The 137,696-nt window shown below is 51.6% G+C and overlaps 8 protein-coding genes and 1 pseudogene across 20 annotated transcripts; 6 read left to right on the top strand and 3 right to left on the bottom strand.

Annotated features, from left to right (window-relative positions):
* Positions 1-470: 470 nt before the first annotated feature.
* LOC128783244 (serine/threonine-protein kinase pim-1-like) lies at positions 471-4,712 on the top strand. 3 transcript variants are annotated; one of them, XR_008429049.1, is made up of 7 exons: positions 471-1,122; positions 1,269-1,319; positions 1,524-1,890; positions 2,534-2,713; positions 2,969-3,118; positions 4,090-4,226; positions 4,510-4,712. XR_008429049.1 is itself a non-coding variant. In XM_053933883.1 (6 exons), the coding sequence occupies exons 1-5, from the start codon at positions 571-573 to the stop codon at positions 3,073-3,075; spliced, it is 1,257 nt and encodes a 418-aa protein (XP_053789858.1). In that variant the 5' UTR covers positions 471-570; the 3' UTR covers positions 3,076-3,118; positions 3,309-4,355. The 3 variants fall into 3 exon arrangements, 1 of the variants encoding a protein (XP_053789858.1); XR_008429048.1 differs by having other exon boundaries at positions 3,347-4,226; XM_053933883.1 differs by lacking the exon at positions 4,510-4,712 and having other exon boundaries at positions 3,309-4,355.
* A 1,494-nt stretch (positions 4,713-6,206) lies between these two features.
* On the bottom strand, positions 6,207-11,775 carry LOC128783243 (uncharacterized). Its single transcript, XM_053933882.1, has 14 exons — positions 11,170-11,775; positions 10,838-10,902; positions 10,246-10,394; positions 9,776-9,923; positions 9,343-9,530; positions 9,118-9,255; positions 8,728-8,842; positions 8,414-8,554; positions 8,043-8,219; positions 7,754-7,909; positions 7,493-7,594; positions 7,144-7,246; positions 6,815-6,871; positions 6,207-6,525 (listed from the first exon to the last, which is right to left on the bottom strand). Exons 1-14 carry the CDS (start codon positions 11,288-11,290, stop codon positions 6,326-6,328), a joined length of 1,860 nt encoding a protein of 619 aa, XP_053789857.1. The 5' UTR covers positions 11,291-11,775; the 3' UTR covers positions 6,207-6,325.
* Positions 11,776-21,776: 10,001 nt separating this feature from the next.
* Positions 21,777-25,310, bottom strand: LOC128783245 (olfactory receptor 14J1-like). 6 transcript variants are annotated; one of them, XM_053933885.1, is made up of 3 exons: positions 23,192-25,310; positions 23,039-23,104; positions 21,777-22,772 (listed from the first exon to the last, which is right to left on the bottom strand). In XM_053933885.1, the coding sequence occupies exon 3, from the start codon at positions 22,747-22,749 to the stop codon at positions 21,829-21,831; it is 921 nt and encodes a 306-aa protein (XP_053789860.1). In that variant the 5' UTR covers positions 22,750-22,772; positions 23,039-23,104; positions 23,192-25,310; the 3' UTR covers positions 21,777-21,828. The 6 variants fall into 6 exon arrangements, with proteins under 6 accessions (XP_053789860.1, XP_053789861.1, XP_053789863.1 ...); XM_053933886.1 differs by having other exon boundaries at positions 23,039-23,981; positions 24,269-25,310; XM_053933888.1 differs by having other exon boundaries at positions 23,039-23,981; positions 24,976-25,310.
* A 6,825-nt stretch (positions 25,311-32,135) lies between these two features.
* Positions 32,136-35,779, top strand: LOC128783256 (olfactory receptor 6M1-like; annotated as a pseudogene).
* Positions 35,780-64,121: 28,342 nt separating this feature from the next.
* On the bottom strand, positions 64,122-70,257 carry LOC128783294 (uncharacterized). 2 transcript variants are annotated; one of them, XM_053933949.1, is made up of 5 exons: positions 69,238-70,257; positions 68,974-69,036; positions 67,756-68,260; positions 65,590-65,790; positions 64,122-64,990 (listed from the first exon to the last, which is right to left on the bottom strand). In XM_053933949.1, exons 1-5 carry the CDS (start codon positions 69,265-69,267, stop codon positions 64,464-64,466), a joined length of 1,326 nt encoding a protein of 441 aa, XP_053789924.1. In that variant the 5' UTR covers positions 69,268-70,257; the 3' UTR covers positions 64,122-64,463. The 2 variants fall into 2 exon arrangements, with proteins under 2 accessions (XP_053789924.1, XP_053789925.1); XM_053933950.1 differs by having other exon boundaries at positions 64,122-64,903.
* Positions 70,258-76,920: 6,663 nt separating this feature from the next.
* Positions 76,921-80,397, top strand: LOC128783254 (olfactory receptor 14A16-like). Of its 4 annotated transcripts, none has more exons than XM_053933902.1 (2): positions 76,921-77,186; positions 79,393-80,397. In XM_053933902.1, the coding sequence occupies exon 2, from the start codon at positions 79,416-79,418 to the stop codon at positions 80,343-80,345; it is 930 nt and encodes a 309-aa protein (XP_053789877.1). In that variant the 5' UTR covers positions 76,921-77,186; positions 79,393-79,415; the 3' UTR covers positions 80,346-80,397. The 4 variants fall into 4 exon arrangements, with proteins under 4 accessions (XP_053789877.1, XP_053789875.1, XP_053789876.1 ...); XM_053933900.1 differs by lacking the exon at positions 76,921-77,186 and adding an exon at positions 77,747-77,893; XM_053933901.1 differs by lacking the exon at positions 76,921-77,186 and adding an exon at positions 77,747-77,893 and having other exon boundaries at positions 79,061-80,397.
* A 14,908-nt stretch (positions 80,398-95,305) lies between these two features.
* LOC128783251 (uncharacterized) lies at positions 95,306-102,023 on the top strand. 2 transcript variants are annotated; one of them, XM_053933897.1, is made up of 14 exons: positions 95,306-96,954; positions 97,327-97,391; positions 97,835-97,983; positions 98,306-98,453; positions 98,699-98,886; positions 98,974-99,111; positions 99,387-99,501; positions 99,675-99,815; positions 100,010-100,186; positions 100,320-100,475; positions 100,635-100,736; positions 100,983-101,085; positions 101,358-101,414; positions 101,705-102,023. In XM_053933897.1, the coding sequence occupies exons 1-14, from the start codon at positions 96,834-96,836 to the stop codon at positions 101,902-101,904; spliced, it is 1,860 nt and encodes a 619-aa protein (XP_053789872.1). In that variant the 5' UTR covers positions 95,306-96,833; the 3' UTR covers positions 101,905-102,023. The 2 variants fall into 2 exon arrangements, with proteins under 2 accessions (XP_053789872.1, XP_053789871.1); XM_053933896.1 differs by lacking the exon at positions 95,306-96,954 and having other exon boundaries at positions 97,066-97,391.
* Positions 102,024-123,233: 21,210 nt separating this feature from the next.
* On the top strand, positions 123,234-126,455 carry LOC128783253 (maestro heat-like repeat-containing protein family member 9). Its single transcript, XM_053933899.1, has 8 exons — positions 123,234-123,265; positions 123,778-123,842; positions 124,287-124,435; positions 124,758-124,905; positions 125,151-125,338; positions 125,426-125,563; positions 125,839-125,953; positions 126,127-126,455. Exons 3-8 carry the CDS (start codon positions 124,296-124,298, stop codon positions 126,412-126,414), a joined length of 1,017 nt encoding a protein of 338 aa, XP_053789874.1. The 5' UTR covers positions 123,234-123,265; positions 123,778-123,842; positions 124,287-124,295; the 3' UTR covers positions 126,415-126,455.
* Positions 126,456-126,485: 30 nt separating this feature from the next.
* Positions 126,486-128,407, top strand: LOC128783255 (uncharacterized). The gene is made up of 6 exons (XM_053933905.1): positions 126,486-126,639; positions 126,773-126,928; positions 127,088-127,189; positions 127,436-127,538; positions 127,811-127,867; positions 128,158-128,407. The coding sequence occupies exons 1-6, from the start codon at positions 126,535-126,537 to the stop codon at positions 128,355-128,357; spliced, it is 723 nt and encodes a 240-aa protein (XP_053789880.1). The 5' UTR covers positions 126,486-126,534; the 3' UTR covers positions 128,358-128,407.
* The last annotated feature ends 9,289 nt before the right edge of the window (positions 128,408-137,696 follow it).

The following is a 137,696-nucleotide window of genomic DNA, read 5'->3' as shown; positions in this document are numbered from 1 at the left end:
ATCTTGCATTACTTCTCCATGCCATGAATTCCAAGTGCATCTCACCTCTAAGATGGGTGACTTAGGGAGCTCTAGACACTCGAAAATACCATGAGCTGCACACAGTTTGCCTTCCCATTTTTGCTGGAAGCAGTGCTGGACCCTTAAGAGCAGGGCCAGGGAATCCTCCAGCCAGGGAATGTGCCCCGACAGGGTTTGATCCTCAGCAGGGACAATGCACAGCAGCGAGCGAGGGGATTTCTCTGCCCCTGTGCAGGAGTCCAGACTCTGGGTTTGGGCTGAACAGGGCAAAGTTCCCGTGTTTGGACAGGCTCAGGGGCTGTCCCCGGGGAGCGCGGGGCTGGGCGCGGGGGCGAGCGGGCAACGGACAAACGGACACGGGGACAAACGGCCCTGGAGCTTCAGTTGCAGCGGCAGCAGCAGCAGCAGACAGAGCAGCGAAAGCAGCAACTTTGTGGAGTCCCTCTTGCTCCTCCTCTCCCTCTCCCGCTGTCCCGCAGCCTCTCCCGCTCTCCCGTTCCCGCTGTCCCCTCCTCTCCCGGTCTCTCTCTCCCCATACCCGGCCAGGCCATGCCCCTGGCCCGCCCCCGGCCCCGGCCCCGGCCGTCCCGCCGCGGTCTCGCCCCCGCCCGGCTCTGGCCGTGCTGGCGCTGGCGCTGCTGGGCGGGCATCAGTGCCTGGGGCTGGGGCGGCATCGCCTCCCTTTGGCTCCGCCTGGCCCGAGCCCGGCCCCGGCCCCGGCCCCGGCCCCGGCCCCGGCCCCGGCCCCGGCCCCGGCCCCGGCTCCTCCCGGGCCCCGCGGAGGACACAGGCGGCGCAGCCGCTGCCGCTGCCTCCGCTGCGGCTTCCCCGGCCCGAGCTCCGCCGCTCGGCAGCGCGGCCGCCGGCCCCGAGCCGCCGCTGTCCCGTTGCCAGGAGCGAACGCCTGGGGATGGCCGGCCCGGGGCGCTTGAGGGGCGCTCGGGGGCCGCTCCTGGCCCCGGGCCGAGCGCTGACAGCCGCGTCCCGCCGGCAGGGAAGGCGCAGCAGGGCCTGCAGGAGCAGTACCGGCTGGGTTCGCTGCTGGGCCGCGGCGGCTTCGGCAGCGTCTTCGCAGCCACGCGGCTCTCGGACGGCGCCTCGGTGAGCGGCGGGGCCGGCGGCGGGAGCAGGAGGAGGGGGCGGAGGAGGAACAGGAGGAGGAGGAGGAACAGGAGGAGCAGGAGGAGGAGGATGGGGCTGGGCAGGGCGGGCGGCGAGCTGAGCCCGCTGCTTCTCTTGGCTTGCAGGTGGCCATCAAAAGGGTGCCACAGAACCGCGTCCTGCACTGGGGCGAGCTGGTGAGTGAGCGGGGCCAGCGGGAGAAGCCGGGGCGTGCCGGGCGGGGATGAGCCGGGGCCCGGCAGGGTGGAAGCCGCCGGGACGCCTGGAGGGAGAGCGGGCGTGGGGCCAGTGCAGGGCGCAGAGCATCCCGGGCTGGGCGAGGGGTTCCCGAGCCCCGGCACGGCCTCAGCCCCACTGACGGCATCGTGCTCCTCCCGCAGCCCGACGGCACCAGCGCACCCCTGGAGGTGGTGCTGCTGGCCAAGGTGTCCACTGGCTTCCCCGGTGTCGTCCAGCTGCTGGAGTGGCTTGAGCTCCCCAACGACATCGTGATGGTGCTGGAGCGCCCAAAGCGGTCTCAGGACCTGCACCATTTCATTCGGGCACGGGGGTTCCTGTCCGAGGAGGTGGCGCGGGAGCTGTTCCGCCAGGTGCTGGAGGCCGTGCGGCACTGCACCAGCTGCGGGGTCCTGCACAGGGACATCAAACCACGGAACATCCTGGTTGACCTGGCCACCGGGGAGGCTAAATTGATCGACTTTGGCTGTGGCACCTACCTGCAAGACACAGCCTACACTCACTTTGCAGGTGAGTCCACACAGGGGTGTGCTCCCGGTCCCAGCATCTCACGGCCCAACATCTCCCAGCCCAAGCTGGCTGTGGCATCGGGGATTGTCCCTTTTGCTGCCCTTGATGGCACTGAGATTTCAGCCGAGTTGCGTTTCAGCAGGGCTGGGTGGGGAGCCAGCTTCCAGCCCTGCTGGCAGCCTTTGCCCACCACTCTGCCCAGGGCTGGGGCTGGGGCTGGGGCAGCCAGCCCAACAAAAACACCCGTGGGTGGGGGTAGCAGAGAGGGGGGGCCAGAACCTGTGCCCCAGCCGGTTTGGTGTGCAGGTGAGAAAGGGCTTGGACTGCTCCACTCACCTGGTTTGCTTTGAATTCATCATGTTCTTTGGGGCAATGCAGGCAGGGAGGATGAAGGCATGGTTTTCCCCACCAGTGAGTGGGTTTTTCCTTGTCATGCCTGGGCCTTGCCAGGGCTCCTGCTGCCCTCTTCCAGCACCTGTGGCTTCTTTTCCAACCCCAAGTCTGTACACAAGTCCCAGGTGCTGGCCAGAGGGCAGAGGTCACCCCGTGTGCCACTGGGGCAGCCCCTGCATGCCCAGGGATGCTGGGGCCAGGCTCTGGGAGCAGCAGCATCCCCCTGCTGAAGCCCATCTCTATTCCATAGGAACACGGTCATATAGCCCCCTGGAATGGATGCATTTTGGCTGGTACTACGGCAAGGCAGCTACTGTCTGGTCCCTGGGCATCGTGCTGCACCAGATGGTCTGCGGGGAGCACCCTTTCAGGGGGTGCCAGAACATCAGCTGGGACCATCAGCTCTCGCTGCCACAACGGCTCTCTCCAGGTGGATCCTCATCTCTGGCCACAGGGGCAATACCAGTGCTGGGAGACAGCAGCAGCTCGTGAGCATCCCGCTCTGGCAGCTGCTGAGGAGGGAGCACATGTCCTGCTCTCCTGCTCTCCTCCACAACTGGGAATTGATGGGAAAGTTTAGGCCCAGCTCTGAGCACATCCAGCATGGCCTGGGCACAGGAATAGTGGGGCAAAGCCAACAGGAGCCTTCTCCAACTGACCAGCGGGTTCTGGTGTCTCTGCCCAGAGTGCCAAGATCTGATCAGGAGGTGTTTATCCATGCTGGATATGGAAAGGCCTTCGTTAGAAGAGCTGTTGTGTGATCCCTGGATGCAGGACATTCATCTGCCCTAGAAGAAGGGAAAGAGCCACAGGCACACTCTGATGCAGGGCCCTGGTAAGTTACAGCTCCACACACGCGTTGGCAATCAGAAGCACAGGAACCCAGACTTTTTTGTGCTGCCTGTGTCACTGCCCAGAGGTCATCAGATGGGAACACGCAGCCCTTATGCTGGAGCTGAGCTGCTCTGCCCAGCACTGGTGGCCGCCATCAGAGCTGGTTCTGCTTGTCCTTGGTTCCCTGACAGCTGGGGCCCTGGGCAGAACCCTGTCAACCTGGTCTCAGCCCCAGGGAAGGAGAAGGAGCCCCTGGAGAAGCTGTAGCAGGTGGGGCTGCTGCTGCTGGAGACAGCGAGGACGACATCAAGGATGACAACCTCTTGCTCCACCTGGTCACCGGCAGGCTGAAGATGACGTCACTTTGATTCTGGCACCTTCTCCAAAGCCAGGCTCCACAGGGAATTTGCAAATGAGTCCACACGCAGGGCATGCTCCCAGATTTGGGCATTGCACAGACTGGCCGGGAACCAAAGGTTCCCCCTTTGCTGGGGCAGATGCAGCTGATCCTTCAGTCGGCTGCCCAGCTGCTTTTGGCAGGGCTCGGGGCATGGGCTGGGGTGGGTACGAAATGGGAGTGGGCTCCTGGCCCTGCCAACAGCCCCCACCACCCACCGTGCCCCAGGCTGGGGCTGGGGCTGGGGCAGCCAGCCCGACACAAACCAACCCCCCCATGGTGGAAGCAGAGGTGGGACTCCAGAACCTGTGCAGGGGCTGCTTTGATTTGCAGGCAAGGAAGGGCTTGGGCTGCTCCCCTGCCCTTGTTTGCTTTGGGATCACTCTTATTTTGGGGGGCAGTGCAGGGGGAAGGGAGAAAGCCTGGGCTTCCCTCACCGTGGGTGGGTTTTTCCCTGGCATGCAGGGCTTGGGCCTTCCTCAAGCCCCAGACAGAGATATGATTTTTGACCTTTTTTCTTGTTTCCCCTTTTTGTCTGTAATCTACTTTCAATCATTTGTTGTGTGTTTTTCTAGAGGAAGCGTTCTAGGTGGAGTCCAGTCTGGATGGGGAAGTGCTTGGGAGCAGCTGCGGCGTGGATGGGCCGTGCCCTTGGAGAAGGCTGAGGACATTGTTTGGGACCAGCTTTTCTTCCAACAGTGGATGGCGTCAGGTGGGTCCCGTCTGCTTGGCATGGTGGGATCAGAGCTTTGGGGAGATGGCAGCGAGCACAGGAGCATCCTGCTCTGGGCAGCTGCTGAGGGCTGGATGTGCCGTGGCTGGCTGCAGGCTGGGCACATGTCCTGCCTTCCTGCTCTGCTGCCAAAGGCAGCAGTGATGGGCAGCTCTGGGCACCGCTCTGGGCACGGCCAGCATGGCCTGGGCACTGCGGGCAGCTGGGACAAGGGGACAGGAGCCTTCAGCTGAGGGGCACTTTCTGGTTTCTCTCCTTGCAGCCGGACTCTGCAGGTGCTGAGGCTGCTCTGGGCTCTGCCAGGGCTCTGCTGGGCTCAGCACCGGGACAGAATCAGCCAAAGAAGAAATGGTGTGACCTGCAGCACAGACTTGCTTGAGCATTTCAGCAACACAGCTCAAGTTTGCAGAGTGCACACCTCCAAGGGAAAACATGCCACCACCCAAAAATTAAACTTATTCAATAGCTTCTGAAATGAAATCAGTCTGGGATGACCCCAAATGCCATTTTTCAGCTTGCTCAAGCTGTAGCTCAGGCCTTCTCTGAACAATTCTCTCCCCACCTGCCTTTTTACTTCCCAACTGCTCCCTCTTTTCCCCCAGTGAGTTCCCAGCCCGTGGCAGTCTCCATCACACTGTTGCCTTCCTTGATGCGCCTCACCACGAGGAAGGCCGAGCCCCTGGCTTAGGGACTCATCCTGTCACTGGCTGAGGAGCTGCAATGTCTCAGAGGTCTGGTTGGATTTTAGTGGCATTCAGAGCTGCTCTCCAGCCCTCAGCTCTCCTCACTGCTGAGCTCCCACTCCCTTTTCCTTGTCCTTTCAGCAGGGTGAGCTCTGTGAATCCCCTTGAGCCTCCCCACTCTTCCCAGCCCATGCACCCACCTCAGTTAGGCTGAAGCTGCAGTTTCTCTGTCTCCTCTGGCACACCAGTCCAGTCCCCTGTGCGGGGAGCCCCAGCCCCAGAGCGCAGCACCCAACAGTGCCGTCCGGGCTGGAGCAGCTGCCCTGCAGCCCTGGCTTGGCTCTTGGTGGCAAGGGAATGCTCCCTGTTTGCAGCTGTCCCTGCAGGATGGCCCCAGGGCAGAGCCCAGCTCCCACTGCAGCCCTGAAGCTTGGGGCAGACAGTGGTCCCAGAGCTGAGGTTCATGGGGAGCACCCGCAGCTGTGCCTGGCACTCTGTTGCCGTGTGTCACAGTGCAGGCTGCCTTGTACTGGCTGAATGGACCAGCCCCTGCTTTGACTGACAGGGGCCTCGCCCATCACATCTCTCCCAAGGCTGCAGGCATTTCACAGGCCAGAATCTGAAGGGGTGCAGAGATCAGACCAGTGAAATTATCCAGACTGGCTTTTTCAAAGGCCCCTTAGAAGGAAGGGCTTGAGCACAAACGCTCTCTGATTGCCCCATGAACATTGGGCTGAGTGGTCTCTTTGGCTCCAACCCACTTTCCTCCTCGAGCCAACGTTACCCACTGCCTCCCACATCCCCCCCGTGCCTTCCCACTGCCTTGTCCTGTCAGGGCTTTCGCAGCCCCTCATCCCTTGGTGGCCCCATCCCCTCAGGGTCTCCCTCAGCCCGGCCAACCTGCCCGGCAGCAGCGCCACAGCTCCACAGGAGCTCCCGAGGAGCCCCATCCAGAGGCACCTCGGAGCCCTCAGCAATGCAGCCAGCAACACACGGGCAGGAGGACACAGATGGCGGTTCCTGCCTGGGACAGGGCTTGTGGCCATCTCCAGGCACCGGTCTCACAGGGACCCCTGGAACTCCAGCCCCTGCCCACCGGCTCTGTTGGCAGCACAAAGGCTTCAGCAGAACCACCAAAGGCCAAGGGGCTTCTGGCCATTTTCCCTGCAAGCCTGCACGTGCCTGGGCAGCTTGCTGAGCCCAGGCACCCTTTGCTCCCTCTTCCCCTATGCCCTGCAGAGCCTGGGCAGCAAAAGAAAGATCCTGGGAGTCTGTCTATTACAACACATCCTATATTTATATCCTAAAGAAAAGCGAAAAGAACGAAAGAACAATCTTGAAGAAATTAAACACTCCTGCTGGCTCAGGTGGCCCCAGCAGACAGAGCCTCTGGGATCAGCACTCTGCACAGCTCCAGCAGCGCAGCCAGCCGAGCCCCAAGAGACGAGGCCGTGTTCTCCATGCCCTGCGGAGCTGATCATGCAGGCTATCCAAGATGGAATATCCAGCTCTATCTACTGCCTGGAGGATGTACAACGTTTGAATTGCCAGGCTTCCAACGGCAACGCTGATGTCATTTGCCGTGCCTTCAAGGGCTGAAAGAGAGAGCAACAGAGCCATGGTCAGATCCCGGATCTGAGGGGACCCGAGGAGACCTCCCTGCCAGGGCCATCCCAGCCGGCCCCGGCCATGGCCAGCAGGGATAAGGGACAAATGGGATCAGCCCGAAGCTGCTGGCCACGAATCCCCCAGGGGGCCCTGAAATCTCCGTGTGCTCTGCCCACGCCGCCCCTCGTCCGCACAGGGAGCAGAGCCCTGCGCAGCCGGGGCACGGCTTGCAGCTCCCCCGCCAGCCCCCGCTGACAGCCCGCTGCCCTCACTCACCCTCACAGATGAGCTGGAGCTCTTCCTTCTTCCCCCTCAGCTGCCGCCCGGCCATCCCTGCCAACACAGAGCCTGTCACGGCCCAGCGGCACAGCTCCCTGCCAGCGGCGCTGCCAGCCCTGTGGCCACACGGCCTCCTGGCCCGGCAGGGCTCAGCCGGGCCCTTGCCGCACGCTGCCGCCCAAGGGCACGGCTGCGAGAGGGCGGCAGCAGCGCCCAGGCCAGCCGGGGCTCCACCCCACCGGGCCCGGATGGCGCTGCCGGGGCAGCAGGCGGGGCTGGGGCCGAGCTGCGGCGGGGCGGGGAGGGAGCCCGGGCTCGCGGCTCACCCAGGAACCTGATGGCCGCCTCTCGCAGGGGCTCCTGTGGGCTCTCCAGGTAGGGCATGGCCTGGCGCAGGTGCTCGGCCGCTCTGCTGCTGTCGTCTGCCAGCTGGAGAGAGCGGCAGGAGGGAAGGCTTGGCGCGGGCTCAGCCCCTGGGCCGGGCACTCCCTGCGCCCAGCCCCAGCCTCCCCTGCCCGCACCGCCGTGAGCTCGGGCCCACAGGAGCCTGGAGAAGAGCCCGCGCCGCCTCTGGCTGCAGCAGCGGGCAGGGGCACAGCTGCCAGCCCCGCACACTGAGCACCGCGGTCAGGGGGATTCTCCAGCCTGAGGCTGGCACTTCCAGACCATCCTTACCAGGCACTCGGTGAACTTCCACAGCTTCTTCTTCTTCACCACTTTTTCCAGATCCCTCCTCTTGAGGAACTGGGCCACACAAAGCAGCGTTTCCTGAGAAGCCTGAAGAGCAGCAGAGATGCGGAGATGGCCCCACAGCCCAGGGCGCAGGACCTGTGTCCCTGTGCCAAGGCCTGGAGGAGGCTGCAGCCCAGCAGGCGCCAGGGCAGGAGGCAGCTGAGCCGCCTCCCAGGGGGACAGCAGCAGCCCACAAGTCCTCACCCGTGCCACACGCCCATCCTCATCCTGGCAGTGGAAGAAGAGTGGCAGCAGACTCTGGCGCACGTGTGTCTTCAGGGCCTTTTTGTCCTTTTGCAGTGGAAGAGACAGCAATGTTTGGAAGAGCAGGATGGAGAGCAGCTGCACCTGGCTATTGTCCTGTATGAAAGGAAGAAAAAAAGACCTGAGCATCGGCTGCACGGGGCTCAGCTTGTCTCAGGCCTGGAAATCCACAGGGCACAAAGTGTCCGGGCAGCAGCCAGTGGCTGTGGCTGGAGGCAGCGAGCCTTACGTGGTCAAAGAGTGGCAGGAGCGCCTCAACCAGCCGCAGTGCAATGGAGCTGCCTATCAGCATGTCCTTGTCCCAGGAGATAAAGCTGAGGAGCATGACAGCCATGCTAACTATCTCTCCATCTGCGTCGCACAGGAGCTCCACAAGACTTTCAGTCAGGCTCCCCATTTTTTCACTCTGTGCGGAACACAAGTTTGTGAAACGCCATCCTGCTGCCGCAGGGCCTAGAGGCCAAAGGGCTGTTGCGGAGCACTTGGGCAGCTGAAGCAGGAGGCAGGAGAGCTGGGAGCAGCTGCCCCAGTGCCTAAAGCCCAGCAAAGCCCAAGCGACTGCATTCCCGAGAGCAGCCTCAGCCTCTGTCCCCTTCTCACCGTCGAGGGATTGTCAATGAGCTTGAGAAGGGCCCTGAGCGCCAGGCGACGCCTGTCCCTGCACTTGCTGTGCAGGTGCCTTGACAAGATTTGCAGGACTCTGTTAGCACTGCCTCCACTCAAGTTCAGGCACTCGAGGACCTGAAAGGCACAGGGCAGTGACAGGGGACCCGGCCGGCAGGAGCCCGGAACCGCACAGGGCTGGCCCCAGGCAGCAGCACAGGGCGCGGGCACCCGTCCCAGGCAGCTGCGGCTACGAGAGGGCAGAGAGCTGGAAGGCAGCTGAGCGAGGCAGCGCTGGCCATCAGGCTCACCTCCACAAGGAACGCCAGGGCGGGCAGCTCCCAGCGTGGCTTCAGTGTGTTGAGCAGCTGGAGCAGGTAGCGAGCGATCCGGGAGCACAAGGGGATGGAGACACGGGATATCTCCCTGGCAGGAGAAAAAGTAACCAAGACTTTGGGCCGGGGGACAAACCTCTCCCAGGACAGACTGACAGAGGTCTGGTCTTTCCCCAGCATCCTGCAAGGGGCCCTGGGCTATTTGGGAGGCAGCTCCTTGTGGGTACCCTCCTCTGCCAGCCTTTTCCAGTCTGCTTGGCTGTGCCTCGGTGACAAGGCCCTCTGGCCCACAACCACTGGGACTGTGTGGGGCACCCTGGGCACAGAGCACAAATGTCAGAGGCAGCGGGGAGAAGGGGGTCTCACCTGGCCAGCAGACCCACGGCATAGTGGTGGGTGTCAGCACACAGCAGCGTGTCCCAGCCACGCTTGCGTTCCATTGCCAGCACCACATCCTCGTGCTCCATTTGGCAGAGCAGGGACTTGAGGGTCCGCACTGCAAACCTGCGTGCAGAGCAAAGCCCAGGTCACGCTGGGAGCACTGGCTCCTGCCCAGGGATGTGGCAGGGACAGAGGAGTGGGATGGAGTACCTGTTGGGGCTGGTGGCAAGGCCGTATTGCTGCTGGCATCCCTTCCAGAAGGTATCGACCTCCTCTGGCATATCCAGAGTGCTGAAGAACACTTGGAAGAGCAGATGCACAAGTAGGTGGGGGAAATACACCGTCACCATCTGTGGGACACAGGGCACCTGGAGGATCTTCCACATCACCACAGTTGCCTGCAAAGGACAAAGCCCCCCGAGACAGCGCTCAGTGCCGAGGTGTCCGTGTGGCAGGGCCCGAGCACGGGAGGGAGAGGCCCGGAGAGACGCAGGGGGAGCAGCGGGCCTGGTGCCCCTGAAGCTGCCCCGAGGCCAGGTTTCAGCCCAGCGCCTGAGGCAGGGAGATGCAGTGGGGCAAGGAGGATGGAGAGCTGCTGGGCAGGTGGCCTTGGGACCAGCAAAGGCCAGTTGCAGAAACTCACAGCCAGGACAAAGACACCCGTTTTGTCCCCATCAGAGGTGAATGTGCTGTGCTCTGGCCAACTCCCCAGCACATCGAGGAGCATCAGCTGCACTGGCTCGGCAGTCCTGGGCGAGCACATGATGCTCTTCCACATGGTGAAAGCAGCTCTGCGGGGTTAGAACTCTGTCTCAGGGGGGTCTGGGACACAGCACCGTGGCCTGGGCAGCAGCGGGGACCTGAGCTGGCTGCCGGCTCTGCCTCTGCCCACTGCCCCTCGCCAGCAGCACCCAGGCAGCCCAGGCCTGTGGGGACAGGCCCCTGAGGGGCAGCGAGGGAGCATGGCAGCAGGCTCGGGGGCTGAGGTGCCAGGGCTGGCAAAGGGAGCAGCCAGAGGGCCCTGGGGACTCTCTGTTGGTCAGACACCTGGCACAGGCTGTACAGGCTGATGGGCTGGGGAGCCCTGAGCCCTCTGGGCAGGTGGCCCCATACCTGTCACAGGATGGGGCCACACACAGGAGTGTCATTACTACGTCAGCAGGCTGTTCTTCAGTGAGATCCAGGAGGGCCCTGTTCAGCCTCTGCTCAGCAAACTGATTGTCCATGAGCCACTGGTGGATGTACCTCACCATGGCGGGCACCTGGAGAAGGCACGGGGAGACTTGGAAAGCTGCCAGAGGGAGGAATGTCCCCAGCTTCCCCAGAGAAGTGCTTCTCTTCCCACCACACTGCCATGGCCTCAAAGGCTTCCAGCGACCTGGTGGTGTGGCTTGGGAGGCCAAGCAATTCCTGGGAGGATCAAACCCTCAAACCATAGGCTGCTTATTTGCTTTGGATTGCAAAACCCCCCTCTACGAGCATATCCAGCAGGGCAGCACAGGTCTTGGTTTTGAAGGTGTGTGAATATGCTCTGAGCCCTTTGCCCATGGTGCTGGGCTCTTCCTCCTGAATCCTCTTGATGAATTTGCAAAACAGATGTTGGAGAAGGGCAGGAAGCCAGGGATGTTCCACGGAATGCTCCAAGCGCGGTGCTCGGCTGAGCGGTGACAGCAGGCCCAGCCCAGGTGGGGATGGCTGCAGGTACCTCCACTGTTCTGCGGAAGAGGCCACGGGCAGGGTCCTGCTCTTGTGTGCGGTCCACGGCTGCATCTGGCAAAGAGCGAGCGCAGCCAGAGCTGAGGGGCTGCGGGAGAGGCCGGAGAACACAGCCCAGCCCTGAGCTCCCCAGGCAGGGACAGCCCCGGGATGCCCCAGGGGATGGAGCACGGCCGCTGCGGGGTGTCTGCCCGGCCCCTCTTCCGTGCTGTCCGTGGGCATGTCCCCAGGGGATGGGATGGGATGGAATGGGATGGGATGGGATGCCATGGTGCCAAGCTGGCTGCAGGCACCAACCCTAAGCCCAGCTCTGCCACTCACCCTCCTGTAGAGTCTTCAACCGCAACACCTCTTTGATCTCCTCTACTGGGGCAGCTCCAGGGCCTTCTTCCTCCTCCTGCACCCAGGCCAGCTTGGGCCCTCTTAGGGATCTCTGCTCCATGGCAGTGACTGGATTTGAGGCTACTTGCAGGAGAGATGCCTTGGAAAAGCTCCGAGTCAGCGAGTCCTGCAGTCGTGCCTGGAAGGCACCTTCAGGAGAGAAACCTCAGGAAGGCTACAGGACAGCAAGTCCTGCACTCTGGTCTCGAGTGCTCCTGCCACAAGGACAGGAGACTCCTGTCAAGGATTGTGGTCTGGCCTCGAGGGCACCGGTGGCAGGGATGGGAGATGCCTCCGGGGCACCAAGTCCCTCGGTCTGCCCTCAAGGGCACCTGCAGAAGAGAAGCCTCGGGAAGGCCACAGGCCAGCAAGTCCTGTGGTCTGGCCTCGAGGTCAGCTGCAGGAATAATGCCTGGGAAAAGCTCCGGGTCAGACACGAACGAGTGCGCTGTGCGGGGGCTCCTCACGGCACCGCTCTGTCCCGTCCTGTCCCGTCGCGTGCTCCAAGCACTCTGGCGTGCTCTTGTCACCGCCAGCTCCTATGTCACCCTGTGTCACAAAGGGCCCTTGGACACGCTGTCCTGTTCCATGACACGGTGACCACGCAGCACCGTGTCACAAAGGGCCCCTGCACACACTGCCCCCTGCCCTGGGGCCGCCCCGACCCACCCAAAGTGGCCCAGGTTGGAAGGAATTCCTCACCCCAAGTGTCTAAGACAGCCCAACAGGGTCTTTAAGAATGGCTGAAACCATCAGCAAACGCTGCCCTGCTCTGCGGGCTGAGGGCAGCAGAAGGAGCCCCCAGGGCTGCCGACGCAGCTGTGCTGGGAAGGGCACGGGGCCTTCCACAGAAGCTGGCACGGCCTCCTTGGGACACGTCCCGGCTGGTGGCCATCCAAAACCCATGGGTGTGACACAGACAAGGAACGTGTGGGCCACAGCACCAATGCTGCTCTGAGCCCTGGGGCCCGGGGAGCGCTGACATCAGCAGGTGTGGCAGAGTCCCTGCCCAAGCAGACCTGCCACCCCCCGGGCCCTGGCAGCTCTGGTGCCCTTCTCCTGCCCCAGAGACCTGTGCCCGTGGGGGGCTTCTGTGCCAGAGGGAGACAAAGTCCACGTGCATTGGGGGCTGCGCTCCTGCCTTCAGGGGCTCTTGGCAGGAGCACCTGGAGCAACTGCTGGCAACACTTGGTCTCTGTCAGAAGCTCTTACTCCATGCTGAAATTATTTTCTCATTGAAGTTCTTGCCTTCTGCACAAAAACACCTTAGTGGCCAAGGCACGGAATAATCTGGCAAGTAAGAATCCTCAGTTCAGGAAAGCTTTCCTTCCCATTGTTCAACTCAAGTAGTTCCAAAAATTTGCAAACTTCCCAAATTAATTGGGATGGCCTGAGGAGGTGAAGATTTGGAATTTTGCTTCCCATCTAAAAGCAGCAACTCATTTGCCTTAACCTCATCCACCGAGGGTCACTTCACAGCACCTAACACTACACAGAATAAGGGCAAAACCAAGGGCCATTCTTTGGTTTTCTATGAAGGGATGATAATATCCTAATTGTCTTAAGGAATAAAAGCTCTCAAGAAATCAAAGTCCACTCAGTGGTACAAAAGTAGCCCAAAGAAATGAGTAGATGGCAAAAGGGCGAATCCTCCCCCTGGTACAGATATCTAAGTGGCCAGTAAAGTGCAGCTCTCCCCTCTTGTTCCCTGCAGCAGAATCAGGAGCATGAAGAGGAAAAGTCACAGATATTCTTTCTGCCCTCCCTAACCAAAGCTGTGCCAAAGCACAGATGCTGCCTTCAAAGTGACTCCAATTCCAGCCTAGACCTCTCCCCTTCCACACAACTCCTTCTCCAACACCCCACCAGCAGCAACCCCCCCAAACTCCCGCACAGAAGCCCTCAACACCCTGCCAGGAGCCCCAGCTGTCCCCGTCCCTCCACAGAGCTTTCCCAGCCTCCAGCAGACGCCCTGGTTCCCTGCAGGTGCCGTGGGATGGCACTCAGGAGGATCTGCTCCAAGGCCTTCCTCTGGAGCAAGCTCAGGCTGCCAGGCCTATGGTTCCTGGATCATCCTTCCCACCAAGCCTTCCTGTGCACGGCCGTTCCATTTGCACCTTTGTGCTCAGCTCGGAGTTCTCCACTGAACCACGAGTGCTGGGGAATGATGGAGAGCAGCCTGGTGTGGTGGTTTGACATGGAAGTGAATTTTTTCCAGGAAGTTGGGTCAAACCAATCAGTGGTCAGGTTTGGATATTGGTACCTGGAGTGACCACTGAAAGTATGGACACGCCTCTGAGAACACAGGGGGTTAAAAGCAAGAACTCCCAGGGGAACTCTCTCTTTGGTTCCGGTCATCAGAGAGTGCAGACTCTCCCCTGCCCAGCTACGGGCTGGGCGGGGGCGGGGAAGCCACGCGGCCTTGTCCAGGTAGGCCGAGGGGCTGAGGGTCTGGAACCGAGCCAGCTCCTGTGGACGGAAGGGTGGAGAGGAGCGGAGATGCCTTTGTTCCCCCCCCCAAGAGGGAAAGAGACAGAGAGCCTGGCGGCACCTGGAAATTTGCCAGCAGAGGAGAAGGAGAAGGCGGGGGGGATGTCCAGCATGGGAGGCGGCGGAACACCGGACTGAGATATCAGCCGTCCAAGGAGTCTGAACGTTTAACCCTTTCCAGGAAATGAGGGCTTTTTAAAAGTATTACTCCTCCTTGATTTGTAGTGGAAGAGAGATAGTCCGGGACTTGAGATGTTAGAAGAAGAAATATTTAAGTGGGAGGAGATGATGAAGTAGCTTTTGGCTGGACTTTTCTTGTTAGCCATAGACTGAACCAAAATCTCCTGCAATAGAGACTGCATTTTAGGGGGATGCAGTGGTGACCCAGGGAGACCTGTTTCAGCTTCGAACAGCACAAGAATGGCGAGAAACGAAGAAAGCTGAAGAGGGAATGGTGATACCCTCTGTCTTCGGGAAGAAGATGAGTCCTGTTTTTGGACCCCTCGGCCCCAGGGGAAAATGGGGGGGACTGTAGTCCCAGGATGAGAAACTGAACTGTTGTATTTTTGGGTCTGTGGCAAAGCATCCTTAAAGGAGCCCTTTGAGCAGTCTGTCCATGCATGGTGGTGAGAGCACTGTGACATGGAATGGAGAGTGTCACACTGGCAGATTTTTTTTTCCGGGCGGTTGCCATGTGTGACAGGGAAACACAGGGGGGCAGCTGTGTTTCCTGGGGGGTCTGTGGTGCAAGAGAGACTTCACTCTCCCTTGATAGTTTGAGTATAGATTACCTGAAGGGTGGTAATTTGATCAAGAATCCCGGGTGATGTTTCATGGCTGGGTGTTTTTGGAATTGGGAGGAGGAGGGGTGGTTTAAAAGGTCTTCATCCTGGATTTAGTTTATGTGTTTTCTGTATTAGTAGTAGTTTAATAAAGTTTTTTCTTTGTTATTAAGCTTGGGCCTGCTCTGCTCTGTTCCTGATAACATCTCACAGCATTTATTTAGGGAAGGTGCATTTTCATGGGGAGGATGGCATTGCGCCAGTGTCCAACCATGACATTGAGTTTTTCATAATACTCTCAATGTGTACGAAAGTTGTCATAAGGAAGTATTTGTGCAATCCTGCTGCCTTTAGGAATTGTTACAGGTGGTTGTAAAGCACAGGCCATGATTTCTACTTGCCCTATGAAATCTGCATCTATTACTTCGGGTAATGCAATTACTCCTTGTTTGCTTGTTGACGACCTGCCAAGTAAAAGTCCTCCGGCTGGAGACTCAGCCCTGAGCACAGGGCCTTTTACTTCAGCTGGAATCAATGTTACCTCTTTGTTGCTCAGGGTTACCTCTACTGTGGTTGCCACGTCCACTCCGAGACTCCCTCGGGTGGCTGGGACGCGCTGGTATAGGAAACCGTATTTTTCATCTGTGTCGAAGGGCTGTGTTGGGTTGAAGGGGTGTGTACTTGTGTCTTTGTGCGGAGACAGGTCACGCTGCTCTGCATGTTTCTTGACGGTTTGTGAGCACAGGCAGCGGTGGCACGAGTGTCAGAGTTACACACATGACACCAAACAGTTTTGGAACAGCTTCGCCGCATATGCCCAAATTCACCGCATGGGAAGCAGGTAGCAGTTTTAATCTTTCTGTTATTTTGACCTTTTATTTTAGCTTGCCTGCCTCTGTTTCCAGACAGAGCAGCTGCAATTACATGACCTTGTTCCTTTAATGTTTCTTTCATCGCTGCCGTGAAGGCGGCTGTCTGATTATTCTGTTCTGCCCGAGTGGCTCTCATAAGCATTTTGTCAACTGGGCTCCCTTGGGGTAATGTTGCCAGGATTGCTCTCATTCTGGCATTTGTTCCTTCAAAAGCGAGAGTGCGGAACATATGTTCCTGGAGTTCAGGAGGCAAATCTGCATTATCTTTTATTGCTGCTGACAGACGGTCTAGGAATAGTCCACAGGGCTCTTTTCTTCCTTGGCGGACTGTGGTATAAGGTGCAGGATTTTCTTACCAGGTACAGACAAAAGAGCTCAGTGGGCTAAAGTCTGGGCAATTTGATGCATTTGAATAGGATATGGTAGCTGAACCTGTGTGTTAGAATAGGGTCCTTGCCCACTTAGCATGTCTGTCTGTATACCATACAGAGGGTCTCCTACTATTAAATGTTTATTTGCTTCTTCAACTGCTAATCTTTTCCATTCTCTTTCAAACAACAAATACTGAGACAGAGTGAGGAGAAGGGAAGCAACTCTTGCACAGTCAGCAGGGGCAAGGACATCTGCTGTAGAAATAAACGGAATAATTTGTTGGGTAGCTTCTGATCGAATACCATGGGTAGTAACTGCTTGTTTTGCTGGTTGCAATATTTTCCAATCATGAGGTTCCCAATTTGCTTAATTATTACTGACAATTGCAGGGCAAGCAAGAGAACTGGCAGCCTGCCATTCACCTTCTATGATAGCATCTCAGATCACACCCGACCATCGCTGTTGAATTGGATCTTTTTCCGGCCTTGGTGCCTGCGGGGGTATTGCAAGGCATCCGGGCATGGGTGGAGCAGTCGGCTCCTCAGGGGTGTCACAGGGACTGGGATGGAAAGGGGTGTCGGAATAGTCTTTAGCACTGACACAGGGTCTGTTCGTTTTTCCAGTTGTTCCTGCTGTATGGATAATTCTGCTAATTTCTTTAACACTTCTTGAATTGAGTCATTAGAATCTGATTTTTTAGCTTTGTACTTAGATTCAGAGCGCTTTGACCTTCTAACTCTATCTTTTTCCTCTCCCTCGGACTCAGCTGACAGCATAGATTCGTCTGATGCTATGTCAGGCAAAGGAGGGCACAGGGAAGGGCAGCATTCTTTTCTTTTCCTTTCTGCCCGCAAGCTGAAGCTGAATTTTTTGGCCTTGCATCACCCACCGCCTCAGGAATTTCTTCTATTTCTGCTGCTTCAGGCACTGCTTCCATATCTCTGGCTTCTCTTGAAGGGAGATCAGTTACTTTTTTCTAATTTTTGACCAGCTGCAGCAGACTCTGATGGGGCAACCTCCTCTTTTTTGTGATGGATTATTTAGCAACTCTTGCAAATTAGAGCAAACAGGGGCAGAGATTCCTTTCATGGGGACCTTTCCAACTCCAAAAAAGTTAGCGAGACATGATGGCTTGGAAGGAACTTGTTGCTTTGTTCCACTCACATCGCCTCCCAAATCCTCAATGGCTGCGGCAGCTACCTTTTTCTCAGCTTTCATAGTCTCTGATGTATTGGTGATAGATTTCCAAGTAACTCCTAACTCCCTTGCTTCTTTTCCATTTTTTCCACCTTCTATCCTGATGTCCCAGAGGTAGTTTCCTACCTCTTGCCACTCAGGTTCACTAAAGAGCAGGGCAGGTTCAGAAAGCTTTCCTTTTTTTACATGCCCATTTTATTAGGGCTATTACTTCTTCTTCTTTGGTGTCCTCACCTCTCTTTGAGAGGATAGTTGTCAGTAATTTAACTGCCGCGTCTAATTCCATCCTGGTCTTACCTTGGCAGGGGCTTGATTGGCCGCTCAAGCTCCGGACTCTGCTCTTGCGTTTGCCTACCAGGCCTCTCCTGCCTCCAGCTCTCCGGCTCCCAAATCAGGTGCTTACCTGATGCTTGGGAGCCTTCCGCATTTAAGTGATCTGCATTTAAGCAAAGGAGTCCCTGTTCATGGTGCCAGTATGAAGGGGGTCCCACGGAGAGCCGGCCGGAGTAATGACACTCAAACCACTATGGCTACATGTCCTCCTCCTTTTTGGTCTAATTTATCCAAATTTTATACCTTACTGCCTTACATCATACAATAGCTAATTAACATTCATTGGTTAAGGTCATATGATTACATCTACAAGTCACTTATTGATTGGCTGTTATACTACAAGCGTCTGATCAGGTTATAGTACGTGACAGTTTTCAGCATCCAGCATAGACTATTGTATTCATACAAAGCTTATTGTCTTTCCAAGGATGTCCTAAATACTTCTCAAGTAACTAAAGTATCTCCGTAATCTGCAGGCCAGGGTTGTCCAGTTCCTGCAAAGAAATGCCATCAAGGATATCATGCCCTTGTTCCATGAGAAATTCCTCTACCTTTCTCTAATGTCACACAGCTGGTCTCTAATGTCACAGCCTGCTCTGTGATGTCATAGCCTGCTCTGTGATGTCAGACCTCTGCCCTGTGATGTCACAGCTGACTCTGTGATGTCACAGAGACAGCTAATGATACCATAGTTGCGCAATGACCTCACATAACCCACTCTGTGATGTCATATCCCACTCTGTGACCTCATGTTCCCAGATGATAAATTGTCTCCACCTGCTGAGCACACACAATGCTCCTTCTGCAAAACCCCGGGCCTATGGAAACCACAAAATGCCCATTGTGTGAGAAGGGGAACTGAAATTCACCAGCCTCAGTGTCCTGCCAGCTCAGCCAGGCTGACGGGAACATTGGGGTCCACGACCACCAGGGACCACCAGAGAGACCCCCCAGGACAGAAGAACGCATGCAAAATGGGAGGGGAAATGTGTTCATGATTTTGGGGAAATGATTATCATCTGTGTGTTTAGTCCCAGACAATCAATGAATATGTGTGCAAAATACAGAATATGAACAGAAACTTTCCTGCACTCAGCATGCTTGGCTTTGGGAGGAGCTCTCCCCCGTGCATCCGGCTGAATAAAGAATGCTGCTTCCTAATGCTACATTGGGGTTAAGGAGTTTTCTGTTTTACCGAATTTTTGGTAACTCCCACGTCCAAGGAAAGCTCTGTCTCCTGCTGTTCACAAACAGAGAAGGGCTGGTGGCAAATGTGGTGCTCAGAGGCTGCCTGGGACACAGTGACCATGAAATAATCAAGTTTTCAATGTTCTGTGAAAGAAGGAGGGGCAGCAGCCAAACTTCTACACAGGAATTACGGAGGGCAGACCTGGGCTTATTCAGGATGCAGATTTGGAGAGTAGCGAATCAAGTACTGATTCTTTCAGGGAAACAGCCCTTAAAAACAAAGAGGTCCAGGAAGGATGGACACATCTCAAGAAAGAAATCCTAAGGGGGAAGGAGCAGCCTGTCCCTCTGTGCCCAAGTTGAGCCAGAGAGGAAAAAGGACTGTTCTGTGTCTGCATGGAGCTTTTGTGGGAAGTCAGGAAAAAAGAGGGTGCATCAACCTTGGAGAGAAGATCAGGCATGTCAGGAAATCTTTCAGGATGTTGTTAGGTCGTGCAGAAAGTAGAGTGGTGAAAGGTCAATTAGAGCTTAAGCTGGCCACTTCTGTGAAAAAGAATAACAAGTGTTTTAAAAATAAACTAATAGCAAAAGGAGGGATAAGTAGAACTTCTACTCTTTATTGGATGCAGTGGGGAATAAAGTAACTAAAGATAAGGAAAAGCTGAGCTGCTTAACGCCTTCTTTGCCCCAGTTTTCAACATTAGGACAGGTCATGCTCAGGACAAGTGTTCTCCTGAGCTGGTGGATGGGGACAGGGAGCAGAACAGCTCCCTGGAATCCAGGAGGGAGCAGCTGGGGACCTGCTGAGCCACTCAGATGCTCCCAGGTGTCTCTGGCACCAGATGGGATCCATCCTAGGGGGATGAGGGAGCTGGTGGATGAGCTCCCCAAGCTGCTCTCCATCATTTACCATCAGTTCTGGCTCACCAGGGAGGCCCCAGAGGACTGGAGGTGCCAGTGTGAGCCCATCCCCAAGAAGGGCTGGAAGGAGGATCTGGGGAACTGCAGGCCTGTCAGCCTGACCTCGGTGCCCGGCAAGGTTCTGGAACAGATCACCCTGAGTGCCATCACAGGGCACCCACAGGATGGCCGAGGGATCAGAGCCAGCCAGCGTGGATTTCAATGTCTGCATTGATGATCTGCATGAGGGGACTGAATCCACCATCAGGAAATTTGCAGATGACACCAAGCTGGCTGTGAGTGTGGATGTGCTGGAGGGTAGGAGGGCTCTGCAGAGGGACCTGGACAGGCTGGATCCAGGTCCAACAAGGTGAGGTTTAACAAGACCAAGTGCCGGGTCCTGCACTTTGGCCACAAAAACCCCTGCAGAGCTACAGGCTGGGGACAGAGGGGCTGGACAGCAGCCAGGCAGAAAGGGACCTGGGGGTACTGATGGACAGCAGGCTGGACATGAGCCAGCAGTGTGCCCAGGTGGCCAAGAAGGCCAATGGCTCCTGGCCTGGAGCAGGAATGGTGTGGCCAGCAGGAGCAGGGCAGTGATTCTTCCCCTGTACTGGGCACTGGTTGGGCAGCACCTCAAGTGCTGTGTCCAGTTCTGGGCCCCCAATTTAGGAAGGACATGGAGGGGCTGGAGCGTGTCCAGAGAAGGGCAACAAGGCTGGTGCGGGCTCTGCCACACGAGTCCTGTGAGGAGCAGCTGAGGGAGCTGGGGTTGTTTATCCTGGAGAATAGAAGGCTCAGGGGAGACAAGGTGGTGTCAGGGCACAGGTTGGACTTGATGATCTCCAAGGTCTTTTGTAGCCTGGCTGGTTCTGTGATTCTCTGCAAGCACCCTTGGAGCAGTTGCAGGAGGAGCCCTGGGCCTCCTCTTCAGAAGCTGCAGCAGCCCAGGTCCCTCAGCTTCTCCTCACAGCCCCAAAGCCCATCCTGTCAGTCCTGCAGAGCCTCTGCAGCTCCTCCTCCTTGCCCAGAACAGGGAGCCCCACAGGCAGACACAGCAGCCCAGATGTGCCCCCCTGGCCTGGGGTGCCTCTGGCAAGGGAGCAGCACGAGGCAGTGCAGGAGCCTGCAGACAATTCCTGCAGCATTTGTGGGATGATCCTGCTCCCCAAGGGATGTTCCCATGGTGCCAAGTCAGGAACTGAAATGGGGAGTGGGGCCAGAGAGGAGAGGGCAAACAGGGATGGGCTGTTTGCAGGGCAGGGAACAGGGCTGGGCAGGAGAAAGAAATTTGTAGAAGGAAGAGTAAAGAAAGTAAAGGTAAAGCCAAGGAAATGCTCAGGGCAGTTTGGGGGTGGCTGCCAGGCAGCCCTGGCTCTGAGCAACAGCGTCTGCAGTGGGACAGGGAACTCCCAGATGATGGGAACAAACTTTCTGGCTGAGTGCAGAGGCCAGGACAAAGCTGAGTGGTTTCCCTGGCGTCCCCCAGCCCTTCCTGGCCCCAGGGCTGATGGCATTTGTGCTCCCTCAGGTTCATGTCCTCACAGCAGCAGCCCGGGGGTGCTCCCGCCTGCTGTGTGCAATGCAAACAGGGGCTCCTGAGCCAGTGCTGCCGTGTCTGTGCCTGCAAGGATGGGGCACCTGTGTGAGCTGGGGGAGAGGCCAGGGCTGCAGAGGGGGGATGTTGTTGGCCACTCCATGAGGACGCTCTGGGACGCTGCCCTGGGCTGTGCAGCACACTGGGGATGGATCAGCCCCTGCTCTGCTGCTCCTTCCCGTCTCCCCCAGGGCCCTGGCAGAGCACCAGCCGTGCTGTTTGCCCCCAGCCTATCCACGGCCAGCCTGGGGCTGCTGACGGGGGTTTTCTGTGCTGAGCATTGGCCTGGCCGTGTTCTTGAGAGAGCCAGGGCAAGGAGCCTGGAGCCCCCAGGCCCTGGCCTGAGGCGTCAGCGCTGCCCCAGCAGTGCCCATGGCCTGTCCCTGCTGCAGCCCCGGCACTGCCACCCCCAGGACTGTGCCCGGCCCCGAGAGCACTCAGGCCCTGCAGCAACACCAGGGCCACCAGGGCAGCGGGGCAGGGCCACGGGAGCAGCACTGGCAACACCAAGTGCTGCTGCTGCTGCTGGGCACAGCTGCTGTGCCAGCACTGATCTGCCCCCAGCTCTGCACACAGACATTGCTGCTGCAGCTCCAGAGAAGACAACAAAAGGGCATCTCTGCAGAAAACTTTGCTGGGAGATCCTTGAGTTCCTTTAAAGACACCAAGAGCGCAGCCCCTCATTGACACAGTCTGTGGCCCCAGAGAAGGTGGAGAGAAACAAAATGAGAAATGGCAGAAACAAAGACATTGCTTTGGGGATGATATTGAAAAAGAAAAACAAAGAAAACGAACCTCCAAAACGAAACCAACAAGAAGAATCAAAGATTACTTTTATTTGATGTGATTTGGGGAATAGGCCATAAGTCTACTGTTTCTGAAATGGTCCAGTCATCAGTCTCCACGGTGCAGCCTTGAGCTCCTGGTTCCTCAGGCTGTAGATGAGGGGGTTCAGGGCTGGAGGCACCACTGAGTACAGAACTGACAGGGCCAGATCCAGGGATGGAGAGGAGATGGAGGGGGGCTTCAGATAAGCAAATGTGCCAGGGCTGAGGAACAGGGAGAGCACAGCCAGGTGAGGGAGGCAGGTGGAAAAGGCTTTGTGCCGTCCCTGCTCAGAGGGGATCCTCAGCACAGCCCTGAAGATCTGCACATAGGAGAAAACCATGAACAGCAAACATCCGAATCCTAAACAGACACTAACAGCAAGAAGCCCCAGTTCCCTGAGGTAGGATTTGGAGCAGAGAATCTGGGGGATTTCACAGAAGAACTGGCCCAGGGCATTGCCATGGCACAGGGGCAGGGAAAATGTATTGGCTGTGTGCAGCAGAGCATTGAGAAAGGCACTGGCCCAGGCAGCTGCTGCCATGTGGGCACAAGCTCTGCTGCCCAGGAGGGTCCCGTAGTGCAGGGGTTTGCAGATGGACACGTAGCGGTCATAGCACATGATGGTGAGAACGGAAAACTCTGCTGAGATGAAGAGAAACAGAAACAGCTGAGCAGCACATGCTGAGTAGGAGATGGTGCTGGTGTCCCAGAGGGAATTGTGCATGGCTTTGGGGACAGTGGTGCAGATGGAGCCCAGGTGGCTGAGGGCCAGGTTGAGCAGGAAGAAGAACATGGGCGTGTGCAGGTGGTGGCCGCAGGCTCCGGCGCTGATGATGAGGCCGTTGCCCAGGAGGGCAGCCAGGGAGATGCCCAGCAAGAGGCAGAAGTGCAGGAGCTGCAGCTGCCGCGTCTCTGCCAGTGCCAGCAGGAGGAAGTGGCTGATGGAGCTGCTGTTGGACATTTGCTGTGGCTGCACAGGGGGACCTGTTCATGGAGAAAGGACAGGGAAGAGTTAGAGGAGATACCTGTAACCAAAATCAAAGCCATTTCCCATACACACTGCCCAGGAATACAGAGACACACTTCTGTGTTCAAGAGTTCTGGGGTTTTCTTCATAAGCTCCCCTATATTTGTCCTGGTGTTCTTGGATGTCAGAAACCCTCAGCATTTCTGCTGCCATCAGGGAGAACAGAGCAAGTTCTGTGAAAGTGGAGAGTGGGGAGTGAGGGGAGATGGTCTGTCCTTCTCACCTGTTCTGAGTTTCTCTGGGCTTTAACCTTTCTCTGGGGGAGGTTGATCAGCTTCCCACATTTTCCCTAAAAAAAACCCCAGGTACAGTGGAGAGCAGATGGAGCCCAGCCCACAACCACAGCCCAGCTCCACATTTGTAGCCAAGGACTCACATTGCTCATTTTACCAACCCAGCAGCATTTTCAGTGTCAGAACACCTCTGTCTTTCCCCATCAATCTTACAACTCAGAGATGCTCTAGGACAGGTTTGCATCCTGGATTGGAGCTCCCAGCTTGGACTGAAATCTCAGGGAGACTTCCAAGAATCCTTCTGATGGCATTGGATGAAGGGAGATGCAGCTCCTTCCCTGGCTGCACTGCCAGCATTGCCCAGAGCTGGGCCCTGGGGACAGCTGTGTCACCCTGAGCGAGCTGTGCCCCCTGCCAGAGCCCCCAGTGCCGGGCAGCTGCTCCCAGCCCTGTGCTCTGCAGAGGGAATTGGGCCCGGGGCTGCAGAGCTGCCCCACGGCTCTGCTGCAGCTCTGCCTGCACAGGAGGGGCTGCACGCCTTGGAGCCCCGGCCCTGAGGGCAGAGGCTTGGCTGGGGGCACAGGAGGGAGGGGGCTTGTGCAGAGGGAGGGGCTGCACTGGAGGGGATCCTCTGCACAGCTCTAAACTCTCCCTGCCACAGCACTAATGGGTTTTGTTTTCTCTCCTTGCCTGATCTTCTCTCTGCTTCCTGGAGATTTTCCTCCTGCAGGTGTTTCCCTGTGCCTGATCTCTCTGTGCCAGCACTCACAGACCCCAGATCTCTGTGCACTCTCCTTGGCCTGACAGAACCCTGCCTGTTTGCAGGGCACTGGCTGGGGGCAGCTTCTGTTTGCAGCTTGGAGAAAGGACTGCTCAGACTGAGCCTGATGGCTCCAGCAGAGGTGATGCTGCTGCTGTCCATGGGCAGAGTGGCTGCAAGCACATTAGGGATCTACTGTGAACCTGTACATCACTAATAGTAACAGATGTCTCAGGCACTTGGCAAAATTAATAATCAATAATTCATAATCAACATTTATTATTCATCCATCCCTTCCTGGAATATTAGGAAACTGAATACAAAGTCTTTGGAAATCTCCTAATTTTTATCAAATCCTTGTCCTGGAAATATTCTGTGACTGATCAGAACCCCTCAGCATGTCAGAGCTTCATGAGCATTTCACCTGGCCTGCACCAGAAATACTCAGAGTTGTACTCACAGGGTCTGTGGGCATTGGGATGTTCCAGCTTGAGGAGATCACTCCAGGAGCTGCAGCTGCCTTGTCCTGCAGCCAGAGGTTCCTGTGCCAAGGGCTGGCAGTGATTCTGCCCCAGGCACTTCTCAGCACCTTCCCAGCCCTGACTGATTGAAGCTCTCTGTGCCTCTGGGCTGTGCCCGGGCAGGCTGCAGGCAGTGCCCCAGCCCTGCTGGGCTGGGAGAAGAGCTGCTCATCCAGAGAAATGTGCTTTTGAAGCTCTTCTTGGTTGCCAGGATCACCCTCTGTGCCAGGAGCCTGGCCCAGCTCAGCAGCACAGACACAGCACAAGGACTTGAATGACCCTCTGGGGCTTTGTGCTCAGGCCCTGAACATCAGGCCGTGAGAGGGAGCTGCAGAAACCTCTCTGTAGGAGGAGGGGTTGGGGAAGGCAGTCTAGGGTTGCCATGGGAAACAGCAGTTGTATGAGTTCTCCACCCCCTTTTGTAAGAGAATTGTACCCTCCCCCTGTCCTGTCAGTTATTGTTCAAGTCTGCCCCTTATCCTAGAATCTTTTCTGTTCCACGTTTTCCCTTTGGTTCTTCCACCAAGAACACTCCTTTCCCTTTTCCCCACGGGTTAATGTTATATTTCCCCTCCCTTTAGCCTTCTCCCGATTGTACCCTCGAATGCTAAACCCTCCTACCCCTACGCAGTAAAAGAATCCTCACCCCGCCCTTCGGAGCTCTCAGAATCGGCCTCCCTTCTGCTTCGTTGTCTCCCTGTCTGCCCCTTCTGCGACCCTTCAATAAACGAGCAGGATTTCAGCAGCCCGAGTGTCCCTCCCGTTCTTCTGGTGGACCCTCAGATGTACCAGCTATCCGAGCTTCGTGCCGAGTGGCTACAAGCCCCCATGGCTCGGCAATCATGGAACTTTGTGGAACCAAGGCTCCATTGTTACCCCCCAAAACTAAAAATACAATTTTGATATCCTCGTGAAACCAAGGCTCCATTGTTACCCTCCAGAACCGAGGAGACCATTGTGACATCGTGGAAACTCGTGGAACCAAGGCTCCATTGCTACCGTCCAGAACCAAGGACCCCATTGTGAAATCATGGAACCTCATGGAACCAAGGCTCCATTGTTGCCATCTAGAAGCCTAAGAACATTGTGATGTCATGGAATCTCATGGAACCAGGGCTCCATTGTTACCATCCAGAACCGAGGAGACCATTCTGACATCACGGAACCTCATGGAACCAAGGCACCATTGTTACCTTCCAAAACCATGGAGACCCTTGTGACGTCATGGAACTTCGTGGAACCAAGGCTCCATTTTTACCGTCCAGAACCAAAGAGACCATTGTGACATCATGGAACCACGTGGAACCAAGGCTCCGTTGCTACCGTCCAAAATCTAGGAGACCATAGTGACATCATTGAGCCTCTTGGAAACAATGCTCCAATCTTCCCATCTGGAACCATGGAGAAACTTGTGACATAATGGAACCTCATGGAACCAAGCCCCCATTGTTACCGTCCAGAACCGAGGACGCCATTGCGACATCATGGAACCTCGTGGAACCAAGGCTCCATTTTTACCATCCAGAACCCTAAGAGCATTGTGACACCATGGAACATCGTGGAAGCACGGCTCCACTGTTACCATCCAGAACCGATAAAAGCTTTGTGACATCATGGAACCTTTTGAAACCAAGGCTCCATTGATCCAATCCATAACCGCGGATACCATTGTGACATCATGGAACCTTGTGGAACCAAGGGTCCATTGCTACCATCCAAAACCTAGGACACCATTGTGACATCATGGAACCTTGTGGAACCAAGTCTCCATTCTTTCCGTCCGGAACCATGGAGACCATTGTGACATCATGGAAACTCATGGAACCACGGCTCCATTGTTATGCTCCAGAAGCAAGGAGACCATTGTGACATCATGGAATCTCGTGGAACAAAAGCTCTATTGTTACCGTTCATAAACGACGAAACCACTGTGACATCATGGAACGTCGTGGAACCAAGGCTCCATTGTTACCCTCCAGAACCGAGGAGACCATTGTGACATCATGGAACCTCGTGGAACCAAAGCTCCATTGTTACCCTCCAGAACAGATAGGGCCATTGTGACATCCTGGAACCTCGTGAAACTGAGGCTCCATTTTTACCATCCAGAACCCTAAGAGCATTGTGACATCATGGAACATCGTGGAAGCACGGCTCCATTGTTACCATCCAGAACCGTGGAGACCATTGTGACGTCATGGAACCTTGTGGAACCAAGGCTCCATTGTTACCCTCCAGAACCAATGAGACCATTGTGACATCATGGAACCTAGTGGAACCAAGGCTCTATTGTTACCCTCCAAAACTAAGAAGATCCTTGTGACATCATGGAAACTCGTGGAATCAAAGCTACATTTTTACCCACCGGAACCGAGGAGACCATTGTGACATCATGGAACCTCGTGGAACCAAGGCTCCATTGTTACCGTCCACAACCGAGGAGTCCATTGTGACATCATGGAAACTCGTGCAACCAAGGCTCGAGTGTTACGCTCCAGAACCGAGGAGGCCACTGTGAAATCATGGAAACTTGTGGTACCAAGGCTCGAGTGTTACCCTCCAGAACCGAGGAGACCACTGTGACATCATGGAACCTCGTGGAAATAAGTCTCCATTGTTACTGTCCAGAACCAAGGAGACCATTGTGGCACCATGGAACCTCGTGGAACCAATGCTCCATTGTTACCCTCCAAAACCAAGGAGACCATTGTGACATCATGGAACCTCGAGGAACCAAGGCTCCATCGTTACCCTCCAGAACCGCGGAGTCCCTTGTGACATCATGGAATCTCATGGAACCAAGGCTCCATTGTTAACAGTCGAGAACCAAGGAGACCATTGTGACATCATGGAACATCGTGGAACCAAGGCTCCATTGTTACCATTCAGAATCAATAAGACCATTCTGATACCCTGGGACCTCGTGAAACCAAGGCTCGATTTTTAACTTCCCAAACCAAGGAGACCATTGTGACATCATGGAACCTCATGGAACCAAGGCTCCATTTTCATGTCCGTAGCCAAGGAGAGCACTGTGACATCCTGGAACCTCATGGAACCAAGGCTCCATTGTTATCCCCCAGAACCAAGGAGACCATTGTGACATCTTGGAACCTCGTGGAACAAAGGCTCCATTTTCAAGTACAGAACCAAGGATACCATTGTGACATCATGGAACATCGTGGAACCAAGGATTCATGGTTACCCTCCAAAACCAGAGACATTTGTGCCATCATGGAACCTTGTGGAACCAAGGCTCCATTGTTACCCTCCAGAAACAAGGAGATCCTTTGACATCATGGAACCACGTGGAACCAAGGCTCCATTTCTACCCTGCACAACCAAGGAGACCATTGAGACATCATGGAACCTTGAGGAACCACTGCTCCATTTTTACCCGCCAGAGCCAAGGAGACCATTGTGATATTATGGAACCTCGTGGAACCAAGGCTCCATTGTTAATCTCCAGAACCAAGGAGATCATTGTGACATCATGGAATCTCGTGGAACCAAGGCTCCATTGTCGCCCTCCAGAACGAAGGAGATCCTCGTGACATCTTGGAACCTCGTGGAACCAAAGATTCATTATTACTGTCCTGAACCGAGGTGACCATTGTGACATCAAGGAACCTCCTGGAACCAAGGATCCCTTGTTAAGAGTCGAGAGCCAAGGAGACCATTCTAACATCATGGAACCTCTTGGAACCATGGCTCCCTTGTTACCGACCAGAACCAAAGAGACGCTTGTGACATCATGGAAGGTCATGGAATCAAGGCTCCATTGTTAACAGTCGAGAACCAAAGAGGACCATTGTCACATCATGGTACATCGTGGAACCAAGGCTCCATTGCTAGCATCCAGAACCGAGGAGACCATTTTGACATCATGGAACCTCATGGAACCAAGGATCCATAGTCAAGTACAGAACCAAGGAGACCATTGTGACGTCATGGAACCTCATGGAACCAAGGCTCAATTTTTACATTCCCAAACCAAGGAGACCTTTGTGATATCATGGAACCTCGTGGAACCAAGGCTCCATTTTCATGTCCGAAGCCAAGGAGAGCATTGTGACATCATGGAACCTTGTGGAACCAAGGCTCCATTGTTAACAGCCGAGAAACAAGGAGACCATTGTGAAATCATGGAACCTTGTGGAACCAAGGCTCCATTGTTACCGTCCAGAACCAAGGAGACCATTGTGACATCTTGGAACCTCGTGGAACAAAGGATCCATTTTCAAGTACAGAACCAAGGATACCATTGTGACATCATGGAACCTTGTGGAACCAAGGCTCCATTGTTACCGTTCAGGCATGGGGAAACCATTGTGACATCATGGAACCTTGTAAAAGCAGGGCTCCATTGTTACCCTCCAAAACCAAGGAGACCATTGTAACATCATGGAACCTCGTGGAACCAAGGCTCCATTGTTATCCTCCAGAACCAAGGAGACCATTGTGACATCATGGAACCTAGTGGAACCAAGGCTCCATTGTTACCCTCCAGAACCAAGGAGACCATTGTGACGTCATGGAACCTTGTGGAACCAGAGCTCCATTGTTACCGTCCAGAACCAAGGAGACCATTGTGACATTATGGAACCTCGTGGAACCAAGGCTCCATTGTTACAATTCAGAACCAAGGAGACCATTGTGACATCTTGGAAGCTCGTGGAACCAAGGCTCCATTGTTGCCCTCCACAACCATGGAGACCATTGTGACATCATGGAACCTCGTGGAACCAAGGCTCCATTGTTATCCTCCAGAACCAAGGAGACCATTGTGACATCATGGAACCTAGTGGAACCAAGGCTCCATTGTTACCCTCCAGAACCAAGGAGACCATTGTGACGTCATGGAACCTTGTGGAACCAGAGCTCCATTGTTACCGTCCAGAACCAAGGAGACCATTGTGACATTATGGAACCTCGTGGAACCAAGGCTCCATTGTTACCGTTCAGAACCAAGGAGACCATTGTGACATCTTGGAAGCTCGTGAAACCAAGGCTCCATTGTTGCCCTCCACAACCGAGGAGACCAATGTGACATCATGGAACCTCGTGGAACCAAGGCTTCATTGTTACCCTCCAGAACTAAGGAGACCATTGTGACATCATGGAACCTCATGGAACCAAGGCTCCATTGTTACCGTTGAGGCCTGGGGAAACCATTGTGACATCCTGGAACCTTGTGGAACCAGGGCTCCATTGTTACCGTCCAGAACTAAGGAGACCATTGTGACATCATGGAACCTCATGGAACCAAGGCTCCAGTGTTACCGTCCAGAACCAAGAAGACCCTTGTGACATCATGGAACCTCGTGGAAACAAGGTTCCATTGTTACCGTCCAGAACCAAGGAGACCATTGTGACATTATGGAAAGTCGTGGAAGTAAGGCTCCATTGTTACCGTCCAGAACCAAGGAGAGCATTGTGACATCTTGGAACCTCGTGGAACCAAGGCTCCATTGTTACCGTTCAGAACCAAGGAGACCATTGTGACATCGTGGAACCTCGTGGAACCGAGATTCCATTTCTATGCAGTGAAGCTTCATGGAACCAAGGAACCAATGTGACAAAGCAGGGCTGCATGGAACCAACAGTCCACAGAGATAGTGCGGATCCAAGGAGACTATGGTGATGCTGTGGAACCTCATGGAACCAAGGGGCCATTATGACACAGCAGAATCTCTTGGAATCAAGGCAACCGGCTTACGCTATGGAACCTCATGGAGCCAAGGGGCCACTGTGACATTGTGGAGCCTCATTGGAACAAAGGACATGGTTGATAGGACAGAAGCTCCTGGAAACTATGGGACATTGTGACACTGCAGAGCCTCATGGAAACAAGGAGACCCCTGTGACACTGAGAACCTTATGGAACCAAGCAGCCATTTTCACCCTACAGAACCAAGGAGACCATTGCTGACAGAACAAAACCTCATGGAACTGAGGGGCCGTTGTTATACAGCGAGGCCTCATGGAACCAAGGGGCCGTTGTGACACTGTGGGGCCCCATGGAACCAAATATTCATGGTGACACAGCAGGGCTGCTTGTAACCAATTGTCCATTGTGATCCTGCAGATCCAAGAGAGCGGGTGACACGATGGCAGTTCATGGAACCAAGGGGCTGCTGTGACACACCAAGGCCTTGTGGAACCAAGGAGAGCATTGTGGCAGTGCAGAACCAAGGAGGCCATTTTAAGGGTACAGAACCAAGGGTCCATTGTTATACAGCAGGGCCTGATGGAACCAAGGGGCCATTGTGAAACTGTGGGGCATAATGGAGTCAAGGACAGCACTGATACTGAAATGTGCAGGATAGAAACCTTCTCACACAGTTCTGAGGATTTGAAAGTAGATATTATTCATTACATACAGCATGGCAGTCATTTGGCTGATCCTACATCCATTTGAGTGCAGTGAACATCGAGTGAAGAATTTTTTGCAGACACACTGATTACATATTCATGAGCTATCCCCACTTCCTTTGACATTATTTGACATAGTTGCACCCCTTATCAGAAGTCTTTATGTGGTTCTTTGGGGTCTGTCTCCAACATCCAGTGTCCTTTTTAGATGGCTGTTCCTCAACTCCTGCTTTTGAGTAAGGGCAATATCATTCTTTTGCATAACTTCTGCTTTGTCAGCCTTGCAGAGCTGAGCTGGCATCCTGCTTGTGCTTTGCATGAGTTACATCCTTTATCTGTTTCTCCAAGGTTGTGCTGTTCTGTTCTACTGCCCTCATCAAGTCCCCCCTTTTCTTGAGACTCAGTTCCTTATGGGCACCGGTCTCTCAATATCTCTATTTTGTTTTCTAGTGTAGGGCACTATAACACTGAATCGTGATGCAAGCTAAATCCATACAGCAATTATTGTGGTGACCATTATAAACAGATGTTTTAACCAAACCCAGCTGGGTAACCATGAAGGAAATTTGTCCCAGATTTCTTTAAATCCCCAGGAGGTTTCATCTTGAGCTGTGCGTTGAAAGAATTTTTAAACTATAACACTCTGTCCCAAAGTCAGTTCTTTAGCTTTCTGGATGAAGAGAAGAATAGCTGCTACTGCCCTCAGACAGCCCAGCAGCTCTGGCTGACATTGTCTGGTTGCTGTGAAAAGTAGGCACAGCCCTGCTCCACTCCCCAGGAACTGTGACAACACTCCCCATGCTGGGTTTTGTCTCTCACGTGGAAAAAACAGATCCAATGGGTCCATGGGGTTTGAGAGTCCCAAAACAGGGCCCACATGAGGGCTCGCTGGAGCTGTGAAAAGGCAGCCCATGCCACACCAGTCCAGACTATAAAGCCCTGCTGAGCTGCCTGAGCTCACACAGAGGCTTTAGCAGCAGCCCATAATTGCTGATGCACAGCTGACATCATCCCACACCCCGAGAAATGCCTCTGACTCTCTCATTGTTCATGGCTGTGGGACTTGCCAAATTGCTTCTTTTCCTTCCTGTCCCAACCTCCTTTGTCCCTGGAGGATTTTGAATCCCAGGTAGGCTTCTGTGCTCTGGACTGTTTGTACTCTGTATCCACTTAGTCCCAGAAAATTCCACAATGCCACAGTCTGATCCCTGAACTGCTGCTGAGTTTCAGTTTCAGAGATGAATGCCATCTCCAGACTGGAACAAGACTCCAAAGAGGGTTCTGATGTTTCCATTCCTCCAGTTCTTTTGCCACTTGGTTTCCATATATCATGGGGGTATTTTTAAAACTCCTGGGGTAGAACTGGCCAAGTCAGCCGGGCTCTTCTCACTGTGTTTGGACTGTCCCATTCAGAAGTAAATAGTTCTTGACTTTCACTACTCCGAGAGATACAGAAAAAGCCACTTTCAAATTCTACACTCTCAACCATTTTAATTTTTCACTCTAGCTTGTTAGCAAGGTACAAGGATATGCTACGGACGGGTGTATATCTTCTACTGTCTCATGTATGGCTCTAGGATCCTGTACCAGCCACTAATCCTCTCCATTTGCCTTCTTAACTGCAAAATAAGGCTCTTAAATTTGGATTCATATTCCTTCAACAGGCCTCATTTTATAAATTTTTCTTTTATAAATCTAATCTTTCTTTTCTTTTCTAAATCTATCCAAGGGATAATAACCCCTTACAACTTTCTTTTCTCAAAGGGTATTGCTTCTGCCTTACTGGTCCTGCTCAGGGTTTCAATTTGTTTCTCACAGGCTCTGCTTTTCTGGGTCACTGGGGCACCTCTCCAGTCCAGACTAGCAGATTTACTGCATCCTCAAGTGATACAGATGGCAGATGGATCACATCTGAAGATTGGAGTGCAAAAACAGAGGCTTCCACATAATTAGATTTTGGAGTAATAACCTGCATTCTGCCATTTTAATCTTGATTTTAGCATTCAGGTTTTCCAAGAAATTGTCCAAGGAGAGGCTTAAGTAAATGGAGTAGATACAAAAACTGGGGAGTCACCCATTGTTTTCCTAATTTAAAATCAATGGGCTGGAAAAATGGCTGAGTTTCATGATTCCCTGTTGCACCAATGATTGTTATAGAATCATTACTCAAGTTTCCTTTTACTGTATTTAGCACAGAGCAACCAGCTCCTGTAGCCACTCAAAATCCTAACTCCTCATTGTCCCAGCTTAGCTGTGACCGGATGTTCTGCTGGGAAAGAATCCTCTGGTCCCCTGCAGTGACCATCGGTGATGGCCACGAGAGGGGAGTTTCGTGTTGTACCTGCGGACAGTCCCTTTTCAAACGCCTCTCTTTCTTACAGTGTGCACATTGATTAACAGCAAGTCTCTTTTCTTCCTTCCTCTGCTCTTCTTTGATGAGCCTTCAGGGGAAAGATTGACTGAATTGTGGAATAACTCACTTTGGAAGAGTGTCCTTTGCAACAGAGCCTTCAACTGCATCAAATGTGGCTTCACTTACAGCTGTTCTGATTGCTTCTGATAATCTGCCTGCCCTGTGGTATCTGGAGTGTGGAAGCATCCTATGGAATTGGAATTTGCTCCGTCTTACTCAGCTGTGCAGCAGAAGCTGCTACAGGGGGGTCTCTGAAGCAGTCAGAGCCTCCACCCAGGGTGGGGATCACTGCATTTATGCACAAGAATCAACCTGGGCACAGCAGGATCTGCTCATCTCTAGGGCTGCCCCGAGTCCCCACCTGGAGAGCTCCCAAACATTTCAGTCCCACAGTTCATTTTGAAGGTGACTCATTTTTGCTCATTTTAGAGTTGGTTCATTTTGAGGGCTCTTGACTGAACTCGGTCACTTGGTTTCAAGTTGATGGCCTGTCTCAGACCAGGCTCTCCTCTGCTCTGTGTGGACAATGAGATGGGAGAGCCCTTGGGCCACCCCGGGGACCGATGACTTCAGTGCTCTGGTTGCACATGAACAGAGCTTTGTTTCACTGCTTCAGACCCTCCCTCTCCTCTTCTCCCCTGGCATTTTAAAGAATCCTATTTTCACAGTCATCTGCTCTGCTCTTCTCCATGTTGAAAAGCAAATCAAAAAACCTGAAAAGGAGAACACCAGTCTTTATTGCATATATTTTTTCTCATACATCTTTTCTTAGCTGTGTATTTTGGTTTCAAAACAGAGTAACTTAATTACTTAATTAATCAGGGATTTGAGACTTGAAAAGTGAGTTTCATCTACTCCCCTGCAGGCACCCAGGAGAATTTGTTTTCTCGAGGCTCGCTCTGTAGCCAGTGGAGACAAGAGAACATTTGGAGGCTGGGTACTACCAACTGGCACATAAAAAAAAAATTACAAATCTCTTCCTGGCAAATCTTTTCCCTTGCTCTGCACAGGTTCATTTTGGTGCAGACAGGTGACAGCTCAGATTGTGACACTCTGTGTGGATCCATAATAAATTCCAGTCCTCATTTAGAGTACTAAAAATCCAAGTTCTACTTGGTCCCTATTCTGCCCTCCCCATTCCTTTCCTGAAGAGACAGAGAGGAAAAAGCTGTGGAAGAAAGCAGAGGGTTGCAAAAGAGATACTTGCGATTGCTTCTTTTGGAAGCAACAGTTCCTCAGGGACTCCTGGTCCAAAGGCAAGTACTGAAAAGCAGAAACAAGGAAGTTCAATGCACAGATTTGGTGTAATTTCAGCGTTTAGTGTTTGTGCTGTAGATGAGAGGTGTTTGGCGCATGGGTGTGACAGATGTTTGCAGTAGGTCTGAGTGAGCTGGGAATTTCCCAGGAATGGGGGGAAATAGCCAATAGCTCCTTAGAATCCTCTGTTCTGGTGAAAGAATTCTTTGGGAGTGTTTGGAAAAGGTAGAAAGAACACAATAAAATCTCTGAGGTCTCTACCTGAAATGGGAAAGAGAACAATCAGGGTGTGAGAATTGTTTGAAGCACAATCTCTGTGCTCTATAGCAAGACTGCAGGAAAAGAAAGCAGCAGAGAAGGAAGGATAGAAATGTTTGTCCAGACTGTGAAATGATCCCACTTGGTTTTGCCATGTTCCTGTCTCAGCAGGATGAGCTGGAATTCAGCATGGGACCAGAAAATGAAACAGCAGTTACTGAGTTCATCCTAGAGGGTTTCCCAGAGTTTGATCCGAGACTGCAGCTATTTTTCTCTCGGGTCCTTCTGCTCATGTACCTGACAACAGTGATGGGGAATGCAACCATCATTTTCCTCATGTGTGTGGATCACCAGCTGCAAAGCCCCATGTACTTTTTCATCAGCAACCTGGCCTTCCTGGAGATCTGCTTAACATCCTCCACAAACATCAAATTGTTTGTCATGCTGAGCTCTGGTCAGAACACTCTCTCACGAAGCAGCTGCTTTGCCCAAAACTATTTCTATTTTGCCCTGGGCTGCACAGAGTTCATCCTGCTCATTGTCATGTCCTTTGAGCGCTATGTTGCCATCTGCCAACCTTTGCTCCATGAAGCCTCAGCTCTGTGTCCACCTGGTTGTTGCTGCTTGGGTCCTCGGTTTTGCCCTGCTGAGCTACCGGCTGTTCTTCCTCTCGGAGCTGTCTTTCTGTGGCTCCAAGATCCCCCATTTCCTTTGTGACAACTCCCCCTTGTTCAGACTGTCCTGCTCTGACACCAGCCTGCTTTGGAAAATAGACTCTGTCTTCTTACTGTGTGTCGTGCTGGGTTCCTTATGTTTGACTCTGGCATTTTACACCTGCATCCTTTTCTGTGTTCTGCATCTTCCAGCAGCCTCTGGGAGGAAGAAAGCTTTGACTACGTGTTCTTCCCATCTCATCACCTTCTCCATTGCCTATGGGAGCTGCATTGCTCTCTACACGTGTCCTGCAGAAGATGTTTCCTTGAGGACTAACAGAATTGTAGCTCTGCTCAACACAGTCCTGTACCCATTCTTAAATCCATTCATCTGCAGCCTTCGGAACAAATCTGTGATCCTGGCCCTGAACAAATCCATTGCCAGGGCAAGAACAAAGCTTTTCCCCTAACCATGGTGCATTTCTGGAAAGCCATCCCAAGAATCTGATGTCATCTGTTGCACACTACCAGTGCCTGTGAGTGCAGCCTCCAAACAGGGCTGCCTCAGGAGACTGATGCTCCTGCTGGCTTGTGTCAGGTTAAGAGATAAGAGACTCATCTGCACACCCAGACAGGGCACCAACAATGGCAGGAGGACAAACTCAGTTCATTCTCTGCCCTGGCTGCTCCCAGGCCCATCACTGGAGAGCGCCCAGCTCATTAAGAGCCCATCTCCAAAACAGAGAAGAGCTCAGCGGAACAGTGGCAAGTGACAATCCAAATTACAGCTCCTGAGCAATGGACACCTTGTCCCAGCTCCTTTCCTGGGACAGCCATCAGCCCTCGTGTCCACCTTTGAAACCCCAAAGTCACTGAGAGCAGGTCACCATTTGGACTAAGGGGATTGCTGCCCTGGCGTGTAGGACACGTTTTGGGATGAAGGAGGAGGAGGAGCAGTTTTGGATAGCACAGGACTTGTGGGAAGGTGAGGGGAGGATCCCAACCAGAGCAGTCTGTCCTGTCTTCTCATTAAACTTGAATTCTCCCCCTGTGTGAGCAAATCTCTGTTCTGCCTGAGCATGGGAGCCTGGGGGTGTGAGGGCAGCAGTTGGGGGAGGGCACCAAAGAGCCCACCTGCCAACGGTGCTGGCCACGGAGTGACCGGAGGGACTGGACTTAGGGGTCTGGGGGTGTGGGGTGTGTCTGGTCTGCACCAGCACCTGGAATGTGGCTGTGGGCTCAGGGCTCAGATGCCCAAATGCCTCAGCTGTGAGACTGGAATCCAGGGGAAGCTGCTGAGCGGACGAGTGTCCGAGCACAGTTGTGCAGGGATCCGTGCACAGGTATGACTATGGAATGGGACAGACTGGACCAGGATAGTCCCGCTGGGAATGATCTGCAGTTCAGAGCAGAATGAGGGTCTGGTCCAACTGCCCGACCCCTCCAGGGTCACCAAAAATTAAAGCAGGCATTAGGGCACTGTCCAAATGCCTCTTAAACACGGACAGGCTTGGGGCATCAGCCACCTCTCCAGGGAGCCTGTTCCAGTGCTTGACCACCCTCTCAGTAAAGAAACCCTTTCTCCTGTCCAGTCTAAACCATCCCGGTACAGCTTTGAACCCTTCTCAGATGTTCCAACACTAGATATCAGGGAGAAGAGAAAGGGAAATGCAGGGCAGAGCCGGGGGCAGCGAGATGGGAGTGTGCAGCCTGCAGGGACACAGCAGCAGCTGTGGGACATGCAGGACAAGCTGTGCTGGACATGGCCAAGGGCCCTGGCAGGGCTGGCAGTGCCCAGGAGAAGCCCAGTCTGGGTGCCCCGGGGCACAGCAGGGTCTGTGCCACCAAGGGCTGTGAGGAGACACCTTGTCCTGAGGCACTGGGGCCTCCTGGCACAGCCCCAGCCAGGCTGGCCACTGTCAGCCCCTTGTCCTGCCCTCAGCATCCCCCCCTAGCCCACATCCCAGTGGCCTCAAGGATCTGCTGGAAGGAGTCCCTGGGGAGCCTTGCTCAGGAATGGCCCTGGGGGCTCCACAATGCTCCCAGGGACTGCAGGTTTTTCAAAGGACTTTGGCTTTGGCTTTTGCCTTGCAGTCTCTGAGAGCTTTGTGCAATCATGGCCTCCAATTATCTGCTGTAATTAGTCCCTGGAGAGGCTTTGTCAGGAACAGCACTCAGTGGGGCTCATGAATGCTTCAAAGTACTTCAGTTCTTTTAAGGTACTTGGTGTTTCCCTTTGGATGCAGACTCTGTGAGAGGTTTGTGCAATCGTGGCCCCAATTATCTGCTTTAAGGAGTCCCTTGAGAGCTTTGCACTGACACTCAGTAGGGCTCAGTAATGCTTTGAGATACTCAAGATTTTTAAGGTACTTTGGATTTTCCTTTCCACACTGAGAGGTTTTTTGTGCCATTTTGAGTGTCTGAGAGGTTTTTGTGCCATCCTGGCCTCCAGTTCTCTCCTCCAAGGAGTCCATCAGGAGCCTGTGTTGGGGATGGACCTCAGTGGTTCCATTTATGCTTGGAGACCCTTTGGGGTCCTGGAACTGGAAAGTCCCTTGGACTCCTGGAAAGGTTTGTGCAATCTCCTCTGAGGCCCTGAGGTTCCAGGGCTCATCTCCAAATGAGGGCTCCATGGGGCTCATAAGGATCAAGCAAGTCCGGATAAGCCATGGCTCTGCCTTGATTTCCCTCAGGCCTGGTGCAGTTCATCAGTAAGTTTTCCTACTACAGTTATGGAGAATTATTTCAAAGAGCTTCTAAGAAATATTTATTCCTATTTTAAAGGGTATATTTCATTACTGTTCTCTTTCTAGCAGAGGTGATTGCAGTATTCAGTGATTCATAGTGATCCAGAGATTCTCTTAAGAAGGTCTGGCCTGCTCAGAGAAGCTGTGCCTTGAGATGTGACCCAGTGGGGACAACCTTGCTCCACATTCCCCAACCCATCTTGCCTCTCCTTCCTCATCTGGGGCCTGCTTTGCTTGGAGAACTCATTGCACACAGCCAAAGAAGGGTTTTCTTCTTCTTTTTTTAAGCAATCTAAATCTGCCAAGTTGCCCACTAAAAACAGACACCCTCCTCAAGGGTGTGCCAAGACCAAGCTGCCTCCAAGGAGGTACAATTGCAGTGACACCCGTTGGTGCCGCCAGGTGCCACGGCCACGGCCACAGGGACCCGTTCCTTAGTTTGGTGCCACGGCAACCAAGGCCTGGAGGCATTGTGATGGCTGGTTGCCATGGAAACCTGCCCTGGGCCCCTTGCTCAGGGCTGCTCTCACTGCCCAGAGCCAGAGGGGATCCCGTGCTGGGGCCTTGTGCCACGGCCACCTGCCCTGTGCCGCGCTGGCCGCTCAGGCGCCGCGGAACCAGCAGCAAACGCCAGGGCCAAAGGCCAGGTCAGCCAGACAGAAAGGGGCCGTGCTGGGCACTGTTTCCATGGCAACCCTCACTGGCTGTGACACCTGGGTCACCTGTCCTGGCAGTTGCCATGGCAACCCGGCTCATTGGAAATACAGGGGTGGACAAAGGTTTTAGTAGGGCCTGTCACAACAGGACAAAGGGGAGTGGTTTTAAACTAAAGGAAGGGAGGTTCAGATAAGAAGAGATAAGGAAAACATTTTTGATGATGAGGTTGGTGATAAAGCAGTACAGGTTCCCAGGGAGGTGGTCAATGCCCCATCCCTGGAAACATTCAAGTCCAGCTGGGACAGGGCTCTGAACAACCTGATCTGCTGAAAGATGTCCCTGCTCATCGCGGGGTTTGGATGAGATGAGCACTGCAGAGCTCTTCCCATCCAAACCATTCCAGGATTGCATGGGGAGAAGGGGATTCTCAGTGGACTTTGCTGGCTGGTCCTGGTACCTGATCTCCACAGTCTCTCCTATCCTACTCAATCTTCTTCATCCATGTTTGTTTCCTGCCTATTCTAAATTTCTGTTTGTGTGTCTGTGTGTGACTGCTGAGCAGGGACAAGGAGGCAATGAGGCCCCAGGCCTGCAAGGGTCACTTGTCCCCTCCTGGAGCCAGGGCCAGCAGCCACGGCCAAAGTGCTGCACAGATTGGCTCTGTCAGGGCCTTGCAGCTGCTGCACATGCCTGTGCCCTCTGCAGCCCAGGCTGTCCTACGGTGTCCCTGCCCTGCGCCTCTGTCCCTGCCGGCTGTCCTCATCCCCCGGCTGCCCCACCTGGCTGGCCCCTTCCTTTGCTGACAGCTCTGCCTCCTGCCTGCCCCTGCCTGGCCACACAAAGCCTTGGGCTGCTCCCGGCTCCTTCTGGGGACGTGCTGCACCACAGCCCTGCCCTGGGAGGGAAATTCCTTTCTCCTGGTGTCCAGTCTGGGCCGCCCCAGCTGTACTTGGAGTCTTTATTTCCTTCTCATGCTTATGTCCTCTATGAAAAAAAGCTCCAGCCTCTCTGAAACCACCCTTCAATCCCTCCCAGGCTTCTCTTGTTCTATCCTCAGTCTCCACACCACTGAGCCCAGAGCCCGCAGCCTCTACCTGCTGATTATGTGATGAGGCCTCCAAACCCCATCTTGGGAGATTTTTGGGTCCTCTCCAAGGGCTATGAAAACAGAAACTGTGATCAAAGTTATTTTCTCCCAGAACTTGCAGTGACAGAAGAAGAGTCAATATCTCTAAACTGAATGAAGGTTGATTTTCATTTGTTAGAAGGAGGAAATATTTTTCAATGATGAGAGTGGCAGAAAACTGCAACTGTTTTTCCAGAGAAGTGGATGCCTCATCCCAGGAATGCTCCAAGAGCAGGAGCTTTGTGCAACCTGACCCAGGGAAACCCCGTCCCCTCCCCAAGGATGGAATTCCTGTTGTGTGGGTTCTCTGATGTGCTGGGTGCCCTCACAGCGCTTCTGGCCAGAATGTCTGCTGAGGGCAGCCAGGCTGCTGCAGGGGCTGTGACCTCACAGCCATCACCATTGCAGCCCTGTCCCCTGGGCCTGGCTCTCCCCTTTCCTCTGCCCCTGCCTTGTCTCTGCTGCCATGAAGAGTTTTGTCATTAAGATCTTGTCCCCAAGGTGCTGGGGCCAATGGCTTCCCTGTCAGGCTCCTGGAGCAGAAGTGGCTTTCCAGAGCCCAGCCAGAAATGAGCCCTGAGGCAGCAGCTCTGCAGTGCTGGCCACCAGGCCGGCTTGCCAAGGGAGGCTTCTGGCCATGCCCTGGGAGCAGCTGCTGCTGCCAAGGTGCCTTTGGTGCCTCAGGCTCTCCCTGGCACAGCTCCCAGCACGGCACTCTGCCCTTGTGCCCGAGGCCTTCCCTGGCCTGGGGCTGGCCTGGGGCTTTTCCTGCAGCGGGACCTGCCCTGCTCCTGGCACAGGAAAGGCAGTTCCTGCTGGAGCAGGAGGCTCTGCCTGCACTGGGCTCAAAGAACTTCAGCAAGGCCCTGTTGACTTCAAAATTGGTTCCCAGAGCACTATATTAGAATAATTGTTATAGCTTCTGGACTGTGGAGTAAATAACTCTGGTTAAGATCCTTCTGTCTAATCATGATCAGAATCAATCAGAGCTGTATTTATATAAATATTTCTATTATTCCATCATTAATCCTGTGGGACAAATTGCATTAAGGTCCTATTCTACCTGTCCAATCTTTTACACCTTTGACAAATTGTGGGGCCGGGATTGGATCCAGTCACTCCCAGTCTCCTCTCTCGGGTCCTGCAGTGGTTTGAGGCTGCATGGTGGCTGCTGGGTGTCATTTCAGCACCTCATGACTCAGCAGGAGTTTCTCCAATAAAGAAATAAAGCTTTTGCCTGAAGCTCCCACTCTGCCCATGACGGGAACCCCTGTGATTGCCTGTGCCATCCTGGCTCTTTGGCAGCCTGGGGACTCCTGGGATATCACCGTGGAGCCCCCATGAGTGCCTGTGACAGATCGGTGCCTGAGCAGCCCAAGGTGCCCTGGGATGTCACCATGGAATGACTGTGACTGCCTCTGACCACACGGCTCTTGACCATCACCAGAAACCCCTGGGAGGTCTCCATGGAGCCCCTGTCTCTGCCTGTGACATTCCAGCTCATCCTGCTGAGACAGGAACATGGCAAAACCAAGTGGGATCATTTCACAGTCTGGACAAACATTTCTATCCTTCCTTCTCTGCTGTTTTCTTTTCCTGCACTCTTGCTATAGAGCACAGAGATTGTGCTTCAAACAATTCTCACACCCTGATTGTTCTCTTTCCCATTTCAGGTAGAGACCTCAGAGATTTTATTGTGTTCTTTCTACCTTTTCCAAACACTCCCAAAGAATTCTTTCACCAGAACAGAGGATTCTAAGGAGCTATTGGCTATTTCCCCCCATTCCTGGGAAATTCCCAGCTCACTCAGACCTACTGCAAACATCTGTCACACCCATGTGCCAAACACCTCTCATCTACAGCACAAACACTAAACGCTGAAATTACACCAAATCTGTGCATTGAACTTCCTTGTTTCTACTTTTCAGTACTTGCATTTGGACCAGGAGTCCCTGAGGAACTGTTGCTTCCAAAAGAAGCAATCGCAAGTATCTCTTTTGCAACCCTCTGCTTTCTTCCACAGCTTTTTCCTCTCTGTCTCTTCAGGAAAGGAATGGGGAGGGCAGAATAGGGACCAAGTAGAACTTGGATTTTTAGTACTCTAAATGAGGACTGGAATTTATTATGGATCCACACAGAGTGTCACAATCTCAGCTGTCCCCTGTCTGCACCAAAATGAACCTGTGCAGAGCAAGGGAAAAGTGCCAGGAAGAGATTTGTAATTTTTGTTTTATGTGGCAGTTGGGAGCACCCAGCCTCCAAATGTTCTATTGTCTCCACTGGCTACAGAGGGAGCCTCGAGAAAACAAATTCTCCTGGGTGCCTGCAGGGGAGTAGATGAAACTCACTTTTCAAGTCTCAAATCCCTGATTAATTAAGTAATTAAGTTACTCTGTTTTGAAACCAAAATACACAGCTAAGAAAAGATGTATGAGAAAAAATATATGCAATAAAGACTGGTGTTCTCCTTTTCAGGTTTTTTGATTTGCTTTTCAACATGGAGAAGAGCAGAGCAGATGACTGTGAAAATAGGATTCTTTAAAATGCCAGGGGAGAAGAGGAGAGGGAGGGTCTGAAGCAGTGAAACAAAGCTCTGTTCATGTGCAACCAGAGCACTGAAGTCATCGGTCCCCTGGGTGGCCCAAGGGCTCTCCCATCTCTTTGTCCACACAGAGCAGAGGAGAGCCTGGTCTGAGACAGGCCATCAACTTGAAACCAAGTGACTGAGTTCAGTCAAGAGCCCTCAAAATGAACCAACTCTAAAATGAGCAAAAATGAGTCACCTTCAAAATGAACTGTGGGACTGAAATGTTTGGGAGCTCTCCAGGTGGGGACTCGGGGCAGCCCTAGAGATGAACACATCCTGCTGTGCCCAGGTTGATTCTTGTGCATAAATGCAGTGATCCCCACCCTGGGTGGAGGCTCTGACTGCTTCAGAGACCCCCCTGTAGCAGCTTCTGCTGCACAGCTGAGTAAGACGGAGCAAATTCCAATTCCATAGGATGCTTCCACACTCCAGATACCACAGGGCAGGCAGATTATCAGAAGCAATCGGAACAGCTGTAAGTGAAGCCACATTTGATGCAGTTGAAGGCTCTGTTGCAAAGGACACTCTTCCAAAGTGAGTTATTCCACAATTCAGTCAATCTTTCCCCTGAAGGCTCATCAAAGAAGAGCAGAGGAAGGAAGAAAAGAGACTTGCTGTTAATCAATGTGCACACTGTAAGAAAGAGAGGCGTTTGAAAAGGGACTGTCCGCAGGTACAACACGAAACTCCCCTCTCGTGGCCATCACCGATGGTCACTGCAGGGGACCAGAGGATTCTTTCCCAGCAGAACATCCGGTCACAGCTAAGCTGGGACAATGAGGAGTTAGGATTTTGAGTGGCTACAGGAGCTGGTTGCTCTGTGCTAAATACAGTAAAAGGAAACTTGAGTAATGATTCTATAACAATCATTGGTGCAACAGGGAATCATGAAACTCAGCCATTTTTCCAGCCCATTGATTTTAAATTAGGAAAACAATGGGTGACTCCCCAGTTTTTGTATCTACTCCATTTACTTAAGCCTCTCCTTGGACAATTTCTTGGAAAACCTGAATGCTAAAATCAAGATTAAAATGGCAGAATGCAGGTTATTACTCCAAAATCTAATTATGTGGAAGCCTCTGTTTTTGCACTCCAATCTTCAGATGTGATCCATCTGCCATCTGTATCACTTGAGGATGCAGTAAATCTGCTAGTCTGGACTGGAGAGGTGCCCCAGTGACCCAGAAAAGCAGAGCCTGTGAGAAACAAATTGAAACCCTGAGCAGGACCAGTAAGGCAGAAGCAATACCCTTTGAGAAAAGAAAGTTGTAAGGGGTTATTATCCCTTGGATAGATTTAGAAAAGAAAAGAAAGATTAGATTTATAAAAGAAAAATTTATAAAATGAGGCCTGTTGAAGGAATATGAATCCAAATTTAAGAGCCTTATTTTGCAGTTAAGAAGGCAAATGGAGAGGATTAGTGGCTGGTACAGGATCCTAGAGCCATACATGAGACAGTAGAAGATATACACCCGTCCGTAGCATATCCTTGTACCTTGCTAACAAGCTAGAGTGAAAAATTAAAATGGTTGAGAGTGTAGAATTTGAAAGTGGCTTTTTCTGTATCTCTCGGAGTAGTGAAAGTCAAGAACTATTTACTTCTGAATGGGACAGTCCAAACACAGTGAGAAGAGCCCGGCTGACTTGGCCAGTTCTACCCCAGGAGTTTTAAAAATACCCCCATGATATATGGAAACCAAGTGGCAAAAGAACTGGAGGAATGGAAACATCAGAACCCTCTTTGGAGTCTTGTTCCAGTCTGGAGATGGCATTCATCTCTGAAACTGAAACTCAGCAGCAGTTCAGGGATCAGACTGTGGTGTTGTGGAATTTTCTGGGACTAAGTGGATACAGAGTACAAACAGTCCAGAGCACAGAACCCTACCTGGGACTCAAAATCCTCCAGGGGCAAAGGAGGTTGGGACAGGAAGGAAAAGAAGCAATTTGGCAAGTCCCACAGCCATGAACAATGAGAGAGTCACAGGCATTTCTCAGGGTGTGGGATGACGTCAGCTGTGCATCAGCAATTATGGGCTGCTGCTAAAGCCTCTGTGTGAGCTCAGGCAGCTCAGCAGGGCTTTATAGTCTGGACTGGTGTGGCATGGGCTGCCTTTTCACAGCTCCAGCGAGCCCTCATGCGGGCCCTGTTTTGGGACTCTCAAACCCCATGGACCCATTGGATCTGTTTTTTCCATGTGAGAGACAAAACCCAGCACGGGGAGTGCTGTCACAGTTCCTGGGGAGTGGAGCTGTGCCTACTTTTCACAGCAACCAGACAATGTCAGCCAGAGCTGCTGGGCTGTCTGAGGGCAGTAGCAGCTATTCTTCTCTTCATCCAGAAAGCTAAAGAACTGACTTTGGGACAGAGTGTTATAGTTTAAAAATTCTTTCAATGCACAGCTCAAGATGAAACCTCCTGGGGATTTAAAGAAATCTGGGACAAATTTCCTTCATGGTTACCCAGCTGGGTTTGGTTAAAACATCTGTTTATAATGGTCACCACAATAATTGCTGTATGGATTTAGCTTGCATTACGATTCAGTGTTATAGTGCCCTACACTAGAAAACAAAATAGAGATATTGAGAGACCGGTGTCCATAAGGAACTGAGTCTCAAGAAAAGGGGGGACTTGATGAGGGCAGTAGAACAGAACAGCACAACCTTGGAGAAACAGATAAAGGATGTAACTCATGCAAAGCACAAGCAGGATGCCAGCTCTGCTCTGCAAGGCTGACAAAGCAGAAGTTATGCAAAGCAATGATATTGCCCTTACTCAAAAGCAGGAGTTGAGGAACAGCCATCTAAAAAGGACACTGGATGTTGGAGACTGACCCCAAAGAACCACATAAAGACTTCTGATAAGGGGTGCAACTATGTCAAATAATGTCAAAGGAAGTGGGGATAGCTCATGAATATGTAATCAGTGTGTCTGCAAAAAATTCTTCACTCGATGTTCACTGCACTCAAATGGATGTAGGATCAGCCAAATGACTGCCATGCCGTATGTAATGAATAATATCTACTTTCAAATCCTCAGAACTGTGTGAGAAGGTTTCTATCCAGCACATTTCAGTACCAGTGCTGTCCTTGACTCCATTATGTCCCACAGTTTCACAATGGCCCCTTGGTTCCATCAGGCCCTGCTGTATAACAATGGACCCTTGGTTCTGTACTCTTAAAATGGCCTCCTTGGTTCTGCACTGCCACAATGCTCTCCTTGGTTCCACGAGGCCTTGGTGTGTCACAGCAGCCCATTGGTTCCATGAACTGCCATCGTGTCACCCGCTCTCTTGGATCTGCAGTATCACAATGGACAATTGGTTACAAGCAGCCCTGCTGTGTCACCATGAATATTTGGTTGCATGGGGCCCCACAGTGTCACAACGGCCCCTTGGTTCCACGAGGCCTCGCTGTATAACAAGAGCCCCTCAGTTCCATGAGGTTTTGTACTGTCAGCAATGGTCTCCTTGGTTCTGTAGGGTGAAAATGGCTGCTTGGTTCCATAAGGTTCTCAGTGTCACAGGGGTCTCCTTGTTTCCATGAGGCTCTGCAGTGTCACAATGTCCCATAGTTTCCAGGAGCTTCTGTCCTATCAACCATGTCCTTTGTTCCAATGAGGCTCCACAATGTCACAGTGGCCCCTTGGCTCCATGAGGTTCCATAGCGTAAGCCGGTTGCCTTGATTCCAAGAGATTCTGCTGTGTCATAATGGCCCCTTGGTTCCATGAGGTTCCACAGCATCACCATGGTCTCCTTGAATCCGCACTATCTCTGTGGACCATTGGTTCCATGCAACCATGCTGTGCCACATTGGTTCCTTGGTTCCATGAAGCTTCACTGGATAGAAATGGAATCTTGGTTCCACGAGGTTCCATGACGTCACAATGGTCTCCATGGTTCTGGACGGTAACAATGGAGCCTTGGTTCCACGAGGTTCCATGATGTCACAATGGTCTCCTCGGTTCTGGGTGGTAACAATGGAGCCCTGGTTCAAGGAGGTTCCATGATGTCACAATGGTCTCCTTTGTTCTCGACTGTTAAGAATGGAGCCTTGGTTCCATGTGGTTCCATAATGTCACAATGCTCTCCTTGGTTTTGGAGGGTAACAATGAAGCCTTGGTTCCATGAGGTTCCATGATGTAACAATGGTCTCCTTGGTTCTCGACTGTCAACAATGGAGCCTTGGTTCCATTAGGTTCCATGATGTCACAATGGTCTCCTTGGTTCTGGACGGTAACAATGGAGCCTTGGTTCCACGAGGTTCCATGATGTCACAATGGTCTCCTCGGTTCTGGATGGTAACAATGGAGCCCTGGTTCAAGGAGGTCCCATGATGTCACAATGGTCTCCGCGGTTCAGGATGATAACAATGAATCCTTGGCTCCACAAGGTTGAAAGATGTCATGAGGAACTCCTTGGTTCTGGAGGGTAACAATGGAGCCTTGGTTCCACGAGGTTCCATGATGTCACAATGGTCTCCTCGGTTCTAGAGAGTTACAATGGAGCCTTGGTTCCACGATGTTCCATGATGTCAGAATGGTCTCCTTGGCACTCGACTGTTAACAATGGAGCCTTGGTTTCATGAGGTCCTGAGATGTCAAAAGGATCTCCTTGGTTCTGGACGGTAAAAATGGAGCTTTTGTTCCACTTGGCTCCATGATGTCACAATGGTCTCCTTGGTTCTGGACTGTGACAATGAATCCTTGGTTCCACGAGGTTCAAATATTTCATGAGGATCTCCTTGGTTCTGGAGTGTAACAATGGAGCCTTAGTTCCTTGAGGTTCCATGATGTCACAAGGATCTCCACGGTTCTGAACATTATAAAAAGAGCCCTGGTTCCACGAGGTTCCATGATGTCACAATGGTCTCCTTGGTTCTGGAGGGTAGCAATGGAGCCTTGGTTCCACTGAGTTCTATGATATCACAATTGTCTCCTTGGTTCTGGACGGTAACAATGAATCCTTGGTTCCACGAGGTTCCATGATGTCACAATGGTCTCCTTTGTTTTCGACTCCTAACAATGGAGTCTTGGTTCCACGAGGTTCCATGATGTCACAGTGGTCTCCTCGGTTCAGGAAGGTAACAATGAATCCTTGGTTCCATGAGGTTCAAAGATGTCGCAAGGATCTCCTGGGTTCTGGAGTGTAACAATGGAGCCGTGCTTCCACGAGGTTCCATGATGTCACAATGGTCTCATCGGTTCTGGAGGGTAACAATGGAGCCTTAGTTCAACGAGGTTCCATGATGTCACAATGGTCTTTTTGGTTCTGGGCAATAACAATGGAGCCTTGGCTCCACGAGATTCCATGATGTCACAATGGTCTCCTCGGTTCTGGATGGTAACAATGGAGCCCTGGTTCAAGGAGGTTCCATGATGTCACAATGGTCTCATTGGTTCTCGACTGTTAAGAATGGAGCCTTGGTTCCACGAGGTTCCATGATGTCACAATGCTCTCCTTGGTTCTGGACGGGAACAATGGAGCCTTGGTTCCACGAGGTTCCATGATGTCACAATGGTCTCCTTGGTTCTCGACAGTTAAAAATGGAGCCTTGGTTCCATGAGATTCCATGATGTCACAATGGTCTCATTGTTTCTGGACGGTCACAATGGAGCCTTGCTACCACGAGGTTCCATGATGTCACAAGTATCTCCTTGCTTCTGGACAGTAACAATGAAGCCTTGGTTCCACGAGGTTCCATGATGTCACAATGTTCTCCTTGCTTCTGGACCGTAACAATGGAGCCTTGGTTCCACGAGGTTCCATGATGTCACAAGCTTCTCCTTGGTTATGGACTCTAACAGTGGAGCCTTGGTTCCATGAGGTTCCATGTGTCACAATAGTCTCCTTGGTTTTGGAGGGTAACAATGGAGCCTTGGTTCCACGAGGTTCCATGATGTCAGAAGTATCTCCTTGCTTCTGGAGAGTAACAAAGGAGCCTTGGTTCCACAAGGTTCCATGATGTCACAATGGTCTCCTCGGTTCTGGAGAGTTACAATTGAGCCTTGGTTCCACGAGGTTCCATGATGTCACAATGGTCTCCTTGGTTCTCGACTGTTAACAATGGAGCCTTGGTTCCATTAGGTTCCATGATGTCACAATGGTCTCTTTGCTACTGGACAGTAACAATGGAGCCTTGGTTCCACGAGGTTCCATGATGTCACAATGCTCTCCTTGGTTCTCGAGAGTTAACAATGGAGCCTTGGTTCCATGAGATTCCATGATGTCACAATGGTCTCATTGGTTCTGGACGGTCACAATGGAGACTTGGTTCAACGAGGTTCCATGATGTCCCAATGGTCTCCTTGGTTCTGGACGGTCACAATGGAGACTTGGTTCAACGAGGTTCCATGATGTCACAATGGTCTCCTCGGTTCTGCGTGGTAACAATGGAGCCCTGGTTCAAGGAGGTTCCATGATGTCACAATGGTCTCCTTTGTTCTCGACAGTTAACAATGGAGCCTTGGTTCCATGTGGTTCCATGATGTCACAATGTTCTCATTGGTTCTGGACGGGAACAATGGAGCCTTGGTTCCACGAGGTTCCATGATGTCACAATGGTCTCCTTGGTTCTCGACTGTTAACAATGGAGCCTTGGTTCCATGAGGTTCCATGATGTCACAATGGTCTCATTGGTTCTGGACGGGAACAATGGAGCCCTGGTTCCACGAGGTTCCATGACGTCACAATGCTCTCCTTCGTTTTGGAGGGAAACAATGAAGCTTTGGTTCCATGAGGTTCCATGATGTCACAATGGTCTCCTTGGTTCTCGACTGTTAACAATGGAGCCTTGGATCCATTAGGTTCCATGATGTCACAATGGTCTCTTTGCTACTGGACAGTAACAATGGAGCCTTGGTTCCATGAGATTCCATGATGTCACAATGGTCTCATTGGTTCTGGACGGGAACAATGGAGCCTTGGTTCCACGAGGTTCCATTACATCACAGTGGTCTCCTTGGTTCTCAACAGTTAACAATGGAGCCTTGGTTCCATGAGATTCCATGATGTCACAATGGTCTCATTGGTTCTGGACGGTCACAATGGAGACTTGGTTCAACGAGGTTCCATGATGTCCCAATGGTCTCCTTGGTTCTGGACGGTCACAATGGAGACTTGGTTCAACGAGGTTCCATGATGTCACAATGGTCTCCTCGGTTCTGGATGGGAACAATGGAGCCTTGGTTCCACGATGTTCCATGATGTCACAATGGCCTCCTTGGTTCTGGACGGTAACAATGGACCCTTGCTTCCAAGAGGTTCCGTGATGCCACATGTATCTCCTTGGTTCTCGACTGTTAACAGTGGAGCCTTGGTTCCACGAGGTTCCATGATGTCCCAATGGTCTCCTTGGTTCTGGACGGGAACAATTTAGCCTTTTTTCCACAAGGTTCCATGATGTCACAATGGTCTCCTTGGTTCTGGGTGGTAACAATGGAGCCCTGGTTCAAGGAGGTTCCATGATGTCACAATGGTCTCCTTGGTTCTCGACTGTTAAGAATGGAGCCTTGGTTCCATGTGGTTCCATGATGTCACAATGGTCTCTTCGGTTATGGACCGTTAGAATGGAGCCTTGCTTCCACGAGGCTCCCTGATGTCACAATGGTCTCATTGGTTCTGGATGGGAACAATGGAGCCTTGGTTCCATGAGGTTCCATGATGTCACAATGCTCTCCTTGGTTTTGGAGGGTAAGAATGAAGCCTTGGTTCCACGAGGTTTCATGATGTCAGAATGGTCTCCTTGGTTCTGGAGGGTAACAATTGAGCGTTGGTTCCACGAGGTTCCATGATGTCCCAATGGTCTCCTTGGTTCTGGACGGTAAAAATGGAGCCTTTTTTCCACGAGGTTCCATGATATCGTAATGGTCTCCTTGGTTCTGGAGGATAACAATTGAGCCTTGGTTCCACGAGGTTCCATGATGTCCCAATGGTCTCCTTGGTTCTGGACGGCAACAATGGAGCCTTGGTTCCACGAGGTTCCATGATGTCACAATGGTCTCCTTGGTTCTGGACGGTAACAATGGGACCTTGGTTCCAAGAGGTTCCGTGATGTCACATGTATCTCTTTCGTTCTCGACTGTTAACAGTGGAGCCTTGGTTCCACGAGGTTCCATGATGTCACAAGCGTCTCCTTGGTTCTGGATTGTAACAATAGAGCCTTGGTGCCATGAGGTTTCATGATGTCAAAAGGATCTCCTTGGTTCTGGACGGTAAGAATGGAGCCTGGTGTCCATGAGGTTCCATGATGTCACAAGGGTCTCCTTAGTTCTGGTGGGTAATAATGGAGCCTTGTTTCCATGAGGTTCCATGATGTCACAATGGTCTCCTTGGTTCTCGACTGTTAAGAATGGAGCCTTGGTTCCACGGCGTTCCATAATGTCACAATGGTCTCCTTGGTTCTCGACTGTTAACAATGGAGCCCTGCTTCCATGAGGTTCCATGATTTCTCAATGGTCTCATTGGTTCTGGACAGGAACAATGGAGCCTTGGTTCCACGAGGTTCCATGATGTCACATGTATCTCCTTGGTTCTCGACTGTTAACCGTGGAGCCTTGGTTCCACGAGGTTCCATGATGTCACAAGGGTCTCCTTGGTTCTGGACGGTAACAATGGAGCCCTGGTTCCACGAGGTTCCACGATGTCACAATGGTCTCCTCGGTTCTGGATGGTAACAATGGAGCCCTGATTCAAGGAGGTTCCATGATGACACAATAGTCTTCTCGGTTCTGTACGATAACAATGGAGCCTTGGTTCAAGGAGGTTCCATGATGTCACAATGGTCTCCTCGGTTCTGGATGGTAAAAATGGAACCTTGTTTCCATGAGGTTCCATGACGTCACCATGGTCTCCTTGGTTCTGGTCGGTAACAATGGAGCCTTGGTTCCACGACGTTCCAAGATGTCACAATGGTCTCTTCGGTTATGGACGGTAACAATGGAGCCTTGGTTCCACGAGGTTCCATGATGTACCAATATTCTCCTAACTTCTGGATGGAAAGAATGGAGCCATGGTTTCATGTGGTTCCATGATGTCACAATGGTCTCCTCGGTTATGGACGGTAACAATGGAGCCTTGGTTCCACGAGGTTCCATGATGTCACAAAGGTCACCTTGGTAATGGACGGTAATAATGGAGCCTTGGTTCCACAAGGTTCCATGATGTGACAATGGTCTCGTTGGTTCTGAATTGTAACAACGGAGCCTTGCTTCCATGAGGTTCCATGATGTCACAATGGCCTCCTTGGTTGTGGTAGTTAACAATGGAGCCTTGGTTCCACGAGGTTCCATGATGTCACAATGGTCTCCTTGGTACTCGACTGTTAAGAATGGAGCCTTGCTACCGCGACGTTCCATGATGTCGCAATGGTCTCCTTGGTTCTCGAATCTTAACAATGGAGCCTTGGTTCCATGAGGTTCCATGATGTCACAATGGTCTCCTTGGTTCTGGACGATAACAATGGAGCCTTGGTTACACGAGGTTCCATGATGTGACAATGTTCTCCTTGGTTCTGGTGGTTAACAATGGAGCCTTAGTTCCACGAGGTTCCAAGATGTCACAATGGTCTCTTCGGTTATGGACCGTAACAATGGAGCCTTGGTTCCACGAGTTTCCATGATGTCACAATGGTCTCCTTGGTAATGGACGGTAATAATGGAGCTTTGGTTCCACAAGGTTCCATGATGTCACAATGGTCTCGTTGGTTCTGAATTGTAATAATGGAGCCTTGCTTCCATGAGGTTCCATGATGTCCCAATGGTCTCCTTGGTTCTGGTAGGTAACAATGGAGCCTTGGTCCACGAGGTTCCATGATGTCACAATGGTCTCTTCGGTTTTTGACGGTAACAATGCAGCCTTGGTTCCACGAGGTTCTGTGATGTCACATGTATCTCCTTGGTTCTCGACTGTTAACAATGGAGCCTTGTTTCCATGAGGTAACATGATGTCATAAGGGTCGCCTTGGATTTGGAGGGTAACAATGAAGCCTTGGTTCCATCAGGTACCATGATGTCACAAGAGTCTCCTCAGTTCTGGATGGAAAGAATGGATCCCTGGTTCCACAATGTTCCATGATGTCACAATGGTCTCCATGGTTCTGGACGGTAACAATGGAGCCTTGGTTCCACGAGGTTCCATGATGTCACAATGGTCTCCTCAGTTCTGGACGGAAAGAATGGATGCCTGGTTCCATGAGGTTCCATGGTGTCACAATGGTCTGCTAGATTTTAGACGGTCGCAATGAAGCCCTCGTTCCACGAGGTTCCAGGTTGTCACAATGGTCTCCTTGGTTCTCGACTGTTAATAATGGAGCCTTGGTTCCACGACATTCCATGATGTCACAATGGTCTCCTTGGTTCTAGACGGGAACAATGGAGCCTTGGTTCCACGAAGTTCCATGATGTCACAATGGTCTCCTTGGTTCTGGTGGGTAACAATGGAGCATTGGTTCCACGAGGTTCCATGATGTCACAATGGTCTCCTTGATTCTGGACAGTAACAAAGGAGCCTTGGTTCCAAGAGGTTCCATGATGTCACATGTATCTCTTTGGTTCTCGACTGTTAACAGTGGAGGCTTGGTTCCACAAGGTTCCTTGATGTCACAACGGTCTCCTTGGTTCTGGACGGTAACAATGGAGCCTTGGTTCCAAGAGGTTCCGTGATGTCACATGTATCTCTTTGGTTCTCGACTGTTAACAGTGGAGCCTTGGTTCCACGAGGTTCCATGATGTCAGAAGGGTCTCCTCGGTTCTGGATTGTAACAATAGAGCCTTGGTGCCATGAGGTTTCATGATGTCACAAGGATGTCCTTGGTTCTGGACGGTAAGAATGGAGCCTGGTTTCCATGAGGTTCCATGATGTCACAATGGTCTCCTTAGTTCTGGACGGTAACAATGGAGCCCTGGTTCCATGAGGTTCCATGATGTCACAAGGGTCTCCTCGGTTCTGGACAGTAACAATGGAGCCCTGGTTCAAGGAGGTTCCATGATGTCACAATGGTCTCATTGGTTCTCGACTGTTAAGAATGGAGCCTTGGTTCCACGAGGTTCCATGATGTCACAATGCTCTCCTTGGTTCTGGACGGGAACAATGGAGCCTTGGTTCCACGAGGTTCCATGATGTCACAATGGTCTCCTCGGTTCTGGACGGTAACGATGGAGCCCTGGTTCCACAAGGTTCCATGATGTCACAATGGTCTCCCTGGTTCTCAATTGTAACAATGGAGCCTTGTTTCCATGAGGTTCCATGATGTCACAATGGTCTCTTCGGTTATGGACGGTAACAATGCAGCCTTGGTTCCACAAGGTTCCATGATGTACCAATAGTCTCCTAAGTTCTGGACGGAAAGAATGGAGCCTTGGTTCCACGAGGTTCCATGATGTGACAAGGATCTCCTCGATTATGGACGGTAACAATGGAGCCTTGGTTCCACGAGGTTCCATGATGTCACAAGGGTCTCCTTGGTTCTGGATTGTAACAATACAGCCTTGGTGCCATGAGGTTTCATGATGTCACAAGGATCTCCTTGATTCTGGACGGTAAGAATGGAGCCTGGTTTCCATGAGGTTCCATGAGGTCACAAGGGCCTCCTTAGTTCTGGACGGTAACAATGGAGCCTTGCTTCCACGAGGTTCCGTGATGTCACAATGGTCTCTTCGGTTATGGACGGTAACAATGCAGCCTTGGTTCCACATGGTTCCATGATGTACCAATAGTCTCCTATGTTCTGGACGGAAAGAAAGGAGCCTTGGCTCCACGAGGTTCCATGATGTCACAATGGTCTCCTCGGTTATGGACGGTAACAATGCAGCCTTGGTTCCAAGAGGTTCCGTGATGTCACATGTATCTCCTTGGTTCTCGACTGTTAACAGTGGAGCCTTGGTTCCACGAGGTTCCATGACATCACAATGCTCTCCTTGGTTTTGGAGGGTAACAATTGAGCCTTGGTTCCACGAGGTTCCATGATGTCCCAATGGTCTCCTTGGTTCTGGACGGTAAAAATGGTGCCCTGGTTCCACGAGGTACCATGATGTCACAATGGTCTCCTCGCTTCTGGATGGTAACAATGGAGCCTTGGTTCCATGAGGTTCCATGATGTCACAATGGTCTCCTTGGTTCTGGTGGGTAATAATGGAGCCTTGTTTCCAGGAGGTTCCAAGATGTCACAATGGTCTCTTCGGTTATGGACCGTAACAATGGAGCCTTGGTTCCACGAGGTTCCATGATGTACCAATAGTCTCCTAAGTTCTGGGTGGAAAGAATGGAGCCTTGGTTCCACGAGGTTCCATGATGTCACAATGGTCTCCTCGGTTATAGACGGTAACAATGGAGCCTTGGTTCCACGAGGTTCCATGATGCCCCAATGGTCTCCTCAGTTCTGGACGGAAAGAATGGATCCATGGTTCCATGAGGTTCCATGGTGTCACAATGGTCTGCTGGATTTTAGACGGTCGCAATGAAGCCCTCGTTCCACGAGGTTCCATGATGTCACAATGGTCTCCTTCGTTCTCGACTGTTAAGAATGGAGCCTTGGTTCCACGAGGTTCCATGATGTCACAATGCTCTCCTTGGTTCTGGACGGGAACAATGGAGCCTTGGTTCCACGAGGTTCCATGATGTCACAATGGTCTCCTTGGTTCTGAACGGTAACAATGGAGCCTTGGTTCCACGAGGTTCCATGATGTCACAATGGTCTCCTTGATTCTGGACGGTAACAATGGAGCCTTGGTTCCAAGAGGTTCCATGATGTCACATGTATCTCTTTGGTTCTCGACTGTTAACAGTGGAGCCTTGGTTCCACGAGGTTCCATGATGTCAAAAGGGTCTCCTTGGTTCTGGATTGTAACAATAGAGCCTTGGTGCCATGAGGTTTCATGATGTCACAAGGATCTCCTTGGTTCTGGACGGTAAGAATGGAGCCTGGTGTCCATGAGGTTCCATGATGTCACACGGGTCTCCTTAGTTCTGGATGGTAACAATGGAGCCCTGGTTCCATGAGGTTCCATGATGTCACAAGGGTCTCCTCGGTTCTGGACAGTAACAATGGAGCCCTGGTTCAAGGAGGTACCATGATGTCACAATGGTCTCCTTGGTTCTCGACTGTTAAGAATGGAGCCTTGGTTCCACGACGTTCCATGATGTCACAATGGTCTCCTTGGTTCTCGACTGTTAACAATGGAGCCTTGGTTCCACTAGGTTCCATGATGTCACAATGCTTTCCTTGGTTCTGGGCGGGAACAATGGAGCCTTGGTTCCACGAGGTTCCATGATGCCAGAATGCTCTCCTTGTTTCTGGAGGGTAACAATTGAGCCTTGGTTCCACGAGGTTCCATGATGTCCCAATGGTCTCCTTGGTTCTGGACGGTAACAATGGAGCCCTGATTCCACGAGGTTCCATGATGTCACAATGGTCTCCTCGGTTCTGGATGGTAACAATGGAGCCTTGGTTCCACGAGGTTCCATGATGTCACAATGGTCTTCTCGGTTCTGGATTGTAACAATAGAGCCTTGGTACCATGAGGTTTCATGATGTCACAAGGATCTCCTTTATTCTGGACGGTAAGAATGGAGCCTGGTTTCCATGAGGTTCCATGAGGTCACAAGGGCCTCCTTAGTTCTGGACGGTAACAATGGAGCCCTGATTCCACGAGGTTCCATGATGTCACAATGGTCTCTTCGGTTATGGACCGTAACAATGGAGCCTTGGTTCCACGAGGTTCCATGATGTACCAATAGTCTCCTAAGTTCTGGACGGAAAGAATGGAGCCTTGGTTCCACGAGGTTCCATGATGTCACAATGGTCTCCTCGGTTATGGACGGTAACAATGGAGCCTTGGTTCCACGAGATTCTATGATGTCACAATGGTCTCCTTGGTAATGGACGGTCATAATGGAGCCTTGTTTCCACAAGGTTCCATGATGTCACAACGGTCTCGTTGGTTCTGAATTGTAACAATGGGGCCTTGCTTCCATGAGGTTCCATGATGTCACAATGGTCTCCTTGGTTATGGACAGTAAAAATGGAGCCCTGGTTCCACGAGGTTCCATGATGTCACAATCGTCTCCTCGGTTCTGGATGGTAATAATGGAGCCCTGGTTCAAGGAGGTTCCATGATGTCACAATTGTCTTCTCGGTTCTGGACGATAACAATGGAGCCTTGGTTCCATGAGGTTCCATGATGTCACAATGGTCTCCTCGGTTCTGGACGGTAACGATGGAGCCCGGGTTCCACAAGGTTCCATGATGTCACAATGGTCTCCTTGGTTCTTAATTGTAACAATGGAGCCTTGTTTCCATGCGGTTCCATGATGTCATAATGGTCTCCTTGCTTCTGGTAGGTAACAATGGAGCCTTGCTTCCACGAGGTTCCGTGATGTCACAATGGTCTCTTCGGTTATGGACGGTAACAATGCAGCCTTGGTTCCACAAGGTTCCATGATGTCCCAATAGTCTCCTAAGTTCTGGACGGAAAGAAAGGAGCCTTGGCTCCACGAGGTTCCATGATGTGACAAGGATCTTGTCGGTTATGGACGGTAACAATGGAGCCTTGGTTCCACGAGGTTCCATGATGTCACAAGGGTCTCCTTGGTTCTGGATTGCAACAATAGAGCCTTGGTGCCATGAGGTTCCATGAGGTCACAAGGGCCTCCTTAGTTCTGGACGGTAACAATGGAGCCCTGGTTCCATGAGGTTCCATGATGTCACAAGGGTCTTCTCGGTTTTGGACGGTAACAATGGAGCCCTGGATCCACGAGGTTCCATGATGTCACAATGGTCTCCTTGGTTCTGGACGGTAATAATGGATCCTTAGTTCCACAAGTTTCCATGATGTCACAATGGTCTTCTCGGTTGTGGACGGTAACAATGGAGCCCTGGTTCCACGAGGTTCCATGATGTCACAATGGTCTCTTCGGTTATGGACGGTAACAATGCAGCCTTGGTTCCACGAGGTTCCGTGATGTCACATGTATCTCCTTGGTTCTCGACTGTTAACAGTGGAGCCTTGGTTCCACGAGGTTCCATGACGTCACAAGGGTCTCCTTGGTTTTGGAGGGTAAAAATGAAGCCTTGGTTCCATCAGGTTCCATGATGTCACAAGAGTCTCCTCAGTTCTGGATGGAAAGAATGGATCCCTGGTTCCACAAGGTTCCATGATGTCACAATGGTCTACTAGATTTTAGACTGTCGCAATGAAGCCCTGGTTCCACGAGGTTCCATGATGTCACAATGGTCTCATTGGTTCTGGACGGGAACAGTGGAGCCTTGGTTCCACGAGGTCCCATGATGTCACAATGGTCTCCTTGGTTATGGTGGGTAACAATGGAGCCTTGGTCCCACGAGGTTCCATGATGTCACAATGTTCTCATTGGTTCTGGACGGGAACAATGGAGCCTTGGTTCCACAAGGTTCCATGATGTCACAATGGTCTCCTTTGTTTGGACGGTAACATAGGAGCCTTCCTTCCAAGGGGTTCCGTGATGTCACATGTATCTCCTTGGTTCTCGACTGTTAACAGTGGAGCCTTGGTTCCACGAGGTTCCATGATGTCACAATGGTCTCCTTGGTTTCGGAGGGTAACAATGAAGCCTTGGTTCCATGAGGTTCCATGATGTCCCAATGCTCTCCTTGGTTCTGGAGGGTAACAATTGAGCCTTGGTTCCATGAGGTTCCATGATGTCCCAATGGTCTCCTTGGTTCTGGGCGGTAACAATGGAGCCCTGGTTCAAGGAGGTTCCATGATGTCACAATGGTCTCCTCGGTTCTGGATGGTAACAATGGAGCCCTGGTTCAAGGAGGTTCCATGATGTCACAATGGTCTTCTCGGTTCTGGACGATAACAATGGAGCCTTGGTTCCACGAGGTTCCATGATGTCACAATGGTCTCCTCGGTTCTGGACCGTAACAATGGAGCCTTGGTTCCACGAGATTCCATGATGTACCAATAGTCTTCTAAGTTCTGATCGGAAAGAATGGAGCCTTGGTTCCACGAGGTTCCATGATGTCACAATCGTCTCATTGGTTCTGGACGGTAACAATGGAGCCTTGGTTCCACGAGGTTCCATGATGTCCCAATGGTCTCCTTGGTTCTGGTGGTAACAATGGAGCCTTGGATCCACGAGGTTCCATGGTGTCACATGTATCTCTTTGGTTCTCGACTGTTAACAGTGGAGCCTTGTTTCCACGAGGTTCCTTGATGTCATAATGGTCTCCTTGGTTCTGGACGGTAACAATAGAGCCTTGGTGGCATGAGGTTTCATGATGTCACACGGGTCTCCTTAGTTCTGGACGGTAACAATGGAGCCCTGGTTCCATGAGGTTCAATGATGTCACAATGCTCTCATTGGTTCTGGACGGGAACAATGGAGCCTTGGTTCCACGAGGTTCCATGATGTCCCAATGGTCTCCTTGGTTCTGGACGGTAACAATGGAGCCCTGATTCACGGAGGTTCCATGGTGTCAGAATGGTCTTCTCGGTTCTGGACGATAACAATGGAGCCTTGGTTCTACGAGGTTCCATGATGTCCCAATGGTCTCCTTGGTTCTGGTGGGTAACAATGGAGCCTTGCTACCACGAGGTTCCAAGATGTCACAATGGTCTCTTCGGTTATGGACCGAAACAATGGAGCCTTGGTTCCACGAGGTTCCATGATGTACCAATAGTCTCCTAAGTTCTGGACGGAAAGAATGGAGCCTTGGTTCCACGAGGTTCCATGATGTCACAATGGTCTCCTTGGTAATGGACGGTAATAATGGAGCCTTGGTTCCACAAGGTTCCATGATGTCACAATGGTCTCGTTGGTTCTGAATTGTAACAATGGGGCCTTGCTTCCATGAGGTTCCATGATGTCACAATGGTCTCCTTGGTTCTGGACGGTAAAAATGGAGCCCTGGTTCCACGAGGTTCCATGATGTCACAATCGTCTCCTCGGTTCTGGATGGTAACAATGGAGCCCTGGTTCAAGGAGGTTCCATGATGTCACAATTGTCTTCTCGGTTCTGGACGATAACAATGGAGCCTTGGTTCTACGAGGTTCCATGATGTCACAATGGTCTCCTCCGTTCTGGACGGTAACGATGGAACCCTGGTTCCACAAGGTTCCATTATGTCACAACGGTCTCCTTGGTTCTCAATTGTAACAATGGAGCCTTGTTTCCATGAGGTTCCATGATGTCACAATGGTCTCCTTGGTTCTGGTAGGTAACAATGGAGCCTTGCTTCCACGAGGTTCCATGATGTCACAATGGTCTCTTCGGTTATGGACGGTAACAATGCAGCCTTGGTTCCACAAGGTTCCATGATGTACCAATAGTCTCCTAAGTTCTGGACGGAAAGAATGGAGCCTTGGTTCCACGAGGTTCCATGATGTGACAAGGATCTCCTCGGTTATGGACGGTAACAATGGAGCCTTGGTTCCACGAGGTTCCATGATGTCACAAGGGTCTCCTTGGTTCTGGATTGTAACAATAGGGCCTTGGTTCCATGACGTTTCATGATGTCACAAGTGTCTCCTTCATTCTGGACGGTAAGAATGGAGCCTGGTTTCCATGAGGTTCCATGATGTCACAAGGGTCTCCTTAGTTCTGGACGGTAACAATGGAGCCCTGGTTCCATGAGGTTCCATGATGTCACAAGGGTCTTCTCGGTTTTGGACGGTAACAATGGAGCCCTGGATCCACGAGGTTCCATGATGTCACAATGGTCTCCTTGGTTCTGGACGGTAATAATGGATCCTTAGTTCCACAAGTTTCCATGATGTCACAATGGTCTTCTCGGTTGTGGACGGTAACAATGGAGCCCTGGTTCCACGAGGTTCCATGATGTCACAATGGTCTCTTCGGTTATGGACGGTAACAATGGAGCCTTGGTTCCACGAGGTTCCATGATGTCACATGTATCTCCTTGGTTCTCGACTGTTAACAGTGGAGCCTTGGTTCCACGAGGTTCCATGACGTCACAAGGGTCTCCTTGGTTTTGGAGGGGAACAATGAGGCCTTGGTTCCATCAGGTTCCATGATGTCACAAGAGTCTCCTCAGTTCTGGATGGAAAGAATGGATCCCTGGTTCCACAAGGTTCCATGATGTCACAATGGTCTACTAGATTTTAGACTGTCGCAATGAAGCCCTGGTACCACAAGGTTCCATGATGTCACAATGGTCTCCTTGGTTCTGGTGGGTAACAATGGAGCTTTGGTTCTACGAGGTTCCATGATGTGACAATGGTCTCCTCGGTTCTGGACGGTAACAATGGAACCTTGGTTCCACGAGGTTCCATGATGTCACAATGGTCTCTTCGGTTATGGACCGTAACAATGGAGCCTTGGTTCCACGAGGTTCCATGATGTACCAATAGTCTCCTAAGTTCTGGACGGAAAGAATGGAGCCTTGGTTCCACGAGGTTCCATGATGTCACAATGGTCTCCTTGGTAATGGACGGTAATAATGGAGCCTTGGTTCCACAAGGTTCCATGATGTCACAATGGTCTCGTTGGTTCTGAATTGTAATAATGGAGCCTTGCTTCCATGAGGTTCCATGATGTCACAATGGTCTCCTTGGTTCTGGACGGTAAAAATGGAGCCCTGGTTCCACGAGGTTCCATGATGTCACAATCGTCTCCTCGGTTCTGGATGGTAACAATGGAGCCCTGGTTCAAGGAGGTTCCATGATGTCACAATTGTCTTCTCGGTTCTGGACGATAACAATGGAGCCTTGGTTCTACGAGGTTCCATGATGTCACAATGGTCTCCTCCGTTCTGGACGGTAACGATGGAACCCTGGTTCCACAAGGTTCCATTATGTCACAACGGTCTCCTTGGTTCTCAATTGTAACAATGGAGCCTTGTTTCCATGAGGTTCCATGATGTCACAATGGTCTCCTTGGTTCTGGTAGGTAACAATGGAGCCTTGCTTCCACGAGGTTCCATGATGTCACAATGGTCTCTTCGGTTATGGACGGTAACAATGCAGCCTTGGTTCCACAAGGTTCCATGATGTACCAATAGTCTCCTAAGTTCTGGACGGAAAGAATGGAGCCTTGGTTCCACGAGGTTCCATGATGTGACAAGGATCTCCTCGGTTATGGACGGTAACAATGGAGCCTTGGTTCCACGAGGTTCCATGATGTCACAAGGGTCTCCTTGGTTCTGGATTGTAACAATAGGGCCTTGGTGCCATGACGTTTCATGATGTCACAAGTGTCTCCTTCATTCTGGACGGTAAGAATGGAGCCTGGTTTCCATGAGGTGCCATGAGGTCACAAGGGTCTCCTTAGTTCTGGACGGTAACAATGGAGCCCTGGTTCCATGAGGTTCCATGATGTCACAAGGGTCTTCTCGGTTTTGGACGGTAACAATGGAGCCCTGGATCCACGAGGTTCCATGATGTCACAATGGTCTCCTTGGTTCTGGACGGTAATAATGGATCCTTAGTTCCACAAGTTTCCATGATGTCACAATGGTCTTCTCGGTTGTGGACGGTAACAATGGAGCCCTGGTTCCACGAGGTTCCATGATGTCACAATGGTCTCTTCGGTTATGGACGGTAACAATGGAGCCTTGGTTCCACGAGGTTCCGTGATGTCACATGTATCTCCTTGGTTCTCGACTGTTAACAGTGGAGCCTTGGTTCCACGAGGTTCCATGACGTCACAAGGGTCTCCTTGGTTTTGGAGGGGAACAATGAGGCCTTGGTTCCATCAGGTTCCATGATGTCACAAGAGTCTCCTCAGTTCTGGATGGAAAGAATGGATCCCTGGTTCCACAAGGTTCCATGATGTCACAATGGTCTACTAGATTTTAGACTGTCGCAATGAAGCCCTGGTACCACAAGGTTCCATGATGTCACAATGGTCTCCTTGGTTCTGGTGGGTAACAATGGAGCTTTGGTTCTACGAGGCTCCATGATGTCACAATGGTCTCCTCGGTTCTGGACGGTAACAATGGAACCTTGGTTCCACGAGGTTCCATGATGTCACAATGGTCTCTTCGGTTATGGACCGTAACAATGGAGCCTTGGTTCCACGAGGTTCCATGATGTACCAATAGTCTCCTAAGTTCTGGACGGAAAGAATGGAGCCTTGGTTCCACGAGGTTCCATGATGTCACAATGGTCTCCTTGGTTCTCGACTGTTAAGAATGCAGCCTTGGTTCCATGACGTTCCATGATGTCACAATGGTCTCCTTGGTTCTGGACGGGAACAATGGAGCCTTGGTTCCACGAGGTTCCTTGATGTCACAATGGTCTCCTTGGTTCTGGACGGTAACAAGGGAGCCTTGTTTCCAAGAGGTTCCGTGATGTCACATGTATCTCTTTGGTTCTCGACTGTTAACAGTGGAGCCTTGGTTCCACGAGGTTCCATGATGTCACAAGTGTCTCCTTGGTTCTGGATTGTAACAATAGAGCCTTGGTGCCATGAGGTTTCATGATGTCACAAGGATTTCCTTGGTTCTGGACGGTTAGAATGGAGCCTGGTGTCCATGAGGTTCCATGATGTCACAAGGGTCTCCTTGGTTCTGGACAGTAACAATGCAGCCCTGGTTCAAGGAGGCTGCATGATGTCACAATGGTCTCCTTGGTTCTCGACTGTTAAGAATGGAGCCTTGGTTCCATGAGTTTCCATGATGTCCCAATGGTCTCCTTGGTTCTGGACGGTAACAATGGAGCCCTGATTCCACGAGGTTCCATGATGTCACAATGGTCTCCTCGGTTCTGGATGGTAACAATGGAGCCCCGATTCACGGAGGTTCCATGATGTCAGAATGGTCTTCTCGGTTCTGGACGATAACAATGGAGCCTTGCTTCCATGAGGTTCCATGATGTCCCAATGGTCTCTTCGGTTATGGACCGTAACAATGGAGCCTTGGTTCCACGAGGTTCCATGATGTACCAATAGTCTCCTAAATTCTGGACGGAAAGAATGGAGCCTTGGTTCCACGAGGTTCCATGATGTCACAATGGTCTCTTCGGTTATGGACGGTAACAATGGAGCCTTGGTTCCACGAGATTCCATGATGTCACAATGGTCTCCTTGGTAATGGACAGTCATAATGGAGCCTTGGTTCCACAAGGTTCCATGATGTCACAATGGTCTCGTTGGTTCTGAATTGTAACAATGGAGCCTTGCTTCCATGACGTTCCATGATGTCACAATGGTCTCCTTGGTTCTGGACAGTAAAAATGGATCCCTGGTTCCACGAGGTTCCATGATGTCACAATGGTCTTCTCGGTTTTGGACGGTAACAATGGAGCCCTGGTTCCACGAGGTTCCATGATGTCACAATGGTCTCCTCGGTTCTGGATGATAACATTGGAGCCTTGGTTCCATGAGGTTCCATGATGTCACAATGGTCTCCTTGGTTGTGGAGGGTAACAATGGAGCCCTGGTTCCACGAGGTTCCATGATGTCACAAGGTTCTCCTCGTTTCTCAACTGCTAACATTGGAGCCTTGGTTCCACAAGGATCCATGATGTCACAATGGTCTCCTTGGTACTGGATGGTAGCAATGGAGCCCTGGTTCCACGAGGTTCCATGTTGTCACAAGGGTCTCCACGGTTCTGGACGGTAAAAATGGAGGCCTGGTTCCACGAGGTACCATGATGTCACATTGGTCTCCTCGGTTCTGGATGATAACTCCCGAGCCGTGGGGGCTTTTAGCCACTCGGTACAAAGCTCAGATAGCTGGTACATCTGAGGTTCCACCAGAAGAACGGGAGGGACACTCGGGCTGCTGAAATCCTGCTCGTTTATTGAAGGGTCGCAGAAGGGGCAAACAGGGAGACAACGAAGCAGAAGGGAGGCAGATTCCGAGAGCCCCGAAGGGAGGGGTGAGGATTCTTTTACTGCGTAGGGGTAGGAGGGTTTAGCATTCGAGGGTACAATCGGGAGAAGGCTAAAGGGAGGGGAAATATAACATTAACCAGTGGGGAAAAGGGAAAGGAGTGTTCTTGGTGGAAGAACCAAAGGGAAAACGTGGAACAGAGAAGATTCTAGGCTAAGGGGCAGACTTGAACTATAACTGACAGGACAGGGGGAGGGTACAATTCTCTTACAAAAGGGGGTGGAGAACTCATACAACTGCTGTTTCCCATGGCAACCCTAGACTGCCTTCCCCAACCCCTCCTCCTACATCTCCCCCGTTTTTATTTATTAAATAAGCACTTCCCAACATTTTAAGCAACATACGCCTAAACAAAAATAACGCAAGTGAGATAATGAACATTATCAGAAAGATCCAAAAGAGTCCCCTGAGGATGATAGCAACCCACCCTGGGACACTCCATTGAGATAGCAGTTTATTCACAGGATCTACAGTCGAGGTCTCAGTCTTGAGGTCGTCAACTTGCTCTCGGATCCGCTGGATATTAGCTTGGATGGATGTGCTCTTTGATGCCAGATTGAAGCAGCACATTCCTTCAAAGTCCTCACAGCCGTGGCCATGGGCGAGCAGTAAGAAGTCAATAGCAGCCCTATTTTGCAGTGTGGCGTGCCTGGTGACTTCTTCGTCCGCTAGCAAGTCAGAAAAGGCAGCGGACGTGGCGTTGGCCTGCTTACTGAGCCAACACTCGAGGTGAGAAAGCTCACCGAGGGCCTTTGCTGCAGCATACCACAGTAAAAATATGGATACCGTGACTCTCTTAGTCTTTCCCCAATTATAAATTTTTGAATCACAATTTTCGTTGAATTGGTTTTAGGATCTCTTTTTGCGAGCCAATTTATTTTCGTTTTTCCAATTTAAAATTTGGGTTTTGTTTGGTGTCAGTGTGGTAAGCTGCCCAAGGCTGCAGGGGCCTCCTTGGATTTGGAAGGGAATCCCTGCCCACACCCTGTGGCTGCAGATGAGAAAAACCCCCCTGGGGAGCACCCTGGGAACTGAGGAGGACCTAGATACCATGGTCGAGGTGTAATTGCACCAATTTGCTGCATGGTATCTCCCATCGTGGGGAGATACATCGTGTCTTTTTACTTCTTGGGTACCAGCGGGGTGGAGTTTAGCCATTTGATCCCAGTCTTTCTGGGAGGGCTGGTACCTAAACCTGACACAATGTGTTGCCTGAGAGGAGCCCAAGAGGTCCAATTCTTGGGGCTCCTGTGGTGCATGTGGCAGAATCCTCGTCCACTCATCCCAGGTGTCCACAGGATTAGGTTTTTTTTCCTGCATATGGATAGTTGTTTGGCGACAGGGGGACTCCTACCAGGCACGTGGATAACGGATTGTCCACACTTCCCATGGCCATACAGAAGTTGTCCTGCTTCAAGGACTTCGCCAGCGTGACCCATATGTTTTCTCTCGGCTGTGGGACTATCCAGCTCCTGACCGGTGACAGCCAGATGATGACGATCAGGAGCATCAGATGTTTCAGAGGTGTCCTCAAGGCGGCAGTCATCCTCAGCGTCTTATGATAAAAGAAAGCGTAACTTGAATGATAAATTTTCCTCAGTGGTCCCTCTCCAACCTCCCCTGTTTTTATTTATTAAAAAAGCACTAAATAAAATTAGAGAAAAGGGATAAGGATTGAGGGAAAGGGGAGGTTAGGGGAAAGGAAAGGGCACAGGGGGCGATGGGGCAATTGGGTACGTAGAGTTCAGCGGGGGAAAGTATCTTCGGGTAATCATGACACGTGTGACGATATTGGGAGGAACGGTCTTTCTTCTCCTCCTCTTCCAGGCAGTGGAAACTCCATCCAGCGATGAGGTGTTCTCGGTGGTTTGTACCAAGGACACGTTGTCTTGCTGAGCTGGCACCTCTACGAAGGGCTTGACATATTTCCCCGGAATCCATCTTAGTCCTTTATCTGTAGAAACACAGGCATACCCTCTCGCCCAGGTTATTAGAGGGAAAGGGCCCTGGATAGCTTTGGATTCTGGGTCCTTTATCAAGACTGGTGGCCTCTCGGCGAGTTGTGCTCTGGTGTTATTGTGAAAATGGCGGATAATAGGAGGGGCAGGCTCCCTTTCTGAGCAGTTTAAAAAATTCAGGACATACAGGGCCTTACATAACCTTTCGGCTGGGCTCACTGTAATGTCCGGGTTATGTTGTTGTTCAAGGAGCTTTTTTAGATTTCTGTGGGCCCTCTCTATTATTGCCTGACCTGTAGGATTGTGGGGAATTCCGGTGGTATGGGAAATTCCCCACTGTTGCGCAAACTCACCGAAGCGCTTTGACGCATAGCATGGGCCATCATCAGTTTTTATGTGAGATGGGACTCCCATCGTAGAGAATGCCATGAAAAGATGTTTAATGGCATCCCTGGTTTTTTCGCCTGCATGGATGGAGGCAAACACTGCGCCGGAAAACGTGTCAATAGAGACATGTATGTATTTCATCCGACCAAACGGCTCGAAGTGTGTTACATCTGTCTGCCATATCTCTAGCGCTCCCAACCCTCGGGGATTTGTCCCCGTAATGAGGGAAGGGAGAGCGAAAGATTGGCAGCTCGGGCAGGTAGAAACAATGGCTCTTGCCTGTGCTATCGAGATCTTAAATTGTCGCACTAGAGCCGGGGCATTCTGATGGTAAAATGCATGGCTGAGCCGCGCTTGCCGGAGTATGTCTGGTAAGGTGGTTGAAGCGGTTGCAGATATTTGTGTTGACATGGCTAGGAGGTCCTCTTTCCGATTACCCTCAGTGATCTCTCCGGGTAAATCGGTGTGTGCCCTTACGTGCATGATATGATAAGGTTGCTCTCTATGGGAAAGTAGCCAAATGAGATCAGAGAGTAAACTGTATAAATTTTTGTTTGAAACTTCTTTGAGGAGGGCACCTTCGGCCCTTTCTGCTACCCCAGCGACATAGGCCGAATCAGTGACCACATTCAGAGGCTGTTGAAATTTTTTGAATGCTCTCACGACTGCGGCAAGTTCCGCCATCTGGGGGGAACCCTCAACCACTTGGACGTCAGACTCCCACTTCTGACTGTCCGGGTCCTTCCAAGTGATCACCGATTTATGGGATCTGCCCGACCCATCGGTGAACACCGTGAGAGCACCTGGAATTGGTGTTTTACTTTTAAACATTCTTGGGGCCAAATGCAATGTATCCTTAAACAATTTATGCTTAGGATAGTGAACCGAAATTTGTCCGGGGAAGCTGTCCAGAGCAATGAGCAAATTTTCATTAGTTTGCAACAACGAGTCCAATTGATCTAATGTAACAGGTAAGTAAATGCACGCAGGGTCACACCCTGCGAGGGTTCGGAGGTGGTGTCGTGCCTTCATTATTAAAGTGGCTAGCAATTCTGCAGGGGTCGTGATCGTCCTAGAGGGCTGGTGTGGTAGGAAGAGCCACTCTAAGATGACCAGGGGATCAGATGCTCTGTTATCCCACTGGAAGAGAAGTCCATGGAGGTGGGGGCACTTACCCAACACCGCGAAGTTCACGGGAAGGGTCCAGACCACGCGGTGTGCCTGGCGAGAATTCAGAGCAACAGCAACCCCTCCCAGGGCTTCCCGCGCGGCAGGTGTCAGCTCGCGCAGTGAGGCGAGGTCTCCGTCGCCTCGAAGCAGACAGAAGAGAGGTGACAGCTCCTCCGTCGTCAGTCCCAGGAGGGGGCGGATCCAGGTGATCGTTCCGCACAGCTGCTGAAGTTCTCGCAGAGTCTTCGGATCCTCATTGATGGTCAATGTCTGTGGCGTCACTGTCCTTCCCGTGATGAGGAATCCGAGGTACCTCCATGGTGCTGAGAATTGGATCTTCTCTTCCGCTATCTGGAGCCCTGCAACTCTGATAGCCTTAATAGTCTTGTCCAGTGTTGCCTTTAGGTATGTCGAGTCGGAAGCACAAACTAGCACATCATCCATGTAATGCAGGATGATGGCCTCAGGGAAAAGCCGGCGCACAGGTGATAAAATCTGCGCTACAAAAGTCTGACAGAGCACAGGGGAATTTTTCATCCCCTGAGGCAGGGATGTCCAATGATATCTTTTAAAAGGTTCAGCCCTATTCAATGATGGTACAGAAAAGGCGAACCTGGGAGCATCCCCGGGGTGGAGCGGAATGTTAAAAAAGCAGTCTTTGATGTCTATCACTGCTAGCTGCAAGTCTCTGGGGAGCATAGAAGGTGATGGAAGGCCTGGTTGAATGGGACCCATATCTTCTATCACATCATTAACCCTTTGCAGGTCTTGGAGCAGGCGCCACCTGTCTGTGCCAGGTTTTCTAATTACAAAGACAGGGCTATTCCAAGGGCTGGTAGAAGGTGTTAAATGCCCAAGTTTCACCTGCTCCTCTACTAATTTATGAAGCGCACTCAATTTTTCTGATGGAAGGGGCCACTGATCCACCCAGACCGCTGTGTTGGTTTTCCAGGTCAGGGGTGGGGAAGTGCACTCTGCAGTGGCCCACACTAAAAATCCCACGAAGGGCTAGGGATGTCGAGGCGGGCTCCCCATTGGGATAAAACATCCCTTCCTAATAATAGTATGTTTGAAGAGACAACAAAAGGTCTCACCGTTGCCAATTGTCCTTCCGGACCTTCCACGCACACAAGATGCCTACTCCTCAGAGAGTGGACCGCTCCGCCCACACCGGAGATCCTGCCGCAAGGGGGCACGAGCTCCCAGTCGCTGGGCCACCTCACCTGGGGGATGATGGTCACGTCAGCTCCTGTGTCTGCCATGAGCCGCATCTGCACCGACTTTCCCTGGAAAGAAAGTTTGGCATCAATTAATGGTCTTTCTTTACATACATTTTGGGTGAAGAAAACATGTCTCTCTGTGTCCAGGTCATCGTGGGTGTCCAGTACGTAAAGCAAAGCAAAAGGATCTCCTTTCCTTAAAGTAAATGGCGGGTGGTTACAAATGACGGAGACGGTGATCTTCTCTCCTGGTGGAAAACACACTACCTCAGGTAAGATGGTGATTTCATTCAGCATGTTGAAGGAGTCTTCTAAGATGAGCACGGTGGTGTCCCGACGGTCGTGGAGGGGGCCCAGGAACCCAGCAGGAGCTCTCGTCAGGTCCTCATCCTGGAGAGAGATGGTGACGCTGCTGCGGAGGACCCGACGACTGCCCTGATTTAGGGTACCTGTCCGGCGGAAGAGGCGGAGTCTGTCCTCGTGGCTGCGCTGAACTGCTGGACTTGGCCGCGCGGCCACTCGTCCTCCCTGATGGTCGGGAGGCTGGGATGCTGAGAAGGGCCACTTGGTGTCGTCGCGCGGCCCTTCCTCGCGCTTCGCCGCCAGTTTCCCGCTGGCTGGTACCCTTGTTGCTGTAGATGAAACTGGTGATCTTGATAAAATGGGTTCCTAGGATATGGTCTTGGGGGGGGCAAGATAGGTTGTTGAATTTGTGGCCAGTGGGGACAGTTCACCTGGATGTGACCCAGCTGACCACAGTTAAAACAGCGTGTATTTTGTAAGTTTATCATGGCCTCTCCCACCCCTTTGCTGACAGCCAGGGCCGCCGTGTGCTCCATTGACATTGCCTTTGTGCAAGCCTCCACCATCTGAGAGATGGTGGGCTCGGGGTCCTGAGGTAGTGCACGGAGAATCTTTTTTGTTTCCGAATTAGAATTAGAAATGGCCATCTTTCGTAGAAGCTCTGCACGAACTTCTACGTTGTCTATTTGTCTCTCAATGGCCTCTTTCAGTCTATCAACAAAAGTAATAAAAGTCTCCTCAGGCCCTTGCATGATGGAAGAAAAGTTTTGGAGGGGAGTCTTACCATCTGGTATCTTCAGGAGTGCCTCCTTTCCTGCTGCTGCTATGTCCTGAAGCAGCTCCTGTGCTAGTAGAATTTGGTCCTCCGGACTGCTGAACTCCCCTTCTCCAGCAAGGGCTTCCATTGCCTCATCCCCCTCTCCCACCACCTCTGCGAGATCATACTTGCGCAGGAGTGGTTTCAACAGTTTTTTCCAATGAATCTCCCAGAGGTTGCATTTGGTGGGAGAAAACAGTGCCTCAGCAATATACCTTAAATCATGGGGGACTAGCAAATGTCCAGCAAATGTTAAGTCCAGCACATTTTTAAGGAAAGGCGAGTTTCTGCAGTAATCTTTGGCAGCCTTCCTTAACTCCTTCACCTCAGCGTATGGAATTTGCTCCCACTTTGGCTCCCTCCCCCGCCGGAGGATGACCGGTGCCGCAAAGCTGCCCAAGTCCCGTGCCAATTCCAAATCCCCATCCTTTATTGCCTCCTCTCTGATCTTTGCCCAACCGCCCCCAACTTGTTGGAATGCCGGGGGCTGCCACTCTCCTCATCCTCATCCTCTTCCGAGGATGAAGGAGGCCAGGTTAGGGCACGGTGCCTCTCCGGGCTGGTGGGTCCCGGAGACAGTGGGCCCGACAGGCCAGGATGGCCTGCTTCTGGCCAGGCTTCTTCCCGGTTCTGGTAGCGTGGGAACTGGCAGTGGCAGGAGAGGAGGAGGCGTGTCCCGACCCACCCACCGGGACGTGACTTTCTGGTGGGGGGTTCCCACCCACAGGGGCTGGGCCCACTTGGGGGCTGGTCTCAGCCACAGGGGGCCCACCCAGGGGTGTGGTCAGAGGGAAGGAGGGGACGGGTCCCGACGCAGGGGCGGCACTCGACAGAGTTGGGGGAGGAGGCGGGGGCGAGACAGCGGGAATTTTCTGGGGTGAAGGAGAAGGAGGGGCACCATCTTGAGGCTGGTCCTTTTTCGCCACGAGGCAGGCGCCATTTTGTCCTATTTGTTCAGTTAAGTCCTCTAAAGAGCAACAGGGTTTCAAACTAGGATTAGGGTCTCTGGTATGAAGGGAACAGGAATGACATGTGTTGAGGTGGCCAGTCCCAACACACGAATGGGACAGGGAGGATCGGGAAGCAGCAGAGAGACGGCAGCAGCTCTGTGCCGATGTATGGCAGGATCTGTCTCCTGATCCGCCCTTAGGGGAAGAGGGAATAGGATTGGGGGGGGAGGAACATGAGGTAGGTGAACTGGGGACCCAACTCTCTCTCTTCTTTTTTAACAAATTAAGAATGGAATGAAAAAGCGGAAAAAAACGACCGACTGAAATCCTCCCCTGAACTTGTAAATCGTAAATCTTACTCCCAACTCTTGCCCAGAAATCAGGCACCAAAACATCTTCCCATGTAGTAGCAGGAAAATGTTCAAAAATAAATTTAACAAAAGGCTTTAAATCTCTCTTATCAAAAGAAATGTTCCCTAAAACAAGGTGGGACTTAATTTGGATATAAAACTCCCGTTGAGCTGGAGACAGGCGGTTACCCATTATATCAGGTCTCACAGCTAAATCACCCTCTTCGAAAAGGAAAAAAAAAACAAAAAAAAAAAACCAAAAAAGGGAGGGGAAGCCTAGTCAGGTGTAAGAAAAAGCGAGATAAGCATACCTCTGAAGGACTCAGGCATAAAATGGGGAGATCGAAGAGGGGTCTGGTGGAACTTCTGCTGGTCCGAGGGCGTCGCCGCTGCCGCGCAGCTCGAAGGTCCGTCGGTTATCAGCAGAACCCAGGAGACAGAAGCCTTCCGAACTGAAAGGGCGACTGTCCCTGGAACTGGCCCTGAACGCCGCTTGCAATCCTGGAGAAGGCTGGTCACAGAGCAGGCAATCTCCAGGAGACGGTCAAGGATTGGACTCGCTGGTGTCCGTCCCTGTTCGGGGAGCCAGTTGCCAAGCCGTGGGGGCTTGTAGCCACTCGGCATGAAGCTCGGATAGCTGGTACATCTGAGGGTCCACCAGAAGAACGGGAGGGACACTCGGGCTGCTGAAATCCTGCTCGTTTATTGAAGGGTCGCAGAAGGGGCAAACAGGGAGACAACGAAGCAGAAGGGAGGTAGATTCCGAGAGCCCCGAAGGGCGGGGTGAGGATTCTTTTACTGCGTAGGGGTAGGAGGGTTTAGCATTCGAGGGTACAATCGGGAGAAGGCTAAAGGGAGGGGAAATATAACATTAACCAGTGGGGAAAAGGGAAAGGAGTGTTCTTGGTGGAAGAACCAAAGGAAAAATGTGGAACAGAGAAGATTCTAGGCTAAGGGGCAGTCTTGAACAATAACTTACAGGAGAGGAGGAGGGTACAATTCTCTTACAAAAGGCGGTGGAGAACTCATACAACTGCTGTTTCCCATGGCAACCCTAGACAGCCTTCCCCAACCGCTCCTCCTACAGATAAACATGGAGCCTTGCATCCACGAGGTTCCATGATGTCACAACTATCTCCTTGAATCTGGACAGTAACAATGGAGACTTGCTTCCACGAGGTTCCATGATGTCACAACTATCTCCTTGAATCTGGACAGTAACAATGGAGCCTTGGTTCCACGAGGTTCCGTGATGTCACAATGGTCTCCTTGGTTCTGGATGTGACAATGGAGACTTGGTTCCACGAGGTTCCATGATGTCACAATGGTCTCCTTGGTTCTGGCGGATAACAATGGAGCCTTGGTTCCATTGACTTCTATGATATCACAATTGTCCCCTTGATTTTGGAGGGTAGCAATGGAGCCTTGGTTCCACGAGGTTCCATGATGCCCCAATGGTCTCCTTGGTTCTGGAGTGTAACAATGGAGCCTTGGTTCCACGAGGTTCCATGATGTCACAGTTGTCTCCTTGATTCAGGACAGTAACATTGAATCCTTGGTTCCACGAGGTTCCAAGATGTCACGAGTATCTCCTTGGTTCTGGAGTGCAACAATGGTGCCTTGGTTCCAAGAGGTTCCATGATGTCACAATGGTCTGCTTTTTTCTGGACGGTAACAATGGTGCCTTGGTTCCATGAGGTTCCATGAGGTCACAAGTGTCTCCTTGGTTGTGGACGGTAGCAATGGAACCTTGGTTCCACGAGGTTCCATGACGTCACAAGGGTCTCCACGGTTCTGGATGGTAAAAATGAAGCCTTGCTTCCACGAGGTTCCATGATGTCACAATGGTCTCCACGGTTCTCGACGATAACAATGGAGCTTTGCTTCCACGAGGTTCCATGATGTCACAATGGTCTCCTCGGTTCTGTTTGGTAACAATGGAGCCTTGGTTCCACAAGGATCCATGTTGTCACAAGGGTCTCCTCGGTTCTGGATGGTAGCAATGGACCCTTGGTTCCACGAGGTTCCATGATGCCACAATTGTTTCCTTGGTTCTGGACATGAAAATGGAACCTTGGTTCTACGATGTTCCATGATGTCAGAATGGCCTCCTTGGTTCTGGAGTGTAACAATTGAGCCTTGGTTCCACGAGGTTCCATGATGTCACAATGGTCTCATTGTTTCTGAATGGTAAGAATGGAGCCTTGGTTCCACGAGGTTCCATGATGTCACAATGGTCTCCTTGGTACTGGGCATGAAAATCGAGCCTTGGTTCCACGAGGTTACATGATGTCACAATGGTCTCCTTAGTTCTGGACGGTAACAATGGAGCCTTGTTTCCACGAGGTTCCAAGATGTCACAAGGATCTCCTTGGTTCTTTCCAATAACAATGGAGTCTTGGTTCCATGAGATTACATGATGTCACAATGGTCTCCACAGCGCTGGACGGTAGCAACGAAGCCTGGGTTCCACGAGGTTTCATGATGTCACAAATATCTCCTTGCGTCTGGATGGTAAAAATGGAGCCTGGGTTCCACGTGGTTCCCTGATCTCACAATAGTCTCCTTTGTTCTGGAGGGTAACGATGGTTCCGTTGTTCCACGAGGTTCCATGATGTCACATGGATGTCCTGGGTTATGGACAGTAACAATGGAGCCTTGGTTCCAAGAGGTTCCATGATGTCAGAATGGTCTCTTTGGTTCTGGACGGTAACAATGGAGCCTTGGTTCCACGAAGTTCCATGATGTCAAAATGGTCTCCTTTGTTCTCGACTGTTAACAATGGAGCCTTGGTTCCACGAGGTGCCATGATGTCACAATTGTCTCCACGGCTCTGGATGTTAACAATGGAGTCTTGCTTCCACGAGGTTCCATGGTGTCACAATGGTCTCCTTGGTTCTGGACAGTAACAATGGAGCCTTGGTTGCACGAGTTTCCATGATGTCACAATGGTCTCCTCGGTTCTGTACGGTAATGATGGAGCCGGGGTTCCACGAGGCTCCATGATGTCACATTGGTCTCCTCGGTTTTGGAGTGTAACAATGGAGCCTTGGTTCCACGAGGTTTCATGATGTCACAATGGTCTCCTTAGTTCTGGAAGGTAACAATGGGGCCTTGGTTCTACGACGTTCCATGTTGTCAAAATTGTCTCCTTACCTCTGGACGTGACAATGGAGCCTTCGTTCCACGAGGTTCCATGATGTCACAATGGTCTCCTTTGTTCTGGACGATAACAATGAATCCGTGGCTACACGAGGTTCCATGATGTCACAATTGTCGCCTTGGTTTTGGAGTGTAACAGTGGAGCCTTGGTTCCACGAGGTTACATGATGTCACAATGGTCGCCTTGATTATGGAGGGTAACAATGGAGCCTTGGTTCCACGAGGTTCCATGATGTCACATTGGTCTCCACGGTTCTGGATGTGAAAATGGAGACTTTGTTCCACGAGGTTCCTTGATGTCACAATGGTCTCCTTTGTTCTGGACGGTAACAATGGAGCCTTGGTTCCATGATGTTCCATGATGTCCCAAAGGTCTCCTTGGTTCTTGACTGTTAACACTGGAGCCTTCGTTCCACGAGGTTCCATGATGTCCCAAGGGTCTCCTTCCTCCAGGAGGGTAACAATGGAGCCTTTGTTCCTCGAGGTTCCATGATGTCACAATGGTCTCCTCAGTTGTGGACGGTAACAATGGAGGCTTGGTTCCACGAGCTTCCATGATGTCAAAATGGTCTCCTTGGTTCTGGACGGTAACAATGGGGCCTTGGTTCCACGAGGTTCCATGATATTACAATGTTCTCATTTGTTCTCTATTGTAAGAATGGAGCCTTGGTTCTACGAGGTTCCATGATGTCACAATTGTATCCTTTGTTTTGGAGGGTAATAATGGAGGCTTGGTTCCACGAGGTTCCATGATGTCACAATAGTATCCTTTGTTTTGGCGGGTAACAATGGAGCCTTGATTCTACGAGGTTCCATGATTTCAGAATTGTGTCCTTTGTTTTGGAGGGTAAGAATGGAGCCTTGGTTCCACGAGGTCCCATGATTTCACAAGGGTCTTCTCATTTCTGGAGGGTAAAAATGGAGCTGTGTTCCACGAGGTTCCATGATGTCACAGTGGTCTCCTCGTTTATGGATAGTAAAATTTCAGCCTTGCTTCCATGAGCTTCCATGAAGTCACTGTGGCCTCCTTGCTTCTGGAGGGTAAGAATGGAGCCTTGGTTCCACGAGGTTCCATGATCTCACAATGGTATCCTAGATTTTGGACGGTAGCAATGGAGCCTTGGTCCCACGAGGTTCCATGGTGTCACAATGGTCTCCACGGATATGGTTTGGATCAATGGAGCCTTGGTTCCACCAGGTTCCTGGATGTCACAATACTCTCCTTGGTTTTCGTGGGTATTATTGGAGCCTTGGTTCCACGACTTTCCATGATGTCACAATGCTCTTAGGGTTCTGGATGGTAAAAATGGAGCCTTAGTTCCACGAAGTTCCATGATGTCACAATGGTCTCCTCGGTTCTGGACGGTAACAATGGAGGCTTGGTTCCAGTAGGTTCCATGATGTCACAATGGTCTCCTTGTTTCCGGACGGAAAGAATGGAGCCTTGGTTCCACGAGGTTCCATGATGTCACAATGGTCTCTTTAATTCTGGACGGTAACTATGGGTGTTTGGTTCCACGAGGTTCCATGATGTCACAATGGCCTCCTTGATTTTGGAGGGTAGCAATGGAGCCTTGGGTCCACAAGGTTCCATGATGTCACAATGGTCTCCTCAGTTCTGTAAGGTAACAGTGGATCCTTGGTTCCACGAGGTTCCATAATGTCAGAATATTCTCCTTTGTTCTGGATGGTAACAATGGAGACTTGGTTCGATGAGGTTCCTGGATTTTACAATGGTCTCCTTCATTCTGGACGGTAATAATGGAGCCTTGGTTCCATGAGGTTCCATGATGTCCCAATGGTCTCTTTATTTCTGGACGGTAACAATGGGGGCTTCGTTTCATGAGGTTCCATGATGTCACAATCGTATCCTTGGTTTTCGAGGGTAAAAATGGAGCCTGGGTTCCACTAGGTTCCATGATGTCACAATGGTCTTCTTGGTTCTGGAGGATAACAATGGAGCCTTGGTTCCACAAGGTTCCATGATGTCACAATGGTCTCTTTAATTCTGGGCAGTAACAATGGGGGCTTGGTTCCATGAGGTTCCATTATGTCACTAGTGTGTCCATGGTTCCAGATGGAAAGAATGGAGCCTTGGTTCCAAGAGGCTCAATGATGTCACAATGGTCTCCTAGATTTTGGACGGTAGCAATGGAGCCTTGGTCCCACGAGGTTCCATGATGTCACAATGGTCTCCTTGGTTCTGGATGATTACAATGGAGCCTTGGTTCCACGAGGTTCCATGATGTCACAATCGTCTTCATGTTTCCGGATGGAAAGGATGGAGCCTTAGTTCCAGATGTTCCATGATGTCACAATGGTCTCCTTGGTTCTGGGTGGTAACAATGGAGCCTTGGTTTCACAAGGTTCCATGATGTGGAAATTGTATTTTTAGTTTTGGAGGTTAACAATGGAGCCTTTGTTCCACAAAGTTTCATGATTGCCGAGCCATGGGGGCTTGTAGCCACTCGGCACGGAGCTCGGATAGCTGGTACATCTGAGGGTCCACCAGAAGAACGGGAGGGACACTCGGGCTGCTGAAATCCTGCTCGTTTATTGAAGGGTCGCAGAAGGGGCAGACAGGGAGACAACGAAGCAGAAGGGAGGCAGATTCCGAGAGCCCCGAGGGGCGGGGTGAGGATTCTTTTACTGCGTAGGGGTAGGAGGGTTTAGCATTCGAGGGTACAATCGGGAGAAGGCTAAAGGGAGGGGAAATATAACATTAACCAGTGGGGAAAAGGGAAAGGAGTGTTCTTGGTGGAAGAACCAAAGGGAAAACGTGGAACGGAGAAGATTCTAGGCTAAGGGGCAGACTTGAACTATAACTGACAGGACAGGGGGAGGGTACAATTCTCTTACAAAAGGGGGTGGAGAACTCATACAACTGCTGTTTCCCATGGCAACCCTAGACTGCCTTCCCCAACCCCTCCTCCTACAGAGAGGTTTCTGCAGCTCCCTCTCAGGGCCTGATGTTCAGGGCCTGAGCACAAAGCCCCAGAGGCTCATTCAAGTCCTTGTGCTGTGTCTGTGCTGCTGAGCTGGGCCAGGCTCCTGGCACAGAGGGTGATCCTGGCAACCAAGAAGAGCTTCAAAAGCACATTTCTCTGGATGAGCAGCTCTTCTCCCAGCCCAGCAGGGCTAGGGCACTGCCTGCAGCCTGCCCGGGCACAGCCCAGAGGCACAGAGATCTTCAATCAGTCAGGGCTGGGAAGGTGCTGAGAAGTGCCTGGGGCAGAATCACTGCCAGCCCTTGGCACAGGAACCTCTGGCTGCAGGACAAGGCAGCTGCAGCTCCTGCAGTGATCTCCTCAAGCTGGAACATCCCAATGCCCACAGACCCTGTGAGTACAACTCTGAGTATTTCTGGTGCAGGCCAGGTGAAATGCTCATGAAGCTCTGACATGCTGAGGGGTTCTGATCAGTCACAGAATATTTCCAGGACAAGGATTTGATAAAAATTAGGAGATTTCCAAAGACTTTGTATTCAGTTTCCTAATATTCCAGGATGGCAGGGAGGGATGGATGAATATTAAATGTTGATTATGAATTATTGATTATTAATTTTGTCAAGTGCCGGAGACATCTGAGCTGTTACTTTTAGTGATGTACAGGTTCACAGTACATCCCTAATGTGCTTGCAGCCACTCTGCCCATGGACAGCAGCAGCATCACATTTGCTGGAGCCATCAGGCTCAGTCTGAGCTCTCCTTTCTCCAAGCTGCAAACAGAAGCTGCCCCCAGCCAGTGCCCTGCAAACAGGCAGGGTTCTGTCAGGCCAAGGAGAGTGCACAGAGATTTGGGGTCTGTGAGTGCTGGCACGGAGAGATCAGGCAGAGGGAAACACCTGCAGGAGGAAAATCTCCAGGAAGCAGAGAGGAGATCAGGCAAGGAGAGAAAACAAAACCCAGAAGTGCTGTGGCAGGCAGAGTTTAGAGATGTGCAGAGGATCCCCTCCAGTGAAGCCCCTCCCTCTGCACAAGCCCCCTCCCTCCTGTGCCCCCAGCCAAGCCTCTGCCCTCAGGGCCGGGGCTCCAAGGCGTGCAGCCCCTCCTGTGCAGGCAGAGCTGCAGCAGAGCCGTGGGGCAGCTCTGCAGCCCCGGGCCCAGTTCCCTCTGCAGAGCACAGGGCTGGGAGCAGCTGCCCGGCACTGGGGGCTCTGGCAGGGGGCACAGCTGGCTCAGGGTGACACAGCTGTCCCCAGGGCCCAGCTCTGGGCAATGCTGGCAGTGCAGCCAGGGAAGGAGCTGCATCTCCCTTCATCCAATGCCATCAGAAGGATTCTTGGAAGTCTCCCTGAGATTTCAGTCCAAGCTGGGAGCTCCAATCCAGGATGCAAACCTGTCCTAGAGCATCTCTGAGTTATAAGATTGATGGGGAAAGACAGAGGTGTTGTGACACTGAAAATGCTGCTGGATCGGTAAAATGAGCAATGTGAGTCCTTGGCTACAAATGTGGAGCTGGGCTGTGGTGGCTCCATCTGCTCTCCACTGTACCTGGGGGTTTTTTAGGGAAAATGTGGGAAGCTGATCAACCTCCCCCAGAGAATGGTTAAAGCCCAGAGAAACTCAGAACAGGTGAGAAGGACAGACCATCTCCCCTCACTCCCCACTCTCCACTTTCACAGAACTTGCTCTTTTCTCCCTGACGGCAGCAGAAATGCTGAGGGTTTCTGACATCCAAGAACACCAGGACAAATATAGGGGAGCTTGTGAAGAAAACCCCAGAACTCTTGAACAAAGAAGTGTGTCTCTGTATTCCTGGGCAGGGTGTATGGGAAATGGCTTTGATTTTGGTTACAGGTATCTCCTCTAACTCTTCCCTGTCCTTTCTCCATGAACAGGTCCCCCTGTGCAGCCACAGCAAATGTCCAACAGCAGCTCCATCAGCCACTTCCTCCTGCTGGCACTGGCAGAGACGCGGCAGCTGCAGCTCCTGCACTTCTGCCTCTTGCTGGGCATCTCCCTGGCTGCCCTCCTGGGCAACGGCCTCATCATCAGCGCCGGAGCCTGCGGCCACCACCTGCACACGCCCATGTTCTTCTTCCTGCTCAACCTGGCCCTCAGCCACCTGGGCTCCATCTGCACCACTGTCCCCAAAGCCATGCACAACTCCCTCTGGGACACCAGCACCATCTCCTACTCAGCATGTGCTGCTCAGCTGTTTCTGTTTCTCTTCATCTCAGCAGAGTTTTCCGTTCTCACCATCATGTGCTACGACCGCTACGTGTCCATCTGCAAACCCCTGCACTACGGGACCCTCCTGGGCAGCAGAGCTTGTGCCCACATGGCAGCAGCTGCCTGGGCCACTGCCTTTCTCAATGCTCTGCTGCTCACGGCCAATACATTTTCCCTGCCCCTGTGCCAGGACAATGCCCTGGGCCAGTTCTTCTGTGAAATCCCACACATCCTCCAGCTCTCCTGTTCCAAATCCTACCTAAGAGAATTTGGGCTCATTGTGTTTCCCATTTCTTTTCTATTTGGCTGCTTTGTGTTCATTGTTTTCTCCTATGTGCAGATCTTCAGGGCTGTGCTGAGGATCCCCTCTGAGCAAGGATGGCACAAAGCCTTTTCCGCCTGCCTCCCTCACCTGGCTGTGGTCTCCCTGTTCCTCAGTACCGGCACATTTGCCTACCTGAAGCCCCTCTCCATTTCCTCCCCATCCCTGGATCTGGCCCTGTCAGTTCTGTACTCGGTGGTGCCTCCAGCCCTGAACCCCCTCCTCTACAGCCTGAGGAATTCAGAGCTCAAGGCTGCACCGTGGAGACTGATGACTGGACCATTTCAGAAACAGTAGACTTATGGCCTATTCCCCAAATCACATCAAATAAAAGTAATCTTTGATTCTTCTTGTTGGTTTCGTTTTGGAGGTTCGTTTTCTTTGTTTTTCTTTTTCAATATCGTCCACAAAGCAATGTCTTTGTTTGTGCCATTTCTCATTTTGTTTCTCTCCACCTTCCCTGCAGCCACAGACTGTGTCAATGAGGGGCTGTGCTCTCGGTGGCTTTAAAGGAACTCAAGGATCTCCCAGCAGGGTTTTCTGCAGAGCTGTCCTTTTGTTGCCTTCTCTGGAGCTGCAGCAGCAATGTCTGTGTGCAGAGCTGGGGGCAGATCAGTGCTGGCACAGCAGCTGTGCCCAGCAGCAGCAGCAGCACTTGGTGTTGCCAGTGCTGCTCCCGTGGCCCTGCCCCGCTGCCCTGGTGGCCCTGGTGTTGCTGCAGGGCCTGAGTGCTCTCGGGGCCGGGCACAGTCCTGGGGGTGGCAGTGCCGGGGCTGCAGCAGGGACAGGCCATGGGCACTGCTGGGGCAGCGCTGACGCCTCAGGCCAGGGCCTGGGGGCTCCAGGCTCCTTGCCCAGGCTCTCTCAAGAACACGGCCAGGCCAAGGCTCAGCACAGAAAACCCCCGTCAGCAGCCCCAGGCTGGCCGTGGGCAGGCTGGGGGCAAACAGCACGGCTGGTGCTCTGCCAGGGCCCTGGGGGAGACGGGAAGGAGCAGCAGAGCAGGGGCTGATCCATCCCCAGTGCGCTGGACAGCCCAGGGCAGCGTCCCAGAGCGTCCTCATGGAGCTGCCAACAACATCCCCCCTCTGCAGCCCTGGCCTCTCCCCCAGCTCACACAGGTGCCCCATCCTTGCAGGCACAGACACGGCAGCGCTGGCTCAGGAGCCCCTGTTTGCATTGCACACTGCAGGCAGGAGCATCCCGTGCTGCTGCTGTGGGGACATGAACCTGAGGGAGCACAAATGCCATCAGCCCCTGGGGCCAGGAAGGGCTGGGGGACACCAGGGAAACCACTCAGCTTTGTCCTGGCCTCTGCACTCAGCCAGAAAGTTTGTTCCCATCAGCTGGGAGTTCCCTGTCCCACTGCAGACGCTGTTGCTCAGAGCCAGGGCTGCCTGGCAGCCACCCCCAAACTGCCCTGAGCATTTCCTTGGCTTTACCTTTACTTTCTTTACTCTTCCTTCTACAAATTTCTTTCTCTTGCCCACCCCTGTTCCCTGCCCTGCACACAGCCCATCCCTGTTTGCCCTCTCCTCTCTGGCCCCACTCCCCATTTCAGTTCCTGACTTGGCACCATGGGAACGTCCCTTGGGGAGCAGGATATCCCACAAGTGCTGCAGGAATTGTCTGCAGGCTCCTGCACTGCCTCGTGCTGCTCCCTTGCCAGAGGCAGCCCAGGCCAGGGGGGCACATCTGGGCTGCTGTGTCTGCCTGTGGGGCTCCCTGTTCTGGGCAAGGAGGGGCTGGAGAGGCTCTGCAGGACTGACAGGATGGGCTTTGGGGCTGTGAGGAGAAGCTGAGGGACCTGGGCTGCTGCAGCTTCTGAAGAGGAGGCCCAGGGCTCCTCCTGCAACTGCTCCAAGGGTGCTTGCAGAGAATCACAGAACCAGCCAGGCTACAAAAGACCTTGAAGATCATCAAGTCCAACCCGTGCCCTGACACCACCTTGTCTCCCCTGAGCCTTCTATTCTCCAGGATAAACAACCCCAGCTCCCTCAGCTGCTCCTCACAGGACTCGTGTGGCAGAGCCCGCACCAGCCTTGTTGCCCTTCTCTGGACACGCTCCAGCCCCTCCCTGTCCTTCCTAAATTGGGGGCCCAGAACTGGACACAGCACTCCAGGTGCTGCCCAACCAGTGCCCAGTACAGGGGAAGAATCACTGCCCTGCTCCTGCTGGCCACACCATTCCTGATCCAGGCCAGGAGCCATTGGCCTTCTTGGCCACCTGGGCACACTGCTGGCTCATGTCCAGCCTGCTGTCCATCAGTGCCCCCAGGTCCCTTTCTGCCTGGCTGCTGTCCAGCCGCTCTGTCCCCAGCCTGCAGCACTGGAGGGGTTTTTGTGGCCAAAGTGCAGGACCCGGCACTTGGTCTTGTTAAACCTCACCTTGTTGGACCTGGATCCAGCCTGTCCAGGCCCCTCTGCAGAGCCCTCCTACCCTCCAGCACATCCACACTCACAGCCAGCTTGGTGTCATCTGCAAATTTCCTGATGGTGGATTCAGTCCCCTCATGCAGATCATCAATGCAGACATTGAAATCCACGCTGGCTGGCTCTGATCCCTCGGCCATCCTGTGGGTGCCCTGTGATGGCACTCAGGGTGATCTGTTCCAGAACCTTGCCGGGCACCGAGGTCAGGCTGACAGGCCTGCAGTTCCCCAGATCCTCCTTCCAGCCCTTCTTGGGGATGGGCTCACACTGGCACCTCCAGTCCTCTGGGGCCTCCCTGGTGAGCCAGGACTGATGAGAAATGATGGAGAGCAGCTTGGGGAGCTCATCCACCAGCTCCCTCATCCCCCTAGGATGGATCCCATCTGGTGCCAGAGACACCTGTGAGCATCTGAGTGGCTCAGCAGGTCCCCAGCTGCTCCCTCCTGGATTCCAGGGAGCTGTTCTGCTCCCTGTCCCCGTCCACCAGCTCAGGAGAACACTTGTCCTGAGCATGACCTGTCCTGATGTTGAATAATGGGGCAAAGAAGGCGGGTCAAGTTAAGCAGCTCAGCTTTTCCTTATCTTTAGTTACTTTATTTCCCACTGCATCCAATAAAGAGTAGAAGTTCTGCTTATCCCTCCTTTTGCTATTAGTTTATTTTTAAAACACTTGTTATTCTTTTTCACAGAAGTGGCCAGCTTAAGCTCTAATTGACCTTTCACCACTCTACTTTCTGCACGACCTAACAACATCCTGAAAGATTTCCTGACATGCCTGATCTTCTCTCCAAGGTTGATGCACCCTCTTTTTTCCTGAGTTCCCAACAAAGCTCCATGCACAGACAGAACAGTCCTTTTTCCTCGCTGGCTCAACTTGGGCACAGAGGGACAGGCTGCTCCTTCCCCCTTAGGATTTCTTTCTTGAGATGTGTCCATCCTTCCTGGACCTCTTTGTTTTTAAGGGCTGTTTCCCTGAAAAAATCAGTACTTGATTCGCTACTCTCCAAATCTGCATCCTGAATAAGCCCAGGTCTGCCCTCCGTAATTCCTGTGTAGAAGTTTGGTTGATGCCCCTCCTTCTTTCACAGAACATTGAAAACTTGATTATTTCATGGTCACTGTGTCCCAGGCAGCCTCTGAGCACCACATTTGCCACCAGCCCTTCTCTGTTTGTGAACAGCAGGAGACAGAGCTTTCCTTGGACGTGGGAGTTACCAAAAATTCGGTAAAACAGAAAACTCCTTAACCCCAATGTAGCAATAGGAAGCAGCATTCTTTATTCAGCTGGATGCACAGGGGATAGCTCCTCCCAAAGCCAAGCATGCTGAGTGCAGGAGAGTTTCTGTCCATATTCTGTATTTTGCACACATATTCATTGATTGTCTGGGACTAAACACACAGATGATAATCATTTCCCCAAAATCATGAACACATTTCCCCTCCCATTTTTTGCATGCATTTTTTTGTCCTGGGGGGTCTCTCTGGTGGTCCCTGGTGGTCGTGGACCCCAATGTTCCCGTCAGCCTGGCTGAGCTGGCAGGACACTGAGGCTGGTGAATTTCAGTTCCCCTTCTCACACAATGGGCATTGTGTGCTTTCCATAGGCCCGGGGTTTTGCAGAACGAGCATTGTGTGTGCTCAGCAGGTGGAGACAATTTATCATCTGGGAACATGAGGCCACAGAGTGGGATATGACACCACAGAGTGGGTTATGTGAGGTCATCACACAACTATGGTATCATAGGCTGTCTCTGTGACATCACAGAGTCAGCTGTGACATCACAGGGCAGAGGTCTGACATCACAGAGCAGGCTATGACATCACAGAACAGGCTGTGACATTAGAGACCAGCTGTGTGACATTCGAGAAACGTAGAGGAATTTCTTATGGAACAAGGGCATGATATCCTTGATGGCATTTCTTTGCAGGAACTGGACAACCCTGGCCTGCAGATTACGGAGATACTTTAGTTACTTGAGAAGTATTTAGGACATCCTTGGAAAGACAATAAGCTTTGTATGAATACAATAGTCTATGCTGGATGCTGAAAACTGTCACGTACTATAACCTGATCAGACGCTTGTAGTAAAACAGCCAATCAATAAGTGACTTGTAGATGTAATCATATGACCTTAACCAATGAATGTTAATTAGCTATTGTATGATGTAAGGCAGTAAGGTATAAAATATGGATAAATTAGACCATAAAGGAGGATGACATCTAGCCATAATGGTTTGAGTGTCATTACTCCGGCCGGCTCTCCGTGGGACCCCCTTCATACTGGCACCATGAACAGGGACTCCTTTGCTTAAATGCAGATCACTTAAATGCGGAAGGCTCCCAAGCATCAGGTAAGCACCTGATTTGGGAGCCGGAGAGCTGGAGGCAGGAGAGGCCTGGTAGGCAAACGCAAGAGCAGAGTCCGGAGCTTGAGCGGCCGATCAAGCCCCGGCCAAGGTAAGACCAGGATGGAATTAGACGCGGCAGTTAAATTACTGACAACTATCCTCTCAAAGAGAGGTGAGGACACCAAAGAAGAAGAAGTAATAGCCCTGATAAAATGGGCATGTAAAAAAGGAAAGCTTTCTGAACCTGCCCTGCTCTTTAGTGAATCTGAGTGGCAAGAGGTAGGAAACTACCTCCGGGACATCAGGATAGAAGGTGGAAAAAATGGAAAAGAAGCAAGGGAGTTAGGAGTTACTTGGAAATCTATCACCAGTACATCAGAGACTATGAAAGCTGAGAAAAAGGTAGCTGCCGCAGCCATTGAGGATTTGGGAGGCGATGTGAGTGGAGCAAAGCAACAAGTTCCTTCCAAGCCATCACGTCTCGCTAACATTTTTGGAGTAGGAAAGGTCCTCATGAAAGGAATCTCTGCCCCTGTTTGCTCTAATTTGCAAGAGTTGCTAAATAATCCATCACAAAAAGAGGAGGTTGCCCCATCAGAGTCTGCTGCAGCTGGTCAAAAATTAGAAAAAGTAACTGATCCCCCTTCAAGAGAAGCCAGAGATATGGAAGCAGTGCCTGAAGCAGCAGAAATAGAAGAAATTCCTGAGGCGGTGGGTGATGCAAGGCCGAAAAAAGCAGCTTCAGCTTGCGGGCAGAAAGGAAAAGAAAAGAATGCTGCCCTTCCCTGCGCCCTCCTTTGCCTGACATAGCATCAGACGAATCTCTGGATATGGTGTGTTTTTCACACTGGACCTTAATCAAAGACCATATCCGAAAATGCAACTGAAAAAGGGCAGTCAACAAATTAGTTTAGAACCATTACTAGACTCTGGAGCAGATGTCACCATCATTAATCAACATATGTGGCCTCGGACATGGGAATTACAATCTCCAGTTGCCCAAGCAGTGGGGGTGGGAGGAGCAAAAGCACCAAAACAAAGTAAAGGCTTAATTAATTTGCAGTTTGAAGGCGGCCAAACAATTGTAATTAAACCTTATGTAATGCAACTTCCACACAGTTTACCAGGATTGATTGGACGGGATGTTTTGTCACAACCGGGACTGGTCCTGACAGCAGAGCAGCATTTTGTGCCACGGCCACTGGGCGGCAGCCGCCCATTCTAAAAATTACATGGTTAACTGAAAAGCCAGTGTGGGTAGACCAGTGGCCGATGACCTCAGAAAGGCTGTGCATTGCAGAAGAGTTAGTGCAGGAACAGCTAAAAGCAGGTCACATTCAACCTTCCACAAGCCCGTGGAACACTCCTGTATTTGTCATCCTGAAAAAATCTGGCAAGTGGCGACTTTTGCGTGATTTACGAAAAGTTAATGATCACATGTTAGGTATGGGTGCACTGCAAAGTGGCCTTCCTGCTCCTACAGTGATCCCACAAAATTAGCAAATAATAATAATAATAGACTTAAAGGATTGCTTTTTCACAATTCCTTTACACCCTGATGATACACAGAGGTTTGCATTTACTCTGCCATCTGTCAACCGTGCAGCCCCTGCCAAACACTATCAATGGGTAGTTTTACCCCAGGGGTCCAGAAAGAGTCCAAGTATGTGTCAAATCTTTGTGGATTGGGCACTTCAGCCTGTGCGAAAGCGATGGTCTCACATGCTCATTTATCACCACATGGATGATATTTTGTTTGCTGCTGAAAGTGATTTAACAGATAGTGAATTCGAGTGGATCATCAACCATTTGCACTCCTGTGGACTGACTGTCACCCCTGAAAAGGTCCAGCCTTCTGTACCATGGAAATACCTGGGTTGGCTCATCTGGGACGCTCAGATCAGGCCACAAAAGGTAACCATCACTGCACAGATCGGTACCCTGCATGATGCTCAAAGGCTTTTGGGAGACGTACAATGGGTTCGTAATCTAGTTGGCATCACCAGTGATGACCTCCTCCCCTTCCAGTCTTGGCTGCATGGCACCGAGGCACAAAGACCCCGCACCCGTTCACCAGAACAACAGGCTGCCCTGGATGCAGTAGCTCGTAAGATTCAAACAGGATGGAGTAATCGCCGACTGCCAGATCAGCCATTATCTCTTCTGATCTGCAACGCCACCACTTCTCCCCTTGCCATTACCCTACAATGGCAAAAGAAAAAGGGGGAGGACACGGCCATCATTCTTGAGTGGGTGTTTTTGCCAATGCAACTATGGCATCGTATTTCGTGTCGGTCAGAAGCATTAGCAGCTTTGGTAAGGAAAGAGAGGGACAGAATCATTGAACTAGATGGAGCATCCCGGTCCGTGGAGATGATTTGGAATGGCTCCTGTGGCATTCGATTGAAGTGCAAGAAGCCTTGATAGGCTCTACAGGAACTGTACATAATAATCGACCAAAAGGGCCTCTTTGGAAGATGCTTGAACGATACGGGTCAAAAGGACACTCTGTTCTGAAAGGCCACTTAAAGCGCCAACGGTGTTTACAGATGCAGGGCGAAAAATGAAGAAGGCTGCATGTGTGCGGCAATCAGAAAATCACTGGCAGAAGCACATCATCCTTGGGCAACGGAGACAAAGCCTCCAAACCTTATGACTGAAAGCCGTGTGCTGGGCTTTTGGAAATTGGAAAGATACGCCTGTAAACATAGCATCAGAGTCATTGTGTGTAGTCGGTGTAGTGCAGGGCATTGAAGATGCTTTGCTACGGGAAACAAAAAATCAGCAGCTTGGTGAACTGTTTGTACAGTTCCATACCACGCTTCAGCAAAGAGAGCAAGAATTCTGCATGATGCATATCAGAAGCCATCAGTGGAACATTAGATTAGGCAAAGGCAATGCACGAGCAGATGAAGCAGTCAGTTGTTTTGCAATAACACCTCCAAGAAACAAATTCAAAGAAGCCTGAAATAGCCATGAAATTGTGAAAAATGCATCTTTTATGAGTGGCTTTTCACAAATATTAAAATGAATATGATATGTGTAATATGAGAAAGTTATGCTGTATTAATTCTCTTGAGTGGTGTGTTAAATATAGTTTTAGGTTATAACATAATGTTAACATAGAAACTCTGCGATGTAAGATTTTTTACTAGCTCAAGAAAGGGATAAGATAATGGGGATACCAATATTTCCTGCGGGAACACGCCCGGGCTTGCCCCATTGCTGAGCTCAATGGCAGCGCTGGGGTGGTTTAACCCCAGAGACACCCTTTGGCTCACCCAGAGGCTGCAGGTGGCTGCAAGCTTGCCAGAAACCCCAGCGGACGGTATTCCTCAGTGGAGAGACTTTGGGCTATGGTGAAGGAAGGAGTCACTTCTGCCAGAGGGTTAAATCCAGAGTGTTTATTCCAGCTACGAGCTTCTGAATCCAGCAACAGCTCCAACAGAAGTGCCAACCGCATGGCCGGTACCCGGTTTTATCCTGGGGGCAGGGGGGAGGGCAGGGGCAGGGAATTAACCAACAGGTGAGGGGAGATGGGTCCCAGGGAGAAAAAGGCACCTAGATTGCCCAATACTCCCTGGGAGGCAGGGGGAATCTTTTGAATGTGCCAATCACTCGATGCCCTGTCTGGACTTCTTCCAAGATTGACAAGTAGGGCTCACAGCAGGTGTTGGAGTGGGGGAAAGCGGAAGGGCTTATACATCTAGGAGGGAGAAGACACACCACAACAATAAGATAATCAAGAAACTCTGCAGAGAGATAGCAGTGACAGGACACAAAGAGTTACGGCCTCCTTATCGGAAAAGACAAACATTCTTCTACCTTCTCTCCATCTTTATGGAAGCACCAGGATTAAGGGGAAGAAGTTGACAAAAACCAGAAAAGTTCTTAATTTGCAAGGAATTTATGCATCATATATGAGATAGATGAATATGCAACAGACTGTTGCTTTTAAGGGTTATTCCTTTGTTCGCAAGGCATGTTTTTGGCAGCTTAGTGCCCAAGAACATCCGGACGTCTGTAATTCTTTGCTTTTAATTCTCTTGTAATTGACCTAACCCGAAATTTTTATTGCTCTAATTGTATTGCTATTTTTATAACCATTTTATTATTATTAAACATTTAAAAATTCTAAAAACAAGTGATCGCATTTATCACAAAATGTTTCATCCAAATGCATAATCATTGCATCGACAGAACAGAATCTCTTTGGCAGATGCAAAAGGAATTGTTTGTTCCTGTCCTCAGTGTAGTCATCATGGGCCTGGTATAGGGTTTAAACCCAAAAGGTTTAAAAGCATTCCAAATTTGGGAAATGGATGTAACACATGTTCCTGAATTTAGAAAGTCTAGATGTGTCCATGTAACAATTGATACATACTCTCATTTCATTTGGGCCACTGCCCAGGATGGAGAAAAGGCAGTTCATGTTGAAAGACATTTAACAGCCTGTTTTGCAGTTATGGGAGTGCCTGCAGGAATCAAAACAGATAATGGTCCTGCTTACAGTAGTTTATGGGTTGCTAGATTTATGATAACATGGGGTGTGAAACATGTCAGGGGAATTCCACACTCCCCTACAGGACAGGCCATAGTCGAGAGAGCAAATCGCACAATAAAAGAATACTTGAGGAAACAAAAGACAACTGAGATTGATGCAAGTAAACGGTTAAATAAAGTATTTTTTACATGGAATTACTTGTCTCTAACAGAAGGAAGAGAGGGGCCTCCTGTTGTTATACATCATCAGGCTATTCAAAACAGTCAAAATCAAACCATTCCTGGGATGCAAGTTCATTCTAAAAACATGTGACTATGGGCAACTGGGAGGGACCCAGTCCAGTGCTCTTTATCGGTCAAGGATATTTCTGTATTTCCACAGGTAAAGAACCTTTGTGGGTCCCTAGCAGATTTGTCTGCTCTGCATGTCAACCCCAGCAGAATGAAGGGAATATCGATATCAACTCTACTTCTTCCCAATTTTCAAGAGATTCCACAAAGAACTCGGACCAATCCCACCTTCCATAGAAGACGTTGTGTCAAAAATAATGGCAGGACAATCATTTGGACTGCTAGCTTGTAATGCTGTGTTAAGAAAGTGCTATAAAAACTCTGTTTGTGAGAATTGTGGAAAGCAAGCTGACATAGTGTTACATTGCAGTAGTTGTGGAAAGAATTTTGTTATACAGTGGAACCACTTGCAAACTGATCATGCTTTGTGCTCAGACTGCTGAGATGTCATTGTTAGTATTACCTTTGAAGAACCTGGTAGAGCATTTCTGAACCTTGAGCCAGATCAGCCTTTTCCAGAAACATGGATACCAGAAAAGATTGAAGGCCTATACAAAGCTTTCTTTTGGCATCCTTTAACCAAGGCTTACACTGTTGTCTTAGCCACAAAAAGAACTCAAGCTCTTAGCCTATGGTGTTCATCTTGCCAGTTAGGAACAAGAATTACAAAATTCTTGTTTCATTTGATTATAGGGCTGTTAGGACTGACAAAGCTGTCCTTGAAGAGGACAGCATGGATTAACATCCAACCATGCACAAATATGTGGGTTACCTGGGCCAATCAGACAGGGCAAAAATCATTCTGTTTATCACTAGCTACCCCCTCTGATCCCTTTTGTACTTGCTTCATCGGAGTTCCTTTGAACAATCTCACAGAATTCAGGCCTTGGACAAAAAGTAAAGTCTATCCCAAGCCTGAACAAGCAGCAGATGAGTTTTGTACTACCGCCTGTTGTTGTTGTGGCAGGACAGGAACAAAGAACTCCAGTTCAGAAGTGAGAAGGAAAACTGATTTATTTCAAATGCACCACTCTCTTTAGAGAGAACATTGTGCAGACAAATTTCATTGGTCTTAAAGTAAAAACATCTCACACCATTGTTGTGCTCTGAATGATGCACGGTGGCAGAATATATCTATAAACAATATGAACAACAAGAGACATCGTGAATTCTTTACATTCTTTTCCAACTCTCTCCCTGGCCCAGCCTGGTAGAAATCTCTCTTTTTCTCTCTGACTGAACTGAGAATATCCACAAGGATGAAATGAAACAAAAGGCATTCCAATTAATTGCTGCAAACAACTCAACATTTTGACCAACCCCCCTAGGGTCCTGAGCATTCTTAATTGCAGAAAGGACTGAATGTTACAGGTATAAAAAGAACCTCAGGAGCTTGACATGTCAGGGTCTGCTCCAGGAAATTACTGTCTAGTTTTTGGATTTCAGAGAAAGGACATTAGCTCCGAAAACCTTCAGGCATTCAAACCAAGAAGTAATAGTACTTGTATTGCCCCTGGATCCCCTTGGAACAACAACATTCCTGCTGTTTGTGACAATTGGATTTGGCCTGTTCCATGGTTTAGGGCCACGGCACAGATGTAACCTCCAGGAGTATTCCTCATTTGTGGGGATCGTGCCTGGCCTGCCATACCTGCTAAAGCAGCAGGAGGACCGTGTTACTTTGGCAAATTAACATCATTTGCCCCCAGCATCCAACAGGTACTCAACATAAGTCACAAGTCTCAACGTGTTAAGCGTAGCGTACACCAATTAGAATTAGGACCTGACTGTAGAGATGATGTTCAATTGTGGGGACGACCATCTGTCATTTTAGCATCAATTTTTGCACCAGGAGTTGCTTCCGCCCGAGCTTTTGAACTAATGAGACGACTGGCTTGTTGGACAGGGAAACAAAGTAATATCACCTCCAAAATATTAAGTGAGCTCACCACTGACGTTGGCAGTAGACGACACGCTGGATTACAGAATCGTGCCGCACCTGAATTCTTGTTACTGGCTCAAGGACATCGCTGTGAGGATTTTGAAGGAATGTGTTGCATGAATCCTTCTGATCACTCTGCTTCCATTCACAAGAGACTTTCCCTACTTCAAGAGAATGTGAAAAAGCTTACTATTGTTGAAAATCCCTCTGACAAATGGCTCAAGGAATGTGGAATTACTGGAAGGCTGAAAACCTTCTTGATGGAAGGAAGTAGAATCCTTCTTGTCACTTTTGCTGTACTTATTATCTTTGGCAGTATTTTTTCGTGCATGAAGAAAACTTTAGAGTCTATTGTAAATAGAGCCTGGGTTGTCCAGAAAGAAAGAGGGGAATGTGTAGAGGAATTTCTCGTGGAACCAGGGCATGATATCCTAGATGATGTTCATGTGCAGGAAGTGCTGGCAGGAGCGTCTTGTGGGAACAGGGCTCTGGGCTCTGGCTGGAACAGCCTGGTTTTGCTGCCGTGACCCCAGGTAGGAGTTGAGGCAGGTGAAAAGGCAGCGGGCAGCTTGTGTTTGTAGAGGGCCTGGGGCTGCACCTCTGAACCTCCACCTGGAAACACACTTGGGGGAATAGGAGCTACAGCTGGAGTGCCTGTCCTGAAAGGACCTGAAGTCACTCGGCCTTGCCAGCTTTTCTTAAGAGTGTGTTGGTGTTCCCCAGGAAAGCTACACATTTCGGGAAATGCCTTTGGAGGAAAGGGGCTTGCTTCTCAAGGGAAGTGCTTCCCAGGAAGGCAGGTGCAAGTGTCCCCCTTTGTCTCTCTGTGGTCCTTTCAGTCTTTGAGGCTCGTTGCACTTGGCAGAGGGGCAGGGCAAGGGAGAAGGCTGTGAAGAGCAGGTTTGGCATCCGCCTGGACCTATGGAGACCAACCCAAGTACCTGCAGCAGGGTGTGTTCCCCCCTTTGGACACAGGTGTGAGCAGGAGCATCTCTGCCCAGCCACGAGCCCCAAAGCTCTCTTTGAGAGCTGTGAATTAAAAGGCCTTTATGCACACACTTTTCACATCTTCCCTGTCTGCTGGGTTTCAACTCTTGGCAATATGCATTTGCCTCTTCCTTGGGGGATGCTGCTGTGGCCCAGGGCCAGCACAGAGCTGGGCTGTGTGGACCACGCAGCGTGGAGAGTCTTGTTTGATCTTGGTGTGTCCCTGGCCTCAGAAAAGGCAGGGAAGGTTTGCCTCCCAAGGCATCCTGCTCATTGGCTCTCCCTGTGCATCTTGGAGAGAGCAAGGTAGGCATTTCTGGCAGCTGGGCATCAGCAGGCCTTAAAATGGGGCTGTGTTGTGGAGTGAGCCCAGCTGAGATACCCTGAGAGGAGCCCAGTGCTCCTTGCTCCCCTGTGCTGACACGTGAGCGTTTCTCTGGTTTCGGGATGACCCTGGCTGTGTCAGGGGGTGCTACGTGGACACGAGACAGCCGGTCCCGTCCCGCTGGGTCCCAGCAGTGCCTCGCAGCAGTCCTGCATCCACGTCAGGATGCTGGCCAAGAGAGGTCCTGGCAGCTGAGGCAGCTGATTTTAAGCTGGTGCAGGTGCCTACAGGTAAAGGCCAACGGTGTTCCCTCAGGATACAGCAGTCCTGAGGGGTCTCCCTTACTAAAAGAAATCGGCAGACAAATGCACTGTCTGCCAAAAGCCCTTTTACTGACCTGGCAGGAGGGCAGGGGTCTGCACCCACTGAAATGTTTCTCCACCACCTATAAATTTCAGGGGGTTGATGTAGGAATTGTATCAAACATACCATCCATCTTTACACTGCTGAGGTGATTCGATAGGCAGGGGGTCAGAAATACATTGTGTCAGATTGCTGTACTTGAAGCTGATGTCCAGGCCCTGGCCAGGAGCCGTCTCCATGCCCCAAAGCAGCACAAAGTCTTCCTCATGGCTTCCCTGCACAGGGCTGACTCCACACTTGCCCTTAGTTCTTCTGCTAGACTATGGCTAAAGCTTTTTGTCAGGTCACTCTCAGGTCAAGTAAAGGCCTGCCAGGTTTTTCTTATGCTAACTGCTGCTAAGTACTTCCGTATGTCTGTGCTCATTACTTGTTTACTCCTGTGAATTGCTTGTGCTTCCTTCTGTCAAACAAAGGCCTTGTTTCCTTGCCAAAGGTGCCTGAGGCCACCCGCTCCTTGTGGCAGCAGTTGCTTTCCTGTGGAATGTTCTACCTCCCCGAGAGTAAAGAGGGAGCTGGAGAAAGAGCTTGCCAGGCTGCTCTCCATCCTTCCCCAGCACTCGTGGGTCAGTGGAGAAGTCCGAGCTGAGCACAAAGGTGCAAATGGAACAGCCGTGCACAGGAAGGCTCGGTGGGAAGGATGATCCAGGAACCATAGGCCTGGCAGCCTGAGCTTGCTCCAGGGGAAGGCCTTGGAGCAGATCCTCCTGAGTGCCATCCCACGGCACCTGCAGGGAACCAGGGCGTCTGCTGGAGGCTGGGAAAGCTCTGTGGAGGGACGGGGACAGCTGGGGCTCCTGGCAGGGTGTTGAGGGCTTCTGTGCGGGAGTTTGGGGGGGTTGCTGCTGGTGGGGTGTTGGAGAAGGAGTTGTGTGGAAGGTGAGAGGTCTAGGCTGGAATTGGAGTCAGTTGGAAGGCAGCATCTGTGCTTTGGCACAGCTTTGGTTAGGGAGAGCAGAAAGAATATCTGTGACTTTTCCTCTTCATGCTCCTGATTCTGCTGCAGGGAACAAGAGGGGAGAGCTGTACTTTACTGGCCATTTAGATATCTGTACCAGGGGGAGGATTCGCCCTTTTGCCATCTACTCATTTCTTTGGGCTGCTTTTGTACCACTGAGTGGACTTTGATTTCTTGAGAGCTTTTATTCCTTAAGAGAATTAGGATATTATCATCCCTTCATAGAAAACCAAAGAATGGCCCTTGGTTTTGCCCTTTTTTTGTGTAGTCTTAGGTTCTGTGAAGTGACCCTCAGTGGATGAGGTTAAGGCAAATGAGTTGCTGCTTTGAGATGGGAAGCAAAATTCCAAATCTTCACCTCCTCAGGCCATTCCAATTAATTTGGGAAGTTTGCAATTTTTTGGAACTGCTTGAGTTGAGCAATGGGAAGGAAAGCTTTCCTGAACTGAGGATTCTTACTTACCAGATTCTTCCGTGCCTTGGCTACTAAGGTGTTTTTGTGCAGAAGGCAAGAACTTCAATGAGAAAATAATTTCAGCATGGAGTAAGAGCTTCTGACAGAGACCAAATGTTGCCAGCAGTTGCTCCAGGTGCTCCTGCCAAGAGCCCCTGCAGGTAGGAGCGCAGCCCCCAATGCACGTGGGCTTTGGCTCCCTCTGGCACAGAAGCCCCCCACGGGCACAGGTCTCTGGGGCAGGAGAAGGGCACCAGAGCTGCCAGGGCCCAGGGGGTGGCAGGTCTGCTTGGGCAGGGACTCTGCCACACCTGCTGATGTCAGCGCTCCCCGGGCCCCAGGGCTCCGAGCAGCATTGGTGCTCTGGCCCACACGTTCCTTGTCTGTGTCACACCTGCGGGTTTAGGATGGCCACCAGCCGGGACGTGTCCCAAGGAGGCCGTGCCAGCTTCTGTGGAAGGCCCCGTGCCCTTCCCAGCACAGCTGCGTCAGCAGCCCTGGGGGCTCCTGTCACGATCCGCTTCTTGCGGGGTGTCGTGATGGTTCTTTTCACCGATCCCAAAAGTGCAACAAAGGCAAACAACAAGGGACTATCAGTTAATCACAACAAATGCTCCTTTATTAGGGGCCAAAACAGTAAATGCGATAGTGGGGATCAGAAAGGAGATAGAAGAATAGAGAGAGAGAAGAGGAAGGATATGGGAATAGCTACCAACACAGGCGAGATCCTCAGTGGTCTGGACGATGGGGATCCGTCTGTCGTGTCGGGGAAGTCTTCGAAGTTCTGGTTGACTCAGGGGTCCAATTATAGTCCACAGAGGAAAGAGGGGGGAACAAGTGTAACAATGAAAGTCCATTGTAATTGCCCCGAGGGAACAGGTGAGTCCACAGAAACCACCAAAGCAAGACGAATACAATGAAGAATAAGTCCATTTGAATCACTGAAGGGAAACAGGTCATGTCATTAGTGGTCAGACCACCAATTTCCCCTCCTCCCTATAGCAGGGGTCTCAGTCTCAGTCCTTGGGAGGAGGGTTCTCATTCTTTGTTTGTCACAGTGGTAACAAGGCAGAAGAGGGGTCTTCAATGAAGGACCCCGGGAGTCACCCCAAAAGTTCATTTGGCTTAAGAACGGAGATTAGAAGCAGGCCGCGCATCAGGCTGTCCCGTGCTGGGTCCACGTCAGGTCTTTGCCAAGTCCTTGCCAAGTCCTTGCCAAGTTCTTGCCAGGTCTTGTTTGGAACAGCTAGCATGACGGTTCAGTGGTTGCACCTGCACTGTGTCCTGTTCTAAGCCGGAACTGCAGTGGAGGAAGGGATTCTTTCTCGTGGCAATCGGAAGGCAGAATGGAAAATGAGGGGCTTCAGACGGGCTCTTACAGCTCCTTCTGCTGCCCTGAGCCCGCAGAGCAGGGCAGCGTTTGCTGATGGTTTCAGCCATTCCTAAAGACCCTGTCGGGCTGTCTTAGACACTTGGGGTGAGGAATTCCTTCCAACCTGGGCCACTTTGGGTGGGCCAGGGGCGGCCCCAGGGTAGGGGGCAGTGTGTGCATGGGCGCTTTGTGACACGGTGCAGCATGGTCACCGTGTCATGGAACAGGACAGCGTGTCCAAGGGCCCTTTGTGACACGGGGTGACATAGGAGCTGGCGGTGACAAGAGCACGCCAGAGTGCTTGGAGCACGCGACGGGACAGGACGGGACAGAGCGGTGCCGTGAGGAGCCCCCGCACAGCGCACTCGTTCGTGTCTGACCCGGAGCTTTTCCCAGGCGTTATTCCTGCAGCTGACCTCGAGGCCAGACCACAGGACTTGCTGACCTGTGGCCTTCCTGAGGCTTCTCTTCTGCAGGTGCCCTTGAGGGCAGACCGTGGGACTTGGTGCCCCGGAGGCATCTCCCATCCCTGCCACCGGTGCCCTCGAGGCCTGACCACAATCAATCCTTGACAGGAGTCTCCTGTCCTTGTGGCAGGAGCCCTCAAGACCAGAGTGCAGGACTTGCTGTCCTGTAGCCTTCCTGAGGCTTCTCTCTTGAAGGTGCCTTCCAGGCACGACTGCAGGACTCGCTGACTCGGAGCTTTTCCGAGGCATCTCTCCTGCAACTCGCCACAAATCCAGTCACTGCCATGGAGCAGAGATCCCTGAGAGGGCCCAAGCTGGCCTGGGTGCAGGAGGAGGAAGAAGGCCCTGGAGCTGCCCCAATAGTGGAGATCAAAGAGGTGTTGCGGTTCAAGACTCTACAGGAGGGTGAGTGGCAGAGCTGGGCTTAGGGTTGGTGCCTGCAGCCAGCTTGGCACCATTGCATTCCATCCCACTGCATGCCATGCCATGCCATGCCATGCCATGCCATGCCATGCCATGCCATGCCATGCCATGCCATGCCATGCCATGCCATGCCATGCCATGCCATGCCATGCCATGCCATGCCATGCCATCCCATCCCCTGGGGACATGCCCATGGACAGGACGGAAGAGGGGCCGGGCAGACGCCCCGCAGCGGCCGTGCTCCATCCCCTGGGGCATCCCGGGGCTGTCCCTGCCTGGGGAGCTCAGGGCTGGGCTGTGTTCTCCGGCCTCTCCCGCAGCCCCTCAGCTCTGGCTGCGCTCGCTCTTTGCCAGATGCAGCTGTGGACCGCACACAAGAGCAGGACCCCGCCCATGGCCTCTTCCGCAGAACAGTGGAGGTACCTGCAGCCATCCCCACCTGGGCTGGGCCTGCTGTCACCGCTCAGCCGAGCACCGCGCTTGGAGCATTCCGTGGAACATCCCTGGCTTCCTGCCCTTCTCCTACACCTGCTTTGCAAATTCATCAGGAGGATTCAGGAGGAAGAGAGCAGCACCATGGGCACAGGGCTCAGAGCATATTCACACACCTTCAAAACCAAGACCTGTGCTGCCCTGCTGGATATGCTCATAGAGGGGGGGTTTGCAATCCAAAGCAAATAAGCGGCCTGTGGTTTGAGGGTTTGATCCTCCCAGGAATTGCTTGGCCTCCCAAGCCACTCCTGCTGGTCACTGGAAGCCTTTGAGGCCATGGCAGTGTGGTGGGAAGGGAAGCACTTCTCTGGGGAAGCTGGGGACATTCCTCCCTCTGGCAGCTTTCCAAGTCTCCCCGTGCCTTCTCCAGGTGCCCGCCATGGTGAGGTACATCCACCAGTGGCTCATGGACAATCAGTTTGCTGAGCAGAGGCTGAACAGGGCCCTGCTGGATCTCACCGAAGAACAGCCTGGTGATGTAGTAATGACACTCCTGTGTGTGGCCCCATCCTGTGACAGGTATGGGGCCACCTGCCCAGAGGGCTCAGGGCTCCCCAGCCCATCAGCCTGTACAGCCTGTGCCAGGTGTCTGACCAACAGAGAGTCCCCAGGGCCCTCTGGCTGCTCCCTTTGCCAGCCCTGGCACCTCAGCCCCCGAGCCTGCTGCCATGCTCCCTCGCTGCCCCTCAGGGGCCTGTCCCCACAGGCCTGGGCTGCCTGGGTGCTGCTGGCGAGGGGCAGTGGGCAGAGGCAGAGCCGGCAGCCAGCTCAGGTCCCCGCTGCTGCCCAGGCCACGGTGCTGTGTCCCAGACCCCCCTGAGACAGAGCTCTAACCCCGCAGAGCTGCTTTCACCATGTGGAAGAGCATCATGTGCTCGCCCAGGACTGCCGAGCCAGTGCAGCTGATGCTCCTCGATGTGCTGGGGAGTTGGCCAGAGCACAGCACGTTCACCTCTGATGGGGACAAAACGGGTGTCTTTGTCCTGGCTGTGAGTTTCTGCAACTGGCCTTTGCTGGTCCCAAGGCCACCTGCCCAGCAGCTCTCCATCCTCCTTGCCCCACTGCATCTCCCTGCCTCAGGCGCTGGGCTGAAACCTGGCCTCGGGGCAGCTTCAGGGGCACCAGGCCCGCTGCTCCCCCTGCGTCTCTCTGGGCCTCTCCCTCCCGTGCTCGGGCACTGCCACACGGACACCTCGGCACTGAGCGCTGTCTCGGGGGGCTTTGTCCTTTGCAGGCAACTGTGGTGATGTGGAAGATCCTCCAGGTGCCCTGTGTCCCACATACGGTGACGGTGTATTTCCCCCACCTACTTGTGCATCTGCTCTTCCAAGTGTTCTTCAGCACTCTGGATATGCCAGAGGAGGTCGATACCTTCTGGAAGGGATGCCAGCAGCAATACGGCCTTGCCACCAGCCCCAACAGGTACTCCATCCCACTCCTCTGTCCCTGCCACATCCCTGGGCAGGAGCCAGTGCTCCCAATGTTACCTGGGCTTTGCTCTGCACGCAGGTTTGCAGTGCGGACCCTGAAGTCCCTGCTCTGCCAAATGGAGCACGAGGATGTGGTGCTGGCAATGGAACGCAAGCGTGGCTGGGACACGCTGCTGTGTGCTGACACCCACCACTATGCCGTGGGTCTGCTGGCCAGGTGAGACCCCCTTCTCCCCGCTGCCTCTGACATTTGTGCTCTGTGCCCAGGGTGCCCCACACAGTCCCAGTGGTCGTGGGCCAGAGGGCCTTGTCACCGAGGCACAGCCAAGCAGACTGGAAAAGGCTGGCAGAGGAGGGTACCCACAAGGAGCCGCCTCCCAAATAGCCCAGGGCCCCTTGCAGGGTGCTGGGGAAAGACCAGACCTCTGTGAGTCTGTCCTGGGAGAGGTTTGTCCCCCGGCCCAAAGTCTTGGTTACTTTTTCTCCTGCCAGGGAGATATCCCGTGTCTCCATCCCCTTGTGCTCCCGGATTGCTCGCTACCTGCTCCAGCTGCTCAACACACTGGAGCCACGCTGGGAGCTGCCCGCCCTGGCGTTCCTTGTGGAGGTGAGCCTGATGGCCAGCGCTGCCTCGCTCAGCTGCCTCCCAGCTCTCTGCCCTCTCGTAGCCGCAGCTGCCTGGGACGGGTGCCCGCGCCCTGTGCTGCTGCCTGGGCCCAGCCCTGGGCGGTTCCGGGCTCCTGCCGGCCGGGTCCCCTGTCACTGCCCTGTGCCTTTCAGGTCCTCGAGTGCCTGAACTTGAGTGGAGGCAGTGCTAACAGAGTCCTGCAAATCTTGTCAAGGCACCTGCACAGCAAGTGCAGGGACAGGCGTCGCCTGGCGCTCAGGGCCCTTCTCAAGCTCATTGACAATCCCTCGACGGTGAGAAGGGGGCAGCGGCTGAGGCTGCGCTCGGGAATGCAGTCGCTTGGGCTTTGCTGGGCTTTAGGCGCTGGGGGAGCTGCTCCCAGCTCTCCTGCCTCCTGCTTCAGCTGCCCAAGTGCTCCGCAACAGCCCTTTGGCCTCTAGGCCCTGCGGCAGCAGGATGGCGTTTCACAAACTTGTGTTCCGCACAGAGTGAAAAAATGGGGAGCCTGACTGAAAGTCTTGTGGAGCTCCTGTGCGACGCAGATGGAGAGATAGTTAGCATGGCTGTCATGCTCCTCAGCTTTATCTCCCGGGACAAGGACATGCTGATAGGCAGCTCCATTGCACTGCGGCTGGTTGAGGCGCTCCTGCCACTCTTTGACCACGTAAGGCTCGCTGCCTCCAGCCACAGCCACTGGCTGCTGCCCGGACACTTTGTGCCCTGTGGATTTCCAGGCCTGAGCCAAGCTGAGCCCCGTGCAGCCAATGCTCAGGTCTTTTTTTCTTCCTTTCATACAGGACAATAGCCAGGTGCAGCTGCTCTCCATCCTGCTCTTCCAAACATTGCTGTCTCTTCCACTGGGAAAGGACAAAAAGGCCCTGAAGACACACGTGCGCCAGAGCCTGCTGCCACTCTTCTTCCACTGCCATGACGAGGATGGGCGTGTGGCACAGGTGAGGACTCGTGGGCTGCTGCTGTCCCCCTGGGAGGCGGCTCAGCTGCCTCCTGCCCTGGCGCCTGCTGGGCTGCAGCCTCCTCCAGGCCTTGGCACAGGGACACAGGTCCTGCGCCCTGGGCTGTGGGGCCATCTCCGCGTCTCTGCTGCTCTCCAGGCTTCTCAGGAAACGCTGCTTTGTGTGGCCCAGTTCCTCAAGAGGAGGGATCTGGAAAAAGTGGTGAAGAAGAAGAAGCTGTGGAAGTTCACCGAGTGCCTGGTAAGGGTGGTCTGGAAGTGCCAGCCTCAGGCTGGAGAATCCCCCTGAGCGCGGTGCTCAGTGTGCGGGGCTGGCAGCTGTGCCCCTGCCCGCTGCTGCAGCCAGAGGCGGCGCGGGCTCTTCTCCAGGCTCCTGTGGGCCCGAGCTCACGGCGGTGCGGGCAGGGGAGGCTGGGGCTGGGCGCAGGGAGTGCCCGGTCCAGGGGCTGAGCCCGCGCCAAGCCTTCCCTCCTGCCGCTCTCTCCAGCTGGCAGACGACAGCAGCAGAGCGGCCGAGCACCTGCGCCAGGCCATGCCCTACCTGGAGAGCCCAGAGGAGCCCCTGCGAGAGGCGGCCATCAGGTTCCTGGGTGAGCCGCGAGCCCGGGCTCCCTCCCCGCCCCGCCGCAGCTCGGCCCCAGCCCCGCCTGCTGCCCCGGCAGCGCCATCCGGGCCCGGCGGGGTGGAGCCCCGGCTGGCCTGGGCGCTGCTGCCGCCCTCTCGCAGCCGTGCCCTTGGGCGGCAGCGTGCGGCAAGGGCCCGGCTGAGCCCTGCCGGGCCAGGAGGCCGTGTGGCCACAGGGCTGGCAGCGCCGCTGGCAGGGAGCTGTGCCGCTGGGCCGTGACAGGCTCTGTGTTGGCAGGGATGGCCGGGCGGCAGCTGAGGGGGAAGAAGGAAGAGCTCCAGCTCATCTGTGAGGGTGAGTGAGGGCAGCGGGCTGTCAGCGGGGGCTGGCGGGGGAGCTGCAAGCCGTGCCCCGGCTGCGCAGGGCTCTGCTCCCTGTGCGGACGAGGGGCGGCGTGGGCAGAGCACACGGAGATTTCAGGGCCACCTGGGGGATTCGTGGCCAGCAGCTTCGGGCTGATCCCATTTGTCCCTTATTCCCTGCTGGCTGTGACGGGAGCCGGCTGGGATGGCCCTGGCAGGGAGGTCTCCTCGGGTCCCCTCAGATCCGGGATCTGACCACGGCTCTGTTGCTCTCTCTTTCAGCCCTTGAAGGCACGGCAAATGACATCAGCGTCGCCGTTGGAAGCCTGGCAATTCAAACGTTGTACATCCTCCAGGCAGTAGAGAGAGCTGGATATTCCCTCTTGGACAGCCTGCATGATCAGCTCCGCAGGGCATGGAGGACACGGCCTCGTCTCTTGGGGCTCGGCTGGCTGCGCTGCCGGAGCTGTGCAGAGTGCTGATCCCAGAGGCTCTGTCTGCTGGGGCCACCTGAGCCAGCAGGAGTGTTTAATTTCTTCAAGATTGTTCTTTCGTTCTTTTTGCTATTCTGTAGGATATAAATATAGGATGTGTTCTAATAGACAGACTCCCAGGATCTTTCTTTTGCTGCCCAGGCTCTGCAGGGCATAGGGGAAGAGGGAGCAAAGGGTGCCTGGGCTCAGCAAGCTGCCCAGGCACGTGCAGGCTTGCAGGGAAAATGGCCAGAAGCCCCTTGGCCTTTGGTGGTTCTGCTGAAGCCTTTGTGCTGCCAACAGAGCCAGTGGGCCGGGGCAGGAGTTCCAGGGATCCCTGTGAGACCGGTGCCTGGAGATGGCCACAAGCCCTGTCCCAGGCAGGAACCGCCATCTGTGTCCTCCTGCCCGTGTGTTGCTGGCTGCATTGCTGAGGGCTCCGAGGTGCCTCTGGATGGGGCTCCTCGGGAGCTCCTGTGGGGCTGCGGCGCTGCTGCCGGGCAGGTTGGCCGGGCTGAGGGAGACCCTGAGGGGATGGGACCACCAAGGGATGAGGGGCTGCGAAAGCCCTGACAGGACAAGGCAGTGGGAAGGCACGGGGGGGATGTGGGAGGCAGTGGGTAACGTTGGCTCGAGGAGGAAAGTGGGTTGGAGCCAAAGAGACCACTCAGCCCAATGTTCATGGGGCAAACAGAGAGCGTTTGTGCTCAAGCCCTTCCTTCTAAAGGGCCTTTGAAAAAGCCAGTCTGGATAATTTCACTGGTCTGATCTCTGCGCCCCTTCAGATTCTGGCCTGTGAAATGCCTGCAGCCTTGGGAGAGATGTGATGGGCGAGGCCCCTGTCAGTCAAAGCAGGGGCTGGTCCATTCAGCCAGTACAAGGCAGCCTGCACTGTGACACATGGCAACAGAGTGCCAGGCACAGCTGCGGGTGCTCCCCATGAACCTCAGCTCTGGGACCACTGTCTGCCCCAAGCTTCAGGGCTGCAGTGGGAGCTGGGCTCTGCCCTGGGGCCATCCTGCAGGGACAGCTGCAAACAGGGAGCATTCCCTTGCCACCAAGAGCCAAGCCAGGGCTGCAGGGCAGCTGCTCCAGCCCGGACGGCACTGTTGGGTGCTGCGCTCTGGGGCTGGGGCTCCCCGCACAGGGGACTGGACTGGTGTGCCAGAGGAGACAGAGAAGCTGCAGCTTCAGCCTAACTGAGGTGGGTGCATGGGCTGGGAAGAGTGGGGAGGCCCAAGGGGATTCACAGAGCTCACCCTGCTGAAAGGACAAGGAAAAGGGAGTGGGAGCTCAGCAGTGAGGAGAGCGGAGGGCTGGAGAGCAGCTCTGAATGCCACTAAAATCCAACCAGACCTCTGAGACATTGCTGCTCCTCAGCCAGTGACAGGATGAGTCCCTAAGCCAGGGGCTCGGCCTTCCTCGTGGTGAGGCGCATCAAGGAAGGCAACAGTGCTGGGAACTCACTGGGGGAAAAGAGGGAGCAGTTGGGAAGTAAAAGGCAGGTGGGGGAGAGAATTGTTCAGCAAAGGCCTGAGCTACAGCTTGAGCAAGCTGAAAAATGGCATTTGGGGTCATCCCAGATTGATTTCATTTCAGAAGCTATTGAACAAGTTTAATTTTTGGGTGGTGGCATGTTTTCCCTTGGAGGTGTACACTCTGCAAACTTGAGCTTTGTTGCTGAAATGCTCAAGCAAGTCTGTGCTGCATGTCACACCATTTCTTCTTTGGCTGACTGGGGCCCGGTGCTGAGCTCCAGCAGAGCCCTGGCAGAGCCCAGAGCAGCCACGCCTTGGGCACAGCTGGGCTGGCTCTGCCCTCACATTGCTCTGACATCTTTGCATCAGACAAGCCCATTCCGAGCACAGCCCTGAGCTTTCTGCTTTGGCAGGTGAGCGAGACTCTCCTGCAGGCCAGGAGATTGCACTTGGGGACACACATCCCATTGGCAAGGACCAAACTCTCCACAGTCCCAGCTGAATGCCTGGACCTCCCCAGGATGGTTTGTCTGTCCCACTCTTCATTCCTTTTTGGCTGTGTGAAAAATGCATATTTTATGATTGGCTTTACGCAATAGGTACAATGAATATTATATGTGTAATGTTGGAAAGTTATGCTGTATTAATTATCTCAAGTAGTGGGTTGAATGTATTTTTAGGTTATAACACAATGTTAAAATAGAAACTATACTATGTAAGATCCTTTTTAACTAGCTCAAGAAAGAGATGAGATAATCAAGGAATTCTTCGCACAAAGATAACAATTTCAGAAACCCCTGAATTTTCCAGAGGAGAGGAATTTATGGCTTTCCTTATCAACAGAAACGAACTTCTTCAAGCCTGACTTAGACTCGAAGGTGCCTGGGGATTAATAGAAACTTTTTAGCAAGTACCAGACGAATTTCATGTTTTAAATAAAATATATGCATAATCATGAAGTGTTTTGTATATGCAACAGGCTATTGTTTTTAAGGTGATTTCTTTGTTCACAAGGCATGCTTGTTGTGGCTTAAGTGCCCGAGAGCATCCGGACGTCCGTAATTCTTTGCTTTTTATTTATTTTTTATTTTTATTACCTGTCAGTTGACTTGTAACGAAAAAACAGTCGTCATTACAGGGATGCTTGACACAGGGGCAGATGTCACAGTCATTTCATACATCTTTTGGCCCCAGGAATGGGACTTGGTTGCACCTTTGGGTTCTCTCACAGGCATAAGAGGAAGTTCCCTATGCATGCAGAGTGAGAACGCATTCGTTATCAAAGGTCCAGGAAGAAAAACAGCAATCATTCGTCCTTTCATTGTGCAAAAACTCATCACAGTGTGGGGAAGAGACCTCTTAGCACAGTGGGGACCGAGATTGGAATTGGATTTTTAATGGGGGTCACTGTGGCACTCACCACTCTGAAATTGACTTGGAAAACCAATGATCCTGTTTGGGTGGATCAGTGGCCCCTTGAACGAAAGAAATTGAGTGCATTGAAAAAGTTAGTCCAGGAACAGCTGCAGAAGGGACACATCAAACCAACAAATAGCCCATGGAATTCCCCAGTGTTTGTCATTCACAAGAAAACTTCAGGATCTTGGAGACTGCTTCACGATCTCAGGAAGATCAATGAGGTCATCTAAGATATGGGGCCACTCCAGCTGGGACTTCCATCTCTCTCAATGATCCCGAGAGATTGGTTGCTTGTCATCATCGATCTCAAGGACTGCTTTTTCAGCATTCCACTCCATCCAGATGATGCTCCACGTTTTGCATTTTCCGTCCCAAGTTTCAACAGGGAGGAACCCCTGCAAAGGTACCATTGGACCGTTCTTCCACAGGGTCTCAAAAATTCTCCGACCATCTGTCAATGGTATGTGGCTCAAGTTTTGCGTCCAGCACGGGAGAAACATCCGAAAACAAAAATCGTTCATTTCATGGATGATTTGCTCATCGCGGCACCAACAAAACAGGAGGTGCAGAGAGTCCGCAACTGTGTGATCGCAGAGGTTCAAAAAGCAGGAATGGAAATTAGTGCCTCAAAAATACAAGAAATTGCACCTTGGAAATATCTGGGACGGAGAATCACAAAGCAAACAATAAGGCCACAAAAACTGGAGATCAACACAAAAGTCACCAATCTGCAGGACTTGCAACAGCTTTTGGGGGAGATCAACTGGATGAGACCGATCTTGGGAATCACAAATGATGACTTTTTGTCACTGCTCGATCTCCTGAGAGGGGACAACAACATCAGATCTCCCAGAACTCTCACGCCTGAAGCACGGAAAGATCTTGAAAAGATCACAGATATGATTCAACAGAGACAGGCACATCGCTTTGCGGAATCGTTGCCTTTCCATTTGGCGGTGTTGGGGGAAACAGCACAACTGCATGGGTTGATTTTTCAATGGGATTCATCTCAAGGAGACCCTCTTCTGATGATAGAGTGGGTTTTTTTAGCTTACAGGCCCTCAAAAACAATTCTCACAGACTTGGAGATGATGGCTCAGATCATCATCAAAGCAAGGACAAGGTTGCTGACAATGTCAGGCAGAGATTTCTCAATCATTCATTTACCTTTGAAGAAAGATTATTTTGAATGGGCAATGCAAAACTCACAAGATATTTCCATTGCGTTGTTAGGGTATCCAGGGGTTTGCACAGATCATTTCCCACCTCACAGAATGCTAAATGCAAAAATAAGTTTTAGAGAAAAACCAAAAATAAGTCAGGGACCAGTGGAAGGGGTGACAGTGTTCACTGATAGTTCAGGAAAAACTCACAAATCAGTGATCACATGGCAAAACCCAAAAACAGAGGAATGGGAATCAGACATCAAGACAGTGCAGGGTTCACCACAAATATTGTAGAATTGGCAGCAGTGGTCAGGGCTTTTCAGTTGTTTCCGGAACCTCTCAATCTGATCACAGATTCAGCATATGTTGCGAATGTGGTCAAACGATTGGAGGGATCACTTTTGAAGCACACAGAGAACGAAATTTTATATTCATATTTATCATGCATGAGAACAATCCTAGAAAATAGGGAACACAAATACTTTGTTACACACATCAGGGCGCATTCCTCACTTCCAGGGTTTTTAGCAGAAGGGAATGCTCGCGCAGACAAGCTCACAATGTCCATCTCGCAGACACTGCCAGACATTTTTGAGCAAGCAAAATTGAGCCATGCATTCTTCCATCAAAATGCTCAAGCATTGATGGAATCCTTTCGCCTTTCAAAAAGCCAAGCGAAGGAAATCATCAGTGCTTGCCCAGATTGCCAACTTGTGCAGCCACCTGCATCCACAGGAGCAGTCAATCCAAGAGGATTGCAAAGTCTCCAGCTGTGGCAAACTGATGTCACAAAATACCCATCTTTTGGGCGGCTCAAAAACATCCATGTTTCAGTTGACACATTCTCAGGGGCAATTTTTGCATCATTACATACAGGGGAAACCTCAGAACATGCCTGCAGACACTTTTTACAAGCATTTGCATCATTAGGGGTGCCACAAGAAATAAAAACAGATAATGGACCAACCTACACAGGCAAAGTGCTTGACAGATTCTTAAAAAAATGGGGAGTCAAACACATTTTCAGAATTCCTCATTCTCCCACAGGTCAAGCAATCACCGAAAGAACACATCATACCCTGAAATCCCTTTTGGATAAACAGAAAAGGGGGGAGGCAGGTGCAACACCTTATATGCGGTTGAACAAAGCTCTGTATGTGTTGAATTTTTTAAATGGCTCTTTCTCAGAGCCCACTCCACCAATTATCAGACACCTCACGAACAACACACAAGCAAAACTAAGGGAAAATCCTTTAGTTTTGATCCAAAACCCAAAGACAGGACAAATGGAAGGCCCATTCACATTAATCACTTGGGGCAAGGGTTTCGCTTGTGTCTCCACAGGGCGAGGGCTGAAGTGGGTGTCAGCAAGGCACGTGAAACCTTACCGGGTGCAGACGCAAGCGGACACAGATCCAAGAAGCAAAGAGACAGGCACGCAAACGAAGGCAGACAACGGCGCTGCAAACATCTCATCAGACAACGATTGACAACTCAGAGACTTGGGGTTCTTCTTGGGACTCGAGTGTCATTCGGGTGTTGCTGCACTGCAAGGTTTCTCACAGAGAGTGAGGACATGAGCATGGGGTTCAGACAGATAGTGTTCATGTGCTTCATTCTTTTGCCTGTTGCCATGGGCAATAGGGCACATTTTCCCATGAGACAGCCAAAGGGAAATGTGTGGGAAACTTTGGCAAAGGCAGCAGGTCTGGACAGCATTTGTCTGACTCGTTCAAGGCCAGGGAAACCATTCTCGACATGTTTGGTAGGTGTGCCGGTGAAGGAATGGCCGATCCCAAAGAACATCCCTCCAAAGGTTCTGAAATCTTTTTCGGATCCTGAGGAAGGATGGCATGTTTGGACACAGTTCCTTCCTGTGGCTCATTTCGAACCCCAGGAATTGGACATCTTTGGGTCAACAAGAATGAAATTTTGCATCATATTCAACCCATCGGGAGTGACAGAGACAGATAACCACACGATAGATGTCACTCCAAACCAGCTCTTTTACAGAAATGCATCATCCTGGTGCAATTACACCAAGATGATGAGCAAACTATCCCTCCAGAATCCAGCCGTTTTACCAAAAGGAATTTTCTTGATTTGTGGGGATAGAATTTGGCCTGTTATCCCCGCAAAAATCAGGGGCGGTCCATGCAGCATTGGAGAACTCTCATTGATAACACCCAATTTGAAAACTTTGAGGAAACAGTCACGCAGGGAAATAAGATCCATTGAACAATATAGCCCAAATTGTGATGATGAGGTTTATACCTGAAACAAGGCTCAGAGAATTGCAGTAGCAATTTTCTCACCCCAAGCAGCATTGGGGGTGGCCTTGACACAATTGGACCACATGGCGTGTTAGCTGAGCAAACACACTCCTGCCATTTCTTCTGCACTGAGCGACATGTTAACAGATATCGACAGCGCGAGACAAGCAACGCTTCAGAACAGGGCGGCAATTGATTATTTGCTGCTATCACATGGACATGGGTGTGAAGAATTTGAGGGGATGTGCTGCATGAACTTGTCTGCTCACTCGAAATCTATCCATGAAAATATAAAACAAATGCAAAACAGCATCAGCAAATTGCAAAAGGTTGCAGGATCCTGGTGGGATGACTTCATCAACCTTTTTAGTCTCTCACCATTGTGGAGGGAGCTTTTGAAGATAGCATTTTATATCCTTACAGGATTTCTAGTTCTTCTGCTTGTTCTGCCGTGCATTTTTCTATGCATTCGGCGGGTCATGGACAAAGTGGCAAGGCAGGTCTTCTTAGTGCAAACAGGAGGGGGAGATGTCGGAACCCAAGGTGTCCCTCAGACACTCTTGGATGTTCCGGGTCCAGGGCAGAAGCCTCTGAGACCCTAGCAGGCAGCCAGAAACCCCTGTGGTTTTGAGTTTGACCCATGGAACAATTTACCAACTTTGCAGGGAGAACAAGAAATCACAAAAGTTTAGATATTATAATAGAAGTAATCACAAAGCAAAAGGTAGGATTTTTGAGTGCTGTACAGGGGGATTTTAGGCCTTGTACAGAGAGGTCTGAGTTTTGTACATGGGGGACAGAAGTTCTAAGATGGAGGGATTTGGGCGTGCCCTGTCCTCCTTCTTTCTCCTTCCTATTCCCCATGTTCTTGGTGATGTTGGCACTTACAGATTGGTTTAGAGTAGAAAGCCACTGTTCAATATAGGTAATAGGCATTGGGGAACATTTAATAAACATTTAATACGTAATGTGTAATATAAAAGATGGCACCAGCCCCTTGGGCCGGAGAGACGAAGACGAAGGGAGACAGAGAGACGAAGATGAAGGGAGACGGAGAGAGACGCAGAGGGAGAAGGAGTCAGGGAGAATGGCAGGAAGTCTGAGTGCCTTGAGATAACATGCAATAAACTGCCTTGAGACCAGACGACTGAAGACTACTGAGTCTTTCTTTGAAGGCACGGGTGGGAGGAGAGACTTTACCACCACCCGGAGTCACCACAATCTGGGGGAGATTATGACACACATTTCCCCTCCCATTTTTTGCATGCCTTCTTCTGTCCTGGGGGGTCTCTCTGGTGGTCCCTGGTGGTCGTGGACACCAATGTTCCCGTCAGCCTGGCTGAGCTGGCAGGACACTGAGGCTGGTGAATTTCAGTTCCCCTTCTCACACAATGGGCATTGTGTGCTTTCCATAGGCCCAGGGTTTTGCAGAACGAGCATTGTGTGTGCTCAGCAGGTGGAGACAATTTATCATCTGGGAACATGAGGTCACAGAGTGGGATATGACATCACAGAGTGGGTTATGTGAGGTCATCACACAACTATGGTATCATTGGCTGTCTCTGTGACATCACAGAGTCAGCTGTGACATCACAGGGCAGAGGTCTGACATCACAGAGCAGGCTATGACATCACAGAACAGGCTGTGACATTCGAGACCAGCTGTGTGACATTCGAGAAATGTAGAGGAATTTCTCATGGAACAAGGGCATGATATCCTTGATGGCATTTCTTTGCAGGAACTGGACAACCCTGGCCTGCAGATTACGGAGATACTTTAGTTACTTGAGAAGAATTTAGGACATCCTTGGAAAGACAGTAAGCTTTGTATGAATACAATAGTCTATGCTGGATGCTGAAAACTGTCACGTACTATAACCTGATCAGACGCTTGTAGTATAACAGCCAATCAATAAGTGACTTGTAGATGTAATCATATGACCTTAACCAATGAATGTTAATTAGCTATTTTATGATGTAAGGCAATAAGGAAGAAAATATGGATAAATTAGACCAAAAAGGAGGAGGACATGTAGCCATAGTGATTTGAGTGTCATTATTCCGGCCGGCTCTCCGTGGGACCCTCTTCATACTGGCACCATGAACAGGGACTCCTTTGCTTAAATGCAGATCACTTAAATGCGGAAGGCTCCCAAGCATCAGGAAAGCACCTGATTTGGGAGCCGGAGAGCTGGAGGCAGGAGAGGCCTGGTAGGCAAACGCAAGAGCAGAGTCCGGAGCTTGAGCGGCCAATCAAGCCCTGGCCAAGGTAAGACCAGGATGGAATTAGACACGGCAGTTAAATTACTGACAACTATCCTCTCAAAGAGAGGTGAGGACACCAAAGAAGAAGAAGTAATAGCCCTAATAAAATGGGCATGTAAAAAAAAAGGAAAGCTTTCTGAACCTGCCCTGCTCTTTAGTGAATCTGAATGGCAAGAGGTAGGAAACTTCCTCTGGGATATCATGATAGAAGGTGGAAAATATGGAAAAGAAGCAAGGGAGTTAGGAGTTACTTGGAAATCTATCACCAGTATATCAGAGACTATGAAAGCTGAGAAAAAGGTAGCTGCCGCAGCCATTGAGGATTTGGGAGGTGATGTGAGTGGAGCAAAGCAACAAGTTCCTTCCAAGCCGTCACATCACGCAAACATTTTTGGAGTTGGAAAGGTCCCCATGAAAGGAATCTCTGCCCCTGTTTGCTCTCATTTGCAAGAGTTGTTAAATAATCCATCACAAAAAGAGGAGGTTGCCCCATCAGAGTCTGCTGCAGCTGGTCAAAAATTAGAAAAAGTAACTGATCCCCTCTTCAAGAGAAGCCAGAGATATGGAAGCAGTGCCTGAAGCAGCAGAAATAGAAGAAATTCCTGAGGCGGTGGGTGATGCAAGGCCAAAAAAGGCAGCTTCAGCTTGCGGGCAGAAAGGAAAAGAAAAGAATGCTGCCCTTCCCTGTGCCCTCCTTTGACTGACATAGCATCAGACGAATCTATGCTGTTGGCTGAGTCCGAGGGAGAGGAAAAAGATAGAGTTAGAAGGTCAAAGCGCTCTGAATCTAAGTACAAAGCTAAAAAATCGGATTCTAATGACTCAATTCAAGAAGTGTTAAAGAAATTAGCAGAATTATCCATACGGCAGGAACAATTGGAAAAACGAACAGACCCTGTGTCAGTGCTAAAGACTATTCCGACACCCCTTTCCGTCCCAGTCCCTGTGACACCCCCTGAGGAGCCGACTGCTCCACCCATGCCCGGATGCCTTGCAATACCCCCGCAGGCACCAAGGCCGGAAAAAGATCCAATTCAACAGCGATGGTCGGGTGTGATTCGAGATGCTATCATAGAAGGTGAATGGCAGGCTGCCAGTTCTCTTGCTTGCCCTGCAATAGTCAGTAATAATTAAGCAAATTGGGAACCTCATGATTGGAAAATATTGCAACCAGCAAAACAAGCAGTTCCTACCCATGGTATTCGATCAGAAGCTACCCGACAAATTATTCCGTTTATTTCTACAGCAGATGTCCTTGCCCCTGCTGACTGTGCAAGAGTTGCTTCCCTTCTCCTCACTCTGTCTCAGTATTTGTTGTTTGAAAGAGAATGGAAAAGATTAGCAGTTGAAGAAGCAAATAAACATTTAATAGTAGGAGACCCTCTGTGTGGTATACAGGCAGACATGCTAACTGGGCAAGGACCCTATTCTAACACACAGGTTCAGCTACCATATCCTATTCAAATGCACCAAATTGCCCAGACTTTAGCCCACTGAGCTCTTTTGTCTGTACCTGATAAGAAAAATCCTGCACCTTAGACCACTGTCCGCCAAGGAAGAACAGAGCCCTGTGGACTATTCCTAGACCGTCTGTCAGCAGCAATAAAAGATAATGCAGATTTGCCTCCTGAACTCCAGGAACATATGTTCCGCACTCTCGCTTTTGAAGGAGCAAATGCCAGAACGAGAGCAATCCTGGCAACATTACCCCAAGGGAGCCCAGTTGACAAAATGCTTATGAGAGCCACTCGGGCAGAACAGAATAATCAGACAGCCGCCTTCACGGCAGCGATGAAAGAAACATTACAGGAGCAAGGTCATGTAATTGCAGCTGCTCTGTCTGGAAACAGAGGCAAGCAAGCTAAAATAAAAGGTCAAAATAACAGAAAGATTAAAACTGCTACCTGCTTCCCATGCGGTGAATTTGGGCATATGCGGCGAACCTGTTCCAAAACTGTTTGGTGTCATGTGTGTAACTCTGACACTCGTGCCACCGCTGCCTGTGCTCACAAACCGTCAAGAAACATGCAGAGCAGCGCGACCTGTCTCCGCACAAAGACACAAGTACAGACCCCTTCAACCCAACACACCCCTTCGACACAGATGAAAAATACGGTTTCCTATACCAGCGCGTCCCAGCCACCCGAGGGAGTCTCGGAGTGGACGTGGCAACCACAGTAGAGGTAACCCTGAGCAACAAAGAGGTAACATTGATTCCAGCTGAAGTAAAAGGCCCTGTGCTCAGGGCTGAGTCTCCAGCCGGAGGGCTTTTACTTGGCAGGTCGTCAACAAGCAAACAAGGAGTAATTGCATTACCCGAAGTAATAGATGCAGATTTCATAGGGCAAGTACAAACCATGGCCTGTGCTTTACAACCACCTGTAACAATTCCTAAAGGCAGCAAGATTGCACAAATACTTCCTTATGACAACTTTCTTACACATTGAGAGTATTATGAAAAACTCAAAAAACAAGGCCAAGTAGCTAAAGTAAGAGGAAATAAAGGTTTTGAATCCTCTGGATATGGTGTGTTTTTCACATTGGACCTTAATCAAAGACCATATCCGAAAATTCAACTGAAAAAGGGCAGTCAACGAATTAGTTTAGAACCATTACCAGACTCTGGAGCAGATCTCACCATCATTAATCAACATATGTGGCCTCGGACATGGGAATTACAATCTCCAGTCGCCCAAGCAGTGGGGGTGGGAGGAGCAAAAGCACCAAAACAAAGTAAAGACTTAATTACTTTGCAGTTTGAAGACGGTCAAACAATTGTAATTAAACCTTATGTAATGCAACTTCCACACACTTTACCAGGATTGATTGGACGGGATGTTTTGTCACAAATAGGACTGGTCCTGACAACAGAGCAGCATTTTGTGCCACGGCCACTGGGCGGCAGCTGCCCATTCTAAAAATTACATGGTTAACTGAAAAGCCAGTGTGGGTAGACCAGTGGCCGATGACCTAAGAAAGGCTGCGCATTGCAGAAGAGTTAGTGCAGGAACAGCTAAAAGCAGGTCACATTCAACCTTCCACAAGCCCGTGGAACACTCCTATATTTGTCATCCTGAAAAAATCTGGCAAGTGGCGACTTTTGCATGATTTACGAAAAGTTAATGATCAAATGTTAGGTATGGGTGCACTGCAAAGTGGCCTTCCTGCTCCTACAATGATCCCACAAAATTGGCAAATACTAATAGACTTAAAGGACTGTTTTTTCACAATTCCTTCACACCCTGATGATACACAGAGGTTTGCATTTACTCTGCCATCTGTCAAGCGTGCAGCCCCTGCCAAACACTATCAATTGGTAGTTTTACCCCAGGGGTCCAGAAAGAGTCCAAGTATGTGTCAAATCATTGTGGATTGGGCACTTCAGCCTGTGCGAAAGCGATGGTCTCACATGCTCATTTATCACCACATGGATGATATTTTGTTTGCTGCCAAATCTGCTTTAACAGATAGTGAATTTGAGTGGATCATCAACCATTTGCACTCCTGTGGACTGACTGTCACCCCTGAAAAGGTCCAGCGTTCTGTACCATGGAAATACCTGGGTTAGCTCATCTCAGACGCTCAGATCAGGCCACAAAAGGTAACCATCACTGCACAGATCGGTACCCTGCATGATGCTCAAAGGCTTTTGGGAGACTTACAATGGGTTCGTAATCTAGTTGGCATCACCAATGATGACCTCCTCCCCTTCCAGTCTTGGCTGCATGGCACCCAGGCACATAGTCCCGCACCTGTTCACCAGAACAACAGGCTGCCCTGCATGCAGTAGCTCGTAAGATTCAAACAGGATGGAGTAATCGCCGATTGCCAGATCAGCCATTATCTCTTCTGATCTGCAACGCCACCACTTCTCCCCTTGCCATTATCCTACAATGGCAAAAGAAAAAGGGGGAGGACACAGCAATCATTCTTGAGTGGGACTTTTTGCCAATGCAACTATGGCATCGTATTTCGTGTTGGTCAGAAGCATTATCAGCTTTGGTAAGGAAAGGGAGGGACAGAATCATTGAACTAGATGGAGCTGAGGCTGCAGACATCAGCATCCCGGTCCATGGAGATGATTTGGAATGGCTCCTGTGGCATTCGATTGAAGTGCAGGAAGCCTTGATAGGCTCTGCAGGAACTGTACATAATAATTGACCAAAAGGGCCTCTTTGGAAGATGCTTGAACGATACGTGTCAAAAGGCCACTCGGTTCTGAAAGGCCAGTCAAAGGGCCAACGGTGTTTACAGATGCAGGGCGAAAAATGAAGAAGGCTGCATGTGTGCGGCAATCAGAAAATCACTGGCAGAAGCACATCATCCTTGGGCAACAGAGAGACAGCCTCCAAACCTTAGAACTGAAAGCCGTGTGCTGGGCTTTGGAAACTGGAAAGATACGCCTGTAAACATAGCATCAGAGTCATTGTGTGTAGTCGGCGTAGTGCAGCGCATTGAAGATGCTTTGCTACGAGAAAGAAAAAAGCAGCAGCCTGGTGAACTGTTTGTACAGTTCCATACCACACTTCAGCAAAGAGAGCAAGAATTCTGCATGATGCATATCAGAAGCCATCAGTGGAACATTAGATTAGGCAAAGGCAATGCACAAGCAGATGAAGCAGTCAGTTGTTTTGCAATAACACCTCCAAGAAACAAATTGGAAGAAGCCCGAAACAGCCATGAAATTGTGAAAAATGCATCTTTTATGACTGGCTTTTCACAAATACTAAAATGAATATGATATGTGTAATATTAGAAAGTTATGCTGTATTAATTCTCTTGAGTGGTGTGTTAAATATAGTTTTAGGTTATAACATAATGTTAACATAGAAACTCTGCAATGTAAGATTTTTTACTAGCTCAAGAAAGGGATAAGATATTCAAGAAACTCTTCGCAGAGAGATAACAGTGACAGGACACAAAGAGTTATGGCCTCCTTATCGGAAAAGACAAACATTCTTCTACCTTATCTCCATCTTTATGGAAGCACCAGGATTAAGGGGAAGAAGTTGACAAAAACCAGAAAAGTTCTTAATTTGCAAGGAATGTATGCATCATATATGAGATAGATGAATATGCAACAGGCTGTTGCTTTTAAGGGTTATTCCTTTGTTCGCAAGGCATGTTTTTGGCAGCTTAGTGCCCAAGAACATCCGGATGTCTGTAAGTCTTTGCTTTTAATTGTCTTGTCATTGTCCCAACCCTAAATTTTTATTGCTCTAATTGCATTGCTATTTTTATAACCATTTTATTATTATTAAACTTTTAAAAATTCTAAAAACAAGTGTCTGGCATTTTTCACAAAATGTTTCATCAAAATGCAAAATCATTGCATCGACAGAACAGAATCCCTTTGGCAGATGCAAAAGGAATTGTTCGTTCCTGTCCTCAGTCATGAGGACATGGACATGTCCCCCTGCTAGTCATCATGGTCCTGGTATAGGGTTTAAACCCAAAAGGTTTAAAAGCATTCCAAATTTGGGGAATGGATGTAACACACATTCCTGAATTTAGAAAGTCTAGATGTGTCCATGTAACAATTGATGCATACTCTCACTTCATTTGGGCCACTGCCCAGACTGGAGAAAAGGCAGTTCATGTTGAAAGACATTTAACAGCCTGTTTTGCAGTTATGGGAGTGCCTGCAGAAATCAAAACAGATAATGGCCCTGCTTGCAGTAGTTTATGGGTTGCTAGATTTATGATAACATGGGCAGTGAAACATGTCAGGGGAATTCCACACTCCCCTACAGGACAGGCCATAGTCGAGAGAGCAAATCGCACAATAAAAGAATACTTGAGGAAACAAAAGACAACTGAGATTGATGCAAGTAAACGGTTAAATAAAGTATTTTTTACATGGAATTACTTGTCTCTAACAGAAGGAAGAGAGGGGCCTCCTGTTGTTATACATCATCAGGCTATTGAAAACAGTCAAAATCAAACCATTCCTGGGATGCAAGTTCATTCTAAAAACATGACTACGGGCAACTGGGAGGGACCCAGTCCAGTGTTCTTTATCGGTCAAGGATATTTCTGTATTTCCACAGGTAAAGAACCTTTGTGGGTCCCTAGCAGATTTGTCTGCCCTGCATGTCAACCCCAGCAGAATGAAGGGAATATCGATATCAACTCTACTTCTTCCCAATCTTCAAGAGACTCCACAAAGAACTCGGACCAATCCCACCTTCCAGAGAAGACGTCGTGTCAAAAGTCATAGCAGGATAATCATTTGGTCTGCTAGCTTGTAATGCTGTGTTAAGAAAATGCTATAAAAATTCTGCTTGTGAAAATTGTGGAAAGCAGGCTGACATAGTGTTACATTGCAGTAGTTATAGAAAGAATTTTGTTATACAGTGGAACCACTTGCAAAATGATCATGCTTTGTGCTTAGACTGCTGAGATGTCATTGTTAGTATTACCTTTGAAGAACCTGGTAGAGCATTTCTGCAGCTTGAGCCAGATCAGCCTTTTCCAGAAACATGGATACCAGAAAATATTGAAGGCCTATACAAAGCTTTCTTTTGGCATGTTGTAACCAAGGCTTACACTGTTGTCTTAGCCACAAAAAGAACGCAAGTTCTTGGCCTGTGGTGTTCATTTTGCCAGTTAGGAACAAAAATTACAAAATTCTTGTTTCATTTGATTATAGGGCTGTTAGGACTGACAAAACTGTCCTTGGAGAAGACAGCATGGATTAACATCCAACCATGAACAAATATGTGGGTTACCTGGGCCAATCAGACAGGGCAAAAATCATTCTATTTATCACTAGCTACCCCCTCTGATCCCTTTTGTACTTGCTTCATCGGAGTTCCTTTGAACAATCTCACAGAATTCAGGCCTTGGACAAAAAGTAAAGTATATCCCAAGCCTGAACAAGCAGCAGAAGAGTTTTGTACTACCGCCTGTTGTTGTTGTTGTGGCAGGACAGGAACAAAGAACTCCAGTTCAGAAGGAGAGAAGGAAAACTGATTTATTTCAAATGCACCACTCTCTTTAGAGAGAACATTGTGCAGACAAATTTCATTGGACTTAAAGTAAAATCATCTCACACCATTGGTGCGCTCTGAATGATGCACGGTGGCAGAATATATCTATAAACAATATGAACAAGAGACATAGTGAATTCTTTACATTCTTTTCCAACTCTCTCCCAGGCCCAGCCTGGTAGAAATCTCTCTTTTTCTCTCTGACTGAACTGAGAATATCCACAACAATGAAATGAAACAAAAGGCGTTCCAATTAATTGCTGCAAACAACTCAACATTTCGACCAAATCCCCTAGGGTCCCGAGCATTCTTAATTGCAAAAAGGACTGAATGTTACAGGTATAAAAAGAACCTCAGGAGCTTGACATGTTAGGGTCTGCTCCAGGAAATTACTGTCTAGTTTTTGGATTTCAGAGAAAGGACATTAGCTCGGAAAACCTTCAGGCATTCAAACCAAGAAGTAATAGTACTTGCATTGCCCCTGGATCCCCTTGGTACAACAACATTCCTGCTGTTTGTGACAATTGGATTTGGCCTGTTCCATGGTTTAGGGCCACGGCACAGATGTAACCTCCAGGAGTATTCCTCATTTGTGGGGATCGTGCCTGGCCTGCCATACCTGCTAAAGCAGCAGGAGGACCGTGTTACTTTGGCAAATTAACATCATTTGCCCTCAGCATCCAACAGGTACTCAACATAAGTCACAAGTCTCAACGTGTTAAGCGTAGCGTACACCAATTAGAATTAGGACCTGACTGTAGAGATGATGTTCAATTGTGGGGACGACCATCTGTCATTTTAGCATCAATTTTTGCACCAGGAGTTGCTTCCGCCTGAGCTTTTGAACTAATGAGACGACTGGCTTGTTGGACAGGGAAACAAAGTAATATCACCTCCAAAATATTAAGTGAGCTCACCACTGACGTTGGCAGTAGACGACACGCTGGATTACAGAATCGTGCCGCAACTGATTTCTTGTTACTGGCTCAAGGACATCGCTGTGAGGATTTTGAAGGAATGTGTTGCATGAATCTTTCTGATCACTCTGCTTCCATTCACAAGAGACTTTCCCTACTTCAAGAGAATGTGAAAAAGCCTTCTGAAATATGGCTCAAGGAATGTGGAATTACTGGATGGCTGAAAACCTTCTTGATGGAAGGAATTAGAATCCTTCTTGTCACTTTTGCTGTGCTTATTATCTTTGGCAGTATTTTTTTGTGCATGAAGAAAACTTTAGAGTCTATTGTAAATAGAGCCTGGGTTGTCCAGAAAGAAAAAGGGGAATGTGTAGAGGAATTTCTCGTGGAACCAGGGCATGATATCCTAGATGATGTTCATGTGCAGGAAGTGCTGGCAAGAGCGTCTTGTGGGAACAGGGCTCTGGGCTCTGGCTGGAACAGCCTGGTTTTGCTGCCGTGACCCCAGGCAGGAGTTGAGGCAGGTGAAGAGGCAGCGGGCAGCTTGTGTTTGTAGAGGGCCTGGGGCTGCACCTCTGAACCTCCACCTGGAAACACACTTGGGGGAATAGGAGCTACAGCTGGAGTGCCTGTCCTGAAAGGACCTGAAGTCACTCAGCCTTGCCAGCTTTTCTTAAGTGTGTTGGTGTTCCCCAGGAAAGCTACACATTTGGGGAAATGCCTTTGGAGGAAAGGGGCTTGCTTCTCAAGGGAAGTGCTTCCCAGGGAGGCAGGTGCAAGTGTCCCCCTTTGTCTCTCTGTGGTCCTTTCAGTCTTTGAGGCTCGTTGCACTTGGCAGAGGGGCAGGGCAAGGGAGAAGGCTGTGAAGAGCAGGTTTGGCATCCGCCTGGACCTATGCAGACCAACCCAAGCACCTGCAGCAGGGTGTGTTCCCCCCTTTGGACAGAGGTGTGAGCAGGAGCATCTCTGTCCAGCCACGAGCCCCAAAGCTCTCTTTGAGAGCTGTGAATTAAAAGGCCTTTATGCACACACTTTTCACATCTTCCCTGTCTGCTGGGTTTCAACTCTTGGCAATATGCATTTGCCTCTTGCTTGGTGGATGCTGCTGTGGCCCAGGGCCAGCACAGAGCTGGGCTGTGTGGACCACGCAGCGTGGAGAGTCTTGTTTGATCTTGGTGTGTCCCTGGCCTCAGAAAAGGCAGGGAAGGTTTGCCTCCCAAGGCGTCCTGCTCATTGGCTCTCCCTGTGCATCTTGGAGAGAGCAAGGTAGGCATTTCTGGCAGCTGGGCATCAGCAGGCCTTAAAATGGGGCTGTGTTGTGGAGCCAGCCCAGCTGAGATACCCTGAGAGGAGCCCAGTGCTCCTTGCTCCCCTGTGCTGACACGTGAGCGTTTCTCTGGTTTCGGGATGACCCTGGCTGTGTCAGGGGGTGCTACGTGGACACGAGACAGCCGGTCCCGTCCCGCTGGGTCCCAGCAGTGCCTCGCAGCAGTCCTGCATCCACGTCAGGATGCTGGCCAAGAGAGGTCCTGCAAGCTGGGGCAGCTGATTTTAAGCTGGTGCAGGTGCCTACAGGTCAAGGCCAACGGTGTTCCCTCAGGATACAGCAGTCCTGAGGGGTCTCCCTTATTCAAAGAAATCGGCAGACAAATGCACTGTCTGCCAAAAGCCCTTTTACTGACCTGGCAGGAGGGCAGGGGTCTGCACCCACCGAAATGTTTCTCCACCACCTATAAATTTCAGGGGTTGATGTAGGAATTGTATCAAACATACCATCCATCTTTACACTGCTGAGGTGATTCGATAGGCAGGGGGTTAGAAATACATTGTGTCAGATTGCTGTACTTGAAGCTGATGTCCAGGCCCTGGCCAGGAGCCGTCTCTGTATAGAATTAGGTCCTCCGGGGGTTCCCTGGGTTCCCAGCCAGTCCAGGGAGTGATCATCGGCTGACCGGTCCGCAGGGAGGGGTAGATGTAACCCGGAAAGCTCCACCAAATAAAGACGAGACGTCTCCCGAGCAGCAGGATCCGAGAAGTTTATTGCCAGGAGCAGCAACCTCCCGAAAGAAAAGCTGACTTCGGGAGCCCAGCACCCGGGCGGGGCCGAGAATATAAGGGCAGAGGGATAGGAGTGGCTAGGGCACAAACCAACCAATGGTAAAGGGTAGAGGGGAGGAGACGGGATGGGGTGACATGTAATGAACCAATCGGGATACAGGAGAGGAGTGGCATTCTAACAGGGTCCAATGGGATTAACAGAAGAGAAGAACTTTCTAGAACTGGGGAGTGTGTTAAGCTTTGACAGACAGCCTCAACTGGGGAGGGAGAACAGCATGTGATTGACAACTTTTGCTATATTGAAGTTGCCTCCCAAGGGAGGGCGGGGACCCCTCCCACACGTCTCCATTCCCCAAAGCAGCACAAAGTCTTCCTCATGGCTTCCCTGCACAGGGCTGACTCCACACTTGCCCTTAGTTCTTCTGCTAGACTATGGCTAAAGCTTTTTGTCAAGTCACTCTCAGGTCAAGTTAGGCCTGCCAGGTTTTTCTTATGCTAACTGCTGCTAAATACTTCGGTATGTCTGTGCTAATTACTTCCAAATCTTCACCTCCTCAGGCCATCCCAGTTAATTTGGGAAGTTTGCAAATTTTTGGAACTACTTGAGTTGAGCAATGGGAAGTCAAGCTTTCCTGAACTGAGGATTCTTACTTGCCAGATTCTTCCGTGCCTTGGCCACTAAGGTGTTTTTGTGGTGAAGGCAAGAACTTCAATGAGAAAATAATTTCAGCATGGAGTAAGAGCTTCTGACAGAGACCAAGTGTTGCCAGCAGTTGTTCCAGGTGCTCCTGCCAAGAGCCCCTGCAGGCAGGAGCGCAGCCCCCAATGCACGTGGGCTTTGGCTCCCTCTGGCACAGAAGCCCCCCACGGGCACAGGTCTCTGGGGCAGGAGAAGGGCACCAGAGCTGCCAGGGCCCGGGGGTGGCAGGTCTGCTTGGGCAGGGACTCTGCCACACCTGCTGATGTCAGCGCTCCCCGGGCCCCAGGGTCCGAGCAGCATTGGTGCCCTGGCCCACACGTTCCTTGTCTGTGTCACACCCGCGGGTTTAGGATGGCCACCAGCCGGGACGTGTCCCAAGGAGGCCGTGCCAGCTTCTGTGGAAGGCCCCGTGCCCTTCCCAGCACAGCTGCCTCGGCAGCCCTGGGGGCTCTGAGGCCTGGAGGGAGGAGGAGGAGGAGGCAGAAGAAAAGGTGGGGGGGGAGGAAGAGGAGGATGGAGAGGATGAAGGGATGAAGGCCCCAGAGGCGGAGGAGGATGAGGAGAAAGAAAAGAGGGGGAGGAGGAGGAGGAGGGAAAAGGGGGGGGATGAAGGCCCTGGAGGAGGGGGAGGATGAGGAGGAGGAGGATGGGAATGGGAGGGAGGATGAAGGCTCGGGAGGAGGAAGAGGAGGAGGAGGAGGACGGGGGGGAACGGGGGGAGGAAGAGGATGGAGAGGATGAAGGGATGAAGGCTCGGGAGGAGGAGGGGGAAGGACCGGGAAGAGGAAGAGGAGGAGGAGGAGGATGAAGGAGCAGAAGGAAGAGGATGGAGAGGATGAAGGGATATAGGCTCGAGAAGAGGAGGAGGAAAGGGGGGGGGGGGATGAAGGACCAGGATGGAGGAGGACGAGGATGAGGATGGAGGGGATGAAGGCTCGGGATGGGGGGGAGAGGATGGAGAGGAGGAGGAGGAGGGGATGAAGGAGCGGGAGGAGGAGGATGGAGGGATGAGATCTGGGGGGAGGAGAAGGAGGAGGAAGAGGAGGAGCAAGATGCGGCAGCGGGAAGGGAGGAAGAGCGGGAGGAGGAGGAGGAGGAGAAACAGGAGGAGGAGGAAGGCCCGGGAGGAGGGACCGGGGAGAGGAGAAGGAGCGGGAGGAAGGCCCGGGAGGAGGAGGAGAAGGAGGAGGATGGAGAGGAGGAAGAGGAAGATGAAGAAAGCGAGGGGATGAAGAAGAGGAGGAGGAGGAAGATGAAGGAGACCCCGGGGGGGAGGAAGAGGAGGAGCAGCGTGAGGAGGAGGAGGATGCGGGAAGGGAGGAAGGCTCAGGAAGAGGAGGAGGAAAATGAAGAGGAAGGCATGGGGATGCAGAGCCGGGAGGAAGAGGATGGAGCCGGGAGGGGAGGAAGGCTCGGGAGGAGGAGGAGAGGGGGGGGGATGAAGGTTCCTGAGGGGATCTGGGGGAAAATTTGGGAATTCAGCCATTCCTAAAGACCCTGTCGGGCTGTCTTAGACACTTGGGGTGAGGAATTCCTTCCAACCTGGGCCACTTTGGGTGGGTTGGGGGCGGCCCCAGGGCAGGGGGCAGTGTGTGCAGGGGCCCTTTGTGACACGGTGCTGCGTGGTCACCGTGTCATGGAACAGGACAGCGTGTCCAAGGGCCCTTTGTGACACGGGTTGACATAGGAGCTGGCGGTGACAAGACCACGCCAGAGTGCTTGGAGCACGCGACGGGACAGGACGGGACAGAGCGGTGCCGTGAGGAGCCCCCGCACAGCGCACTCGTTCGTGTCTGACCCGGAGCTTTTCCCAGGCGTTATTCCTGCAGCTGACCTCGAGGCCAGACCACAGGACTTGCTGACCTGTGGCCTTCCTGAGGCTTCTCTTCTGCAGGTGCCCTTGAGGGCAGACCGTGGGACTTGGTGCCCCGGAGGCATCTCCCATCTCTCCTGCCAGTGCCCTCGAATCCTGTCACTCCATGGAGCAGAGAGTCCCCTGTGAGGCCCAAGCTGCCTGAGTGCAGGAGGAGGACTGAAGGCCCTGGAGGCTTCCTGAGGCTTGGAAGATCAAAGAGGTGGTGCGGTCAAGACTCTACAGGAGGGTGACTGGCAGAGCCCTGGGCTTAGGGTTGGTCCTGCAGCAGCCTTGGCACCAGGCATCCCATCCCATGGCATCCCTCCCATCCCATGGCCCCCCCCCAAGCTGGCCCATCCCAGGAGATCAAGCCCTGGCATTCCCCCATGCCATCCCATGGCATCCCATGAGGTGCCATGCCATTCCAGCCCATGCATCCATGCCATGGCATCCCATGGCTCCCTCCCATCCCATCCATCCCATCCCATCCCATCCCATCCCATGCCATCCCATCCCATCCCATCCATCCCATCCCATCCCATCCCATCCATCCCATCCCATCCATCCCATCCCATCCCATCCCCTGGGGACATGCCCACGGACAGGACAGAAGAGGGGCCGGGCAGACACCCCGCAGCGGCCGTGCTCCATCCCCTGGGGCATCCCGGGGCTGTCCCTGCCTGGGGAGCTCAGGGCTGGGCTGTGTTCTCCGGCCTCTCCCGCAGCCCCTCAGCTCTGGCTGCGCTCGCTCTTTGCCAGATGCAGCCGTGGACCGCACACAAGAGCAGGACCCCGCCCGTGGCCTCTTCCGCAGAACAGTGGAGGTACCTGCAGCCATCCCCACCTGGGCTGGGCCTGCTGTCACCGCTCAGCCGAGCACCGCGCTTGGAGCATTCCGTGGAACATCCCTGGCTTCCTGCCCTTCTCCTACACCTGGTTTGCAAATTCATCAAGAGGATTCAGGAGGAAGAGACCAGCACCATGGGCAAAGGGCTCAGAGCATATTCACACACCTTCAAAACCAAGACCTCTGCTGCCCTGCTGGATATGCTCGTAGAGGGCGGGTTTTGCAATCCAAAGCAAATAAGCAGCCTATGGTTTGAGGGTTTGATCCTCCCAGGAATTGCTTGGCCTCCCAAGCCACGCCCGCTGGTCACTGGAAGCCTTTGAGGCCATGGCAGTGTGGTGGGAAGGGAAGCACTTCTCTGGGGAAGCTGGGGACATTCCTCCCTCTGGCAGCTTTCCAAGTCTCCCCGTGCCTTCTCCAGGTGCCCGCCATGGTGAGGTACATCCACCAGTGGCTCATGGACAATCAGTTTGCTGAGCAGAGACTGAACAGGGCCCTGCTGGATCTCACCGAAGAACAGCCTGCTGATGTAGTAATGACACTCCTGTGTGTGGCCCCATCCTGTGACAGGTATGGGGCCACCTGCCCAGAGGGCTCAGGGCTCCCCAGCCCATCAGCCTGTACAGCCTGTGCCAGGTGTCTGACCAACAGAGAGTCCCCAGGGCCCTCTGGCTGCTCCCTTTGCCAGCCCTGGCACCTCAGCCCCCGAGCCTGCTGCCATGCTCCCTCGCTGCCCCTCAGGGGCCTGTCCCCACAGGCCTGGGCTGCCTGGGTGCTGCTGGCGAGGGGCAGTGGGCAGAGGCAGAGCCGGCAGCCAGCTCAGGTCCCCGCTGCTGCCCAGGCCACGGTGCTGTGTCCCAGACCCCCCTGAGACAGAGCTCTAACCCCGCAGAGCTGCTTTCACCATGTGGAAGAGCATCATGTGCTCGCCCAGGACTGCCGAGCCAGTGCAGCTGATGCTCCTCGATGTGCTGGGGAGTTGGCCAGAGCACAGCACGTTCACCTCTGATGGGGACAAAACGGGTGTCTTTGTCCTGGCTGTGAGTTTCTGCAACTGGCCTTTGCTGGTCCCAAGGCCACCTGCCCAGCAGCTCTCCATCCTCCTTGCCCCACTGCATCTCCCTGCCTCAGGCGCTGGGCTGAAACCTGGCCTCGGGGCAGCTTCAGGGGCACCAGGCCCGCTGCTCCCCCTGCGTCTCTCCGGGCCTCTCCCTCCCGTGCTCGGGCCCTGCCACACGGACACCTCGGCACTGAGCGCTGTCTCGGGGGGCTTTGTCCTTTGCAGGCAACTGTGGTGATGTGGAAGATCCTCCAGGTGCCCTGTGTCCCACAGATGGTGACGGTGTATTTCCCCCACCTACTTGTGCATCTGCTCTTCCAAGTGTTCTTCAGCACTCTGGATATGCCAGAGGAGGTCGATACCTTCTGGAAGGGATGCCAGCAGCAATACGGCCTTGCCACCAGCCCCAACAGGTACTCCATCCCACTCCTCTGTCCCTGCCACATCCCTGGGCAGGAGCCAGTGCTCCCAGTGTTACCTGGGCTTTGCTCTGCACGCAGGTTTGCAGTGCGGACCCTGAAGTCCCTGCTCTGCCAAATGGAGCACGAGGATGTGGTGCTGGCAATGGAACGCAAGCGTGGCTGGGACACGCTGCTGTGTGCTGACACCCACCACTATGCCGTGGGTCTGCTGGCCAGGTGAGACCCCCTTCTCCCCGCTGCCTCTGACATTTGTGCTCTGTGCCCAGGGTGCCCCACACAGTCCCAGTGGTCGTGGGCCAGAGGGCCTTGTCACCGAGGCACAGCCAAGCAGACTGGAAAAGGCTGGCAGAGGAGGGTACCCACAAGGAGCTGCCTCCCAAATAGCCCAGGGCCCCTTGCAGGATGCTGGGGAAAGACCAGACCTCTGTCAGTCTGTCCTGGGAGAGGTTTGTCCCCCGGCCCAAAGTCTTGGTTACTTTTTCTCCTGCCAGGGAGATATCCCGTGTCTCCATCCCCTTGTGCTCCCGGATCGCTCGCTACCTGCTCCAGCTGCTCAGCACACTGGAGCCACGCTGGGAGCTGCCCGCCCTGGCCTTCCTTGTGGAGGTGAGCCTGATGGCCAGCGCTGCCTCGCTCAGCTGCCTCCCAGCTCTCTGCCCTCTCGTAGCCGCAGCTGCCTGGGACGGGTGCCCGCGCCCTGTGCTGCTGCCTGGGCCCAGCCCTGTGCGGTTCCGGGCTCCTGCCGGCCGGGTCCCCTGTCACTGCCCTGTGCCTTTCAGGTCCTCGAGTGCCTGAACTTGAGTGGAGGCAGTGCTAACAGAGTCCTGCAAATCTTGTCAAGGCACCTGCACAGCAAGTGCAGGGACAGGCGTCGCCTGGCGCTCAGGGCCCTTCTCAAGCTCATTGACAATCCCTCGATGGTGAGAAGGGGGCAGCGGCTGAGGCTGCGCTCGGGAATGCAGTCGCTTGGGCTTTGCTGGGCTTTAGGCACTGGGGCAGCTGCTCCCAGCTCTCCTGCCTCCTGCTTCAGCTGCCCAAGTGCTCCGCAACAGCCCTTTGGCCTCTAGGCCCTGCGGCAGCAGGATGGCGTTTCACAAACTTGTGTTCCGCACAGAGTGAAAAAATGGGGAGCCCTGACTGAAAGTCTTGTGGAGCTCCTGTGCGACGCAGATGGAGAGATAGTTAGCATGACAGTCATGCTCCTCAGCTTTATCTCCCGGGACAAGGACATGCTGATAGGCAGCTCCATTGCACTGCGGCTGGTTGAGGCGCTCCTGCCACTCTTTGACCACGTAAGGCTCGCTGCCTCCAGCCACAGCCACTGGCTGCTGCCCGGACACTTTGTGCCCTGTGGATTTCCAGGCCTGAGCCAAGCTGAGCCCCGTGCAGCCGATGCTCAGGTCTTTTTTTCTTCCTTTCATACAGGACAATAGCCAGGTGCAGCTGCTCTCCATCCTGCTCTTCCAAACATTGCTGTCTCTTCCACTGGAAAAGGACAAAAAGGCCCTGAAGACACACGTGCGCCAGAGCCTGCTGCCACTCTTCTTCCACTGCCATGATGAGGATGGGCGTGTGGCACAGGTGAGGACTCGTGGGCTGCTGCTGTCCCCCTGGGAGGCGGCTCAGCTGCCTCCTGCCCTGGCGCCTGCTGGGCTGCAGCCTCCTCCAGGCCTTGGCACAGGGACACAGGTCCTGCGCCCTGGGCTGTGGGGCCATCTCCGCGTCTCTGCTGCTCTCCAGGCTTCTCAGGAAACGCTGCTTTGTGTGGCCCAGTTCCTGAAGAGGAGGGATCTGGAAAAAGTGGTGAAGAACAAGAAGCTGTGGAAGTTCACCGAGTGCCTGGTAAGGATGGTCTGGAAGTGCCAGCCTCAGGCTGGAGAATCCCCCTGAGCGCGGTGCTCAGTGTGCGGGGCTGGCAGCTGTGCCCCTGCCCGCTGCTGCAGCCAGAGGCGGCGCGGGCTCTTCTCCAGGCTCCTGTGGGCCCGAGCTCACGGCGGTGCGGGCAGGGGAGGCTGGGGCTGGGCGCAGGGAGTGCCCGGTCCAGGGGCTGAGCCCGCGCCAAGCCTTCCCTCCTGCCGCTCTCTCCAGCTGGCAGACGACAGCAGCAGAGCGGCCGAGCACCTGCGCCAGGCCATGCCCTACCTGGAGAGCCCAGAGGAGCCCCTGCGAGAGGCGGCCATCAGGTTCCTGGGTGAGCCGCGAGCCCGGGCTCCCTCCCCGCCCCGCCGCAGCTCGGCCCCAGCCCCGCCTGCTGCCCCGGCAGCGCCATCCGGGCCCGGCGGGGTGGAGCCCCGGCTGGCCTGGGCGCTGCTGCCGCCCTCTCGCAGCCGTGCCCTTGGGCGGCAGCGTGCGGCAAGGGCCCGGCTGAGCCCTGCCGGGCCAGGAGGCCGTGTGGCCACAGGGCTGGCAGCGCCGCTGGCAGGGAGCTGTGCCGCTGGGCCGTGACAGGCTCTGTGTTGGCAGGGATGGCCGGGCGGCAGCTGAGGGGGAAGAAGGAAGAGCTCCAGCTCATCTGTGAGGGTGAGTGAGGGCAGCGGGCTGTCAGCGGGGGCTGGCGGGGGAGCTGCAAGCCGTGCCCCGGCTGCGCAGGGCTCTGCTCCCTGTGCGGACGAGGGGCGGCGTGGGCAGAGCACACGGAGATTTCAGGGCCACCTGGGGGATTCGTGGCCAGCAGCTTCGGGCTGATCCCATTTGTCCCTTATTCCCTGCTGGCTGTGGCGGGAGCCGGCTGGGATGGCCCTGGCAGGGAGGTCTCCTCGGGTCCCCTCAGATCCGGGATCTGACCATGGCTCTGTTGCTCTCTCTTTCAGCCCTTGAAGGCACGGCAAATGACATCAGCGTCGCCGTTGGAAGCCTGGCAATTCAAACGTTGTACATCCTCCAGGCAGTAGAGAGAGCTGGATATTCCCTCTTGGACAGCCTGCATGATCAGCTCCGCAGGGCATGGAGGACACGGCCTCGTCTCTTGGGGCTCGGCTGGCTGCGCTGCCGGAGCTGTGCAGAGTGCTGATCCCAGAGGCTCTGTCTGCTGGGGCCACCTGAGCCAGCAGGAGTGTTTAATTTCTTCAGATTGTTCTTTCGTTCTTTTGCTTTTCTGTAGGATATAAATATAGGATGTGTTCTAATAGACAGACTCCCAGGATCTTTCTTTTGCTGCCCAGGCTCTGCAGGGCATAGGGGAAGAGGGAGCAAAGGGTGCCTGGGCTCAGCAAGCTGCCCAGGCACGTGCAGGCTTGCAGGGAAAATGGCCAGAAGCCCCTTGGCCTTTGGTGGTTCTGCTGAAGCCTTTGTGCTGCCAACAGAGCCGGTGGGCAGGGGCCGGAGTTCCAGGGATCCCTGTGAGACCGGTGCCTGGAGATGGCCACAAGCCCTGTCCCAGGCAGGAACCGCCATCTGTGTCCTCCTGCCCGTGTGTTGCTGGCTGCATTGCTGAGGGCTCCGAGGTGCCTCTGGATGGGGCTCCTCGGGAGCTCCTGTGGGGCTGCGGCGCTGCTGCCGGGCAGGTTGGCCGGGCTGAGGGAGACCCTGAGGGGATGGGCCACCAAGGGATGAGGGGCTGCGAAAGCCCTGACAGGACAAGGCAGTGGGAAGGCACGGGGGGATGTGGGAGCAGTGGGTAACGTTGGCTCGAGAAGGAAAGTGGGTTGGAGCCAAAGAGACCACTCAGCCCGATGTTCATGGGGCAAACAGAGAGCGTTTGTGCTCAAGCCCTTCCTTCTAAAGGGCCTTTGAAAAAGCCAGTCTGGATAATTTCACTGGTCTGATCTCTGCGCCCCTTCAGATTCTGGCCTGTGAAATGCCTGCAGCCTTGGGAGAGATGTGATGGGCGAGGCCCCTGTCAGTCAAAGCAGGGGCTGGTCCATTCAGCCAGTACAAGGCAGCCTGCACTGTGACACACGGCAACAGAGTGCCAGGCACAGCTGCGGGTGCTCCCCATGAACCTCAGCTCTGGGACCACTGTCTGCCCCAAGCTTCAGGGCTGCAGTGGGAGCTGGGCTCTGCCCTGGGGCCATCCTGCAGGGACAGCTGCAAACAGGGAGCATTCCCTTGCCACCAAGAGCCAAGCCAGGGCTGCAGGGCAGCTGCTCCAGCCCGGACGGCACTGTTGGGTGCTGCGCTCTGGGGCTGGGGCTCCCCGCACAGGGGACTGGACTGGTGTGCCAGAGGAGACAGAGAAGCTGCAGCTTCAGCCTAACTGAGGTGGGTGCATGGGCTGGGAAGAGTGGGGAGGCCCAAGGGGATTCACAGAGCTCATCCTGCTGAAAGGACAAGGAAAAGGGAGTGGGAGCTCAGCAGTGAGGAGAGCGGAGGGCTGGAGAGCAGCTCTGAATGCCACTAAAATCCAACCAGACCTCTGAGACATTGCTGCTCCTCAGCCAGTGACAGGATGAGTCCCTAAGCCAGGGGCTCGGCCTTCCTCGTAGTGAGGCGCATCAAGGAAGGCAACAGTGCTGGGAACTCACTGGGGGAAAAGAGGGAGCAGTTGGGAAGTAAAGGCAGGTGGGGGAGAGAATTGTTCAGCAAAGGCCTGAGCTACAGCTTGAGCAAGCTGAAAAATGGCATTTGGGGTCATCCCAGATTGATTTCATTTCAGAAGCTATTGAACAAGTTTAATTTTTGGGTGGTGGCATGTTTTCCCTTGGAGGTGTACACTCTGCAAACTTGAGCTGTGTTGCTGAAATGCTCAAGCAAGTCTGTGCTGCAGGTCACACCATTTCTTCTTGGCTGACTGGGGCCCGGTGCTGAGCTCCAGCAGAGCCCTGGCAGAGCCCAGAGCAGCCACGCCTTGGGCACAGCTGGGCTGGCTCTGCCCTCACATTGCTCTGACATCTTTGCATCAGACAAGCCCATTCCGAGCACAGCCTGAGCTTCTGCTTTGGCAGTGAGCGAGACTCTCCTGCAGGCCAGGAGATTGCGCTTGGGGACACACATCCCATTGGCAAGGACCAAACTCTCCACAGTCCCAGCTGAATGCCTGGACCTCCCCAGGATGGTTTGTCTGTCCCACTCTTCATTCCTTTTTGGCTGTGTGAAAAATGCATATTTTATGATTGGCTTTACGCAATAGTTACAATGAATATTATATGTGTAATGTTGGAAAGTTATGCTGTATTAATTATCTCAAGTAGTGGTTGAATGTATTTTTAGGTTATAACACAATGTTAAAATAGAAACTATACTATGTAAGATCCTTTTTAACTAGCTCAAGAAAGAGATGAGATAATCAAGGAATTCTTCGCACAAAGATAACAATTTCAGAAACCCCTAAATTTTCCAGAGGAGAGGAATTTATGGCTTTCCTTATCAACAGAAACGAACTTCTTCAAGCCTGACTTAGACTCGAAGGCGCCTGGGGATTAATAGAAACTTTTTAGCAAGTACCAGACGAATTTCTTGTTTTAAATAAAATATATGCATAATCATGAAGTGTTTTGTATATGCAACAGGCTATTGTTTTTAAGGTGATTTCTTTGTTCACAAGGCATGCTTGTTGTGGCTTAAGTGCCCGAGAGCATCCGGACGTCCGTAATTCTTTGCTTTTTATTTATTTTTTTTTTTTATTACCTGTCAGTTGACTTGTAACGAAAAAACAGTCGTCATTACAGGGATGCTTGACACAGGGGCAGATGTCACAGTCATTTCATACATCTTTTGGCCCCAGGAATGGGACTTGGTTGCACCTTTGGGTTCTCTCACAGGCATAAGAGGAAGTTCCCTATGCATGCAGAGTGAGAACGCATTCGTTATCAAAGGTCCAGGAAGAAAAACAGCAATCATTCGTCCTTTCATTGTGCAAAAACTCATCACAGTGTGGGGAAGAGACCTCTTAGCACAGTGGGGACCGAGATTGGAATTGGATTTTTAATGGGGTCACTGTGGCACTCACCACTCTGAAATTGACTTGGAAAACCAATGATCCTGTTTGGGTGGATCAGTGGCCCCTTGAACGAAAGAAATTGAGTGCATTGAAAAAGTTAGTCAGGAGACAGCTGCAGAAGGGACACATCAAACCAACAAATAGCCCATGGAATTCCCCAGTGTTTGTCATTCACAAGAAAACTTCAGGATCTTGGAGACTGCTTCACGATCTCAGGAAGATCAATGAGGTCATCTAAGATATGGGGCCACTCCAGCTGGGACTTCCATCTCTCTCAATGATCCCGAGAGATTGGTTGCTTGTCATCATCGATCTCAAGGACTGCTTTTTCAGCATTCCACTCCATCCAGATGATGCTCCACGTTTTGCATTTTCCGTCCCAAGTTTCAACAGGGAGGAACCCCTGCAAAGGTACCATTGGACCGTTCTTCCACAGGGTCTCAAAAATTCTCCGACCATCTGTCAATGGTATGTGGCTCAAGTTTTGCGTCCAGCACGGGAGAAACATCCGAAAACAAAAATCGTTCATTACATGGATGATTTGCTCATCGCGGCACCAACAAAACAGGAGGTGCAGAGAGTCTGCAACTGTGTGATCGCAGAGGTTCAAAAAGCAGGAATGGAAATTAGTGCCTCAAAAATACAAGAAATTGCACCTTGGAAATATCTGGGACGGAGAATCACAAAGCAAACAATAAGGCCACAAAAACTGGAGATCAACACAAAAGTCACCAATCTGCAGGACTTGCAACAGCTTTTGGGGGAGATCAACTGGATGAGACCGATCTTGGGAATCACAAATGATGACTTTTTGTCACTGCTCGATCTCCTGAGAGGGGACAACAACATCAGATCTCCCAGAACTCTCACGCCTGAAGCACGGAAAGATCTTGAAAAGATCACAGATATGATTCAACAGAGACAGGCACATCGCTTTGCGGAATCGCTGCCTTTCCATTTGGCGGTGTTGGGGGAAACAGCACAACTGCATGGGTGATTTTTCAATGGGATTCATCTCAAGGAGACCCTCTTCTGATGATAGAGTGGGTTTTTTTAGCTTACAGGCCCTCAAAAACAATTCTCACAGACTTGGAGATGATGGCTCAGATCATCATCAAAGCAAGGACAAGGTTGCTGACAATGTCAGGCAGAGATTTCTCAATCATTCATTTACCTTTGAAGAAAGATTATTTTGAATGGGCAATGCAAAACTCACAAGATATTTCCATTGCGTTGTTAGGGTATCCAGGGGTTGCACAGATCATTTCCCACCTCACAGAATGCTAAATGCAAAAATAAGTTTTAGAGAAAAACCAAAAATAAGTCAGGGACCAGTGGAAGGGGTGACAGTGTTCACTGATAGTTCAGGAAAAACTCACAAATCAGTGATCACATGGCAAAACCCAAAAACAGAGGAATGGGAATCAGACATCAAGACAGTGCAGGGTTCACCACAAATTGTAGAATTGGCAGCAGTGGTCAGGGCTTTTCAGTTGTTTCCGGAACCTCTCAATCTGATCACAGATTCAGCATATGTTGCGAATGTGGTCAAACGATTGGAGGGATCACTTTTGAAGCACACAGATAACGAAATTTTATATTCATATTTATCATGCATGAGAACAATCCTAGAAAATAGGGAACACAAATACTTTGTTACACACATCAGGGCGCATTCCTCACTTCCAGGGTTTTTAGCAGAAGGGAATGCTCGCGCAGACAAGCTCACAATGTCCATCTCGCAGACACTGCCAGACATTTTCGAGCAAGCAAAATTGAGCCATGCATTCTTCCATCAAAATGCTCAAGCATTGATGGAATCCTTTCGCCTTTCAAAAAGCCAAGCGAAGGAAATCATCAGTGCTTGCCCAGATTGCCAACTTGTGCAGCCACCTGCATCCACAGGAGCAGTCAATCCAAGAGGATTGCAAAGTCTCCAGCTGTGGCAAACTGATGTCACAAAATACCCATCTTTTGGGTGGCTCAAAAACATCCATGTTTCAGTTGACACATTCTCAGGGGCAATTTTTGCATCATTACATACAGGGGAAACCTCAGAACATGCCTGCAGACACTTTTTACAAGCATTTGCATCATTAGGGGTGCCACAAGAAATAAAAACAGATAATGGACCAACCTACACAGGCAAAGTGCTTGACAGATTCTTAAAAAATGGGGAGTCAAACACATTTTCAGAATTCCTCATTCTCCCACAGGTCAAGCAATCATCGAAAGAACACATCATACCCTGAAATCCCTTTTGGATAAACAGAAAAGGGGGAGGCAGGTGCAACACCTTATATGCGGTTGAACAAAGCTCTGTATGTGTTGAATTTTTTAAATGGCTCTTTCTCAGAGCCCACTCCACCAATTATCAGACACCTCACGAACAACACACAAGCAAAACTAAGGGAAAATCCTTTAGTTTGATCCGAAACCCAGAGACAGGACAAATGGAAGGCCCATTCACATTAATCACTTGGGGCAAGGGTTTCGCTTGTGTCTCCACAGGGCGAGGGCTGAAGTGGGTGTCAGCAAGGCACGTGAAACCTTACCGGGTGCAGACGCAAGCGGACACAGATCCAAGAAGCAAAGAGACAGGCACGCAAACGAAGGCAGACAACGGCGCTGCAAACATCTCATCAGACAACGATTGACAACTCAGAGACTTGGGGTTCTTCTTGGGACTCGAGTGTCATTCGGGTGTTGCTGCACTGCAAGGTTTCTCACAGAGAGTGAGGACATGAGCATGGGGTTCAGACAGATAGTGTTCATGTGCTTCATTCTTTTGCCTGTTGCCATGGGCAATAGGGCACATTTTCCCATGAGACAGCCAAAGGGAAATGTGTGGGAAACTTTGGCAAAGGCAGCAGGTCTGGACAGCATTTGTCTGACTCGTTCAAGGCCAGGGAAACATTCTCGACATGTTTGGTAGGTGTGCCGGTGAAGGAATGGCCGATCCCAAAGAACATCCCTCCAAAGGTTCTGAAATCTTTTTCGGATCCTGTGGAAGGATGGCATGTTTGGACACAGTTCCTTCCTGTGGCTCATTTCGAACCCCAGGAATTGGACATCTTTGGGTCAACAAGAATGAATTTTGCATCATATTCAACCCATCGGGAGTGACAGAGACAGATAACCACACGATAGATGTCACTCCAAACCAGCTCTTTTACAGAAATGCATCATCCTGGTGCAATTACACCAAGATGATGAGCAAACTATCCCTCCAGAATCCAGCCGTTTTACCAAAAGGAATTTTCTTGATTTGTGGGGACAGAATTTGGCCTGTTATCCCGCAAAAATCAGGGGCGGTCCATGCAGCATTGGAGAACTCTCATTGATAACACCCAATTTGAAAACTTTGAGGAAACAGTCACGCAGGGAAATAAGATCCATTGAACAATATAGCCCAAATTGTGATGATGAGGTTTATACCTGAAACAAGGCTCGGAGAATGCAGTAGCAATTTTCTCACCCCAAGCAGCATTGGGGGTGGCCTTGACACAATTGGACCACATGGCGTGTTGGCTGAGCAAACACACTCCTGCCATTTCTTCTGCACTGAGCGACATGTTAACAGATATCGACAGCGCGAGACAAGCAACGCTTCAGAACAGGGCGGCAATTGATTATTTGCTGCTATCACATGGACATGGGTGTGAAGAATTTGAGGGGATGTGCTGCATGAACTTGTCTGATCACTCGAAATCTATCCATGAAAATATAAAACAAATGCAAAACAGCATCAGCAAATTGCAAAAGGTTGCAGGATCCTGGTGGGATGACTTCATCAACCTTTTTAGTCTCTCACCATTGTGGAGGGAGCTTTTGAAGATAGCATTTTATATCCTTACAGGATTTCTAGTTCTTCTGCTTGTTCTGCCGTGCATTTTTCTATGCATTCGGCGGGTCATGGACAAAGTGGCAAGGCAGGTCTTCTTAGTGCAAACAGGAGGGGGAGATGTCGGAACCCAAGGTGTCCCTCAGACACTCTTGGATGTTCCGGGTCCAGGGCAGAAGCCTCTGAGACCCTAGCAGGCAGCCAGAAACCCCTGTGGTTTTGAGTTTGACCCATGGAACAATTTACCAACTTTGCAGGGAGAACAAGAAATCACAAAAGTTTAGATATTATAATAGAAGTAATCACAAAGCAAAAGGTAGGATTTTTGAGTGCTGTACAGGGGGATTTTAGGCCTTGTACAGAGAGGTCTGAGTTTTGTACATGGGGGGACAGAAGTTCTAAGATGGAGGGATTTGGGCGTGCCCTGTCCTCCTTCTTTCTCCTTCCTATTCCCCATGTTCTTGGTGATGTTGGCACTTACAGATTGGTTTAGAGTAGAAAGCCACTGTTCAATATAGGTAATAGGCATTGGGGAAAAACTATAAACATTTAATACGTAATGTGTAATATAAAAGATGGCATCAGCCCCTTGGGCCGGAGAGAGACGAAGACGAGGGAGACAGAGAGACGAAGATGAGGGAGACGGAGAGAGACGCAGAGGGAGAAGGAGTCAGGGAGAATGGCAGGAAGTCTGAGTGCCTTGAGATAACATGCAATAAACTGCCTTGAGACCAGACGACTGAAGACTACTGAGTCTTTCTTTGAAGGCACGGGTGGGAGGAGAGACTTTACCACCACCCGGAGTCACCACAATCTGGGGGAGATTACGACACACATTTCCCCTCCCATTTTTTGCATGCCTTCTTCTGTCCTGGGGGGTCTCTCTGGTGGTCCCTGGTGGTCGTGGACACCAATGTTCCCGTCAGCCTGGCTGAGCTGGCAGGACACTGAGGCTGGTGAATTTCAGTTCCCCTTCTCACACAATGGGCATTGTGTGCTTTCCATAGGCCCAGGGTTTTGCAGAACGAGCATTGTGTGTGCTCAGCAGGTGGAGACAATTTATCATCTGGGAACATGAGGTCACAGAGTGGGATATGACATCACAGAGTGGGTTATGTGAGGTCATCACACAACTATGGTATCATTGGCTGTCTCTGTGACATCACAGAGTCAGCTGTGACATCACAGGGCAGAGGTCTGACATCACAGAGCAGGCTATGACATCACAGAACAGGCTGTGACATTAGAGACCAGCTGTGTGACATTCGAGAAATGTAGAGGAATTTCTCATGGAACAAGGGCATGATATCCTTGATGGCATTTCTTTGCAGGAACTGGACAACCCTGGCCTGCAGATTACGGAGATACTTTAGTTACTTGAGAAGAATTTAGGACATCCTTGGAAAGACAATAAGCTTTGTATGAATACAATAGTCTATGCTGGATGCTGAAAACTGTCACGTACTATAACCTGATCAGACGCTTGTAGTATAACAGCCAATCAATAAGTGACTTGTAGATGTAATCATATGACCTTAACCAATGAATGTTATTAGCTATTGTATGATGTAAGGCAATAAGGAAAAAATATGGATAAATTAGACCAAAAAGGAGGAGGACATGTAGCCATAGTGATTTGAGTGTCATTACTCCGGCCGGCTCTCCGTGGGACCCCCTTCATACTGGCACCATGAACAGGGACTCCTTTGCTTAAATGCAGATCACTTACATGCGGAAGGCTCCCAAGCATCAGGTAAGCACCTGATTTGGGAGCCGGAGAGCTGGAGGCAGGAGAGGCCTGGTAGGCAAACGCAAGAGCAGAGTCCGGAGCTTGAGCGGCCGATCAAGCCCTGCCAAGGTAAGACCAGGGTGGAATTAGACGCGGCAGTTAAATTACTGACAACTATCCTCTCAAAGAGAGGTGAGGACACCAAAGAAGAAGAAGTAATAGCCCTAATAAAATGGGCATGTAAAAAAAAAGAAAGCTTTCTGAACCTGCCCTGCTCTTTAGTGAATCTGAATGCAAGAGGTAGGAAACTTAGGAAACTCCTCCGGATATCAGGATAGAAGGTGGAAAAAATGGAAAGAAGCAAGGGAGTTAGGAGTTACTTGGAAATCTATCACCAATACATCAGAGACTATGAAAGCTGAGAAAAAGGTAGCTGCCGCAGCCATTGAGGATTTGGGAGGTGATGTGAGTGGAGCAAAGCAACAAGTTCCTTCCAAGCCGTCACGTCTCGCTAACATTTTTGGAGTTGGAAAGGTCCCCATGAAAGGAATCTCTGCCCTGTTTGCTCTAATTTGCAAGAGTTGTAAATAATCCATCACAAAAAGAGGAGGTTGCCCCATCAGAGTCTGCTGCAGCTGGTCAAAAATTAGAAAAAGTAACTGATCCCCTCTTCAAGAGAAGCCATAGATATGGAAGCAGTGCCTGAAGCAGCAGAAATAGAAGAAATTCCTGAGCGGTGGGTGATGCAAGGCCGAAAAAGGCAGCTTCAGCTTGCGGGCAGAAAGGAAAGAAAAGAATGCTGCCCTTCCTGTGCCCTCCTTTGCCTGACATAGCATCAGACGAATCTATGCTGTTGGCTGAGTCCGAGGGAGAGGAAAAGATAGAGTTAGAAGGTCAA

Source organism: Vidua chalybeata, unplaced genomic scaffold (genome assembly GCF_026979565.1).
Source record: "Vidua chalybeata isolate OUT-0048 unplaced genomic scaffold, bVidCha1 merged haplotype W_reject_6, whole genome shotgun sequence".
Taxonomy (NCBI): domain Eukaryota; kingdom Metazoa; phylum Chordata; class Aves; order Passeriformes; family Viduidae; genus Vidua; species Vidua chalybeata.
Note: the sequence above shows the minus strand (reverse complement) of the source record. Positions and strands in the feature narration are given on the sequence as shown.

What these genes read in the sequence shown, in the direction of transcription:
- LOC128783253 (XM_053933899.1), top strand. Translation starts at nt 124,296, where the DNA reads ATGGTGAGGTACATCCACCAGTGGCTCATGGACAATCAGTTTGCTGAG. An exon ending in GTGGCCCCATCCTGTGACAG is followed by an intron (nt 124,436 to 124,757) that starts GTATGGGGCCAC and finishes CTAACCCCGCAG; the next exon opens with AGCTGCTTTCACCATGTGGA. An exon ending in CTTGCCACCAGCCCCAACAG is followed by an intron (nt 125,339 to 125,425) that starts GTACTCCATCCC and finishes CTCTGCACGCAG; the next exon opens with GTTTGCAGTGCGGACCCTGA.
- LOC128783251 (XM_053933896.1), top strand. Translation starts at nt 97,071, where the DNA reads ATGCCATGCCATGCCATGCCATGCCATGCCATGCCATGCCATGCCATG. An exon ending in CTTGCCACCAGCCCCAACAG is followed by an intron (nt 98,887 to 98,973) that starts GTACTCCATCCC and finishes CTCTGCACGCAG; the next exon opens with GTTTGCAGTGCGGACCCTGA. An exon ending in GGCGGCCATCAGGTTCCTGG is followed by an intron (nt 101,086 to 101,357) that starts GTGAGCCGCGAG and finishes CTGTGTTGGCAG; the next exon opens with GGATGGCCGGGCGGCAGCTG.
- LOC128783254 (XM_053933902.1), top strand. Translation starts at nt 79,416, where the DNA reads ATGTCCAACAGCAGCTCCATCAGCCACTTCCTCCTGCTGGCACTGGCA.
- LOC128783244 (XM_053933883.1), top strand. Translation starts at nt 571, where the DNA reads ATGCCCCTGGCCCGCCCCCGGCCCCGGCCCCGGCCGTCCCGCCGCGGT. An exon ending in GGCTCTCGGACGGCGCCTCG is followed by an intron (nt 1,123 to 1,268) that starts GTGAGCGGCGGG and finishes CTTGGCTTGCAG; the next exon opens with GTGGCCATCAAAAGGGTGCC. An exon ending in TCCTGCACTGGGGCGAGCTG is followed by an intron (nt 1,320 to 1,523) that starts GTGAGTGAGCGG and finishes CTCCTCCCGCAG; the next exon opens with CCCGACGGCACCAGCGCACC.
- LOC128783243 (XM_053933882.1), bottom strand. Translation starts at nt 11,290, where the DNA reads ATGGAGCAGAGATCCCTAAGAGGGCCCAAGCTGGCCTGGGTGCAGGAG. An exon ending in GGAAGTTCACCGAGTGCCTG is followed by an intron (nt 7,247 to 7,492) that starts GTAAGGATGGTC and finishes CGCTCTCTCCAG; the next exon opens with CTGGCAGACGACAGCAGCAG. An exon ending in GCTCCAGCTCATCTGTGAGG is followed by an intron (nt 6,526 to 6,814) that starts GTGAGTGAGGGC and finishes TCTCTCTTTCAG; the next exon opens with CCCTTGAAGGCACGGCAAAT.
- LOC128783294 (XM_053933949.1), bottom strand. Translation starts at nt 69,267, where the DNA reads ATGCTGAATGAAATCACCATCTTACCTGAG. An exon ending in AAATCACCATCTTACCTGAG is followed by an intron (nt 69,037 to 69,237) that starts GTAGTGTGTTTT and finishes CTTTCTTTCCAG; the next exon opens with GGAAAGTCGGTGCAGATGCG. An exon ending in ATCCGTTATCCACGTGCCTG is followed by an intron (nt 64,991 to 65,589) that starts GTAGGAGTCCCC and finishes GGTATGCTGCAG; the next exon opens with CAAAGGCCCTCGGTGAGCTT.
- LOC128783255 (XM_053933905.1), top strand. Translation starts at nt 126,535, where the DNA reads ATGACAGTCATGCTCCTCAGCTTTATCTCCCGGGACAAGGACATGCTG. An exon ending in TCCTGCCACTCTTTGACCAC is followed by an intron (nt 126,640 to 126,772) that starts GTAAGGCTCGCT and finishes CCTTTCATACAG; the next exon opens with GACAATAGCCAGGTGCAGCT. An exon ending in GGCGGCCATCAGGTTCCTGG is followed by an intron (nt 127,539 to 127,810) that starts GTGAGCCGCGAG and finishes CTGTGTTGGCAG; the next exon opens with GGATGGCCGGGCGGCAGCTG.
- LOC128783245 (XM_053933884.1), bottom strand. Translation starts at nt 22,749, where the DNA reads ATGTCCAACAGCAGCTCCATCAGCCACTTCCTCCTGCTGGCACTGGCA.